This window comes from Vipera ursinii (assembly GCF_947247035.1).
Source record: "Vipera ursinii genome assembly, chromosome: 2".
NCBI lineage: Eukaryota > Metazoa > Chordata > Lepidosauria > Squamata > Viperidae > Vipera > Vipera ursinii.
The window spans coordinates 193,014,248-193,158,426 of record NC_139513.1 but is presented as its reverse complement, the minus strand read 5'-3'; the positions used below and the strand labels follow the sequence as shown (position 1 = coordinate 193,158,426).

The 144,179-nt window shown below is 41.6% G+C and overlaps 1 protein-coding gene and 1 long non-coding RNA gene across 5 annotated transcripts; one reads left to right on the top strand and one right to left on the bottom strand.

Annotated features, from left to right (window-relative positions):
* Positions 1-53,919: 53,919 nt before the first annotated feature.
* KEL (Kell metallo-endopeptidase (Kell blood group)) lies at positions 53,920-105,777 on the bottom strand. Of its 4 annotated transcripts, XM_083352842.1 has the most exons (20): positions 105,658-105,760; positions 105,414-105,553; positions 93,587-93,719; positions 92,139-92,342; positions 88,094-88,218; positions 80,735-80,881; positions 79,751-79,816; positions 74,619-74,807; positions 73,188-73,333; positions 72,133-72,262; positions 70,957-71,067; positions 70,436-70,534; positions 69,814-69,891; positions 68,113-68,216; positions 67,335-67,445; positions 66,645-66,712; positions 64,056-64,222; positions 58,005-58,100; positions 54,792-54,964; positions 53,920-54,641 (listed from the first exon to the last, which is right to left on the bottom strand). In XM_083352842.1, exons 2-20 carry the CDS (start codon positions 105,429-105,431, stop codon positions 54,554-54,556), a joined length of 2,253 nt encoding a protein of 750 aa, XP_083208968.1. In that variant the 5' UTR covers positions 105,432-105,553; positions 105,658-105,760; the 3' UTR covers positions 53,920-54,553. The 4 variants fall into 4 exon arrangements, with proteins under 4 accessions (XP_083208968.1, XP_083208967.1, XP_083208970.1 ...); XM_083352841.1 differs by having other exon boundaries at positions 105,414-105,767; XM_083352844.1 differs by lacking the exon at positions 58,005-58,100 and having other exon boundaries at positions 105,414-105,777.
* Positions 105,778-106,395: 618 nt separating this feature from the next.
* On the top strand, positions 106,396-109,310 carry LOC310634463. The gene is made up of 3 exons (XR_014491234.1): positions 106,396-107,218; positions 107,593-108,075; positions 109,064-109,310. It is a non-coding gene; the product is annotated as an uncharacterized lncRNA (long non-coding RNA).
* Positions 109,311-144,179: the final 34,869 nt, after the last annotated feature.

The following is a 144,179-nucleotide window of genomic DNA, read 5'->3' as shown; positions in this document are numbered from 1 at the left end:
TTACCCCTCCCTCTGATTGAGTTGATGTTTCCCCAACTGTTTCTTTTTTGGGTTTCCCCATTCGAAGTCTTCCAAATAGGCGGGGGGTCTTTTAATTCTTTCGGAGCGCCGGGGGGTTGTCTCTGCTGGTCGTTCCCTTTCCCCAGGTGTATCGGGATCTGGTTCGGGGGGCAGGGGACTTGGCTCCAACGTTTCAGAGTCGTTCTGTGCGGCGTCTTGTTGTGGTGCAATTTGATCGGGGGGGTTTTGGTGTGATAATGTTTGCGGCAGGGGTTCTGCATGCATTTCGTCATTCCCCCTTTCCCCCATATTTCGTGGGCTGCGACGCCGTAGTTGGTCGATGTGTCTGCGAATGTGGGAATTGTTTCCCGTGTCTATGACGTATGATAGGGGACCTGTTTGTTCAATGACAACCCCCTGTGTCCATTTATTGCCCCCTCCGTAGTTCCTGGCCCAGACAGCTTGCCCTGTGCTGAGAGTTCTGTACTGGAGGGGAAGCTCTGGGTCTGGAGGGGATCTGTCGGGATGTAAACGGTCTAATCTGGTAGTTAGTCTCTTGCCCCAGCGGAGTTCTGCTGGAGACTTTCCTGTAGTCGTGCAGGGGGTGGTGTGTTGTGCCAAAAGGAATTGAGCAAGTCTGCGGTGCCAGTTGCCGGTGATGATTTTCCGCAGTGCCTCTTTGGTCGACTTCACCATCACCTCTGCCAAGCCGTTAGCGGATGGGTGAAACGGAGCTGTGGTGGTGTGCCTAATAGAGTTCGCCGTTGTGAAACTCTGGAATTCGTAGGAAGTAAATTGGGGGCCGTTATCGGAGACTATTACATCCGGAAGCCCATGTGTGGCAAACAACCCCCTTAAAACCTGTATTGTGGCTGCAGAAGTTGTGCTTGTTACTGGGGTCACCTCAAGCCATCTGGAATAGCTATCCACGACTATTAGGAATGTTTGTCCTTGAAATGGACCTGCAAAGTCTATGTGGATGCGTGACCAGGGTGTCTTGGTAGTTTCCCATCTGTGTATGGGAGCTTGGGGCTGGGCTGCTCTGACAAGTTGGCAGGGATAGCAGCCGGCTACATGTGCTTCTATCTGCTTGTCTAATCCTGGCCACCAGACGTAGCTTCTGGCCAGAGCCTTCATTTTGACGGTCCCTGGGTGACCTTCATGGAGGCTTTCTAACACCTTTAGTCTGTGCTTTTCAGGTATGATTACCCTGCTGCCCCATAATAAACATCCTTGATGTGTGGATAATTCTTTTTGTTTCAAAATATAAGGTTGGAATGCTGGGTCTGGGGGTGTGGATTGCCAGCCAGACGTGACATAGCCTAAGACTCTGCCCAGTGTTTTGTCTGCAGCAGTGGCTGCAGAAATGTCCTTGACAGATAATGGGCATTCAGGTAGTTCAGAGATAGCCAGTATCTTTCCAGCTGGTGCTGGGTCTGGGTCGATTATGGGTTGGGGCAGTCTGCTAAGCCCATCAGCATGGCCCATGCTTTTCCCTGGTCTGTATTCTAAGGTGAATGAATAGGCTGACAGAAAGGTAGACCATCTCAGGACGCGGGGAGATAATATTTGGGGTGTTAGTTTGTTTACGGTAAAGATTCCTAATAGGGGCTTATGGTCCGTAAAAATGGTAAATGGATGGCCATATAGGTAGTCATGAAACTTTTTTACGCTAGCAACTATAGCTAAAGCCTCTTTATCAATTTGAGCGTAATTGCGCTCAGGTTTTGACAGCGTTCTAGAATAGAACGCTACAGGGGTTTGCGTACCTTCCTTAGTTAAGTGGCTTAGGACCGCTCCAATGCCGTAGGGAGAAGCATCACAAGCCAGACATAAGGGCAGCTGTTCGTTGAACAGTGCCACCGTAGCGTTGCCAGTCAGTAAATTTTTTAGTAGGTTAAAACTTTTATCGTGCTGAGGTGACCAATTCCAGGGTTTGCCTTTATCTAATAGCCTGTGGAGGGGTTCAGCGATGGAGGCTTTATGAGGCAGGAAGGTATGGTAAAAATTAACTAAACATAGGAAGGCTTGCAGTTCCTGCTTATTTTTAGGGGTTGGTGCAGTTTTAATGGCTTTAATTTTTGTTTCAGTGGGGTGAATTCCCTTTGCGTCAATTTTAAACCCTAAAAACTCTGTTGAGGGCACCCCAATGGAGCATTTGTCTCGTCTTAATTTAAGGCCAGCCTCCCTGAATCTAAGGAGCACCTTTGTTAATTTGTCAGCTAAGTCGTTTTCTGATTTCCCTGCAATTAGGATGTCATCGAAATATGGACAGACCCCAGGGATCCCTTTAAGTGTTTTTTCCATGATTTCTTGGAAGATCCCTGGGGCTGCAGAGATGCCGAATTGAAGGCGGTTAATTTTAAACGCTCCTTTGTGGGTGACGATTGTCTGTGCTAAGGCGGTGTCAGGGGTGACAGGCAGCTGTAAATACGCCTGCGCCAAGTCTAACTTAGCGAAAATGGCGCCTGACTTAATGGCCGCGAGGATGTCTTTGACAGCCGGGACCGGGTAGGCATGGGCGTTTAATGCGCGGTTTAGGGTCACTTTATAGTCAGCACATAATCTGATTTGGCCATTGGGCTTAATTGGGGTCACTATGGGTGTCTCCCATTCAGCCCCTTCTACTGGTTCTAGGACCCCTAAGTTAGTTAATCGGTCTAGTTCATTTTCTATTTTTTCTCTTAAGGCGAAGGGAACTCTTCTCGCCTTGATTCTAACAGGCATTACATTCGGGTTTAGTTTTAATGATACAGGCGGCCCTGTGTATTTCCCTAGTGAGCTGTCAAAGACGTCCGCGAATTGAAGGCAGACGGATTCTAAGTTTGACAGCTGAGTGGCATTGACGCCTGTCAACGCTATCCCTAGCGCCTCAAACCAGTCCAGTCCTAGCAGGCTGGTCCTGTTTTCCTGGGTCACTAGTATAGTAAGGGGTCCTTTAAATTGCTTAAACTCCGCTGGGATGGAAGCCTTTCCCCGGAGTTTAATGGGCGTTTTTTGAAAATCCGCTAGGCGGAGTTTGGTGGGGCGTAGGGCGGGCCGTTTTCTGCTGCGGTTACAAATGTCCCTGTAAGTTTGCCAAGAAATGAGTGAGACAGAGGACCCAGAGTCCACTTCCATCTCACAGGGAATTCCGTGAATCAGGACGTCCACCTTGACTTTGGGCTTAAGGGTGCTGCGGACTGCGTGTTCCCTCGCCTTTCCCTTCACATTTAGTACTAGGGGTTTGAATTTGTGCCTGACCCTGGGTGTGTGTTGGTTCATACCTGCGGACGTCACCTCCAGTTCATGCAGATTTTCTTGGCTCCGGCTGCGGCACACGGCTTTGAGGTGACCTGTCTTCCCGCATCCATGGCACTTGGCACTGCGGAACCGGCACGCTGCTCTCGGGTGGCTTCCGCCGCAGCTGGCACATTTAGCCCTGTTTGGCTGGTAGTTAGCACTCTTTTGGTTGTTGGCAGGGCCCCCTCGGTTGTTGCGTTGCAGCCTGAGCCTTTCGAATCACCGCTGCACAGCATCAATGTCCATGGAGACGTCGTCATCTTCTGGACCGCTGAAACCGCCGTCCTCCTGGTGCACGGACCCACTGGGCCCGCTGTCAGGGGAACGTTGGTTGTCACCGTGGCTGTCCTCGTAGGCGATGACTTCCCTAGCCACTTCAGCCAGTGTCAGTGCGGGCTTGGCGATCAGCTTCCTCCTCAGCTGCTCATCTTTAAGCCCTATGACGATTTGGTCCTGGATTCGGTCCTCTAAATCCGGGAACCGACATCGCCGTGCGGCGTGTCTGACCTGGGTTATAAAGTCATTGGCGGGCTCGTCAGGGAGCTGTATTCTTCGGGCGAAATTTACCCTCCAGAAGAGCTCTGACTTCGTGGGCATGAAGTGTTTACTCAGCCCCTCGGTGAGATCAGCATAGGAGATTGTGGCAATTGGTTCTGGACTGAAGAGTCCCACAGCGGCATCGTAGACAGCGGGCCCGCTGAGCCAGAGGAGGGCGGCTGCCTTCGCCCGGTCGTCCGTAATCTTCTTCACCACCAGGTATCCTTCTACCTGGCCTAGATGAGATTCCCAGCATTCTGGGTGGCGAGTGTTGAACTCTCGAATGTGGCCGTGGTTCGTCATGCTGTCTGTCTAGTCGTGGGTGCAGCTGCTTGCGTTGTGTGGAAGTTAGGCTCCCAAGTGACTTCAGCGAGTGACTAGCTCAGGCTAAGGGGAAAAATCTCTTCTCCCCTTAGGCGGTGACTTCAGCTATGCAAGCAGGCATCCCACCTTCGTCGCCAGTGCTTTAGCGAAGAAGCAGGCAAGACAGCAAAGTTAAGCAACTTAACTTTATTTACGAACCAGGCAAACAACAGAAGAACATTGCTCCTATTTATACTAGCAGCTGTCAACAGTTTGGCCAATCAGGGCTGAGCCGGGTTCCCGCGCCGTTCGCTTCCGCCAATCATGGTCGGCTGGTTTTGACAGCTCGGAGCTGTCATCGGTAGCGCATGCTGTTGCCAGGTGATTTTGACAGCCGAGAGCTGTCAGTCGGTTGGCGCCTGCGTAGTTCTGTCCGGCAGCTTTTGACAACTGTCAAAAGCTGCCGCGGCTTTACCTCAGCCCTGTTTATATATATATACGAACGTTATTAACATGTGAATACATAACAGTTCTTTCTTAGGATCTTTGTCTTCCTTGATTTTAATTAATAAGCACAAAAATATCATGCAGGTAGTCCTTGACTCACAAGAATTCATTTAGTTACCATTCAAAGTTACAGCATCACGGAATAAAATGAATTTTGACCATTTTTCACACTTATGACCATGGCAGCATCTCCATGGTCACGTGATCAAAACTGGGATGCTCAACAACTGGCATATATTTATGATGGTGGAAGTGTCCCGGGGTCATGTGATCCCCTTTTGTGATCGACTGACAAGCAAAGACAATGAGGAAGTACATTCACTTAACAACCCTGTTACTAACTTAACAACTGCAGTGATTCACTTAACAACTGTGGCAGAGGACTTCCGCTGGCGGCGCGGTGCCGAAGACAGCCTCCCCTGGCTGCCCGCGGCTCAGCTGTTTGTTTTTTCGCCCGAAACAGCGCCGATCAGCTGTTCGGGCGAAATTGAAGCCCCCTCCTCGGGAGAAGAGGAGGGGGTGAGGCCCCAGGTAGGGGTAGAGTTCTCCGAGGCCGCCTGAGCTTCGAGCTTGGGCGGCTGAAGGATCAAACTCCCCTGAAGCCTGGGTTGCTCCCAGCTGGCCGTCGTCTCTGCTCCGAACTTCCTGGAGCAGAGCCAGGCGTCTGCGAACCATCCCTGCCTGAAGAAAGGACTATGATTTAAAGGAGCAGGCAGAGCGGTACAAGAGGAAAAGGTGAAGAGGACTATTTTACTGTACTCTCTAACTTGTTGGACTTTTTAAACTTTAATTGAAAGTGCGTCATAATTGAGGATTAAAAGATGGCGGCTAAACCTCCCTCTAAAACTCTTCGGAGTGGAGGATCCTCGCCGGTGCAACAATCATCACTACAGGCATTGCACCCTCCTGAAGTGCTGACATCGAAGGATTTGCGAGATGCCTTGGATAAACATGCCCAGGTACTTTTAGAATCAATTAATCAATCAATTGCTGATAAATTTGCACAGATGGAGGAGAAATTGGAGAAATTTGAGGAAAGAATGGAAGAGAGGATGGAACAGAAGTACAGCGTGATGAAGGTAGACATTTTGACTTCAGTGCATAAAGTGGCGGAATGTGTGGAAGATTTAGATGAAAAAGTGGATGATTTGGCTCAAAGGAATGCTATACTAGAAGTAAAAGCACGGGAGAATGAAATTGAAAGAGGCAAGTTGGAAAGGGAGTTAAGCCATGCCCAATATTACCAGATGCAGTTTGCTGTCAGAATTAGAGGCTTAAAAGAGAATGTTAAAGAAGATTTAAAGCAGCTGATCTCTGAGGCTCTCGAAGGGGTATTGAACCAGCCAGCATCTGAAATAAGAGCAGCTATGGATAAAGTGTTTCGGGTGAATTCATGGATTGCCAGACAGAGAAAGTTGCCTAGAGATGTGGTGGTTTATTTTGCAAAAAGAGAAATTAGAGATCAAGTTATACAAGCTGCCTATGATGCTAAGGTTGTGATTGCTGAACAAGAAGTCTTGGTTTTAAAAGAAATTCCTCCAAGGATTTTAAGGGGAAGAAAGGACTATACATTTCTTGTGCAAGAGCTCAAGCAAAGAGATATAAGGTTCAGATGGGAGATTCCAGAGGGGCTGATGGTGATGTATGAAGGTAAAAGGTATAGGCTGATTACTGTGAAACAAGCACGTGATTTCTACAATAATGTCTTAAAAGCAACCCCATTAACGCTCCTGGAAGCTGGAAAGGGATCTGGAGAAGAAGAACAACAAGAGGAGGAAACAGAGGAAAATGGTGCTGGAGGAGATCAAGCTACAATCTCTTTGGATGATCCTAGAGAGCAAAGAGTGACGCGTGCTGCTTTAAAACGAGCAAAGAAAATAAAAGAACATGATCAGCAAAAGTCTTCAGATTCTTCACAACGCATTCATAGCCAAGCTGTGGGAGGAGCACGGCCTAAAGTAACCAGTCCTATTAAAGCTGTGGTCCAAGAGCTTTTCGGGGATATACATGGCAACTAAATTTTTAACCTGGAATGTTAATGGACTAAACTCACCGCAGAAGAGGAAGAAAGTTTTTCAATATTTAAAACAATTTAAGATAGATGTTATATGCCTGCAAGAAACGCATATTAGAGTTTTGGATCAAAAGTATTTATTGAACTCGAGGCTGGGTATGCAATTTGTTGCTTCTGCAGAGAATAAGAAAAATGGAGTGGTTGTTTATGTTAAAAGTGCCTTAACAGCGGACCTAATTGAAGCAGATAAGCATGGAAGATATGTTATGATCGAGCTGTTGTTTGAAGGTAAAAAGACGCTTTTAGTTGGATTATATGCTCCAAATCAACAACAAGCTGACTTTTTTAGTTTACTTCATACAAAGCTTACCCAGTTGGATTATAAATCCTTTATTTTTATGGGGGACTGGAATGGAGTTATGGATGTACAGTTGGATAAGGCTGGAGCCTTTAAACACATTCCAAGTCACGCTAGACTGCCTAAATCTTTTTTTGAAATGAAGGATGACCTGGAATTGCGAGATATTTGGCGTGAGAGACATTTGCGGGAGAAGGATTATACATTTTATTCTGATAGACACCAATCTTTTTCGAGGATTGATTTTATTTTGTTGACTAATGATCTTCTTTTGAGAACTAAAAAGGTGAAAATCTGCGCAAGAATTATCTCTGATCACAGTCCAGTGTGGTTGGAGATTGATAAGGAAAGAGGAGATAGACGCTCATGGCGCGTAAATGAGAATTTGTTTAGAAATCAGAGAAATGTGGAAGAATGCAAACAGCGGATGAAGGATTTTTTTGAGATGAATATGAATAAGGGTACCTCTATGGATATGGTTTGGGATGCTAGCAAGGCCTATATGAGAGGGGTGTTGATATATATGAATAATAGACATAGACGTGCAGTGGAAACTAGAAGGAAAGAACTGGAGAATGAAATAAAGGAAAAAGAAAAGGCTTTGATTTTGAACCCAGAGGAGGTGAAGATCAAGGAGGCTATTAGACTGTTACGAGGACAATTTGATAAATTAATGGCTGATCAAGTGGCGACCAATCTGCGGTTTGCTAGGCATAATACTTTTTGCAATGCTAATAAGCCAGGCAGATAGTTGGCCTATAGACTGAGGAAAAAACAAAGGGCATCTAATATAGATAAGATTGAGTATAAAGGAAGGGTTGTGTATCAACAGAATCTTATTAAGGATGCCTTTGTGGATTTTTATTCGAAATTATATACTAAAGAGGACATTAATGCAAAAGATATTGATACGTATTTGGAGAAGGCTAGCATCCCGGTTCTTACGCAAGTACAAAAAGAGGGGATTAACCAACTGATTACAGAAGAAGAAATTTTTACAGCTATTAAGGAACTGAAGGTGGATAAAGCACCAGGCACTGATGGCTTGACTGCAGCCTATTATAAAAACTTACAATTAGAGATGATAAAACCGTTAAAGGAACTGTTCCAGACAATCCAGAGGGGGGGAAAGGTGCCCCCGTCTTGGAGAACAGCTTTTATCTCTTTGATTCCGAAGGAAGACCAGGATGCTACTTTAGTTAAAAATTACAGACCGATATCGCTTTTAAATACAGATTATAAGATATTTGCTAAGGTTTTGGCTAATAGACTGATGAGGGTTCTGCAACAGGTGATTCATGGGGACCAAACGGGGTTTATTAGTGGAAGACAAATGAAAACTAATGTGAGACATATAGTTGATGTGTTAGAGTTTTTGGAAAGGCACAACCAGATCTCTGCTGCGCTAATCTTTTTAGATGCTGAAAAGGCTTTTGATCAATTGAACTGGCAATTTTTGTTGAAAGTTTTAGACAAAATGGATTTTGGGGAAAAAATTTTACAACCGATTAGGGCATTATACCAAAAACAAACTGCCCGAATTATAGTTAACAATAGTTTGACAACAGTATGTAATATTGAGAAGGGCACAAGGCAAGGGTGTCCGCTATCGCCCTTGTTATTTATATTAACATTAGAGATATTATTGGTTAAGATTCGGAATTCGGAAAAAATTAAGGGGATACAAGTTGGAGATCAGGATTACAGATTGAGAGCATTTGCAGATGATCTGGTTGTTACAGTGACCCAGCCAGAGAACTCTGTTGTGGACCTGATGGAGATAATAACACAATATGGGAAGGTTTCTGGATTTAAAGTAAATATACAGAAAACTAAAATTTTGGCTAGAAATATGACAGTTTCACAGAAGGCTCTCCTAGAAGGATTAACTGGATTTGAGATTGTTAAAAGGGTTAAATATTTGGGGGTGATTTTGTCGCCCTCTAATACAAAGCTATATAAAAATAATTATGAAAAGTTATGGGGGAAAATTCAAAAAGAACTGGAGAGTTGGGAAAAATTGCAATTGTCTTTGTTGGGACGGATTGCAGCAGTGAAAATGAATGTCCTGCCCAAATTTTTATTCTTATTTCAAATGATACCGATTCTTAAGAAAGACTCTAACTTGGAGGAATGGCAGCGTGGTATCAATAAATTTGTGTGGGCAGGGAAAAAGCCACGAGTTAAACTTAAGATTATGCAGGATACTCGTGAGAGAGGTGGCCTTAAAATGCCTAATTTTAAATTATATTATGAAGCTGCTGCACTAGTAGGAATAAGTGATTGGATTAATTTGACACAATCGAGGTTATTAAATCTTGAGGGCCATGATCTGTTGTTTGGCTGGCATGCATATTTGTTGTATGATAAGAAGGTAGATACTGTGTTTAGGATGCATATTTTAAGACAGGCATTGCTGAGAGTTTGGAAGAAGTATAGACATAAGTTAAGCAGCAAGATACCATTGTGGGCAATCCCAAAACACGCAATAGAAAATATACATGCTGGTTTCAAACATGATGAGACTACTTACAAGGAAATTTTAAGTTTGGAAAGGAATATTTGGTGCTTGAAATCATATAGTTTCTTGCGAGAAGAGAAGGTTGTTCAGACTTGGTTTCAATATATTCAGTTACAGGCCAGGTGGAAAGAAGACCAAAAAAATGGATTTGCAACGACTGATGAAAATTTGATAAAGCAAATTAGAAATCAAGGTCCAGCACATATTAAACGGATATATCTTGCATTGATAGAGATCGATTCAGAAACAGAGCTTGTTAAGGATTGTATGATAAAATGGGCCCAAAACATTCAGGAAGTTATTACAATGGACACGTGGGAAAAGATCTGGGTGAGGAATGTAAAATTCACTCAAGCTCAAAGTCTAAGAGAGAACTTTTACAAAATGTTTTATAGATGGCATCTAGATCCTAAAAAGCTTGCAAGTATGTATCCGAATTATCAGCCTAAATGTTGGAGGTGTGGTGATGAAGAGGCAACATATTTTCACATATGGTGGACATGTAAAAAGGTCAAGGCTTTTTGGATAAAAGTCTGGTGGAATATGCAGAAGATTTTTAAACGGAGGATAAAGTTTTGTCCGCAATTTTTTTTGTTGGGAATAATTGTTGACGCTACAGTTGTGGACTCTAAGTTGATGTTGAATTTAGTTACGGCAGCAAGACTTTTGATAGGTCAATATTGGAAGAAAGAGGAACTGCCGACTATACAAGAGTGGATTTTAAAGGTTTCCGACTTGGCAGAGATGGCGAAGATTTCGGCCTATTTGAAAGATTACTCGCAAGAACATTATATTATGGAATGGAGAAAATGGATTGAGTTTATCCAGAATAAGTATAGGGTCAAGAAGTTTTATCTAGCATTTGAATAAGTCTTCTTTCGTTTTCTTTTTTCTTTTTTTATTTTGTCTTCTATATATATTTAATAATGCTAAGTTTTGTTTGATCCTATATAAGTTAGAGAGTGATGGATTTTAGAATTTATAGTTGTTAGTATATGGTTGTTTATGATTGCTTTTTTATATATATATACCTTGTATTTAGCTCTGGGAAGTCCGGGGGGGGAGGGGGGTTGGGGGGAGGTGGGGGGGAGGAGGGAGGGGGGGAGGGGGGGAAGGGGGGAGGTAGGGAGGGGAGGAGGGAGGGGGAAGGGGTTTTTTTAAAGGAAAACTGTATTTTTAAAACTTTTCAATAAAAAAAAAAACAACTGTGGCAGAAAAGGCTCAGAAAACTCACTTAACAGCTATTTCACTTAGCAACAGAAATTTGGGGCTCAGTTGTGGTTGTAAGTTGAGGAGTACCTGTAATTCTGTGAAGAAAAAAGTGTTACTCTTTTGTGCTGAATGACTGAAAATGGCAGAGGGTTTCTTGGAAGCCGTATTAACTTGGAGTCAATTCCCAGAATTCCCCAGCCAGCATTGATGTCCATACATCTTAAAGTTGTGAGGTCGAGAAACACTAGATTCATTTAGTATACTAAACAGTTGTGGAACAAGTACCAGAAGTGGGAAGAGAAGAAAAAAATCTTCTCTTACCATCATTCCTGTTTTATCAGGGTTTTTTTCTGGCACTGGACTTATGTTCTTCCTTGGCAGTAATAGGTGGTGGGAGCGGGGAACTTTACTTGCCAATTTCTATGTATTTTTCTGGGAACTGAGTTTGTCTGTCTGTCTGCCTGTCTGTCTCTATCTATTCACAGTATCTGCTACTTCTAATTAATGCCTGTAATTCTAACCTACATATCAGCTATGAGCTCCACATATCAAACGTGGGGGAAATATTGTAGACTTTCCTCTCTGCATTCTCCTCAAGCTACTGGCATCAGGTTTGATTCTAACTAAGTACATGAAGATGTAATGTTGTTTTCTTGGCCATATGGAAGCCTATCTTGTGAGCTTCTTTTTCAGCTGCCCTGCCTAGTTTATAGGAATGTCTTGATTTCCTCTCCAACTCACAAGTAGCTCTGACTCTATCTTTTTGAGTTCATCAAGGCTATCAAGGTGATGCTGCTATTTTATGGCTGCTTTCTTGTTACAGTTTTCTCCCGTGCATGTAAAGTTTTGCTAGTTGCCTCTAACAGAAGTGTCCCTTCTTGACCCTGCTTTGTTATGGGAGCAAATCACAGCCTTAGGGAGTGACTGGAAAATGCAATAATATCATGTACCACTGTTCTACTATGCCTAGCCATCTACTATTTCAATGCATCTTGCTAAGTACTGCTGCCCTCTAGTGTAATATGCACTACCTCCTAACCAGCAAATTCAACACCCAGAGAAGCAGGGATTAGCACCAGAATTAACATCAGACAAACAATCAAGCAGTAAACGACAACCTAATCAAGAAGCAAACAACACCCTGACCAACACTGACGGGCAAGCTAAGAGAGAACACACTCCACTTCCTCCTAGCATTAAAGTTGCTAGAAGATGCACTACGTAGTCAGATAACAAAATGTGTGCAAGCAAACAACCAAGCTCAGAGAGCAGGACTCCATATTGTTGTGTGCTTTTTTTACTGCAAAATCATCAAAAACTCATGAGAATATCACAGGGTGTTTGAGGGGGAGAGGGCAGAAGGATTGTTAGAGAATGAGAACCCATTATTTGAGTTTTGTCTGTAGTTTTCTGTGATCAAACACATAAACTGGGCTATTCATTCATCTATATCTATCTGTCTGTCTATCTATCTATCTATCTATCTATCTATCTATCTATCTATCTATCTATCTATCTATCATCTATCCATCTATCTAGCTATCCACTTTTGCCATAGTGGAATCATCAAAGGACTTTTGCTGCTTTGTTTTTAATCATTTTCCAAATAATTAGTTGGCCTTGACTGGCTTGACAGAGAAAGAATGGGATATGTCATTTTCCCAAACATTGCAGTAATTATCAATAGATCTTAGGAAACGTACATTATCTAGATCACTGTTTCTCTATCTCAGCATCTTTCAGATACGTGGATGTCAATTCCCAGAATTCCCCAGCCAGCATTGATGTCCATACATCTTAAAGTTGCTGAGGTCGAGAAACACTAGATTCACTTTGTATACTAAATAGCTGTGTAATAGGTACCAGAAGTAGGAAGGGAAGAAAAAAATATATATCCCTCCATCCTTCCTCTTTTATCATTTTCTTTTTCTGGCACTGGACCTATGTTCTTCCTTGGCAGTAATAGGTGGGGGGGAGGGGAAGCTTTACTTGCCAGTTTCTATGTATTAGGTAGCCATTACAAGCAGAGATACAATTGGGAAAAATGGGCATTAACAATTTTCTATATCCAATTAAGCTGTATGAATTAAATTATGCATTTGTACCACAGCTATGGTTTATGTTTTTATATAAACCATTAAGCCATTATTGATACTTATGACTAATAATGGGGGAAATCTCCAGATTATAGAGTTGAAAAGAATCACAAGGATTGTCTAGTTCAGTGGTATTAAAACAGGACCACTAAACCACATATAAGGATCCTTGTAAGCCACACATTGATTTAGAAAAGCCACATGATTATATTTCTTTGGGTGAGCTCCCATTCCTTGCCCTAGCTCCTACCTACCTAGCAACTTGAAAGCATGCAAATGCAAGTAGATAAATAGGTACCAAGCCTTACGTATAGTCAATGCTGTGGCCACATGTCAATGGTAGCCACATGACCATGGAAATGTTTTTGGACATTGCTGGCTCCCTCGGCCAAGAAACAGATCATGTCCCCTCGAGTTGGACACAACTGGATAGGAGAAAACTTCATCTTTACCTTTACCTTTTGTCTAATAATACATCAACACATTAAAATCAGGTAGGAACTAATCCATAAATAAGAAAATGTTATTATGAATTTAGTTACCGGTATCTCTTTTTAATATTTATTGCATATTTTTATATGTTTATTACATATATACATACAAATCAGATAGGGACTAGTTATGAATAAAAAAGAAGCATACAGTTTTATGTTTTAATATCAAATAGATTCAAAAATTATTACAAAAGGTATGACAAGACAATTAAATATTAATTTAATATTATTTGTTAGAAAATTGGCTTCTCTTGCCAGAAACTATTTTATCCAAAACATTATTCAAAAATACAGTATAGATTGATCCCCCCTCTCTTTCATTTCTCTGAGCTTATGTAAACTTTGAAATTAGTTTAAAAACTAATAGAGATTGCAATGTACATAGCCATTAGCAGAATGCCATTAAGCAAATGATACACATATACATACAAAGTGATATTTCATGGATTTATACTCAACACCATCAACTTCTTCCTCTCTCACACAAATACTGTGATACAAGTACAGCACACTTTTGAGAGGAACATGAATTGTTTTTGAACAATTTGCTGAATTGTGTATTGTTATAATTAATTGATTATTCCTTAAGTGCATGCTTCAGTATGCTACATAACAATCTTCACAGAGAAGTACAGGATGCCAAAAATATCTCTGACCCTTACTATAGCATGTATTAAAGCCCTTATTAAAGCAAAAAAGGACTCCTGGTGGGACAAGTGGTAAGAACACAGTATTGAAGGCTAACTCTGCCCATAGTCTGGAGTTCGATTCTGACCGGCTCAAGGTTGACTCAGCCTTCCATCCAAGGCTGGTAAAATGAGGAACCAGATTGTTGGGGGGAATATGCTAACATTGCCCAGAGAGGGCTGTAAAGCACCATGGACTGGTATATAAGTCTAAGTGCTATTGCTATTTCTTCTGTGCCATTGTTAAAGGGAAGAAAAAGTTATGTTGATTAGGCTTTCATGCAGCTACAGTAGATGTTCAATACAAAGCAAGCAGCACTGCAGAGTCAAGGGAGATTTCTCATTGTGGATGTCTATTATTTTGTACATGGATGGATGGAAAGTTTTTTTTTTAAGTTCAGCTAGTTCAGAATAGGAACCAGAAATATGTACTGTGTCAGCCATTCGCCTCACTTTGCATACTTTTGGCTATGTTCCATAACCTGTAAATCAGAAAAAAAATATTCTCCCGATAGCATTATAAACAAAAAGGTGGATAAGGTCAGGTCAAAACACACTCTATACCTGGAACAATGTTTGCCTCAGTAATAAAAGTGGGTGGTTTGGTTTTTTTCCACCTGAGCATCCTTGGTTGACCCAAAGGCATTTTCCATGCTAACCCTTTTAATGTCACTGGTTTTATCTTGAGGTACATCACTAGCTACTTTACTCAACCCACCTTCCTCCACCCCCAATATGACCAATTACAAACCTACCACTGTAGACCACTCAATTTTGTTGAAAGCAGTGTTCCTTAGATTTGTGGAACTTCCCCTCCCCCACCTCACACACACACACACACACACACACAAACACACACCAGAGGGCAAGACAAGAAACAATAGATGGAAACTAATCAAGGAGAGAAGCAACCTAGAATTAAGGAGAAATTTCCTGACAGTTAGAACAATTAACTGGTGGAACAACCTGCCTCTAGAAATTATGAATGCTCCAACCCTAGAAGTTTTTAAGAAGAGATTGGATAACCATCTATCTGAAATAGTATAGGGTTTTCTGCCTGAGCAGATGGTTGGACTAGATGACCTCCAAGGTCCCTTCCAGCTCTATTCTGAATTGAACTGCACATGAGAATATTACCTAAGACATCAAAGGAAACTAATTTCTTCTGAACACCATTTTGGTTGGAATGATTGGACATCAATGGTGCAGATACCATTGGTGGGGCTCAGCTTTCTTCTGACGAAAAAATGTCTAAGCCACATTTTCACAAATGTGGAGCCCAATGAGTGGAATGGACACCGTTCCTTCTTGAAATTTCATATTACTTCTAGTCATTAGCCCCAAATTTGAGGGGTTCATATACTGAGAGCAAAACATATGAGGTGTTTCCAGTAAGAAAAAAAGCAAGTCCAGCAACATTTCCCAGAGAGATTGAACATGCCGCTGAAAATTATCCCGCAAAGCAATAATTGAGGTAACATTTTTCCCCCAAAGGAAACCCATTTCAATGAGATCAGCAATATTTACCAACATGGCTTTGCAAATCCTTGCTTGTATGATGGCATCTTACGAGCAACCTGATTCTAGACTTGATCAATAGATAACAGAAGTTGGGGAAAAAGAGAGAAAATATCTGATGTTGTAACTTGAGATTTGTGCTAAAGATTTATGTATGTTATTCAAATATTGATTACCCAGTCACCACTCTGCTTTTTAAATGTTTAATTGTAAAATTAGAAAACTAATAAAATATTATTTAAAAAAATAGATAACAGAAGTTGCACATTGAGTTAGGCAACTAATTTCCATATCGTCTGAATTACAATTTCCATAAGCCCCAGTTGGCATGCCCAAGGATCAAAGCTATGGGAGTTATGGTCCATAAGAATACACAGGGCTTTTTTTCTCATAGAACGCTCAGAACAGAGTTCCGGAACCTTTTTTGGATGGAACCTTGTAGGGTAGGCAAGGCGGGTTGTATGACATGTGTGAGTTCCGGCACCTTTTTCTTTTACAAAAAAAGCACTGTTCATACAGTGATACAATGCAGATAGCAATGTTCCAATATTTGAGGAGCTGCCACAAAGAAGAGGAGGTCAACTATTTTCCAAAGCACCCCAAAGCAAGACAAGAAACAACAGATGGAAACTAATCAAGGAGAGAAACAACCTAAAGCTAAGGAGAAATTTCCTGACAATGAAAACAATCAATCAGTGGAACGGCTTGCCTTCAGAAGTTGTGGGTGCTTCATCACTGGAGGCTTTTAAGAAGAGACTAGACCTCCAAGGCCCCTTCCAACTCTGTTATTCTATGTTCTATCTAAATAGGTAACAGGGTGGAATATGACTATGTCCCTTTCCATCCCACTGGCTCTTCTGTCAGCAATAAATAAAAGGGATCAGCATTACATACTGATTTTGGGGTTTTACCCCCTCCTTTTAAAAGACACTTCTGCACATGCATATTCTATAGTCCTGGCAAAGTTCTTTGTACTTGTTTGGCCCTGAAAATTGTTTGGCTTTTAATATATCAAATTTAATAAATGCAGTTGTTTTCAAGGGTAGAATTTGTATGAAAGCTTTTAACATTGCAATAATTTCACTAGGGGAAGTATATTTAAATTTTAAACTATTATCTAACAATAATACCAGGCATATTTGTTTTCATTTAATTATCTTTTGAAGCTCAGAAAGTGTTACTCTATATGATCTTTCTGAAAAGACAACATTCTGGAGAAAGTTGTTTCTTTCCATCTTAAATAGCATACACTTTGTCTCTCAAATCCCAGAAAGACTGAAAATTGGAACAGAGGCTGAAATAGTGATGATAACAATAATAATAATAATAATAATAATAATAATAATAATAATAATAATAATAAGAAGAAGAAGAAGAAGAAGAAGAAGAAGAAGAAGAAGAAGAAGAAGAAGAAGAAGAAGAAGAAGAAGAAGAAGTTGTTGGAAGGGACCTTGGAGGTCATCTAGTCCAACCCTATGCTAAGGCAGGAAACCCTATACCATTTCAGACAAATGGCTGTCCAGTCGCTTCTTAAAAACTTCCAGTGTTGGAGCATTCACCACTTCTGGAGGCAGGTTGTTCCACTGGTTAGTTGTTCTAACTGTCAGAAAGTTTCTCCTTAGTTCTAGGTTGCTTCTCTCCTTGACTAGTTTCCATCTGTTGCTTCTTGTCCTGCTTTCAGGTGCTTTGGAGAATAGCTTGACTCCCTCTTCTTTGTGGCAGCCCCTGAGATATTGGAACACTGCTATCATGTCACCCTTCTTCTTCTTCTTCTTCTTCTTCTTCCTCTTCTTCTTCTTCTTCTTCTTCTTCTTCTTCTTCTTATTATTATTATTATTATTATTATTATTATTATTATTATTATTATTATTATTATTATATATCAAAATAGTGAGGGTGAATTAATTGGTACCCAAACAATGGTCTTGTGGGAAAAGTGCATTAATTCTTTATTATATATGTAGAACTAGGAAGCAATCACTGGAAATATTTTTGCTCCCTTCTCTGCTAAATTTGAGCCTTCCAGGATTTCTCCTGCTATTATTGGATAATTAGAACATAGAACATAGAGTAAAAGAGTTGGAAGTTGGAAGTTCTCTTTTTATATAAAGATTTTATTAATTTTCTCTTATATACATATATTAATTTTTCAACCAACATGCTGTCTGAGTATAACAGTGCTAATACATATTCAATTCCTAATCCTTCATTCTTTCCTCTAACCATTGATAAAATAGATCCCAAGTTTGATAATATTCTGTTTCTTCTTTGTCTTTCAATCTCATAGTTAATCTGTCCATCTCTGCGCATTCCAGTATTTTTCTGATTATTTCTTCCTCTGGTGGTTAAAAAAAGAAAAGAAAGAAAGTTGGAAGTTCTCATTCACCTTTGCCATCATCGTGGAAATCACAGCTTCCCAAGCTTTTCTTTTTGGCCCCAATGATCTCTTCATATATCTCTGTAAATTGGAGATACAGCAACTTGGCACGCCTACTTGGAACCCAGTTCTAAGTCCTGTAACAGAGACGCAACATTCCCCTCACTTCTGTTGTATGTTCCCTGCTAGGAAGACAAATTAGACCCCCATCTTTCTGACTGTGCAGAGAGACTCATCCTCTGTGTCGCAAAAAAAAATACTGCCCCCATAACAACCGATAACTGCAAGGTGAAAAGTTGAACATATCCAGGAAAAAGCAGATATATTCCTAATTTCAGATGTAGGCTTATGATTGTACTTTTATTAAGTATTTGAATATGAACATGTAAAACTTATAAAACATGAGCATAAACCAACGTTCACATTTCCAAAAGAGAAGAGATGGAACAGGTACAGTTATGACATGTCATTGTGCCTTTATGCATGGTCACAACATATTCCATAATGCATAAACCTGTGCTCAATTTGTTTATGCTTTCACTGTTATATTTTACTCTTTCTGCTGGTGCTTTATTACTATGACAGCAGGAAGACCACAACTGTTGCACAGTTATATGTATAATTTGACAGCATCTGATGGATTCATCTGGTAGCAATATTGGGAAAACTTAGGGGACAGTGACCCAGCACTTTGGAGGAAAATGATGTTTTGCTTGCCATCATTCAATAGAGGATTCTATGCAGGGCTTTTTTTCTCATAGAACGCTCAGAACAGAGTTCCGGCACCTTTTTTGGATGGAACCTTGTAGGGTAGGCAAGGCGGGTTGAATGACATGTGTGAGTTCCAGCACCTTTTTCTTTTACAAAAAACGCACTGATTGTATGTATTGTAGACCTCAGATGGATAGGTGTGAGAAGACTGGGTTTAGAGCTGTTTCACTGATAGGAAAGCTCATTTTGTTTTTTAAAAAAGCTTGATTTTATGTAATAGTTAATATTTATTAGTGTCTTTAGTGGGGGTTTTCTTGCTTTAGATCAGAGTTGGTTTTGAAGCCCATGTTAACATCTTGCCCCATGGCACCACAGAGTGAACTTACTTTCAGAACTTCCACTCCAGATTCCAGGACCATTTTGGAGGGTTTCATGCTTTGATCAAATCAGGGAGGGTGGATGTAGGAGTCAAGTTCATGCTCTCCTTCCCAGGTTGAATGAGCAAATGCCTGAGCATATCCCATAATACAGCCGTCTGGTGCACTGAAGCACAGAGTCATTAAAGAGTGAAACATTATCACTTTCTTCATCAGATCTCTGTCCATATCAAGCTCATTAGCAGAAAGTGTAAGGAGACTGGCAAGGTAGGAGCTCATTCCCAGAAGGGGCCTGCAGACCCTCCGGCAAGAAGGAGCAAGTGGAGAGAAGAGGGAAATTGGAATGAGAGATCATAATCAGCGAGGTGGCTATGCTCAGAATTGGCTCCTCATTGAACAGGAGGGAGTTGGGCCAAGAAAGGGTCTTTTCCACTGTCCAGAGAAGAAGGGCAAAGGAAGGGCAACACTGTACAAATGAGTCAATCACAAGCACCATTCACGTGTTTTTCCTCTGCTGTTTGAGTGAGAAGGGTAACTTAAGGTAGAGCTCTTACTAATCAGATACTCATGTAGTGCAGAACTCAAGATTCCTCTACCACAGTACTACAACGAACTAGTTAGAGGTTTTGTGGAATGTATGAAAAGCTCTTATTGTTATTGTTACTTCTGTGTAGATATCATATAACATTTATGGAGAAATTGCCTAATGTTGCAATAATGTAAAATCTTGTTTTTATTGCTTCTCCACATTGGACAATCTCTCAATGTGTTGTGCGGGCCTTTTCATTTGCTGTTACATACCAAATTGGCCCAAATTAAAGCTCATATGTATAATTTAATCCATCAGAATTGCTTTTGATGGTGAGATGGCCGGCATTTAAATTATATAAATAAATGTAAACAAATATATAAAATTTGCATTACTGGTGACAGTGGAGAATTGCTTTGATGTCCAGAAATTTCATCTCCTTTTCTAGGTTATAAGATTGTCAACATTAAATAATTGTATTGAGTGTTGGATGTCAAGATAGACTAGTTAAAGGTTCTGGTATAGTATGTTTGATCTTGTTTCTTGGTCATTTCTTTAACTGAGGCTGTTGGATAGAGCCTCACATCTGGAACTGAAGACTCCCAGAATGTGTCAGCCCCCATAGGTAAAACTAGACAGGAAACAGGTCTAGATGAACTACTTCTTCTTTATTGTAAGGCTATATTAGCAGAATCTTGCAAATCTGAAGACACAAATTGCCCACTGCCACTTTTAACTGCTTGATGCATTAGGGTGGGACTTTCCTAACTTTCTTTCTTTGACTGTTAAGCTGTTGGGGGCTCTGCCTGTCTTCTCTGATTGTTTGCTAGGCATTTCGGGACCGACTCATGTGGGAGGCCACACCCTTGACCTGATTTTCTTATCTGGACGGTGGTTAGATGATCTTGGTGGGGGCTCCCCAATTGTTACGCCCCTGTCATGGACCGATCATCATCTCCTGCGGCTGGTCTTCCGTTTTGCCACTCCCCATCGTGGGCGTTTGGAACCAATTAGATGGTACCGCCCCAGACGCTTAATGGACCCTGAGAGGTTCCAGGCAGCGCTGGGGTCCCCACCTGCCTCCTTCACTCACAACTCGGCGGATGCCTTAGTGGAAGCCTGGGAAAGGGCAGCCACGGAGGCTCTTGCAGATCCCGTCGAGCTCCATGGTTTTCCGCGGAGCTCTGGGAGATGAAGCGTCAGAGACGGGGCCTAGAGAGCGGTTGGAGATCCAGCCGATCCGAATCTGACCGATTGCGACTAAGAGCCTATATTAGGTCTTATGTCGCTGCGATAAGGGTGGCGAGGTCTAATCACTTTGCTACCCTTATCGCGTCCACAGATAATCGCCCGGCCGCCCTGTTTAGGGTGACTCGCTCCCTCCTTAATCAAGAGGTGAGGGAGGAACCCTTGCAGGGTTGTGCCGAGGAGTTTAACCAACATCTGTCGGACAAAATCGCTCGGATTCGGACCGGTCTGGACTCTGACTGGGCAGAGTCTGACGATCAAGACACGGGCGGTCTTGTCGATATTACCTGGGAGGAGTTTGATTCTGTGACTCCGGAGGAAGTGGACAGGATTATGGGGAGGCTGAGCTCCACCACATGTTTATTGGACCCGTGCCCTTCCTGGCTGGTTTATGCAGCCCGGGAGAGGACACGAAGCTGGTTCCAGGCAGTTATATCGGCTTCTTTGAGTGAGGGTAGTTTCCCCGCCATCTTGAAAGAGGCGGTGGTGAGGCCTCTCCTCAAGAAGCCTGCCTTGGACCCAGCTGTGTTGAACAACTTTCGTCTGGTCTCCAACCTTCGCTTTCTTGCGAAGGTTGTTGAGAGTGTGGTGGCGCATCAGCTCCCTCTGGTCCTGGATGAAGCGGATTATCTAGACCTGTACCAATTGGGTTTCAGGCCCGGGTACAGCACAGAGACGGCATTGGTCGCGCTGGTGAATGATCTCTGGAGGGCTCGGGACAGGGGATATTCCTCTGTCCTAGTCCTATTAGACCTCTCAGCGGCTTTCGATACCATCGACCATGGTATCTTGCTGCGGCGTCTCAGGGGATTGGGAGTGGGAGGCACGGTTTTGCAGTGGTTCTCCTCCTATCTCCTGGAACGTTCGCAGTCGGTGTTGACAGGGGGGCAGAGGTCGACCTCAAGGTCTCTCGTTTGTGGAGTTCCTCAGGGGTCGGTCCTCTTGCCTCTCCTGTTCAACATCTATATGAAACCGCTGGGTGAGATCATTCGTGGTTTTGGAGTTGGGTATCATCAATACGCTGATGATACCCAGCTTTTCATTTCGACCCCAAACCACCCCAGTGATGCCCTCAACGTGATGTCCCATTGCCTGGAGGCGGTTCGGGTCTGGATGGGGAGGAACAGACTTCAACTCAACCCCGACAAGACTGAGTGGCTTTGCATACCTGCATCCCGGGTTATTTCGGATATTCCATCTCTCTCTATGGGGGGTGAATTATTACTCCCCGTAGATAGGGCTCGCAACTTGGGAGTCCTCCTAGATTCACGACTCACTCTGGAAGATCACATAGTGGCTGTGACTAGGGGGGCTTTCGCCCAGGTTCGCCTGGTGCGCCAGTTGCGGCCCTATCTAAGCCGGGATGACTTATGCACGGTCACTCACGCGCTCGTGACCTCTCGTCTAGACTACTGCAACGCTCTCTACATGGGGCTGCCCTTGAGGACCACCCGGAGGCTCCAACTGGTACAGAATGCAGCCGCGAGAGTTGTGTTGGGAGTCTCCCGATACTCCCATGTCACACCTCTGCTCTGTGAGCTGCATTGGTTGCCAGTTGTCTTCCAGGTGAGATTCAAGGTACTAGTAATGGTGTTTAAGGCCCTACATGGCAGGGGTCCAGAGTACCTTAGGGAACACCTGCTGCCGGTATCAACTTCCCTTCGCCCTGTACGTTCCCACAGAGAGGGCCTCCTCAGGGTGCCACCGATCAGAGAATGTCAATTGGTGGCCCCCAGGGGGAGATCCTTCTCTGTGGGCGCCCCGGAGCTATGGAATCAGTTACCAGTTGAGCTCCGGATGGCGCCCGACCTTCGCTCCTTTCGTCGCAATCTAAAGACATTTTTATTCGAACAAGCCGGCCTGGCCTGATGGGGGATTGGTGGGTTTTTTTGTGTTATTTTAATATTTGTATTTACTGTTTTTAGTGGGCATATATTTAATCCTTTTTAACTTTTCTAACTTTGTATTTTTTTATTCTTGCCCTGTTCACCGCCCTGAGTCCTTCGGGAGAAGGGCGGTATATAAATATTATTAAATAAATAAATAAATAAATTTCTTCCCCTCTTTCTCCATTCACACATTCAATTACAAAATGCTAGTCCTGGCAAAACTCCTGCCATAGCCATACAAGTATGGTTCAAGATTCTATGAATGCAGTAATAACTAGGGAATTATCAGTCATTAATCATTACATTCATTAACCTAAGACTAGTAACAACACACCCTCTGGGTCTGCTCTTCTTAGTTTTCTTAGTTGGGAAAGCAGCTAATAATCTGAAAATGGGAGCAGGGTTCATGTGTGAACCCTTACTCATTTCAAATAATCTTTCCTTTTGAATCCAACTCTTTACAGAGTCTTTTAGCATATATTGTTTGGTATTCTTCTTTGAAGGGACATGGTGGCTCAGTGGGTTAGGACGCTGAGCTTGTCGATCAGATGGTCGGCAGTTTGGCAGGTCGAATCCCGAGTGCCGCGTAACAGAGTGAGTACCTGTTACTCATCCCAGCTTCTGCTAACCTAGCAGTTCGAAAGCACGTAAAAATGCAAGTAGAAAAATAGGGACCACTACGGTGGGAAGGTAACAGCACTCCGTGTGCCTTTGGCGTCTAGTCATGCCAGCCACATGACCATGGAGACGTCCTTGGACAAGCGCTGGCTCTTCGGCTTTGAAACAGAGATGAGCACCGGCCCCTAGAGTTGGAAACGACTAGCACGCATATGCGGGGGAACCTTTACATTTACCTATTCTTCTTTGATTTAGAACACAGAACATCATCAGAGTTGGAAGGGTCTTCTAGTCCAACCCTCTGCTTTAGCAGGAGATCCTGTACCTTTTCAGACATATGGATGTCCAGTCTTTTCTTAAAAGCCTTCAGCGATGGAGTACCCACAACTTCTGAAAGCAAGATATTCCACTGATCGATTGTCTCACTGTCAGAAAATTTCTCCTTACTCCAATGTTACTTCTCTCCTTAGTTAATTTCCATCCATTGCTTCTTGTCTTACCTTCTGGTGCTTTGGAAAACAAGTTGACCCCCTCTTCTTTATGGCAGCCCATTAATTTATCATTGTCATTAGAAGTAGAATTGCCCTCCTCATCTCAATTCAACAACCTTGTCTAGACAGAGATAAGGTACCATTTACACATTCTCCAGTAATCCCCAGTTGGGCACTATACTATTTTGTTCCTGGGGTTAACTCTGAAGAAGGTATGGAATCTTATTATTTTAAATTAGAACTGCCAAGTTAATTATTAGGACTAGCCAATAAGATTTCTTAATGTCTAAATGACATCAACTCCAAATAACATTCACTCTGTTTACAAACCCACTTCCAAGGAGTTTTTTTCTTGCATATGTATCTGTTTCCACCCTAATGTTATCTTCAGATTCTCTCCTCTTGGTGCCCTTAAATTATCTTATTGCCATGTAACAGCTTATTGGAAAGAATGCATACATCTGTGCCATGAATCTTGATGTAAGAGATCTGCAAAAATGATTCAGCAATGAAAAAATATGTATATTCGTATCAGTCCCTATCCATTCAGCCTGCGATGGCATATACGTATGTCATTAAAGTCTATAAATGGACACTATGGAGATAGGTATAGTATGTATAGAAGTCAAGGCTGCACAAATAGCCTCATCTTTTCTCTCAACAACTAATCAAAGTAGGCTAGAATGAGAAAAGGCACCTTGCTTAAGATCATCCAGTGAGCTTCAGGAATAATAGAGGATTTGAGTCAAGATTTTCCAGGTTTACAGGTAGTCTTCACACAACAACTGGTCATTTTACAAATGTTCAAAGTTACAACAGCCAAGGAACAGGTGCTTTAATCCTAACCCCAAATAGCACCCTCAGCCATAAAAAATGTCATACTATACCCTCTCAAGATCATGTCACTACTTGTCAACAGGTTGGGTTTTTGGCATTCCACAGTGATGTGACCACAATTCACATTCAATTGAACTTCCTTTCAAATGAATGGGTTCACTTAATGACTTCAGCACTTATTTAACAACCATGGCATTTGGCGTTCACTAAATGACCAGCACAAAAAATACCAGAAAGCTACTTCATCTGAGTGTCTCGACCTGTGACCACAATGACTTAGAACTGTTGTTCTGGACTTAATTGTGGCTGTAAGTCAGGGAGTGCCTATATTGTGACTTTCACTATTCAAAATATGTCCATGTCAGAGGTGGAACATACGTGTCTGGAAGGTGAAAAGGGACAAAACTTACTAGGACATTATTTGCAATCGACACCAGAATTACCACCAAAGGGTAGAGGAAGAATAGCACAAAATAATTACAAACTATGATGGACCCAACAGCCTGGGGCAATACAACTGTTTCCATGTCACCAAGTGCACAGAGAGGTCTCTGCAGCCATTCCTCCTGAGGCAAGCAGTCCCTTGCATTTCTTTGTGTTGCATATAATTGAAGAGTTACATTCTCTGTACTATTTTAATGCCTGCCGTGAGCCTTTTATGCCTCACCAAACACGTTGCCTTCTCTTTGTCTTCAGGAGAGAACTTGGCTTTCTCTAGGCCATTTCAACATTAATGGGTTCCTTAAAGAAGGTTGAGTGGCTGTTTGGTAGCATGCTTCATTTGTTTTATTTTGGAAATGTCCAATGTCCACATCCCTAGTGACCACTCATCTAAATACTGATTTGGGAGATAAAAATGGTTAAATTCCATAAGTTGGAACTACTGTATCTTGTTTTAAAATACAGCATAATAATATGCTGTCACACTTTCATGGTTCAAGTAGCTAATTAATAGAGATCTGCCATGGTCAATACAAGTTTTAATGCATCTCTTTCCTCCTCTTGCTACATCTGGACCACCTCTAGGTGCTCCTTTTCTTGAAGATTTTCATATCTGTGGTCTATAGATTCCTACAGAGGGTTGTCCTTACTTCTTGTTGCACTATTTCATTTAAACAATATTTTTTCCTGATTTTTAAATTGTTCCAAGTCCTCTTTTTACATCTGTGTTTCCATTTGTTTAGTGCAATGCTGAAGGCATCAGGCTAGAAACTAGGGGACCATGAGTTCTAGTCCTATTTTAGGTACAAAGTCAACAGGGTGACCTTGGGCTGGTCCCTCTCTCTCAACTAGCCACTCTATGCATCTGAGGAAGTGAGCTACATTATAGAAGCTTAAGCATTTTAAAAAGTTGGTTGGAAAAGATGTTACCAGATTCATGATTTCTTATTACCATAGATGAATGGAGTGTCTTCTACAATGTGTTTAGGGCTCCATGTAGAAAATATTGCTATTTCCTGCCTAGTAATTTTCAACTGCACTAATAACTGGCAAATAAAAGCGCTGCAAATAATTCTGTGTTATTGCTTCACTGTGTTTCAGTGTTATCCCTCCAGAATCATACCATTATTTTAATATTTAATTTTGGCCTTTCTGGAAAGGCTGCCTTAAGATTTTACATAATCCCAAATAATCCTGAATTTAAAGTATTTCCCCACCTCTCCAGAGCCAGTGTGTCTGTGTGTGTGTGTGTGTGTGTGTGTGTGTGTAAAATCAATAAACAAAAGTCCTGTGCAATGCCCACTGTCTTCACCTTATTAATCTAGAATTGTCACCTCTAGCTGACATCAAATTTTTTTTTGAGTTCTAGATCAGAAGAAACCCTCTAAAAAAGGATACGGCCAAGAGCATAACAAGACAGAATGAATAATTAATAACTAGAATTAATTGCCAGTACCCATTTATAATATTGACCAGTGATCACCCTTCTGTACCAACTTCCCAACTAACTAACACTACAAGGAAAAGCTAATCTTCAAAGATTTTCTAAAGCACTGAGTAAAATCACCCACACTTCCAAATCTTTTCTTTGTTTTTCAACAATTTCTATGCTGATTGCAAATATAAGAGAACCTACCCCCCTGCATTCCATAAGAGATTATTTAGCAGGGGGGAAAATCTTTTCTTAGTAGGAAAATGGTCGTATTAGCATATCAAATCAGCCTTTGCTACCATCCACAAATTGTAATCTACATAAAGAATTTGGATCTATTAGTGCCAGATCTTCTTTTATTCTAGTCACATCCCAGATCTCAAGCCAATGCTTTGCAGAGTTAAAACTTTTAGCTGTGCTTTACTTCTTCCATGCGAACAGCTTTTTCCTCCTCAGATATAGTCTTTGAAAAATTGTGAACTCTGTTGACACTTCTTTTCATTTTAGTTGGGCCTTTTCCAGAACCGAGTGTAGCATTCAGTGATTTGTTTGATAAAGCAGAAGCAGAACTAATGGAATAGCTTTCAGGCAATAATAAGTGCTTGGTTGATCAACAGCAAAAAATGCAAAGTTTAAAATGGATGGTAGGGGAAAAAAGTGATATGTAGTGTAAGGGGCTTATGTGCTTTTGAATTTGCTCCTGTGAATCACAAAATAGAGTGATCAGCAAATCAAAACTTATGTAAAAGACCAACATACAACAACTATAAAAAGACATTCTAAAATTGCAAATTAGCAGCTAACAATTTATTGCAAAAGGGAAGAAGGAGGTGGCTTCTATGAAGCTGATAGGATCTTTGAAGCCTTCTTATAGGTTTTTGAAAAGTGGTCATGCAGGAGAAGAGTAATGGCAATCAGAGTTACCAACAATTGGAGGCATTAAATTAAATCTCTGGTGGGTGTACAATGGACATTTTAATAGGCAGATAGATTCTACCTCTGAGTTTGAACAGAAAATTTTTTGGCTTTCATATTGGATGCTTATATATCTGCTAAACCTATTGCATTAATAAGTGGTGCCCCAAATCAAGGCAATATAGTCTCCAATTAATACCATATAAGATGTTATAAAAATACAGTAATAAAAGGTAAAGGTTCCCCTGCACATGTGTGCTGGTTGTTTCTGACTCTAGGGGCCAGTGCTCATCTCTGTTTCAAAGCCGAAGAGCCAGCGCTTGTCCGAGGATGTCTCTCTGGTCATGTGGTCAGCATGACTAGACACCAAAGGCGCACGGAACGATGTTACCTTCCCACCGTAGTGATCCCTATTTTTCTACTTGCATTTTTACGTGCTTTCGAACTGCTAGGTTGGCAGAAGCTGAGATGAGTAACAGGCACTCACTCTATTACGCGGCACTCGGGATTCGACCCACCAAACTGCCAACCTTCTGATCAACATGCTCAGCATCTTAACCCATTGAGCCACTGCCTCCCTTAAAAATACAGTATGTAGGAAGAATAATTGTGCCATAAGTAGGATAGGAGATTTTGGCTCTGTCATTGTGGCTATCTAGAAACCAAATCCTCTTCTTTGGTTCAGTCAAGGTTTTATCAAGTCACAAAGCAGGTAATGCTGACAAGGTAAGACCTCAATATGCTAGTTTGTTATTAATTTGCATTTTTAAGTTGGAAAAGAACCTATCCAGTAAGTTGAGATGAACTAAGCTTCCCAGTAGACTTGCTTCAGCCACAGTCTAAGATGATAAAGTGATAATAAGACCCCAAATGAAAGGTAGCTTAATTCTATTAATATTAGGGCAGTGGAAGTTAAATTGGGAATAAAATCTTTAAGAATTTTGATTGAATGGCTTCTAAACTAAAAGACTACTAATAAAAAGCTTTTACTTTTGGAGGAGCTCTTTACAGTCTTTGCTGTCTGTCCACTATCTTGGCTCCTCCCCCTCCAGAAAATAATCTAAAAGACTACTTATAAATACATAACTGAAGACCATTGAGCAATAGCAATAGCACTTAGACCTTCTGATCGACGAGCTCAGTGAGCCACCGCGTCCCTATGGAGGACGTATGCTGTGTTTAATAGGTTATTGAAAGTAGTGCAATTATCATTATAATGTATGTTTGCCTGAAGGTAAATTCAAGTCTGCTGTCACAGTAGCTGTTCAGTCATTGGAGAGTAGATTGGCAAGTTCTTTCCTGCAAGCCCTTTCATTTCTGAAGAACATGGTCTTGTTCATTCCTAGGTAGCAGAGCAAAAGAGTTATTGACCTTTTTCTAACTCCCTGGTAGGAGAGCATGGAGGAGTTAATTCATCCAAGCTTGAAGCAGGGGCTTTGCCTTCCCAAGGTCAGCCTTTCTTATCCGTACCTTTACCATTAAAGATATGCTTGGCAGAGGATCCAGATTCAAAAGGCAGCAGCAGAAGCTTGTCTGAAAGATAGCCAAGTAGCTCCCCATCTTAATCAGCACTGATAGAATTAGGCAAGTGTTAAATATAAAGATCCTACCGGCATCCCTGTCACTTGGAAAGATATTCCATTGACTCCATGTCCACCTGGGAAATCTGGATATGTAGCAGCATACTCAAAGAGAGTGCTATTTTCTTAAAAGTATCCTCTTTATGAATATTCAGAATATTATTATAAATGGTAAGTATCGGTTGAGCTGATTATATAATATATTGCAAAGTTTTTGAAGTTGCTTCAATATTAGTTCCAAGAGAGGTTCTTTGGTCTGGTAGAGAATCTTTTGAGAAATATCTTAAATCCATAGCAAAGAGACCCATTTTTCACTGATGTTTAATCCTGTACATATCAGAGAATCAGTATCTGCAATAAGTAAACATTCATTTGCCATTAACACACTCTTGGGTTTTTTTTATATATTTTTAATTGATTTCCCAAAATTACAACTACCGTATTTTCCAGCGTATAAGACGACTGGGTGTATAAGATGACCCCCCAACTTTTGAGATGATTTTCAAGATTTTTCGTCTTATACGCCGGAAAATCAGCGAGCCCAGGAAGGCACGCCCTCCCCTCTCACTGTGGAGGAAGCAGGGCAGGCTGGCATCTGGCGGGAGCCGGCAGGGCAGTCCTGCGCACACGCACACTCCCTGGCTCCTAAGGAGTCCTCGGGGAGCCATGGCAGGCGCCTCACACTCTTCCCTCTTGAGGCAGCATCGGCGGAGCCGTCTGGCGTCCAGCGGGAGCCGGCAGGGCAGTCCTGCGCACGCATGCGCTCCCCGGCTGCTAAGGAGCGCTCCTTAGCAGCCGGGGAGTGCGCGCATGTGCAGGACTGCCCTGCCGGCTCCTGCCCGACGCCGGACGGCTCTGCCGATGCTGCCTCAAGAGGGAAGAGCATGAGGCACCTGCCATGGCTCCCCAAGGACTCCTTAGGAGCTGGGGAGCGCGCGCGTGCGCAGGACTGCCCTGCCTGCTCCCACCAGATGCCAGCCTGCCCTGCTTCCTCCACAGTGAGAGGGGAGGGCGTGCCTTCCCGGGCTCGCTGACTTGCAGCCAAGCCAGAGCCGAAAGGGGTTTTTCCTTCCACCCACCCTTTGGAATAGACACAAGAGCTCCCAGGGTCTGGTGTTTGCAAGGGGGAGGGGAAGGGGCTGAGAGGCTCTTGGGGATGGGAAGGAAGAGTCACGTTGGAGGGGGGACTGGACTAAGGAGACTTGAAGTTGCTTTGCAAGAACGGGGGCGCTTGATTGATTTATGTACTATTTTCCGGCGTATAAGATGACTGGGCGTATAAGATGACCCCCCAACTTTTGAGATGATTTTCATGGGTTAAAAAGTCGTCTTATACGCCAGAAAATATGGTATATCTTTGAAAAGCAACATGGTGTCTGGGTTACAATAGTTCCATTTCATACAGGTGTGTGTTATTACAAATCTCCAATTTGTTGTAGCCAATAATCCCTCTCTTTTTTCCTTTAATACATATTGTCTCTTATCTAAATTAACATACTTCTTATTCTATCCATCAGCTATTAAGTAGTTTTCTTACATTTGTCAATACTTTTATATATTTTATTTTAACATTCCATCTTTAGAGCATCAATCACCTTATACATTTTCCCAGCTTTAATTTTGCATTAATATTAAAGTTAAACATTTGAAAATTCTCATTTCCATATTTCTGAGTGACCCCACTTTCTTTTATCACAATTCTCTCCAGTACCTAATAATCCAGATACTGTACATATCTTATCTATCTCGTTTCCATATCAACAGATTAGTAGTACAATATAATATTATTGTTTCCATTATAATTTCCACATACTGTAGATTCAATAGCCAAGATTTCTCCCATTTCAGCATTCAACACATCTTCTCTCTTCTCCTTTATATCTCCATTAACACACTCTGATACAGGAGATGTTGCTATTGATTATTTTTTAGTCTTTCTGTTTCCTATTTTGACAAAGGAGATTCCTGTAGTAAGTAGTATGGTAAACAGTATCCTGACATGTCCTACTTTCTCACAACATCTGCCTGTGCCTCTAAAATTGTCTTCCATCATGAGCCAGTCAAAGAACTGAAGTGATTACTTACAGTAAATAAATCTTTAACACTAGTTAGCATGCAATCAGGTTCAGGGACCAGCTCAACAATTCTTAGCTGCTTTAAGGATTTTCTCGGGCTTTTATGCACCAATTTTCAGCAAGTCCTCCTCTTCTTTCTCATTTCCCATTAAGATTAAGAGAAAGTAGTCAGATAAAATAAAACCAAACAAAGCTGGACACACACAAATTAATAAGATAAAAGTTGGGAATTAAAAACTGAAAGTTAAAGAAATTACTTGAAAGATAGGGGAGATAAAAGAAATACATATTTGAAAATGTTGGAGTCTAGAGTGACTTAATGATTATGAACAATCAAAGTATTGAAGAAAGCAATCTTTCCCAGAAATCAGAGTATTACAGAAGAATCCTATTTTTACCATGAGCTTCTTTATATTTTAATCAGGTTGATCACTCAACATCCACATTTCTGGTAACGTTAATGCAATTGTATTTTATGCTGTGAGAAGGACTACTGGGGCACTGTTTCCAAGCCATCACTTGTAATAGGCAAGGAAACCATGCCAGGACATGAAGGGAAAATAGTACCCTTCCACTGGGTAAATAAACCATGATTTTCTATATCTGTATTAACATTTTAGCTTTTAAATGGGACATAATCTTATGCAGAATTGACTTGGGAGGCCGGTGTGTGGTGTAGTTGGTTCACATAGTGTGGTGGGATGGAGGGTTTGCTGTCACTGTGTGTTGGGGGGAGAGAGCACGGGGGGGGAGGCTCAGCTAATCTCAATGTACACATGTTGTACTTTGACAATAAAGGTTTATTATTTATTTATTATTATTTATTATGATGCTTTCATTCACATTCTGAATAAGTAGACATACCATATTCAGACAGCAAAATAGCCCTTCCCTGTGACCCCAACATGGCTTATGCTTATGGAAAGGCATGAAATACAGCCACTCTAGTTCTTCAGAAGGCCTTTCAGGGTAGAAAAGTGTTTGTCAAGCCAAATACCTATACATTATAGGACTGAATTTTGGGGGGGCTCACAGAACCCATTTGACTTCAAGGGAAATTGCCAATACGTAAGTTCAACCACAACCATATCTCTTCTGTTGATTAAAGCAGCCCAGAATATAAAAAGAAATTATAATTGTTTCATCCTTAATGCACCTTTAAAGCAAATGGCTTCTTATAAAGGTTTATATCTGAATGAAAGTCAGATAGTTCAAACTCTGTTGACCATTGTCCTCTTTGCAACCATTGCCCTCTATTTAACCTGACTGACCCTTCTGAGAAATGTAATACTGATACTTCACAATAGTCCTTTGGTGAGGTCCTCTGTGGAGTCCACTTTCCTGAAAATCTTGCTCTGGGAAACCGAAAGTTGTTTTGCTGCTGTTTCATTCCAAAGATGACAGAACCAAATAGGTAAAGATGATTTGGAAAGTCAGAGGTCAACTAGTTCTTAACTGTCAGACCTTTCTACCATATCACCCAGCAACATCTTCAAAAGCCCAAGCAAAAGATGTTGAGAAATTAATATTTTATTTATTCATTCATTCATTTACTTACTGGGATTTATATGGGACTTATATAACCAATCAAGAAGGATTCTGAGCAGCTTGAATTTCCTTCTTTCAGTAAGAAGATTAAAATGGTAAAATAAAATAGTAAAAGAACAAACTAAGAAAGGTAAAAACAATAAAACAAAAACCACAAACCACAACCAAAGACTATTTTATCCCCAGAGGAATAATAAATATCCAAGCACAACCCAACATTTACCACACTCAAAGCACTAAATTCTTTCTCAACCTTTCCTAAGTATACAAGCAATCCCATTCCATCTTTGTTGTACATAGCCTTAATAATAAACAGTGTGATCTTCCAACTGAAATTGTCCAACCCCGTCTCAATTTGTTAGTACCCAAGTTGTCAATTTGTAGTTGCTTCATTTCATCTTTTACTATGCTGAACTTTCCCATGTTCAGGCTTCTTATCTTCCATGTTCACGCTGTAATTCTGTCTTTGCAGGTTCTGATTTTCTTTTCCAGTATGGCATCATTAGCAACTAGGCCCCTCAAAGGATTTAATGTAACTATATCATAAAACATCATTATTACTCAAGAGATCCACAGCTCTTCCTCAGTTGCATGAGGAGTGCCATTTGACTTGAGGAGTCCATCATCCAGTACTCTATTGTCAATCATTTTCTATTTTCAATCCAGGTGGTTTTCTTGATAAAAATACAGTAGTGGTTTATCACTGCTTTCTCCTGAACTTTTGCTATTGTCAATAAAGTGATCATTTCCCTCCAGTATCTTCCTACATTGCTGTTGTTCAGTATAGTTACCTATTTGGTTTAGCAGGAGAACTGAGAAAACTTCACACCTTGAATGATGTCCCTGAGAGTCATGACATGCATCCCCAATATTCTTTGCTCGTCCCTCCTAGGAACACACACACCACCATGATTAGGGAGCACTGCATGACCTGGGATATGGGGGTAATGCGAGTTAACATCCAAAATAAAAGCAGATTGTTTATCCACTACAGAAGGTTACTCTCTGCAGTTTCGGAAACATGTAACAAAATCTCTTAGATTATCTGTTGTTTTTAGTATTAACTAAGTCACAATCAGACATGATATTAGTGTTTTACTGGTAATTATGCTGTGCTCCTTCATAAAAAGATTTCCAAAGCAGTTGAGAATTAAAATGAAGTGGCTAAAACAGCAATCCTAACAGTAACACAGACACAGGATCATCCGGAACAAACATGGAAACCATTTGAAAGCGTAGAAAAGGTAAGAGGAGAGAGGTGTGTTAATCTGTGCAGGCCTAAAATTCAGGAGGAATACGGTAGCACCTTTTCTGACTAACCAATTTTATTCAAGGCACGGGCTTTCCTGAGCTGCAGCTCATTTTTTCAGATGCATCCAATGAAATCTAATAACTCTGAATAAAACTGGTGATCAAAATAGGTGCCACCAAACTCTCTTCATTTAAAAGCATGTTCCAGATTTTTTTACAAATGTAAAACTGTCTCCCACCCTTTTTCAAATCCAAAAGCATTTTCAGAAACCTGTAGAAAGAGGGGAAACTGGTGTTATCCTTTCCTATTCATCTTCAGTCAAACTTTCCTTTCCAAACACCATCCCACTTCTTCCCCACCAGTTGCCTTTTTACTTTTCAGGAGATAATTTGTTCAGGATAGTAGTCACCTTTTCAACAAATAAGAAAAGTGAAGTGCTTTCTGTTTACTGTATATGTTGTAATTGTGCTGCTACTTTCTGTTCTAAACATTGTATACTATTTATCTCATACATTTTCCTGGGGTAATCTGGGGACAAAATATATGCCTTTTCCCTTCCCCACAATGTAAGTAATAATTCTGGGGAGATAATATTTTTCAGTGCTGGAACTCACACATGTCATACAACCTGCCTTGCCTGCCCTACAAGTTTCCATCCAAAAAAGGTGCTGTAACTCCAGTGCTTTTTTTAAAAAGGTGCCGGAACTCAGAGGTGCTGTCACGGGGAGCGATGCCGGTGTCTTGCTATGGCTTCACCGCCCGTCCTTTGCACCCCTGGCCCTGCAGCTCAGAGCCACAAGCTGAGGGGATTTCCCTCCCCACAGCCACCATGGGGATTGCCCTCCCCGCAGTTGCCACGCTGCAGCCCATGCTGAGCCCCCACCTGGAGCTGCTCCGAACCCCGACCCAGAGTTGTGTTCCTCGTGGCAGTGGTCTCCGGCACCAAGCAGCCTCTTTCCAACCACATCCAGAAAAATTTGTAACAAACATGTTTGGTATTTCCCAGCAATCTGTTACTGGACGGAAAAAGCAATCCCTGCTGCGTTACTGATCCCAGAGAAGCATTTGCATGTATGCAGGTATCCTTAGGGTGCCATAGTTATGGATGAGAAATATTGGTTGCAAAGTTGGCATTTCTGGATGTAATACAGATATTTTGGACTTATTCTTGTTTCTTTGCACGTTTGCTATTTTTAAAAAGGCATATGCTAGTGACTACACTTATGCACATATATAACAACTTTTGAAAGATTGTGACTAAACAAAATTTTAATGTACAGATAATACCACCAGAAATTATTTTAGCCTTTTTAATAAATGTTGTTATTGATGTTATGCTCACCATGGAAAACATCATATATTGTTATGTATATACCAGGTTAATTATTTAAAGACTAAAGTGCAACATAACTAGATTCTAAATAATCTATTTTTCAAAACACACAACAGTCCAAACAATAAAAGTAAAGTCCAAATTAAGAATATTTCATTCTTAAGAATTGTTTAATTTAAAGTGATTTAGTTGTAATAGATGGTTATAGATTAAAAATAGTTTTCAAGAGTATTTACAAAAGATACTATTTTTTTTCTAGCATCAGCTAAATTAGATATATTACATTGAGAAAAATGTTTCTCATTTCTTTCCTGTTACCTTTATTGATTTCATTGCAGAGATGTTAACATAGGAAATAGATTATTTTGTTATCTAATTTTACCTTCCAAAAGACAAAAACAGATGAAAAATGTGAGGTTCTTTCCTGTTGACTTTTTTGAATTAGCTGTTTTAGATTCTAAAAGTTTAGTTCCTAAAGAAGTAACCTTGTAAATAAGTTTAATGTCCTCCTCTAGTGCAGGGTAGGCAACCTTGGCTCTTTTATGACTCAAGGACTTCAACTCCCAGAATTCCTGAGCCAGCATGGCTCAGCTTGGAAACCTCTCTCTTTCCCCTCAGTGTGGCTGGCTCAGGATTTCTGGGAGTTGAAGTCCACAAGTCATAAAAAAAGAGTTAAGATTGCCTACTCCTAAAGCCAATAGAGGGAGCTTTTTTTTTTTCAAAAAAAGGTGCCGGAACACCGTTCTGAGTGTTCTATGACAAAAAAAGCCCTGGATATCTTCCTCCTTCATTTTTTTTCCTACTGCTGTTTGTCAATGAACTAGGGAAGTGTTCTCTAACCTTTGTGGCTTGGCGGACTGGTAGAGGTGGCACTGGTGGTGGGAGAAGGGATGGTTTCACGCACATGGATGTGCAACACTTTCACAAATGCAGCTTGGTGCACATGTGCATTGTTGTGTACTGGGTTCGTTGTGCAGAAATGAAGACGAGGCGAGTGAGTTCAGCAAAGATCATGGTTTATTGCTTGCAGGATCTGAACTAGAGAACAGGGCTGCAGATGCAGCAATTTATACCCTGGCCCCTAGGCAGCGGCCAATAGGTTTGAAGCAACCTATTTCTGCCCTAGGGACAACCAATAGCAGCACTGGAGATGGGTTGTCTGAGGAGCTGGGAGCCATTAGCTAGCTTCCCTGCTCAAACAGCCTTCCAGCAATTACCACGTGGTGTTCCCTTAACAAAGTAAGTCCAATACATTACACTCCGCTCCCCTAGAATGAACAAGATTATAGCAACAACAGAAAGTAATTACAGCAATACGAATTACAAAGGTTTAACAATGGTGTGAAAACAGGTTTCCACTTAGCAGCTCAATAACACACTTACAACATCATAGCTTCATTGTTCAGGACCATCTTGTAGGTCAACAAGCATTACAAAAAGGTACATACAACATTATGGCTTTTTTATTTCAGAACATAATCTTGCAGATAAGCAGGAGGTTTGCGAGCCCTTGTGGAATGCCTGGGGGACCTAGGCACTTCCTGGTCTACCAGCTTGTCCTCTGGGCTGGGTAGACCAGTGTCCCTTAGTTCAAGTGATTCAGGACAGCTCAGTGCTCTCTGGCTGGCCTTTCCAACTTGGCCCACCCCAGAGTCAGTTTGTTCAGCAGAGTTAGCACAGTGGCTGTATAACTCAGGTTGGCTTTCTCCATCAGGGGACCCATGTTACACTTCCAGGCTTCCCTCCTCTATGGCCAACTCCCCATTATTTTGGCTGTTTAAGCCTTCAGAGTCTATGTCTGGATCGGCCTGGCTACCAGTTTGCGGCCCTTGGTGAGGACTTATGATGAAGTGCTTGCTTTGTGGCCGTTCTGGGAAACACTTCCTAAGCTGATCGATGTGGCACCGGACAACTCACCCGCCCTCTAGGCACACTTCGTAGGAGAGAGGGCCTGATGTTTTAGTGATTTTCCCTGGCACCCACAAATTCCCATGCCCATAGTTCCTGGCCCACACCCATCGCCCATTTGCAGCCCCCTCAGGGGTTTTGGGCAAGAGGCTTCTGCTGCCACCCAGTCTGGGTGCAACCTGTTCAGTTTCGTGATCAATCACCTCCACCAGCACACCTCTGCTGGGGTTTTTCCTGTACCCATGCATGGCATGGAATGTTGGCAAAGCAAAAAATCTGCCAGTCTGTGGTACCAGTCCCCAGTCACTATATGCTTCAGTGACTCTTTTGTGGTGCAAACCATGCGTTCGGCTTGATCATTAGTAGAAGGGTGAAACAGGGCCGATGTTGCATATCTAATTAGGTTCGCTCTCAGAAACACCTGAAATTCTGCCACAGTAAATTGGGCTCCGTTGTCAGAAACTACGATGTCTGGCAGCCCGTGTGTGGCAAAGTGTTTCCTAAGCACCTGGATGGTCCTAGCAGTATTCATGTTTGCAACTGGTATTACTTCAAGCCATTTAGAGTGGCTGTCAACCACTATAAGGAAGAGCTGTCCCTGAAAGAGCCCAGTGAAGTCTATGTGAATTCTAGACCAGGGAGTGTGAGTCTCCTTCCACCTGTGAACTGGAGTGTGCGGCATTTCAGGACATGATTGCTGGCATGTATAACATCCATGCACCTGGGCCTCAATGGCCTTATCTAATCCTGGCCACCATAAGTAGCTTCTAGCTAAAGCTTTCATATGGACAATACCCAAATGGCCTTCATGTAGTCATTGTAGAACCCTGTCTCTTAGTGACATAGGAACTATGACCCTGTTCCTCCAAAGAATACAACCCTTGTGAGCTGATAGCTCATGTCTTCTTGTAAAATAACTCTGAAATTCAGGTCCTGGGCTTTTATCCAGCCACCCTGTATGTACCCAAGAAAGCACTCTACTTAGTGACTTGTCAGCCGCTGTTTCTGCAGCTATGTCCCCTGCGTGGAGAGGAAAATCTGGCAGGTCCTGAATGGACAAAACACAGGCTGCTGGGGCTGGATCTGGTTTGATTTGTGGCAGTGGAAGCCTGTTCAGGCCGTCTGCATGGCCCATCTCTTTGCCGTGTTTGTGAATCAGCTTATACATATAAGCCGATAAAAAAATACACCATCTCAACATTCTACGGGATAATATGTGGGGTGTCTGTTTGCTCGTAGTGAATAACCCCAATAGCAGTTTGTGGTTTGTGAAGACCGTGAAGTCCCTGCCATATAAGTAGTCGTGGAATTTTTTAACTCCAGCTACAATGGCCAATGCCTCTTTGTCAATTTGAGCGTAATTACGCTCAGCAGAGGACAGTGTCCTCGAATAAAAAGCAATGGGAACTTGAGTTCCATCTTTCTCTAAGTGACTCAAGACTTCACCCACCCCGTATGGGGACACGTTACACGCTAAGCAAACTGGTTTAGACTCCTTGAAATGAGTGATAGTGGAACTGACCGACGGAAGTGACTTCAAGTCCTGAAAACGTTTTTCATGAATGCTAGTCCACTTTCAAGAAGCTTTTTTCTCTAGGAGCCTGTGAAGTGGCTCTGCCACTGCGGCCTTGTTAGGAAGGAATGTGTGGTAGAAGTTGAGGAGGCCCAAGAATGCTTGCAGCTCTCCTTTTGTTTTAGGGCTAGGTGCCATCTGAATGACTTTTTGGACTCAGCGGGGTGTATGCCATCAGCATCAATGCGAAACCCCAAAAATTTGGTTGAAGGGACACCAATACTGCACTTGCTCTTTTTTAATTTGAGGCTTGCTTCACGCAGCCTCTGCAGGACGGCTCTGAGCCTCCTTGCTAGCACCTCTGTGGATTCTCCAGCAATAAGCACGTCATCAACATAGGGGCAAACCCCCAGAATGCCCTTGAGTGTGCGTTCCATGATTCCCTGAAAAATGCCCGGGGCTACACTGACGCCAAATTGCAGGCACTTAACTTTGAATGCCCCCCTGTGTGTTACAATTGTCTGTGCTGTGGCCATGGCCTCATCAACAGGGAGTTGCTGATAGGCCTGCGCCAAATCTAATTTCGCAAAAGTGCTGCCACCCTCCAAGGATGCCAGGATGTGGCTCACTACTGGAACTGGGTAAGCGTGCTGTTTGAGGGCCCAGTTAATTGTGCATTTACAATCTGTGCAGATTCTGACTTCCCCGTTGGCTTTGAGTGGTGTTACAATAGGAGTTTCCCACTCCCCACCATCTACTGGTTGCAAAATGCCCTGTTCAACAAGTTTGCCTAGTTCCGTGTCTATTTTGTGCTTGAAGGCAAATGGGACCCTACGAGGCTTAATCCTGATTGGTACTACATTTGGGTCTAGTTTGAATGCTATTGGTGGGCCTGTGTAAGTTCCTAGAGCTGAATCAAATACGTCTGCAAATTCCTCGCAAACTGTCACTAGACTTGTGACTTGTGTCTGGTTGATTCCGGTTACTTGGATGCCTAGCACATCAAACCAGTCGAGTCCAATTAGGCTCGTTCTCTGGCCCTCTACTACGACAACATCCAGGTGCCCTGAAAACCCCTTAAATTTAACAGCCAAGGTGGCTTCACCCTTGACTGTGACTCTGGTGTTCTGAAAATCTGTTAGAATTATGTCAAAGGGCCTCAGCTTAGCCCATCTCTTACTGAGACTACAACGAAATTAAATGTTTCAAGGGAAATAATGGAAACGGCGGAGCCTGTGTCCAGCTCCATCTTACAGGGGGCCCCTTGCAACTCAACCTGCAGTCTATACTTGGGCTAAATGGGGCAGTGGGCCCCGGTATGGCAGATGCTTCTGCGGCTTGAGCAAAACCCCATGCTGTATGGCCCTGGGGCCCCAGTACCTCTCCTGGTAGGATCATCTGACTGGCGATTCACTGGCCAGTCCCTCTGGCGACCTCTGCAGATGGATGTGATGTGGCCATTTTTTCCACAGGCCCAGCACATGGCTGTCCGGAACCTGCAGTCCAAGCATTGGTGGCGGCCGCCACAACCTGGACATCTAAGCAAGGGATGTGCCTTATAAGTAGTCTCTTGTTGCTTGCTGCTGCGGTGCTGTTGGTCGGGTTGTCTGTGCAACTTGTCGACTTTGGCATCTTCTTCGGGGCCTTCTGTGAGTTCTGCGTCCTTGTGGTGGACGGCTTCTTCACGTTGCATTGTTTTGGTGGGCCCGATAACTTGGACGGCTCCTCTGGCAGCTTCGTCCACCATGACTTCCTTCTGGAGGTCTGAAAATGATAGGACCTCCCTGGCAAATAGTTTCTGCTGTAGCTCTTGGTTGCGGAGGCCACAGACGAGCCGGTCTCAAAGTCTCTCTTTGACGTCTGAGAATTGGCACAGGCATGCGGCCTGCCTCAAGGCCACGATGTACTCGGATGCGGTCTCTCCCAGTTGCTGTATTCTTTGCTCAAAGGCGTAGCACCATGCAATCACCGACATCTTTGGTTGGAAATGTTCTCCAAGCTTCTTCTTCAATTCTGCGTAAGAGACGGACTCCAACAGTGTTGGCGTGAACAGGTTCTCTGCTAGATCAAATGTCGCTGGGCCGCGCACACAGAGTAGCATGGCGGCCTTCAATCCATCCTCTGTGACCTGGTTCACCCGAAGGTAGTTCTCGACCTGGGACAGGTACGAGGGCCATTCTTTTGGTTGCTTGATGTTAAATTCATGCAGCCTTTGGGCATTCTGCTGGTCTTTGCGGCTGGATCTCAGCGTCTTCGAATCCTGCCTCTCTGTTGCCCAGGGACTGGTCCTCTGAGCGTGTGGTCGCTATCGTGGCTTAGCTAGCCGACCGTAGTGGGGGGAATTGTTTTCCCACCAGGCGTGTGCTGCCTCTCCCCTACTGACTTTCAGCTTCGACAGAGAAGCAAGATCCCTCCCTAATCGCCAGTGTTGTGTACTGGGTTTGTTGCACAGGAATGAAGACGAGGCAAGTGAGTTCAGCAAAGATCATGGTTTATTGCTTGCAGGATCTGAACTAGAGAACAGGGCTGCAGATGCAGCAATTTATACCCTGGCCCCTAGGCAGTGGTCAATAGGTTTGAAGCAACCTATTTCTGCCCTAGGGGCAACCAATAGCAGCACTGGAGATGGGTTGTCTGAGGAGCTGGGAGCCATTAGCTAGCTTCCCTGCTCAAACAGCCTTCCAGCAATTACCACGTGGTGTTCCCTTAACAAAGCAAGCCCAATACATTACAGGCATGCACATACTCACTCACCATTTCCAGGGCCCAGTTCTAAACAGGCTGCAGTCTGGCACCGGGCCACAGACCAGGGGTTGGAGATGCCTGAATGAGAGTACCACATTTGGACTGCAAAAATCCAGATGGTAGGAAAATGTTACTATAACTTTTTTTTGCAGCTGAAATATGGGAATCCTGCATGAATCTTCAGAATTATTTTACTCAAGGGAGTCTTCTTTCCCTAATCCTAATCCCAACCCACCAGTACAATCCACCAGCAACTGGTATTCAGTGGTACTCACCCAGTACTTTGCTAAGATCCTTCAAAAGTTATGAATATGTTGTTATAGGGCTACTGTGTCTCACAAACACAAGGTGTTTATGATTCTGAATATTAAAATGCACGTTACGAGATTAGAAATTTTATACATCTGCGTAGAAGAATTGTTTTGAATTCTGATCATGTACTGCGCGTTATGCATTTTTAAACTTAGAACCATTGGAAGATGAAATTTTTGTCAAGGGTACTCCGCTAAAACCTCTACAGCAGGCATACAGAGCAGAATTATAATTTATAATTTAAACTTCATTGGCCTTTGCTAATTCTCCAGATCCAGCATACTTTCCAAGTTATGATCACTGTGCCATATCACCATCTGGTGGCCATGTGGGAGAATAAATATTAATTTAAAAAAACATAATTGAGCACAGGGAAATTCCCTTTACCAATCCTGTTAGAATGAAACATTTTTTGCTATTTGGTTTATATTATAAGCTGGCATTTCTACAGGAATGAACTGGAATTATTGGGGTATGTACAGCAACAGTGGTTCAGCTAACATGAAAAGCAGAATGATTATGTTTTAAATTATTTATGATTAAAATGAACACATTATAAGTTAGGAGAATGTATATTTTCACTTAGTTATATAGGTAGTTCTCGACTTATGACCACAATTGAGTCCAAAATTTCTGTTGCTAAGTAAGACATTTAAGTGAGTTTTGCCCCATTTTACGAACTTTCATACCACATTTGTTAAAAGAATCTCTGGAATCGATAAGTCAGCAACCCAGTTATTAAGTGAGTCTGGTATCCTCATTGATTTTGCTTATCAGAAGGTCATAAAAGGTGATCACATGACCTTGTCACACAGCAACAGTCACAAATATGAACCAGTTGCCAAGCATTTGAATTTTGATCATGTGGCCTTGGGGATGCTGCAAAGGATGTAACTGTGAAAAACGGACATAAGTCACATTTTTAGTGATGTTGTAGCTTTGAATAGTCACTAAATGAACTGTTGTAAATCAAGAACTACTTCTATTTACTTATATTTCCAGATCTTATGTGAACTTACTAACCATACCAGCATACAATTTCACAATGTCAGTCCAAGAAGTGGTGGTGAAGGAAAGTAGGGAAAACACCTGATTACACATTTTAATAACCACATACCTGAAAGATCACTCAGAGATTTACTGATACAAAAATCGGCCTAGTCCAGGGGTCCTCAACCTTGGCAACTTTAAGACTTGTGGACTTCAACTCCCAGAATTGCTCAGGAATTGGTCACTCCTGCCCTGAAATCAACTTCCAGAGAAATTTGTGGTAGGAGACTTTCACAGTGCTATTTCACTTAAAGTAAATTGTAAAATTACCCATATTGCTTTTTGACTCAAGTTCTAATCCTGTAGAAAAAGTGCATACCCATAAGCCTCCACATCCAACCCCACATCCTGAATTCTGTTGACCCTTATTTGGCTCATTTTATTGTTGATCTTTAGTTGACCCTCTTTCTTCTGTAGAGGCTTGAGTAAATCTTCTATGATACAATCTAATGGATGGTCTTGATTCTTGGCACCTGACAAGTCCATCTCAATTTTTCCATTCAAAGACAACTTCATTATTATTATTATTATTATTATTATTATTATTATTATTATTATTATTAATTATTATTATTATTATTCCCTCTTTTTCTTCAGGATCCTACTGTCTGCTGAGATGCAGAAGAGAGTATAAACTAATATGAGGTCACAAAAGCCTGGTGATGTCACAGGCCCATTTCAGAAGTGAGAGCCTGATTCAGGCCTTCATTCGCTCAAGGGAGTCATGAGGAGGAGGGCCTCCTATCAAATGGTAAAGGTGGAGAAGGGGTGATCTAATCCCAATGGTGTCCCTGGGGTGTACCATCTGCCTGTTGGCTGTGCTCTTCACAACGCATCTCCTTGTCTACTCCGATGGCTTCAGAGCTGCTTTTCAAGCAAGCACTAACAAATGGCAGGGAAAAGGCAAGTGATAATGCTAAGAGGTTTGGGAATTACATCCTGAGATAGAAAGTAGAAAAACATTAGACATCCAAGGGATGATTAAATAAATTATCCCTACAGTTAAGCAGAGGCAGCTATCTCTGGTGGCAGAAGCTATTATAGTGGTACTTCGATACTAGTCATTAATTGGTCCCTGGAGGCATGCTGAGTACTAAAAATAACAAGTATCAAACAAACCATGTGACTTAACAAGTGAACCTTTGTTTTGATTGAAAATTGTACTGAGTCACAAGGCTGCCGACAGCAACAAGTTCCAGCTTGTGATGATATCAGAACAAAATGTTTGTGTCAAAATGCATTCAGTACCAAATTCAATGAATTTTAAAGCACTCTGAGGTACCACTGTATATTTACCAGAGATACAAGTGTTTCAAAAATTATTCAGAAGCAGTGCCAGCTCAACATACAACTTGACATACAACAGCACGGCCTTATAAAAAGGTGTCAGTGCTTTAAGAAATCAACTTAAAAGCATTTATGCTGTAACATTTTTTTCAGGATTGCAAAACAGTCTGAAAAAATGTTGAACTATCTTAAAAAAACAGCAGTGAGGTGGGGTGTTCAGAAAAGCGCTGAAATTCATTTTGAGATTAATTTTTAAAGCACATACTGTCCTAATATTTACTTACAAAAGAGTCAGTCCTGAATTCAAGGTGACCACTCCCCAAAAGAAATATTAAGCAGGAAAAATTATAAACAGATAAAACTGTGTAGTCCCATCATCCACACCTTGCCAATCCAGAGTTTACCATTCCAGCTAAAATGGTCCCTAAATGTTTTGCTGTCATCAGTAAGTGCCTACCTAGGCCATACATGTACATATCTGCCACATACTGTATATCCTCTAGAATATGTAGTCATATATGTATATATCTGCCAGAATCCAATCAGGCAGAACCAAGAAAGTAAACAGGTTAACAACCAAGCACTGATTAAAATCAGTTGCTTGTAAAATGAGATATATCCATCAGTATAGCAACCAGTTTTGTCTTACACTGGGGGTCGGCAACCTGAAACAGTGAAAGAGCCACTCGGAACTGGTTCCCTCACAAAAGAAAAAACTGGGAGCCACAAAAAATGGGTCTGCTGGGGGTGGAAGAGGCTGCCCAGGTTCAGCCGTAGTGGAAGCCAATGACAGTAGTGGTGGAGGCGGTGGCGAGAGAGATGCTGGAGGTCTGCCATATGATGATGATGATAACTTTATTGTCACTTTGAATGTACACCAATCGGCATACATCAAAATGAAATTTCATTGCATACAGCTCTCAAAGGGTCACCACCTCCGATATATACTCCTTGTTCGGGGCCTGCTCAAATTTCACATTGTCCATTTTAGTCTCCAGGGAGTGAACAATGGCAAACAGGACAGATGGAAATGGGGCTCCATGTGGATTAGCCCTCAAGTTAGCTTGTATTCTGACAACCTCGCCTTCTTTCCTTTCTCTGATGCTGACTCTTCCACCCTTTCCTTAAAGAGGCCTTGCTTATTTTTGCCCCTGGAGCACACTGCTGCCGCCGCCACCAACTCCTCCAAAAGCCTCTCTCTCTTCCTCTGGGCCTGCCGACAGCCTCATCCAGTTCCTTCGCTCCATAAGCTCCAGGTCCTCTCCTCCTCTGCCTCCTCTGGAAACGGCCTTGATTTGCAGTAGAATCCATCACTGGGCCAGCAGTCAGATCTTGCTGCTGGTAGAACAAATTCAAACAGCACCAACGACTTTTAACGGTCTCACCAACAGTTGAGGCCACTGACGCCGCCAACCTTCCTGTTTCTTCTGCCCGGCAGGCAGGCATTGCTACCTCTCCGCCAAAGCCACACAGTGGCTCTGCCGGGCCTCGAGCACCTCCAGTATCTCTACAAGGGCACTAAGCTGCCTCAACAGCAGCCGCCGCTGCCGCCACCAATCTTCCTGTTTCTTCTGCCCGGCAGGCAGGCGTTGCTACTCCTGCCACCAAAGATGCTCCAGCATCTCGGAGAACGCACTAGGCTGCCCAACAGCAGCCACCGCTGGAAGAACGATTGCCCAGTCCTTGGGGCTTGCTGCTGCCATGGGGGCCGGCACGGGGATTTGTTTCTGCGGGGGAGGCGGAGGCTGACAGAGATGCGGCAGACCTCCAGTGTCTCTCTCGCCACTGCCTCCACCGCTACTGTCTTTGGCTTCCGCTACGGCCGAACCCAGGCAGCCTCCTCCACCCCCAGCAGGGGCATCCAGGGATTCTCCAGTTTCATCGGAACCAAGCAGCAAGTGAAAAAGTTAGCAGTGGCAGCACTAGCGGGAGCAGTTTTAATCGGCCCCTTCATTGCCAAGTGTCCACATGAAAGTCAATGGAGGTGCCACGGCTGGCCTTTCGAGTGAATGAGAGTGAGAGAGAAGCATTTTTGAGCAAAGTGTGAGTGAATGAGTGTGTGAAAGAGGCTTTTTAGAGCAAAATGTGAGTGAATGAGAGCAAGAGAAGCTTTTGCGAGGAATGTGTGAGTGAATGAGAGAGTGAGATAAAAGCTTTCCTTTTATCCCTTTCTTCCGACACCACCTTCTCCCCGGCCATTTCTCCCGATTCACCAACCTTCACAGCTCCCTGCCGCTAGCAAGAACCATCTTTTTGAGTTTTTTACTCTTCTTTTTCCAGGCTAAGGGAGTGCCAGCCCTGCTGATGTAGGAAAAGCGAAGCCGGGGCCCTGCTGGCTCTCCAGAATAGAGGGGCCGCTTCCTAATAAATGCGGCTGATCAGTCTTAGTTTCTTCTGCAAGGAATGGTTGGGGGAGGGGTGCGTTTGCTTCACCCTTTCCTCCCCCAAAAGGTTCCCTGCTTGGAAGGAGGAACGTAAAAGGGGTGGCTTTTGGTTTCTTTCCTTCTAACGGACAGAGTGGTGCCCAATGGGTATTAGGGAGGGTACAGATTGGGAAAGGGGATTGCGTCTTTCCTCATCCAGCAAAACTGGTAAGAGAAAGCTTGTGGGCTGACCGACTAAGCTGCTAAATCCCCTCTTTCTAGCAGACCCTCCTCACTGGGAAGAAACCTTGGCAATGAACGGATTTGGAGGCGCATGCATGCACACACGTGCACACACACACACACACACAGAACTCCCCCTCCCCGCATGCCCCATCAGACCGACCCACTCACCTTTCCAGCAGTCCTCCTGTCTCTTCCTCCGCTGCCGCCATGTGCAGTCCGAGGAAGAAAAGAGGTTTGTGGGCAGTCCCGCAAACAGCTTGTGGGAAGTCCCACAAACCAAAGAACTTCAACCAATCAATTCAAGCTTCGCAAGTTTTTTTTTCCATGAGAAGTTTGAATTGATTGGTTGAACCTTTTTAGTCCCACTTTTTTTTTTGGACTGCACATGGCAGAGGACTGGGAGCTGCAGGAGACAGCTGAAAGAGCCACATGTGGCTCTGGAGCCGCGGGTTGCCAACCTGTGTCTTGCACCAAACTGTTTTAACAGAGGGAAAAGTAAAAATATAATTTCAGCAGAGCTTGGTACTAGAGAAAGGGTTAAATTCAGCAGGCAAATATCAACAACTCCTTCCCAAGTAACAGCTAATGGATGCCTGTGAATAGGGAGAACTATACCTCTTCCCCATTTTTTTTGTTTTCCAATATTGTCTTCTACCAACCCCTTGAGCCTTTCAGAACTGGGCTGCACAATTGGTGGGCGAGCATTCTCTCTTGTGCAAGCAGCACAAGGCCAAGGGTTTGTGCATGCACTCCATTTGCACTAATGGCAGATGTGTGTGTCTGCGGCTCAGGCAAATGGAGTTGTGTCCATATTTACCCATCATTCATGCAGAACAATCCCCTCTCCCCCCCCACCAGTCTGCAAAGCCAGAAAGGTTGGGGAACTCTCTCCTATGATAATCTGTGAATGTGTGATGACCCTCAATTAAAAGGCAATTATTGGATGAAAAACTACTAGTGTATGGATAGCACCTCTTCTTCAGCTATTTCTCTCAAACTTGGCTCAGCTATTTTCTGCTGTGTTTCTCACAAGGTTTCCCCCATTAAACTAGCTGCTACATTCAGTTTTAACCAAGAATCTGTCAACCTTGTGAGATAATCCAGATAAGAAGCACATTCAGGAATATTAGGTGTGGCTTTATTGCAGGGGTCTTCAAACTTGGCCCTTTTATGACTTGTGGACTTCAACTCCCAGAATTCCTCAGCCAGCATGCCTGCCTGAGGAATTCTGGAGTTGAAATCTACAAGTCATAAAAGGGCCAAGTCTGAAGACCCCTGTTTTATTGCAAGGTTACATTAACAGAATCTTGCAAGTCTGAAAATACATCTCTCACACCTGTCCTTTACAGTCTAAGGACCTAGGAATGGTCTCTTCTGAGATGTTTGCCATGTCCCCAGTCCTTCTGAGGGTTCAGCTGCCTTTTATCTAATCACAGGTGACTCCCACATACCATTGCTGACTATCTCTTACTGCTATGCCAGTAGTATAATATATCAGGAGCACAGGGGTGTGAATACAATGCTTCTTCTGCAGGAGCCAAATGCCTTGAGCCAGCCTGGTTATTGCTTAATTAATAGTTATTTTTATTATTAAAAACAAGCCCACATGAATTACAAGTAAGAAGCTTCATCTCCAAGCCTAGGGACAAAATAGAACTGGAGAGCTTCCAGGGACAGAAAATATCAGAAAGTAGAGTTTCAACATCTTAGAAGGTGATTAAGGATGCCTTAAAGGCAAAGCATTAATTTTTCCACTTCCTCCTTTTCTCATTGGAATAGAGAACACTGATTTAAATTTAAATGATAGGGAACTTAAAATGGGGTTTCCTATTCGAATGTGAATGAAATCTACTTGTAGATCTTCACTGAGTTATTTAATACAATTGACAAACATCTGAGGTTTAGTTTGCAACTGTGCATGCAATTTGTACCAACAGAAGTAGCTAAGCAGGAAAATGCTAGGCTCTGTACACATTATCGGTTGCAACAAATAATGTGGCTGAAAATTGTGGAAAGGTAGAGGTTCCCTAAGCAAACAAGCTCACCATTATGACTAGGGGGAGAGTCAGACACAAAAGTTGGTGTGATAGAATATACTGACAGTAAGAATATAGAAGACTTAAAAAGAAATGGATTAGTAATTAGGATTTCCTGAAGATTAACTTCATTATTCCAAAAAATGGTTTCCAATACATTTATGATGTATACAGACGTATTATTGTTCCTAAGTTCAGCAAAAAAAAATAACCCCTTCTTCCTTTACTGAAAGATCACTGACATTCAGTTGGGGTTGTCTTCTCATGAATGATGCCAAATGATAGCATATCTCAGGTTCGTCCCTGCTGCTATTAACAAGCAGTCACTTCAGGCAATGGATCAGGATGGATGCCAATTGAAATCAAGCCTGCATTTGCTACTTTTCCGATCCACTGCTTGGTGTGTGCTCTTGTTTAAGAGCGCAGCTGATTTACTACATTACCTTATATGCATCAACCAGAGGAGTCTTTTAAAGGCTGTGTTGTGAATTGGTCATGATCTCTGCCTGCACAGTCAATAGCTGTGGCTATCTTACAATGGGTCATGGTAAAGATCCTTTCAAAATGATGTCTAAAAGGTAGATGGCCAATTGAACTGCTAGGACAGGAGTAGATAAGCTGGCACAGCCAGGGAAGGGGGCGTATTTGGCAGTACAGGAGCACTACAAGCCAGGTTGGTGTTTCCCCTTATCGTACAGAGCAATGAGGAAGCATTCCTTGTTGATGGGAAGTCTGCAACCCATTTCTATACACTTAAAGAGGAAAAAAACAAGTCCTCCTTTCCCCCTCACCCCCCAAATTTAAATTATTGTCAAGAAAATTAGACAGGAAGAAAAGAAACATATTCTTATTATGGCTCTCCATTTAGGGGGGTCATTAGTATATACTGCTTTGCTATTAATGGGGCAGCCATTCAATTGCATATTTTCATACGCAGCCAATCTTGCCCCAGTTAGATACACATAACTGGGCATGACTATAAATAGATTGTGCAGAAAGTCTATGCAGCAAACAACTTGCAGCTTCTCATGTCACCATCATGTTTTAACCATGATCATCTTCCTTGATTGTACAACACAGCCCTCCCTTAAAAGAGGAGGAGATACTTTGGCTACAAATTGGCACTATTGGCAGATCTGCGTTATTTTAGATGGGCAAGGAGAAGGGGTTATTTGCAAAATTATGTTTCCATTATATGCTTGTATTACATCTTTTGATGCTTTTCCTCACTGCAGTGTCCTGAAAATAATGAAAGACATCAAATCAGGCTACTGTGGATTGTTTGCCAGTTTTGGTGAATTTGATCAGTTTCTATCAGTCACTTCTCCTCCCCCATCGATGCAGTACAATGGAAGAGAGAGTGCCCTAGCTGGGTAGAAAGAGATTGCCCTAGCTAGGCACATAGCAGAATCTGACTATCTTCTCCAGGGCTGTGACTTCCCACCTGCTTCATGATCTATTACTTTAAATGCCCAAATCAGGAGGAGCAAGCAAAGACAGGCAAAGTTCTGAAGATCCACCCTATTTCTGCCATAGTGCCCTGATTACTGGAAGCTTTCCCTGCTGGCTGGTGTTGTGCTGAAGGAAAAGGACAACAAAGCCAGAGGAAAAACCCAATCACTTTGCTTAAAGCAAGTAGGATACTTGCCAGTTTAAGATAATATCAGTTGGCAATTACTTTGAACAGAGGTAACAAAGGCAGGATAAAAATTGACAATAGGAATCTTATGCTGGCATTATTTGGTATCAGCTCAGTGAGCTATGGATATCAAATTCATTTAATATTGATTAAAGGCTCACATCAGAATCTTTCTTCCCAAAGGCTGGTAGGAAAACAGCCAGAGGTGCTGGCATAAATGCTCTATTTTCTACTTTATTATAGAGGTAGTCCTCGACTCATGACCACACTTGTGCCCAAAATTTCTGTTGCTAGACAAGACAGCTGTGAAGTGAGTTTTGCCCCATTGTACAACCTTTCTTGCCACTGTCATTAAGTGAACCACTGCAGTTGTTAAGTTAGTAACACAGTTGTTAAGTGAGTCTGGCTTCCCCATTGACTTTGCTTGTTAGAAGGTCACGAAAGATCATCGCGTAAACTCAGGACACTGAAACTGTCATAAAAACATGGCAGTTTCAAGCATCTGAGTTTTGAACACGTGACCGGGGAATGCTGCAACGGTCTAAAATGTGAAAAATGGTCATAAGTCACTTTTGAGTGACTTCAAATGGCCACTCAATGGTTATGAGTCGAGGACTACCTGTAGTAAGATTAAGATGATAATCAGCCATAATAAAAGTTCTCCTGAAATCGATAAAGCTCACAGCAATTAAGTCCTGTGCTTCTTTTGATTTCCTTCAAACATTCCCACTTTTTCAACCATCTCATAAAAAACATTCAGGAGAACTCTGTGAGGAGGCAGTCAGGCTAAAAACTACAACAGAATGACTGACTCAGGAGAAACAAAGGGCAAAATGGGCAGTTAGGGTGAGTGAAAGAATGAAAGTCCCAGAAAAGAGATGGTTGATTCCTGGTTTGTATTTAAGGTGAGGGAAAGATGGAAGAAACATTTGTGGCTTCATCAACAGGGGAAGGCATGGAGGTGATCAACATGGCTGAGAGTGAGGACTCCCAACAGCTTGGGAATGCAGCAGTGAAGGACATCTTGCTGGACTTGGTCATCTCTCTGAACACTGCCAGCGTTATGCTCTTTTTTTTATGCGTGACATAGAGCCAGAAGTCTTAGCAATGGTAATGGATGAAGACAACCTGAACATCTACTTCTGCTTCATGATTGCCTACTAAGCTGTGACCATCACTCGGACCAAGGGACTTCAGTACCAACTAGGCATGTCTCCACACTATGGCCCCTGAATAAACCTTTTAATCAAAGTTTGTAGAATGTGTCCTAAGCCAGAAATATGAATTCTGATCTTCACTGTTTTGCCCATTCTTAGATGTCCGTTTAGATCTTCTTGGGCTTTAGAAACATTTTAGGTAAGCAGATAATCCCTCTGTAATTTTTCTTCCTAGTCTCCAGGACCCTTTAATCAACATACTGTATCAGAGAGTAAAAAAAAAGAATCTCAATATTTCCTCAATATCTTAGTTTTCTGTGTATAATTCCTTTTCATAAGAGGATCTCAGTCATTCCTTCTTTAATCTGAAATGGTGCATAATCACCCTATGTTAAGCTGTTCTCAACCAAAAACGTAGGAGCCCTTGTTTTTCACACCTGAAAAATGGCTTGGTTTTATTTTTAGAATTATGGGGATTCCTTCTTACCAGCTGAGGACAGCTGGAGAGGTTTGCCTTTAAATGACCCAGCAAGGTTACAAGATGTTTAATCTTCTCCTGGGCTTCACCTCCCAGCTGATTATCTATCAGCCTACCAGCAGGCACGAGTTCCTCCCTTTGTAAGATTTTGAATCACCAGCAGCGCCCTGTCTGAATTCTAACCATTTAAGGTCAGGCTGTATGGAGAAGATGAGCAGCATCAGAGGGGTAGGTTTCACAGGCACTATGCTATGGAGAGAAAAAAATGATCCTCTCTGCAGTGAGACCTCTTAAGTGCCGTTTTTAAAGTGTGTTGTCAGGCAGGAGAGATCTATGAACTGCAACTGCGCATTTAACGTAACATTGTGCAAGCATTTTTAACATACCACAGAGGCAACATTTTTTAACAGGTTGTTGCTGCTTCCTATGCTTACTCTCATCTTAATCCTTAGGAACACCAAGTGAACCTTAGAGAAATTGTGATCTCCTTCACAGGGTGCTCTGATTCTTGTTATACTTCATGGCACCATTGGGGGACGGGACCCAGAGCTGTTTTTCTACCTTGTTATGTGATAAATACATGTAAGATTCTGAACTTAGCTTTAAATGCAAATGATCTCCCAACATTTGCTCTTCTGCTGCTTTAGTTTTTCCTCTGTTTTCTCTGAAAGATGTAATGCCTGTTGTACCGATTGGCAACGCTGTTTTTTTTTTACATTGTGCTGTACTGCTCTTAGACCTCAATAAAGAGAAAGAGATATGGTGCCATTCAAAACCACATACAGATTATGTCAATTTAATTGTGATTCAGTTTTGTGCCTTTTTAAAAGTACACATTGGTCTGTTCAGTTAAACTGGAAGAAAACTTTTCAGTGCTCAGGTTTGAACAGTCAAATTTAATAAGGAGAAACATTCACATTTTCTATGATTGGGTGGGGAATGCTCCAATCACCTAAAATTTTAATAATTGTTCAATGGAACTCACATGCTTCTCTCTGGACAATAATACCACTGAGTTTAAAGAGAAGTGCATGACACTTCTGGCTAATTAATTAGCTTTCAAGAACCATCTTAACATAAATTTCATTTTTTTTAAAAAATAATAATAATAATTTTGTTGATAGAAAATCAGTAAAGAGTGCCAAGTAACAATAGGATCAGCTGTGACATTTAAGGAGTTATGCTAGAACAAAGGATGGTCAAACATATATACTTTTAGGGGGTACACTCATCTGAAGAATGGCACATCAGTGACTAATTTACACAGCCTGTTCTTGAAAATAGTACCATCTTAGTGTGAAAAGCCAAAGAGACAAGCTATTTCATTTTAGGTGCTTTGTTCCATTCTGTGTCTGTCAGGCTCTACTTCTGTTGCAGCAGACACAACAAATCCCTTTGCTACTTTAAACTGTTGTTGCCTCTGCTCCTATGCATCTACACTCATGTTGTCATTTCTAGCCCACAAGGATAGAATTCATAGTAGTATGTACACATCTGTAAATGTACTTAACTTCTTAAATAGGACTTGAGTTGGAAGAATGAGCAAAAAATTCTTAAAAGATGGCCATGAAAAACACATTAACAGTTGCCATATACCTTTGCTCAGAAAAGGTCTGAGGTAGCAATCAACAGCATCAGTATGAAATATCTATATTTTTTAAATGATGAACAGTTAGTAGATCTTCAATGGGCCACATATATTTACATCAGAATGTTTAACTTAAGTGGTTAAGCCAGGCATGTCAAACTTGCGACGTCATGTGATGTCACATGGCGTATCGGGACATTTTCCCCATTGCCAGCAATTGGGGTGGGCACGGTTTCGGCATGACACATCTGGCCCATGGCCCGGCAGTTTGACATGCCTGGGTTAAGCTATTACTTGGTCACTTCACTGTTTGGCTTCCAAGCGAAAGAAAACAATATATTTTTTGTGGCTGCAGACAGATAAAGCAAATATCAAGATTATATTGTGTAATATAAATAGTAAAGTAAAATAACCAGTCATCAATATGTACATTTATTTAAGATTAATTCAGGTTAAAAAAAAGCATAACTTACAGCATGGAATGAAGCATCAACTGATTGATAAACTATGGTTTTCCACCTGGGAATCAGAATTAGAAATTGTAATCTAAAATCATAATTGGAAGTGGTTTTTGCAATCTAGGAAGTGTACAACCTATATTGTGATATGATTCCTGAACAAAAACAGCTGTGCTTATTGCTTTGTCTTCAGGGGCTTTATCATGAAGATAAAAAAAACAAGTTATGATTTTTACTTATGGTTATTTGGGAACCATTTATAAAATCAAGCTATGATGGTGATAGCTATATTCTCTGTACAAAAAGCTCTTGATTTAATAGGAAATTATCGTGTAAAGGAGCAAGAATGATTTTTTTTCTTTGCACAATTATGCTTCTTTAATTTTGCATGGCAAGTCAGCCGTTAACTTCATCCTGAATTGATTCAACCCAAACACAAATTTCTCACATTGATCGTGGATTAAATTTTAACTGACATGCATACTTTAGTTAGTGGATATTGAATCTTCCGGTTTCTTATCTCAGAGCTTCAAGTTTCGCTTCTCTAGTCTTTCTTTTGTCTGTTTACAAAATGCTTTTTACAAAATGCATTTTAAAAGTAGTAGAGAAGTTCCACAGTGCAGGATGTTCCCTTCTTTTCCATCTTGATAAATGCATGGAACCTTTTTTCACGTTGACAACTGGAGAGTAAGGGAAGAAGCACGTGTGTCATGAAGGAACGGAATATAGCCTTGCAAGAAGTACAATCAACATATTGAGTCATGACTTTATAGCCCCAGTGTCTGTGACTTCTGCATTAACTCTCCCATGTGCTCTTGAGAACATCTCACCAGATGTGGCACTTAAGAGCAGGATTCATTGGCGACTCGCTTGGACATTGGAAATGTCTAGAGAAATCTTGGTTGTTGCTTAAAGAACCAAGCACACGAAGAGGAGAGGGACTGTGAGGATCCCTATGTAAGAAGGCTTGCAGGCTCTCAAGGCTCTGGCGCCCACACATGGCCTGTGGAAAACAATGAAAGGTTGGAGAAGAAAGTTAGCATAGAGAAACAGCAAACAAAATAACTGCACCCTAATACAAATATTGAGAGAAAAAGCCATTCATGTGGGAGAACTTTTGAGAATAGAGAAAAGGTATGCAAAGAATAAAATGACATACAAGTAGTCCTCGACTTACTGTCAATGCTGCTAACATTGGATGTTCTTGCTTTGACAACAGATGGAAATGTAGCCATCTTTTCTCTATCGCTTTTAGAGTTCATTGATGCTGGGAGGGGGAATGTGGATGAGTGTCCAGCTAGTCATAACAATAATTCAGCCATGGAATCCAAGGTTATTGCTCCTGGAGCTGGAGAGAAAGCCCGTGCTTCAAGCTAATTGGGAAATGTGATTTATGGCTGTTAATTGGAGGAGGGAATTGTGCTTTACTACTTTGTGGGAAGGGAATTCAGGTTTTGGTTTTAAATATGTAGAACCGATACTTTGTTTCTCTTTTGAAGAGTTTCATCTGTCGGAACCATGACATTAAGCCAAAAACTACATTTTTTACCTAACTATCTTGGGGTCCCGAGCCCCAATCGCTATCCCTAGAATTGAGGGATAGACCGACAAAGATTCGGGGAACATTTCAAGAGCACCTGAAACCAGCAACCTGGCAGCGGCTGCTACCCCAGAGTGGGGAGCGCAAGCCAGCACGCTGGTGGAGAAGGAACTTCTTCAGGCCTCTCAGTTGGGGGCAAGGCCCAAGCCGTGAGGAAGGCTGATCTAGTTGTTGGAATTGACCTTACCCAGTAAAGATTCTAGATACCTCGAGATGGCCTTGCCATAATCAAGTGCTTCTAAGGCAGACAAGGTTGAGCTGCGAAGAGGAGATTCCCGCACGTTGTGTTCCCCAGATCGGTGGAGAACCACAAAATTAAATACTACTGAAGACATGGGTGAGTGGAAGTACCTGTCCGCAGCCCGGAGAAGTTGGTGGAAACATTTGAGGAGCTAGAGATGAAAAGTGGAGAACAACCTTCCCGTTCCCCATACACGAGTGATCATGATGATCGGTGAGGCAGCCACCAGCTCCTGCCAAGGGGAAACCCCAGTCCCACCTGTGCAGATCATGTAGCCTCCCCATTATCGAAACCACCCACAATGGCCTCCAGCCCCGCGGGGAGAGACAGCTCCAGTCATTGTCTCTCCAAAAGCCCACCATTCAAGTGTTTCCAATGCAGACAATGGGGACATCGAGCAGCGAGTTGCCCAGTCCCTTACTCTCAGCAGCAGAATAGACCAGAACCACCAGCAAGAAAGAAACCAGCCCAGTAGCCGATGAAAGAGAAATCCAACTGGATCGCGCAGGAACCCATTGTCCAAGTCATGCCCCCCAACGCAGGAAAGTGCCAAGACCCAAGCCGGACCTGCCACCGCTCTACCCTCCTACGACAGCGACAACAAAGGAGAGAACGACCCAATGGTGAGTCGACATGTCCCACCTTTCTCACTACCTGCCAAACTAATAATCCCTAAGATGGGGGCACAGGTAGATTTAAAAGTACTAGTCGACTGTGGATACTCCTGGTGCATTATTAGCTTATCACTGGCCCTGAAAATGGGTATACAAGCAAGGCCGCTCTCCAAACCCGTGAGGTTCGAGCAAGCCGATGGCTCCCTAATGGGAGGAACTTTAGTCACATAATTGACTGAACTCTTATGCTTAGCAATAGGAGTCCATTCGTTTCATGGTGGCTCCGAAAATGAATGAGGCTGTGATCCTAGGACTAGCTTGGCTAATCAAATGGAAACCATTTATCTGGTGGGAGAAGGGAATGAGGACTGTGAGGTTAGCTATAGGACCCAAGCCCCGTCCCCTTAACTCAACAGACGTTACAGGAGAACTTAGCCCACCCAGTGAGCTAGCGCACATAATAACTCAGCCATGGGAATCCAAGGTTATTGCACCCAGAGAGCTGGGGAAAAACCCTGCGCTTCAAGCTAATTGGGGAATGTGATTTATGACTGTTAATTGGAGGAGGGAATTGTGCTTTACTACTTTGTGCCAAGGGGAGGAGAATTTTTGTGCCAAGGGGAGGAGAATTTTTTGGCTTTAACTGTGTAGTGCCGATACTTTGTTTCTCGAATAAAAGATTCTTTAAGGTAAACAATGCCTCGAAGTTCTTTTGAAGAGTTTCATCTGTCAGAACCATGACACTTACCACAGTTCGTTTAATGACCGTTCAAAGTTACAATGGCCCTGAAAAATGTGACTTATGACTGTTTTTCAAAGTTACGACCTTTGCAGCATCCCCACAATCATGTGATCAAAATTCAGATGCTTGGCAACTGGTTCATATTTATGACTGTTGCTGTGTCCCAAGGTCATGTGATCGATCACCTTTTGTGACCTTCCAACAAGCAAAGTCAATGGGGAAGCCAGCTTCACTTAACAACCGGGTTACTAACTTATCAACTGCAGTGATTCACTTAACAACTCTGGCAAGAAAGGTTGTAAAATGGGGCAAAATCACTTAACAAATGTCGCACTTAACAGCAAACATTTTTGGCTCAATTATGTCATAAGTTGAGGACTACTTATGCTCCCTTATAATATTTAGGGCCACAAAGTAGATGGTATTATTGTCATCGTTATGATCATCATTATCATCAATCAGGAGTTCAGTAATACAGATTTCTTTCTATGGGTATTTAACTCCTATTTGATTCAATTACATGGATACATGATATGACATGCTGTTAGGTCTTTCTTAAGGCAAATTTGCAGCTTGTTGATCTGTGTGGTTCAAACAGAGGGAGATACTTTGAAAGTGAAAAGGAAGATCTCTGGTAATGTTTCTCTTGCAACTAGCATCATATTTTCATGGTACAGTTATTGAGCTACAGATGTTCCTGATATGACTGAAGGGAAAAGAGCTACACAGTATTACAAGAAAATATAAAAGAAGTAGGCAAAGTTGTAAAAATTGTCTTAAAACTAAGGACAAGTCAAAGCAAACTAAAAGCACCATGAGGGTAAAAAAAAAAGAAGGATGAATTACATGGGCAAAGCTGACAAAGAAGAGTTGATGGTGTGAGAGTCCAAGCTTAGGTAAATTTGTTACCCCTTTGTGCTTTGCAAACCAGTTTTCATAAGCCTGTGAGGAAAAGAAAGAAAATAAATAAATGCATTTTATACTTTGGGATATGATGTTACATGAGAAAACAATAATACAGGCATGACAACTTTTGGAGGATAGGATCCTGGTTTAAAAAAAAAAAAGAACCATAGTTAGGGGAAGAGTCCCTCTGACAATCTTCAAAGGTTGGAAGTAGGGGGACACTATTTTATTTATTTATTTATTTATTTATTTATTATTACATTTATATCCCACCCTTCTCCGAAGACTCAGGGCGGCTTTACAAGCTTAGCAGTACAAGCTTAGCATTTTGCAGTGGTCCTTTTTCCAAAACCTTTTTCAAGCCGATATCAGAGTCCCTTTTATGAAGTGTCCCAAGGCTCAGTTCTCTCTCCCCTCTTATTTTGGTATCGGTTATTACCAATATTCTGATGATACTTGAATGTATCTCTTAAGACTGACCTGGAAAGGAGATACAGTGAAGATGTTATTTAAGTGTTTGGAGGCTGTAAGGATCTGGTTTGGAAAGAGCAAATTCGAGCTTAATCTCAGCGGGCTGAAGTGTCGAATTGTTCAGGAACCAACTGAGTTTGGGAACATCCCTTCCTAGTTTCTAGTTAGGATGACACCCTAACACTGAGAGTTGAATACTTACTCCACTCTTTTGGCTTAAGTTTTCCTTGATGTGATAGAAATGACTTATATATTTATTGTTATATTTTATAACTACATTTTCTTAGTGGGTTGGTGGGTATCCTGCTTAAATGTGGTTTATGACAAAAATGGCATATAAGCCTGAGAAAGAAACAAATACATAACATGTGAAGAAATACATTGCGCCTTTGTGTTTCTATTCTATTGGATTTCTACAAATGGAAGTATTACTCCTGTTATTTAATATTTTATTATTGCATTTCAGTAGTGTGATCTTGGCTAACATCTAAGGTTACCAAATAAAATCTGGGGGCTCTAATGAAACATTGCAATATATTGCATCCCCAGTGCTTAGGCTTATCATGTAGTGGAGATCAAACAAGAGTTGTTCCAGGTTGTTCTTTCCTTGGTGCTTCTGCTAAGAGGACTCACGCACACTACTTTGTGTCATGCTCTAGCTCTCGGCTGACCCTTTACTAACAAAGGGATAACCATTCCAGACATTTCACATTTTGCAAAAACATGTGTTATGATTTCTCATCCTTCTCAAATAACACACTGGCTGAGTGAGCAAAGCCTTTTTTGGCATTTTAAAAATAGCAACAAGGTTCCTATGGATCTGGAGAAGAGAACAGCTTGTACTATTAACTGTTTCTCACTTTGGCCAGGAGGCCTCTACACATATTTCTTGTCTTGACACTTTGTTCTTCATTGAGTCCTGAGGGAAGCAACATCTCTGAGCAAGAAAGGAAAACTTTGCTGGGATTTTTGCAAAAAATATGCAATCATCAAGGTTACAGGGTCAGCTGCAGCTCTTAACCAAATGAACATCCAGCAGCAAAATCATATGGGTTTCCGCACATTATGTGTGAAATAAATTCTATTGCTTATTTAAATGTATACACATTGCTTTGTGCAATGTATTTTTCTATAGCTATTGAAGTTTGCCTTTCCATAATTGGTTTCAATTATGCTATTTCCTCTTTTTTTTTAAAAAAAAAAGGGGGGGGGATTCTGGCATTATTCCTTCACATGCATTCACATGGATTTTCTATTGAATTCCTATAGATTTCAAACCCAGACTTGCAAGGCTTTTGTTTTGTAAGAGCCGAAAACCATCTGCAAAGTTCTGAACAGTACAGGTAGTCCTCAACTTACAGTCCTAACGGAACGTGCCCATTACGGTCGTGAGTCATGATGGTCCTAAAAATTGGCCACCAATGCCACCGACCCATCGTTAGGCAAACCAAATGTTTGCTATGGGCCAGTTTAACCGAAAACTGGAAGTAAATTCTGATTTTCAGCAAAAACATCATAAAATGCGATCATGTGCATCTCCCAAACTAGTCAACCCTTCGATAAAAGTTTGGAAGGCCCCGGACTAAAATTTATTTCTGGAATGTACAATCTCCTCCTAGCTAGATATATAGATGATGAGATCATGAAAGATACAATAAATAGCCTGGGGGAGAAACATAGGGAGGTCGATCCAACTAGAGGAATGGCAGACAATATGGGCCAGAACGATGAAAATAACATTATCTTCGGCATTCAAAGAGAACTATTTTAAAATGATTTATAGATGGTATTTGCCGCCAGCTAGAATAGCCAAAATGTTTCCAGACACCTCTGATAAATGCTGGAAATGTAGACTGGCCAAGGGTACTTTTTTCCACCAATGGTGGACTTGCCCTCAGAGTAAGAAATATTGGGAGAAGGTCCAAAACTGGTTAAAACAAATAACTGGTGTCACCTTCCCTCTGCTTCCAGACTCTTACCTACTGGGTATAAAGCCAAAACTAATTAATAGACAAGATTGGTATCTCTTTGTACATATTACAACAGCAGCGAGAATACCGTATATACTTGAGTATAAGCCGAATTTTTCAGCCCACTTTTTGGGCTGAAAAATTCCACTTCGGCTTATACTCCAGTCAACAAAAAAAACTTACCGAGGACTTGTGCGCGGCCGAGGCTTTGGTGCTTCCGGGATCGCCCGCACCTCTCCCAAGCCACCGCCGTCCGAGACCTGCCGAAGTTTGGGGAGGTTTGGGGAGGTGCGCGCGCACCTCCCCAAACTCCGCGCCTTGCCTGCCTGCTTCTTTCCGCAGCGGAAAGAAGCAGGCAGGCAGGGCGCGGAGGAACGGAGACTTGCCGACGTTTGGGGAGGTTTGGGCGTCTCCCCAAACCTCGGCAGGTCTCCGTTCCTCCGCGCAGACCTGCCGACGTTTGGGGAGGTTTGGGCGCCTCCCCAAACCTCCCCAAACCTCGGCAGGTCTCCGTTCCTCCTGCCGACCTTTGGGGAGGTTTGGGCGCCTCCCCAAACCTCGGCAGGTCTCCGTTCCTCCGCGCAGACCTGCCGACGTTTGGGGAGGTTTGGGCGCCTCCCCAAACGTCCCCAAACCTCGGCAGGTCTCCGTTCCTCCACGCAGACCTGCCGACCTTTGGGGAGGTTTGGGCGCCTCCCCAAACGTCCCCAAACCTCGGCAGGTCTCCGTTCCTGTTTGGGGAGCTTTGGGCGCCTCCCCAAACCTCCCCAAACCTCGGCAGGTCTCCGTTCCTGTTTGGGGAGGTTTGGGCGCCTCCCCAAACGTCCCCAAACCTCGGCAGGTCTCCGTTCCTCCGCGCAGACCTGCCGACCTTTGGGGAGGTTTGGGCGCCTCCCCAAACGTCCCCAAACCTCGGCAGGTCTCCGTTCCTGTTTGGGGAGGTTTGGGCGCCTCCCCAAACCTCCCCAAACCTCGGCAGGTCTCCGTTCCTGTTTGGGGAGGTTTGGGCGCCTCCCCAAACCTCCCCAAACCTCGGCAGGTCTCCGTTCCTCCGCGCAGACCTGCCGACCTTTGGGGAGGTTTGGGCGCCTCCCCAAACGTCCCCAAACCTCGGCAGGTCTCCGTTCCTGTTTGGGGAGGTTTGGGCGCCTCCCCAAACGTCCCCAAACCTCGGCAGGTCTCCGTTCCTCCGCGCAGACCTGCCGACCTTTGGGGAGGTTTGGGCGCCTCCCCAAACGTCCCCAAACCTCGGCAGGTCTCCGTTCCTGTTTGGGGAGGTTTGGGCGCCTCCCCAAACCTCCCCAAACCTCGGCAGGTCTCCGTTCCTCCGCGCAGACCTGCCGACCTTTGGGGAGGTTTGGGCGCCTCCCCAAACGTCCCCAAACCTCGGCAGGTCTCCGTTCCTGTTTGGGGAGGTTTGGGCGCCTCCCCAAACGTCCCCAAACCTCGGCAGGTCTCCGTTCCTCCGCGCAGACCTGCCGACCTTTGGGGAGGTTTGGGCGCCTCCCCAAACGTCCCCAAACCTCGGCAGGTCTCCGTTCCTGTTTGGGGAGGTTTGGGCGCCTCCCCAAACGTCCCCAAACCTCGGCAGGTCTCCGTTCCTGTTTGGGGAGGTTTGGGCGCCTCCCCAAACCTCCCCAAACCTCGGCAGGTCTCCGTTCCTCCGCGCAGACCTGCCGACCTTTGGGGAGGTTTGGGCGCCTCCCCAAACGTCCCCAAACCTCGGCAGGTCTCCGTTCCTGTTTGGGGAGGTTTGGGCGCCTCCCCAAACGTCCCCAAACCTCGGCAGGTCTCCGTTCCTCCGCGCAGACCTGCCGACCTTTGGGGAGGTTTGGGCGCCTCCCCAAACGTCCCCAAACCTCGGCAGGTCTCCGTTCCTGTTTGGGGAGGTTTGGGCGCCTCCCCAAACCTCCCCAAACCTCGGCAGGTCTCCGTTCCTGTTTGGGGAGGTTTGGGCGCCTCCCCAAACCTCCCCAAACCTCGGCAGGTCTCCGTTCCTCCGCGCAGACCTGCCGACCTTTGGGGAGGTTTGGGCGCCTCCCCAAACGTCCCCAAACCTCGGCAGGTCTCCGTTCCTGTTTGGGGAGGTTTGGGCGCCTCCCAAACGTCCCCAAACCTCGGCAGGTCTCCGTTCCTCCGCGCAGACCTGCCGACCTTTGGGGAGGTTTGGGCGCCTCCCCAAACGTCCCCAAACCTCGGCAGGTCTCCGTTCCTGTTTGGGGAGGTTTGGGCGCCTCCCCAAACCTCCCCAAACCTCGGCAGGTCTCCGTTCCTGTTTGGGGAGGTTTGGGCGTCTCCCCAAACCTCCCCAAACCTCGGCAGGTCTCCGTTCCTGTTTGGGGAGGTTTGGGCGCCTCCCCAAACCTCCCCAAACCTCGGCAGGTCTCCGTTCCTCCGCGCAGACCTGCCGAGGTTTGGGGAGGTTTGGGGAGGCGCCCAAACCTTCCCAAACGTCGGCAGGTCTGCGCGGAGGAACGGAGACCTGCCGAGGTTTGGGGAGGCGCCCAAACCTCCCCAAAGGTCGGCAGGAGGAACGGAGACCTGCCGAGGTTTGGGGAGGTTTGGGGAGGCGCCCAAACCTCCCCAAAGGTCGGCAGGAGGAACGGAGACCTGCCGACGAGCCGCGGCTACACAGGGTATTCCTGTGTATTCAGGCTTGCAAAATGGCGGATCGAGCCTCTGCTGGCGGCAGAGGCTTGCAGAACGGCGGATCGGCTTATACTCGAGTCAATAACTTTTTCCAGTTTTTGGGGGTGAAATTGGGGGTCTCGGCTTATACTCGAGTCGGCTTATACTCAAGTATATACGGTAACCTTCGCTCAACAGTGGAAGGATATAAATATTCCAACGGACCAAATGTTAATTAATAAGATTCTGAATTGTGCTGAAATAGATAAACTAACTTGTGTGTTAAAACAGAAATAAGAATCTATGTATTACACCAACTGGGAACGATGGTATGATTGGTTAAAAAATAGAACAAACCTAGAATAGTTAATATGACACTTCATAGTAATCTTTATGATAATATTTAATAGTCGAAATAGACAATGTTAAATAAGATTTAAGATTTACCGGGATGTAACTATGTATAATTACACAGGGGATTTCAATCCCCAGTTAGTTTATATGCATGTTTGTTAAGTGTTTGTCCTTTTCCTTTTCTTTCTTAATTTGAAATGTATATACTTAGTGTGTATGTGTCTGTAAATATTTAAAGTAAACCTTAAAAAAAATGCGATCATGTGACTGCAGGACACTGCAAACGGTCATAAGTACGGGCTGGTTGCTGAGTGCCCAAAATGTGGTCATGTGACTGTGGGGGAGGGGCAGCTTTGGAACTTCAGAACTGGGTTGCAAGTAAGTATCCCCAGGGAGCTCCATCGTACCTTTGAATGGTCAATACGTGAATAGTCATAAGTCAGGGACCATCTGTGTAAAGTTCAATTCATTATGCTATGGACGGTTCTAAACTGTCAAGTCCAAATGAAGTCAGTTCGTTTCAAAGAGAAGCCCCAGTCAATTTCTCTACATGATTTGATTCAGATACCTGGTAAGCAATGGCAAGCCCTCCAGTGTCAGCTAAATTCTCCAGGAGTGTGAAGGAGCCATTGATTCTATGGCCTTTCAGGGAGTAGTTCCCATATTGTTTCACCAGACAATCTTTCTCTTCTGCTGGTATGTTCATGCCACAAGTAGAACAGTTCTCGGGCAACACTGTAAGCAAAAGGAAAGAAAGCCCCGAAAGAAAGCTACATGTGATAATGGGTCTCATTGGCCACTCTAACTCTATATGTTGATATAGTTCCATTAAACAAAACTTCCCTCCTCAAAACCCTTCACATCTCCTTGAAGCTGTAATGACTAAATATTGTTTCAGTAGGTAGAACTTGATTGTTGCGAAAATCTGTGCATTTCTTCTAGATTATGGGGTTAATAAGATGGTCTTCTAATACAGGAGTCCCCAATCCCTGGTCCATGGGCCACGGTCCACGGCATGCCAGAAACCGGGCCGTACAAACAAGTGAAGCCCCATTCACAGGATGAAGGCAGCATGCAAAACCACGCCCCCTCCAGTCTGTGGAAAAACCTCTCTCCACAGAAACGGTTGGGGGCCGCTGTTCTAATCTACCTTTTAGCAGTTGAAACAATTATAGAATATTTCATGACCATTTATATTTTCATTGCCATGCCGTCTGAGCCTTGTATCCATTCCCCCCTAAATTAAATCAGCATTAATATAAATCGCTCACAGATTTTCCTTCAACGTAAACAGAGGGGGAAAAAAATACCTTTAGCTCCAATACATTTTGTGATATAGGCTTCATGGAATCTTTCTATGATGTAAGTACTTTTAAAAAATGTAATTTGTTTTCAGGCCATTTTCATAATCTTTTTTTTAAAGAAGGTGATTTAATAGATCTTTGAATGGAAAAAGGCAAAACTCTGCAGGACTTCAGGTTAGAATTCAGTTGAAATAGAGAGAAAGCAAAATGCCCACAGCATTCATAACAAAATTATACCAGGATTAATTTACATCTCTAGAGTAGTAGCTCAATCCAATATGAGTTTGGGGCCCTTTTCTCCATTTCATTAAAATGGTTTGAATATTATAAATAAAGATACTTTTTCTGTCTGAGTTAAGAATGCATATGGGGAAAGGATGAAAAAGAAGCTGAGCCTACAATGGATTTACCATATTGTTAAAGAATAACACAGGAGCTCAAAAAGAACTAGATTTCTCAATGGAGATTTCAATATTATACTATGTTGTATGCTTAACAATTGGTGTGTTACAGGTAGTCCTTGTTGTGATTCAGGGTCAGCCTGTGGGTTCGGCAGTTGGGTCGGATGACTCAGACGAGGAGGAGGGGGGTGTTGAAGAACTTGCTGATGATGGCTTTGAGGCTCTGCAGAGCCCCCAGCCAGGCCCCTCCCACCTGGTGGAGACCCAGCTGTGTGAGCCTGACAGCGTGGATGAAGATGACCCACAGCTGGCCCTGTTCAAGGACGCCCGACACAGGAGGCAGTCAAGTAGGAGTAAACAGAGGAAGGCAATGGGGCTCCTCGGAAGGAAGCACAGAGAAGCCACGCCCTGAACTCTATATAAAGGGAATGTGTGGGAGGGCTGGTTTGCTGAAGGCAACCGCTTGGATTGTTCCTGCTTCTTAGCTCGTGTTTTATGGTTGGTGTCTTGTCTTGCTCTTGTTTTATGTGCATAAATTTGGCAGGCTTTATTCCAGCCTCTTTCCGTTTGTAAAGGGGTCGTCCCTGCTTTTGTTGCAGGGCCGGTAGCAGGCTGGACCAGAACAGTCCTTGACATATGACCATAACTGAGCCTAAAATTTTTGTTGATAAGCAAGACAGTTGTTAAGTGAGTTTTGCTCCATTTTATGACCTTTCTTGCCACAGTTGTTAAGCAAATCACTGCAGTTGTCTAGTAACACAGATGTTAAGTGAATCTGTTTCCCTTTTTATTTTGCTTGTCAGGAAATCACAACAGGTGATCACATGACCCCAGGACACTGCAACTGTCATGAATACATGCCAGTTGCCAAGCATCCAGATTTTGATCATGTGACCATGGGAATGCTGCAATGATCATAAGTGTGAAAAACTGGCATAAGTGGGGGTTTTTTTCAGTGATGTTGTAAGTTCAAAGATCACTAAATGAATGGTTGTAAGTCAGGGACTATCTGTACTCTTTTAAACTAAAAATATTCTTTTCACATCTGTCTCATTTATTCAGACACTGTTTCTTCTCAGCGAGGCAGCCTTGAAAGTGCCAACATGCAATGAGCAGGTAGTTCCCTGGAAGAAAGCCCTCTTTTTCCCCAACTCCAAAACCCCATCCCAAAACCCTACATTGTGATTATTTTTTTGTAAAAAAATATGTGGGTCTATAATTCTGTAAAGAAAAGAGAGATGGGGGGGATTATCAGATGAAAAGGGTGCAGAGTTAAACAGTGATCAACAAAACATTTACCATTTTTTAAAAAATCACACCTCCCACCCGCTAAGCCACTTGTAAAAGACTTACAGCACCTGAATTTTCAATTCTGATCTTACCAAATAAGGCCCTATAAATGTGGATAATGGTATGGTCAATATATTACTCATAATTTCTCAGAATACATACCATAATCATACAAGGAGTGCAGTAGTTCATGTGCCATGAAAAAGCCCATGACTCCAAAGTTGACAGCACTGGAAAACAGACATGGGAGATCTTTTAAATTTCCATAGACTTGGGTTTATATAGATGTCTAGATATAAAATGTACCAAATAGGCAGCATCTGGATGAGAGAGAACTGACCGAATGGAACCCTGGCAAGTCAGGGTTGCGGCTGATATAGCAAGGTCTTCTGTGGCCACCAGAGCTACTAATTGATGGGCTAGGACTACACATCAGGGGCAGATTCAAGTCTTGGGAATCCTGATGGACCCATAACTCATGCTTGATCAACAGTTGGAAGCCAAAGCAAGAGGTGCTTATACCCAACTCTAATTTGTGTATCAATTGTGTCCCATGACCACCCATAATAGACTACTGTAATGTGCTCTACTTGTGGCTGCCCTTAAAAAATATTCAGAAACTGCAATTGATTTAAAATGCAGCAGCCCACCTAATTGTGATAGAGGGAGCACATACGTAATATTGATTTTATGAAATCTGCATTGTTTGCAAGTTGGTTTCTGGTCCACATTAAGGTTTTGACCTATAATGCCCTTCACGGCTTGGCACTCAGGGGCTTCAGGACCATGTTCTCCAGCCAGCTTTGGGACAATGATTAATGGTTTTTATAGCAGTTTTGCCATTTTCCTTACCTGGGAAATTCAGTATGGAAGAAAGGATTACGAAACATCCCTGCAGGAAAAACTACAGCATGGCGCCGCAGTGAGTAGTAGGAATGGACAGACCAAGGAGGCACTTCCCAACTGAAATGGGGAAAAAAATCATAGTGAAGAAATAAAATAATTGCTTTCATTGGAGTTCTCTCATTCTTGCTGGTATATGTTCTCACATTTATAGCAATGCCAAATTTTTCACAGTTTTACTTTTCCAAATTACTTGATCTTTTTAGCAATGTGGCACCAATGTGTTAGCAATCTGCTGATCCAAATGTGTTGCTTGAGTCTGGTTTGTCTTCAGACAGAAACATTTTACATTTTCAGTCTCTTATCTTTTTTGAACTATTGTTTACTTATGTAAAAAATATAAGATGTAAATCAACCATTGGTTCAGTGCAAATTTGTACATTTACTGAGATGGAGTGATTGCCCAAAGTCACCTAGCTGGCTTCTATACCCAAGAAAAGACCAGAACTTAGTCTCCCCATTCTTAGTACAGTAAAGGGGGGAGGGGGGGAGAGAATACACAGATGAATGCAAGTTTCAAAAATAAGTCTTCATTCAGTTGTTATTGTGTGCAAGAGTAATAGTCTATAAAGAAAAAAGTGTAATAGTAAGCAATTCTGAACTTTTCTAAAATATCTAATCATATAAATAAAACTGGAAGCTAGGGTGAGCAAACCTGCAGAGCAATAGAAGAAGAGGGTGTGGGAAAACAAGATATCAGTTTATTAATTTGATAAGAAAAACATACCTATCATTCAGATGGGGACTGACAAGTCTGAGCAAGAACCTCTTTTTCAGAGAGTTTAGACAGGCAACCACATTGTGGAAAAAGTTATTCTCATCAATCTTCAGCTGAACAAAGTAGCAAACAATAATGTTAATAATGGGAGTTGTCAATTAATATCTGTCAAAGACAATAAATATTAATTTTCATTTTGTTCTCTTGGTTAAATAATCACATACAAATTATTTTGGGTGTTTAATTCTTTCGTCTTTCTCCTGAAATTCTAAGCTTCTGCCAACAGGTGTGTGTGTGTGTGTGTGTGTGTGTATGTTAGCAATTTGTTAGCAATCCAAAAAATTTACACAAATATGAGCTGTCACTGTTGTGACTACAACCTGTGGATGGCCTTGGGTTAGGCTGATACAGGAAATAAGATTTGCCCCATGTTTGGGGCCTAGCAAGGTATTCTAAATACTTAACAAACACTTAACATATATATATATATAAAGGTAAAGGTAAAGGTTCCCCCGCACATGTGTGCTAGTCGTTTCTGACTCTAGGGGCCGGTGCTCATCTCCGTTTCAAAGCCGAAGAGCCAGCGCTTGTCCGAGGACATCTCCGTGGTCATGTGGCCAGCATGACTAGATGCCAAAGGCTCACGGAACACTGTTACCTTCCCACCGTAGTGGTCCCTATTTTTCTACTTGCATTTTTACGTGCTTTCGAACTGCTAGGTTGGCAGAAGCTGGGACGAGTAACAGGCGCTCACTCTGTTACGTGGCACTCGGGATTTGACCCGCCAAACTGTCGACTTTCTGATCGACAAGCTCAGCATCCTAACCCACTGAGCCACCATGTGTGTGTGTGTATATATATATATATATATATATATATATATATATATATATATATATATATATATATATATGTCAAACTGTCGCCAAAATCGAACATTTTAACAACAGAATAATCAGAGAAGCCATTGAGATAGAAAAACACCCCCACAGCATGAACAAACGAGATGATACCTCTCGCCTACCAGCCATTTGGAAACCCACCTTGATTGACAGACGAGTCCCAACCACCAAGAATGATACCAGACCCAAACTCATGATAATATCACATGACATCACCACCACACAACCATTCAAAAAGCAAATCCGAACCCACAATGATAACGACGCACAACCACAAAACAGAAACCTAACTACAGCTGCAACATCAGCCACTTTAAACCCCTCCAAACCACACAATAAGCAAACTGACACCCACTATAAAAACATGGCACCACCACAAACACGAAGCCGAACAAAAGCAGCACAACTCACCAGCTCAGGTCTAAGGCTGGCAGCTGAGACCAGCCCATCCACTCAAAACACACCCCCACCCAATCAGAACACACCCACCATTCAAAACACACCCCCACCCAATCAGAACACACTTAATCCCCCACCCAATCAGAGCACACCTCCACCCACAGAACACACCCCCTCTGGCAGTTTAAAAAAGAGTAACAAACAGCCACTACCACATGCTTCTCCTAGAAGAAGGAAGCAGAAGCCACCAGCCTGATGATGACGGATGGGATTCCGTCGAAACATTGCGCCTACACCTTCATTTCTACGCGGGAAAAAACCCGAATGACCAAAGGTCCATATATATATTTCTTCAGTGGAAGAAATAAAGACATTTGAAGCCAAATCACAAATGGTGCTTAACTTTTACCTCTTGGTACTCATTGTCAATTTTGTTTGTTTGGAGCATGGTTTCTGGATAGCCAATCTCCACCTGGAGTCTATAAATCTAAAAATATGAAAATAAAGCTTAGTTATTTACTTGAACCCATGACATGATGAAAAAAGGACTATTGGCGTAGGCACTTAAACAAGGGCATCCTTCAGAAAAGATTTGGTATGATTTCCCCTGCTTATAACTCTTTTATCCATTCACTAATGTGAGTAATCCAAGTTTTCTACAAAGCAGGCCCCAGTCAAAGGCCATTAAAGATTGGATGGGAAATTTTCTAGTCTAGGCCTGGAATTAGACTGATGAATTTCATGTCTACATAACCTTAATCTTGAACTACTCTAAAGGTAAAGATTGCATTGACATCATTACCATGTATTACAGAAACAAAGATAAGATTTCTGAACTGGTAAGTGCTGGAATAAATACTGACTTCTCAGAAATGTCTAAGTTCTTGCTTGTAAACCTAGAGCTCCATTCCAGCCATGGGCACTAGTTTTGAAGTCTCTGAGCTGGAGAATACATTCCCTAGATATAAATTCTATTACAGTCATTCATTCCCACAACCTAACCAAACAAGCATCACAACAGACGGACATACTTTGTCCTTGGCTTCTTGACGGGATTGGGAGTCCATCCAATTAACTTGATCCAGATGGCTGTCAATGGCATCCTGGATCTCATAAAAAATCTCTTCTGCCTGGCCAGAGAAAGGAAAGAGATTCCCAGAAGTAGGGAAGCACTTTGGCTGTTATTTGCCCATAAACCCTAAGACTAAACTGAACTTACTAAACCTTAAAACCAGAAGTTATACAGTAGATATGGAAGCATTCTTGAAAGGAATGCTTAAGGAGAAACTAAGTCTAGCCACCTGCTGTTTTATTCTGAATAGTAGAGAATATTGAATATGGTAATAGAATGCTGAAGAGCATATTTTATGACACACACTCCCCTTATAATAGTATTTCCTGCCATTTCTAGTGAAATAATAGATAATGATATTATCTACTAGTTAAGATTAGCTTTGAATAGGCATGGAAAATACCACATAAGCATATTAGTTTGAAAAGCACAAGAGCATATGGATTAATAAGCCAGTATCTGGTACTATTGAATACCTACGAGATCCTTGGCCTTCTGGGGGAAAATCTCCTGCACAACCATCTTCCCAACTACAGGTCCAAAGAATGTGCTAGTGTCACTCAGGCATTTCCTCCATCGCTCAGTTCTTAGCTGAAAATAATTAAAATTAAAAATTGAACAAGTATTAAAAAATGAATCTGAATGTGGTTGGGGATGAAAATCCACTAAAAAAAATAATTCCAGGATTTAAGTTGGAAAAAAAGAATCAATGAAGAAGACAATGCAACCTACATGGGCATATCCAAGGAGTCCTTCAATCAAAAATGTATTTGATCTATACATAAGAATATGCTTCTTCCGCCTCCTCCAATATGGCATAAAAACATCCCACATGATACTGTAGTGCATGAATGCAAAATTTCAATTGGGAGCAGAGGCTTTATTAGGACAAGCCATGGGGGCAGTTTCCTCCCCTTTGTAAAAAATAAAATGTGACTGCTAGCAGCTAGTGGCAACTAGTAGCTGCAACATCAGCCAGAAGACTGTATCCCTTTCTATAGCTTCAATGGATGAGGCAGTGTTGCTGAAGAAGCAATGATATTGCATCTGGGACAATGGCCCTGATTACAGTCATGAGCCTATCTCAGGAAATAGCATTTGCAAATCTGAAATATTATCAAGAAACAGAGAGGTTCACTGGGCCAGAGGCCCCCAACCTTTTGGGCACCAGGGACCATTTCTTTGGAGAAAGATTTTTCCACGGACCAGAGGGGGCCTGGTTTTGTGTGCTGCCTGTATCCAGTGGATGAGGCTTCACTTGTTTGCATGGCCCAGTTGCTGGTATGCCGCAGCCCAGTGCCGGTCCACAGACCAGGGGTTGGGAACCCCTGCCCTAGGCCATCCACAGAAAGTTTTTGTCTAATTGTGGAATAACCCCAAAAATGTAGTTGTTATTAGTAGTATTTGTCCTATGTGACTGGAAAGTCCACCATGTAGACCACATTATTTTAAAAAAAGAGGAAAGAAATTGTCCCTATCCTCTGTCCCAATTTAATATTTGGAGAGGAAGAATCCCAGGGAGCTTGCTTATGAATTGTACGTTTCTTTTCTTTCAAGTGCTCTAGCACTCCAAAATTATAATGAAAAAGTGAGCTTAGAGCTCAGTGCTAATTCTTAATGCAATAGGAAATGAAGGCATACTGTAAGCACTCTTACCATGTTTGTATTCCTCGCCCTGCTATCCAGCATGTTTGCTAATTCTTGACGAGCTTTCTGGAATTGGCTGTCCAGAGCTGGGGAGAGATTTCCAATTAGGCAAAGTATCATGTAGGTCTGCAATACATCTCTAAAATAAGAAAAAGAAAGGGAAAAAATATGATTTTTGTCCCTGTAATGATATTGAACTCGAAAGAGTAGTTCATATTTTATTGTATTGTAAACTTGATAAGAGTCCTCAGCAGGAAGTTATCTTACCTATATTAAATATTAAACTATTATTCCTCTGAGTATGTAAAAAATTTACTTGCAGGTGAAAATCCTAAAATTACACTAGGAATAGCCAGATTTGTAACTACAGTATGGCTATAAAAACAAGATGTTTAGTAACAAACCAATGTTTATTTATCATTTATTATTTAATATATTTATTAAATATTTCACTCTTTAAAACTATTATAGATTATGCACCTTAATAATTGTTTGGGGCATATTTAAGGCAAGTATATATAGTTGTATTACTGTTGTATTCATGAGAAAAGAAAACATCAGACAAAAAAGTGTTGGGAAAAAAGGTGAAATGATTTTTAAGTATGTACTGGTTAAGGACTACAATAAGGTATTTTAGAGCAGAGGTCCCCAACCTTTTGAGCACCAGGGACCGGTCCCGTGGAGAGAGGTTTTTCTTCATGGACTGGAGGAGGCGCGGTTTCATGTACTGCCTGCATTACGCGGATGGGGCTTTGCTTGTTTGCATGGACCAGTTTCTGGCATGCTGTAGCCCAATGCCGGTCCACAGACCAGGGGTTAGGGACCCGTTTTAGAGTACAGATGCAAGAATGCTCACACATGAATTACGCAAAGTTCTGTGAATAGCAAACAGGTATGCATTTGATGCAGAATATAATTGTGCATTTGATGCAGAATATAATTGTGAACATGAAGTAATCAATGTGGCCTCTTTTCTCAATTTCCATATGTACAGTCTGTACAAAACAGCTTCTCCAGGTCTTGTTTTCCTAAGATGTAGAAGTTAAGTTACAGCAATGTCTTACCTCCGGTTTTGCCATTGTCCAATAAGTTGTGACATTCCTTTCAAATAATCCATGTCATGCACAGCAATGGGTTGAGACATGTTCAGCTGCATGGGATGGAAAGCCGCCTGAAGGCATGACAGCCAATCAATAGCAGGAGCCTTTTCCTAAAGATAGAAATGGACAGAAGGAAATGATGAAATCTCACCAAGAAGAGACACAACAAAATGCTTGCTTGGAAATTGAAGGGCATTCTAATGTAAAGGGAGGGCAGAAAGGAGGAAAGAAGACACACACGCACACCCATGCGCACATACACACACACACACACACATGTACAAACCCAAAACATTCCTCAGAAATCAATACAAAGACAAATTACATATTACATGTTATAAAGATAAGACCCAGATAACACGTTTAAGCACTTACGAAATGTAAACATAGTACATACATATACATACACACACACACACACACACACACACACATGCATACTACAAAAAGAAAATACAAAGACAATGCTATGATTTGGTGGAGGAAGCAAGACTATACTACAAGAAGAAATAGGAAGTAAACATTAACAGCCTGGTTTTATGCAGGAATTTACATGATCATAAATATTGTTCCCATTTCAGTGCATCTAACCATTGTGCCTTGAATAGAAGTAGAACAAGATTCTGGGAAGATAGACATACTGTTGGTGCATGATTTCCAGCCCTAGTAAATGAGAAAAATGGCCTGTTCTGGAAAGTACTGTATTCTCTTTGAAGAACTGTCTTCATGGACAACTTCTGTCAGTGAAGATGGCTGCACTGAGTTATCTGCTTATTTCCGGCTCCTCATGGCCACAGTTTAGCCTCCTGTTCTTTCAACCATGCCATTGCAATGTACTCTGCATGGGCCAATGTTAAAGATGATCTGGAGGCTTCAGACTGGTACAGACTGGTACTATTACAATAGAAAATTCGGTGAATAATTGGTATTTCAAATTCCCTTTGTGCATTAATTTTAGATCACCTTTAAAAAATAATGGATATTTTTAAATCAAGAATTTCAAGTCCTCTTGGCACTAAAAGGTCACTTCATTATCCAGAATATCCTGGATTATTTTTTTTTAATTTTAATTTTAACTGCATTTGAAACCTAGACTTGCCCATTGTTTTAAGCTTCTGGAAGTTAATTAAGACTAAGAATTTCTAAAAAAAAATGTTTGATAGATAGTGGCAATAGTTTCTGGTCTTAGTAGGATTTAAATAATCCCTTGTTTTATTATCCTTATTATTACTCTTACAGGATTTGTGACTATTTTGTATGTATGCCATGGACATTTTGTTGTAGATATTTTGATTTCACAGTAATGTTGTAGCATTACTCTTAACCACTGAGATTTCTTATTGACTCAGCATTATATAAATATGCAAAATATACATTTCTGGAAAACTGTAGAACCTGTAGCTTCTTGATCGTGGTTTGGTAAAATAACATCCTTTTCTCCTGTCGCTTCTTCAGGGGAGTAACAATCTTCTGGAGGTTTGAGATAAAGGAGAATGCCAAGGAAATATAGGTAGAAGTGGAATCTGTATGTCCACCCATCAGCTCTTCTAGCTTCTTGAGATACAAGTAATACGAACGTAAAACCTGCAAAACAAACCTTTCTTTCAAGCAGAGTCAGTGGTTAAACTTGTTCTGAGCCATCTAAAAATAATAAAAAATTATTCACATACCCCACTCTTTTACTACTCATAGATACCTGTGCAACTTCAATTTAACTATTATATAAGAATTGGCACAGGTATAGTATAGGTGAGGCATGTCAAACTCGTGATGTCATGTCACATCGCGCAATGTATTACAACTTTTTTCCCATTGCCAGCAATGGGGTGGGCGTGGTTTCAGTGTGACACATCTGGCCCGCGGGCCGGCAGTTTGACATGCCTGGTATAGGTGGTACCTTGCTCAATAGTAGTAACTGTGAGAGGGATCTCGGAGTCCTAGTTGACAATCACTTAAATATGAGCCAACAGTGTGTTGCAGCTGCCAAAAAACAACACAGTGCTAGGTTGCATTAACAGAGGGATAGAATCAAGATCATGTGAAGTGTTAATATCACTTTACAATGCCTTGGTAAGGCCACACTTGGAATACTGCATCCAGTTTTGGTCATCACAACGTAAAAAAGATGTTGAGACTCTATAAAGAGTACAGAGAAGAGCCACAAGGATGATTAGGGGGCTGGAGGCTAAAACATATAAGGAACGGTTGCTGGAATTGGGTATGTGCAGTTTAATAATAATAATAATAATAACAACAATAATAATAATAATAATAATAATAATAATAATAATAATAATAATAATAATAATAATAATAATAATAATAATAATAATAATTTATTTATATACCGCCCTTCTCCCGAAGGACTCAGGGGGTGAACAGGGCAAGAATAAAAAATACAAAGTACAAAAGTTAAAAAAGAATTAAATATATGCCCACTAAAAACAGTAAATACAAATATTAAAATAACAATAAAAAACCCACCAATCCCCCATCAGGCCAGGCCGGCTTGTTCAAATAAGAATGTCTTTAGATCGTGACGGAAGGAGCGAAGATCGGGCGCCATCCGGAGCTCAACCGGTAACTGATTCCATAGCTCCGGGGCGCCCACAGAGAAGGATCTCCCCCTGGGGGCCACCAATCGACATTCTCTGATCGGTGGCACCCTGAGGAGGCTCTCTCTGTGGGAACGTACAGGGCGAAGGGAAGTTGATGCCGGCAGCAGGTGTTCCCTAAGGTACTCTGGACCCCTGCCATGTAGGGCCTTAAACACCATTACTAGTACCTTGAATCTCACCCGGAAGACAACTGGCAACCAATGCAGCTCACGGAGCAGAGGTGTGACATGGGAGTATCGGGAGACTCCCAACACAACTCTCGCGGCTGCATTCTGTACCAGTTGGAGCCTCCGGGTGGTCCTCAAGGGCAGCCCCATGTAGAGAGCGTTGCAGTAGTCTAGACGAGAGGTCACGAGCGCGTGAGTGACCGTGCATAAGTCATCCCGGCTTAGATAGGGCCGCAACTGGAGCACCAGGCTAACCTGGGCGAAAGCCCCCCTAGTCACAGCCACTATGTGATCTTCCAAAGTGAGCCGTGAATCTAGGAGGACTCCCAAGTTGCGAGCCCTATCTATCTATAGTTCACCCCCCATAGAGAGAGATGGAATATCCAAAATAACCCGGGATGCAGGTATGCAAAGCCACTCAGTCTTGTCGGGGTTGAGTTGAAGTCTGTTCCTCTCCATCCAGACCCGAACCGCCTCCAGGCAATGGGACATCACGTTGAGGGCATCACTGGGGTGGTTTGGGGTCGAAATGAAAAGCTGGGTATCATCAGCGTACTGATGATACCAGCTGGGTATCATCAGCGTACTGATGATACCCAACTCCAAAACCACGAATGATCTCACCCAGCGGTTTCATATAGATGTTGAACAGGAGAGGCGAGAGGACCGACCCCTGAGGAACTCCACAAACGAGAGACCTTGAGGTCGACCTCTGCCCCCCTGTCAACACCGACTGTGAACGTCCCAGGAGATAGGAGGAGAACCACTGCAAAACCGTGCCTCCCACTCCCAATCCCCTGAAACGCCGCAGCAAGATACCATGGTCGATGGTATCGTAAGCCGCTGAGAGGTCTAATAGGACTAGGACAGAGGAATATCCCCTGTCCCGAGCCCTCCAGAGATCATTTACCAGCGCGACCAATGCCGTCTCCGTGCTGTACCCGGGCCTGAAACCCGATGGGTACGGGTCTAGATAATCTGCTTCATCCAGGACCAGAGGGAGCTGATGCGCCACCACACTCTCAACAACCTTCGCAAGAAAGCGAAGGTTGGAGACCGGATGAAAGTTGTTCAACACGGCTGGGTCCAAGGCAGGCTTCTTGAGGAGAGGCCTCACCACCGCCTCTTTCAAGACGGCAGGGAAACTACCCTCACTCAAAGAAGCCGATATAACTGCCTGGAACCAGCTTTGTGTCCTCTCCCGGGCTGCATAAACCAGCCACGAAGGGCACGGGTCCAATAAACATGTGGTGGAGCTCAGCCTCCCCATAATCCTGTCCACTTCCTCCGGAGTCACAGAATCAAACTCCTCCCAGGTAATATCGACAAGACCGCCCGTGTCCTGATCGTCAGACTCTGCCCAGTCAGAGTCCAGACCGGTCCGAATCCGAGCGATTTTGTCTGACAGGTGTTGGTTAAACTCCTCAGCACGACCCTGCAAGGGTTCCTCCCTCACCTCTTGATTAAGGAGGGAGCGAGTCACCCTAAACAGGGCGGCCGGGTGATTATCTGCAGACGCGATAAGGGTGGCAAAGTGATTAGACCTCGCCACCCTTATCCCAGCGAGATAAGACCTAATATAGGCTCTTAGTCGCAATCGGTCAGATTCGGATCGGCTGGATCTCCAACCGCTCTCTAGGCCCCGTTTTCGACGCTTCATCTCCCGGAGCTCCGCAAAAAACCATGGAGCTTGACGGGATCTGCATCGGGTCAGGGGCCGCAAGGGTACAACTCGGTCAAGAGCCTCCGTGGCTGCCCTTTCCCAGGCTTCCACTAAGGCATCCGCCAAGTTGTGAGCAAAGGAGGCAGGTGGGGACCCCAGCGCTGCCTGGAACCTCTCAGGGTCCATTAAGCATCTGGGGCAGTACCATCTATTTGGTTCCAAATGCCCACGGTGGGGGGTGGCAAAAATGAAGAGAAGGGTGAGGGGTGACATGATAGCAGTGTTCCAATATCTCAGGGGCTGCCACAAAGAAGAGGGAGTCAAGCTATTCTCCAAAGCACCTGAAAGCAGGACAAGAAGCAACGGATGGAAACTAACCAAAGAGAGGAGCAACCTAGAACTAAGGATAAATTTTCTGACAGTTACAACAATTAACCAGTGGAACAATCTGCCTCCAGAGCTGTGAATGCTTCAGTACTGGAAGTTTTTAAGAAGAGACTGGACAGCCATTTGTGTGAAATGTTATAGGGTTTCCTGCCAGAGCAGGGGGTTGGACTAGATGATCTCTATGGAGATTTTCAGTCATCCAGGTCATGGTTGTTCCAAAGGTGCTTTATAATGTAATTGATATTACTATCTATCTATCTACTATCTATCCTTCCATCCTCCACCATTCAGTCAAAACTGAAGAAGCTTCTTGGATGAGAAGCAAAATGTCTTCAAGGAAAAACCAAACCCAGTTGCCTTTTGAAAACGCACCTTTGAGTTTGGAATAAAATACTATCTTACAGGATCCCACAACACAACCTTTGAAGAGCAGCAAAAGCTATTTTCTGAGATGATCACTGAATAAGCTAATATGGTCAAGCGAATAAGATGTCTTATCATATCTACAGGCATCAGGTGGTACAATGTACAGTTCAGTAGATTTGAAATCAAAACTGTGTTCACATCAGCGTGAAGATGAACAATTTTGTCCTCAGTGCCTTCTAAATCTGTTGTGCAAGTAATTGAAAGCTGTAAATTCAATTTATCTGAGGCAATGACAATAAACTCCTTAATAATAATAACCCCACTTTTAAAATATCTACTGAACAGCCATTTAAAGATGTGAAGAGGTCTTCTTTACAACTTTTTATGCCACTCAACAAGCAGAACTGTGTGCACTAGCATGTAGATCCCATTGTAAATATCACACCACTTATGCTTTAGTTGTCTCTTCACCTGCTCCATGGTCAGAGATTTCAGAAGAACTAGGGAGAAGCTTTTTATCTACAATGCTGAATAAAACAACTTGAGCAATTGTCTCAATATCTTTTGTTTTCCTGTTCTATAGGTCAAAAAGTCCAGTATACTTTTGTCCTATACAGTAGATTAAAACAGGATTATTAACTAAGCTTCTGTAAATCCTCCAGAGCAGCCAAGAATCCATTAAATTCTATCAGTTGTCAAGGGTGGATGCCCTTAATGAGTCCTTTACTTCTTTTGATGAGGAATGAAGTTCTGAGTATCATGTTGGAATAACTATTACCTTTTCCTCCAGTATCCAATTCATTCTATATCCATATCCCAGGCCAGGATTAATTTGAGGGTATGTCCTACTCTATACTTAGACAGGTCAATGTTGTGTCTTGTCTAATTATAGTTTTAGAATGATTCACAGTTAACATGGAAGACATAAAGTCCAAACTTCAGCATGGATGTTGAACTTTATTCTGGAGTTCTTTAATAGCACACTTCAGATCATCTCAGCTAGTTCATTCAGGAAGACTATTCAGATAGATAAACCAAGTTTCTTCAAAGTGTCCCACTGATTCAATGTCACATAAAGACCATAGTATATTTCAATTTAGACAAAGGGATTAAGGTGACTTCCAATCCCCACCATGAATTGATGCCACTTTAAAAACACAGACAAGCAATATCATCCATTTAAATTTCTCAGTACAATAACATACATCATAGATGAATGAGACCTTGTGACCCACCTCACAATATATTCTGTTTCACACAACAAGCATAAGACATAGAGACTGGCTTGATCCAGAAACAGTACATTAATCATTTAACACAACTTACCTGGGGATAATTCACATTTCTTTCAAAATGGTATTCTGGTGGCAACTCAAATTCTGGATGGTCAATCTGAAAAAAGAAAACAAGGATGAATAGTAATACCAGCTACATTATAAACACAGTAACAATAATCCAAAAGCAATTGTAAGGGAAGGAAGGAAGGAAGGAAGGAAGGAAGGAAGGAAGGAAGGAAGGAAGGAAGGAAGGAAGGAAGGAAGGAAGGAAGGAAGGAAGGAAGGATGACTTCTGCAAAATTGCTGATAAGAAGAGAGCATTGTAAACAGAAGAGTGGGTTTTGTCAAGCTGTTTCAGCAATGGCACAAAGTTGCATTAAATTTGCATTTGATTATTTATCAGATATAAGCTGATGTAGCAATTTTCAAAGAGGAAAATAATACATTCTGAGTTGTTACTGTTGGATAATAAATCATCTATTCCATCATGGATTTTGTTTGGAACCAATAAGCATTTCTAATTCCACTAGACAGAGCAATGATATCAATGCAAATATCAGATAAAATCTAGCTAATATCTTTCCTTGATTAAAAAACAAACTATGTAACCCTCCACATTGCAAACATCAGCATGAAAATTTACTGAATGTTGTGAACAGTGATAGATGCATTTTTCAGAAGAGCTTAGATCTCTCTTTTTTCCCCAATCCCCAAAGAATTGCACTAAAGAAGCATGTTCACATATATGTAGTAATACATGAAAATATATAAAAAACAAAAACTAAAATACTCATATTTTCATGGATTTTCTTTTCTATGGGAAAAAAATCATCAATCCTGAATCTTGATATAACATGGAAAGGAAAGAGATGAGCAATTTAGCATAGTGGTCATATTCTGTGTGCTAATTTCTTTGACAGGGCATTCCATTGTTCTAACTCTGCATAAGGTAACTTCATGTAGGAAAATGCATATATATTTAAATCAAACGTTTTCACTGTATTACCTAAACTTTGCCTTCTAGTAGTCTTACCTGGATAATATTGGTGCTTGGATCAGATGAACTGGGTCCCACGTATGCTTTGAAAAATGGAAAAGTGTTGTATTTTTCCATGAGTATTTGTAGAGTTTGGTTAAAATCCGTTTCTTTCCAGGAACCGGTGATATTCCAACCACCAATCTGAACAAAGAAAATTTGATCACTGTTATCAAGAAAAAAAAAGGGACACGGTGGCTCAGTGGGTTAGGACACTGAGCTCGTTGATCAGATGATCGGCAGTTTGGCAGGTCGAATCCCGAGTGCCGCATAACAGAGTGAGCACCTGTTACTCGTCCCAGCTTCTGCCAACCTAGCAGTTTGAAAGCACGTAAAAATGCAAGTAGAAAAATAGGGACCACTACGGTGGGAAGGTAACAGCGTTCCGTGCGCCTTTGGCGTCTAGTCATGCTGGCCATATGACCACAGAGACGTCCTCGGACAAGCACTGGCTCTTCGGCTTTTAAATGGAGATGAGCACCGGCCCCTAGAGTCGGAAACGACTAGCACGCATGTGCGGGGGAACCTTTACCTTTACCTATCAAGAAAAAATTATGTACAGGTTCTGAGTTGGAAAATGCTCAGTTCAAATTTCATTTCAGAAATGGACTCACTTAAGACTCCTTTTAAAATAAATAAAACCATAATAACAATAAATACCCTCACCACCATATGTAAGAACAGGTTTCATTCTTTTCTTTCCTCATTTGCACTCCTGATAAATGTCCTGCCACACTGTCCTTAGCTTAAAACAGTAATCCCTATAATAGAATTCATGGGTTACCTTGAGGAAAAGAGAGAGGTAATGCTGCCTTGGAAACCATCATAAAAGAGAGGGAGCACAGCTCACAGTTGTTTAATAGTCAAAGAAAGAAAGATAAGAAGGAGCTGCCCTAATGGGTCAAGAGGTTAAAAATGGCAGGGAGGAAATTTGTACTTTCAAACTTGCACGATTCTAATAATGTAGCCTCACACATCTAGTTGTATTCCCTGCTCGATATGTCCTCATTAAAACTAATGCAAAATTGTTGATTCCCTCCCACTGGAATAAGAGCATTAGTATTTCTGTCAAGATTGTGTTATGAGAAGAAAGGGTTTAATTTTTTTCTGCTCATGTTTTTTTACTATTGTTTCAGTCCACTATTATTTGAACTTATTGATGGACTTACAGCGTGGCTGTGCCTCAGATGAAGGACCCCAACAACACAATTTTCCTGTTCTTTCCTTTTTAACACATTTCTTGTAGCTATAGTACCCAACAGACAGAAGAAACAGTGAGGAAACAGAATTATAAAGATGCTGACATCTAGATACCACCTAATATCATGGAGGAGGTAAGTCAGTAGGATAATAAAACTAATCTGAAGCAACCTTTTGCCCATCTAAAAATGAAAAACTTATCAAAATGAATCACGGCCTTGATAAGATGCTGCAGCATTCCATGTATCCTTGCTCTCTTTACCTCAGTAATTTTTGAAAAGAAACCTTCTAAAGGGGGACATTACTGAGGAAATATTATATCAGTAAAAATAAATTGACATGTTGCCCATAATAACTCTCAAAGCAGCAGGATTTTTTAATCTCCAATACTTTTACCAAGTATTCCATAGATAATTTAGAGTCTGAATAAATCCAAAGACCTTGAATAAGTGTTTGTTCAATTAAGGGCTATCAAGTGAGTGTTGAATCTTAGTAATCACATATATAAATTTCCTCCAGGATGATCAGTCCCTAACCTGGCCCTTTAATCTGTCAGTAATTAACTTATTTTCCTTTTTTTAATATTTTATTTATATTTATTTTAAATATTTACAAACACATACACACTAAGTATATACATTTCAAATTAAAAAAGAAAAGGAGAAGGACAAACAAACGCTTAACAAACATGCATATAAACTAACTGGGGATTGAAATCCCCTGTGCAGTTATACATAATTACATCCCGGTAAATCTTAAATCTTATTTAACGTTGTCTATTTCGACTATTAAATATTATCATAAAGATTACTATAAAGTGTCATATTAAATATTCTAGGTTTGTTCTATTTTTTTAACCAATCATACCATCGTTCCCAGTTGGTGTAATACATAGATTCTTGTTTCTGTTTTAACATATAAGTTAGTTTATCTATTTCAGCACAATTCAGAATCTTATTAATTAAAATTTGGTCCGTTGGAATATTTATATCCTTCCACTGTTGAGCGAAGGTTATTCTCACTGCTGTTGTAACATGTACAAAGAGATACCAATCTTGTCTATTAATTAGTTTTGGCTTTATACCCAGTAGGTAAGAGTCTGGAAGCAGAGGGAAGATGACACCAGTTATTTATTTTAACCAGTTTTGGACCTTCTCCCAATATTTCTTACTCTGAGGGCAAGTCCACCACTGGTGAAAAAAAGTACCCTTGGCCAGTCTACATTTCCAGCATTTATCAGAGGCGTCTGGAAACATTTTGGCTATTCTAGCTGGCGGCAAATACCATCTATAAATCATTTTAAAATAGTTCTCTTTGAATGCCGAAGATAATGTTATTTTCATCGTTCTGGCCCATATTGTCTGCCATTCCTCTAGTTGGATCGACCTCCCTATGTTTCTCCCCCAGGCTATCATTGTATCTTTCATGATCTCATCATCTATATATTTAGCTAGGAGGAGATTGTACATTCCAGAAATAAATTTTAGTCCGGGGCCTTCCAAACTTTTATCGAAGGGTTGACTAATTTGGGAGACGCCATATTCCTGTTTATCCTTAGAAAACCTGGTTTGGATTTGAATGTATGACCACCAGTCTATATCTATACCTTGTATCTGTAATTGTTCTCTAGATTTCAGATTCCCTTCTTCATCCACCAGAATCTTGTAGGACCAGTTTCTTTTCAGGTTGTGAACAGTCGGTTGGGTTGTTATCTCCAATGGGACCACCCATTTGGGAATCTTAGTATACATTCGTTTTTTAACTTTTTGCCAAATTCTGATCAAAATTCTCCTGATGTAGTGGTTAGTAAAGTATTTGGATGGAGTTTTTTGATATGACCATAAAGTTGAGTGCCATCCTTGGTTAAGGTCAAAGCCTTCAATAGTTAATATGCGTTACCTCGACAGGGATACCCAATCTTTAATCCAGAGGAGTGCAGAGGCTTGATAATATAACTCCCAGTTTGGAAGTCCCAAGCCCCCCCCCCCTTGTTTTGTGCTCCTGGAGCATTTTTCCCTTTATTCGTGGTTTTTTACCCCACCAAACAAATTTCCCTAATCTAATCTGAAGCAACCTTTTGCCCATCTAAAAATGAAAAACTTATCAAAATGAATCACGGCCTTGATAAGATGCTGCAGCATTCCATGTATCCTTGCTCTCTTTACCTCAGTAATTTTTGAAAAGAAACCTTCTAAAGGGGGACATTACTGAGGAAATATTATATCAGTAAAAATAAATTGACATGTTGCCCATAATAACTCTCAAAGCAGCAGGATTTTTTAATCTCCAATACTTTTGCCAAGTATTCCATAGATAATTTAGAGTCTGAATAAATCCAAAGACCTTGAATAAGTGTTTGTTCAATTAAGGGCTATCAAGTGAGTGTTGAATCTTTAGTAATCACATATATAAATTTCCTCCAGGATGATCAGTCCCTAACCTGGCCCTTTAATCTGTCAGTAATTAACTTATTTTCCACTGTAATTGAATCCTCCCACTTCGCTGCTGGCTGTACTCTTCTGTTTCTTCCAAGTGCCTTGAGTGAGAACTTTGGTTTCATTTCTGCTATGATTCATTTATTTGTTTTCTTAGCTGCCCATAGTATTCTCAAGGGTCTCCTCTAGCAACATTCAAAGTCATCAATACTCTTTCTACCCTGTTTCTTCTACAGAGGGTCACAAGGAAAGCTATTTCACACACGTGGCATCTAAATTTCTTCGCTGCCACCTTATTGTATGCTAGCGTGAACAATTTCTTTACTGCTGGTATTTTTACTCTGATTCTCGAGTCTAAAAGGCAGAAGCTATCTATCATTTCAATCTCTTTATAATCAGTTTTAAAGCTGGTTGCTGTACATGTTGACATTAGTTTTTCTTTACACGTAAGCATAGTCTCATGGGGGTTTTTTTACTGTGTTTCTTAACTTTTCTTATTAGAGCTTGCAGATAATTTTCATTTTCTGCTATCTGTATTCAAAAATAACAGAATAACCAAATTGGAAAAGACCTAGGAGGTCTTCTAATCCAACCCCCTCCTCAAGCAAGAGACCCTATACCATTTCAGACATGTGTTTGTCCAATCTCTCCTTAAAAGCCTCCAGTCGTGGAGCACCCATAACTTCTGAAGGCAAGTTGTTCCACTGATTAATTGTTCTAACTGTCAGGAGATTTCTCCTTATTTCTAGGTTGATTCTCTCTTTGATTCGTTTCCATACATTGCTTCTTGTTCTTCCTTCAGATGCTTTGGAAAATAGGTTGACACCCCCCCCCCTTCCACAGCTGTGGAAAATTCCACAGCTTCTTGTGGTTGGCAAGATGAAATATTTTATATAGTCAATGAAGCACATATTGATTTTTTTCCCCTCTTTGGCTTTTGTTTTTCTATTCATCATACCCCAGCAATAATGTCTCTTTTTAAAAACCAGTTTGAACGTCTGGCATCTCCTTTTCCATGTAAGGAAACAAATATAAGGAAATGATTGTTTCCATGTAAGGGAATAAATCTGTGTTTATAGTTATTTTGCTATTATGTAGAGTTAAGTTTCCTTTTTTGGGGGGGGGTTTACTGGTATGTAGACTGAATCCTTTCAATCTGTTGCATAATGTATTGTTCTCCAGATTTGCTGACACAATTTCACTGGAACTTTTACTGATTCTTCTTCTGTTGCATGGTATATTTCTACAGTTTTCCCATATGTTCTTGTATCCTTCTAACTTGGTGATCACAGGAGTGTTGATCTAACTTCATCTTCTAGTACTAGGGATTCTTATAAACAGGAAATCATTCCTAAGGTATCAGTTACTCTGTCTATTGGCATCCTCCAGCATACCATTTCAAAATTGGAAACTCCTTCTGACTTCAGAGATCTTTTGAAAAACTGTTTTCCTGTTTTTCTATGATTGTTTCCTTACCCCACATTCTTACAGATGTTATGTTATTGCTTCTTATGTCTTTTAGAAGCTCTGTAAAATACCTCCTTCCTGAGGTATTTGTCTTTCGTGACTTTAGCTCTCTTCTCTTCTTGGCAATTTTCATTGTTCTGACATCTAATTTGCGTTCTTCTGTTTTGTGGTCTTTGGCAGTTTTTTTCCCCACATCTGTACCTAACAACTTGTTTGATTTCATTCCATCATTCCTTTGTTTCTCTATTATTGAGGTTCAGGATTTCACAGTGATCGTTGGCTTTGTTCTTTGGCTTTACCTTGACGTCTAACCTGCATATTAACTGTTTCATATTTTTGCTGTCAGAGTGTGATGTCAATGTATACAGGACTCATGCATAGGTTGTTTGAATAATAAGTTAGCAATGAATTAATCTCGGGATTGGCAGAAACTGGTAAGTAATTCTCCTGATTAATTTCTGTTTTCAAAACCACACAATCCAACTAAATTTTCTCCTCTAAGTTCTCTTGCGTGCATTTGCTCTTTAAAGATCTAGTCACTCATTCTGCCTAATCTACCCTGGTTTTCCTTCCCTAGAATGGTGAATCCATTTTCTTTCTTGTTCCCAGAAAACCATTTCTGAGTTCCTGTACTGCATTATTTCTTCTGCCTTTCTTGTTCTTGTTATCAGTCCCTTTCAACTTGCTTCTTTGTTGGATTCTCGTCCCTTTGGAAAGCTGCTTCCACTCCTGGCTCCTGTTGTAATGCACCTTTATTTACCGTATTTTTCGGACCATAAGACGCATTTTTCCCCCCAAAGTGGGGGGGAAAACAAGGGTGCATCTTATGGTCCGAAGGTGATCCGTATGGCCAGCCCCAACCTCCACAAGTGAAAGCAAGGGAGATTGCAATTGGCTCCTGCAATCTCCCTGTGGCCCGGCTTTCTCTTGCAGAAGGCAGGCTGAAACGGAGCAAGGAATGCGAATCGGCCGATCTCGCGCTCCTGCATTCTCCTCCGCTCGGTTTCAGCTTCTCTTGCTACAAGGAAATATGAAAACTCTTTAGTATTAGATCTGTGATTGGCCTATTTATAGTAATAAATAAACCTTTAAGAAAGTCTTAGAAAAATAGATCTGGAAAGAGCTTTTATGTCCAAAGCTACATTGTCACAATAATCTGTTCAACAACCAACCACAAAAGAGAACAAATAATAAAAATGACATAACAAGCAGAAAAACCCACACAAGAAAATATCATCACTGGATTACCATGTTCAAGAGGGATACTGTTTGCACATCCTTGGAAAGTATTATTAATACTCAATTTTTATGAGTCAACAGATTAAATATACATACACACACATGCACACATACACATACACACAGATACTATTTGCTGCCTTTTTATTTTATTTAAGCCTCAGGAACAAGCTACCCTGAGCAGAAAAGTGGCAAGATATGAAGCTGCTGTCATTCCTCCTCTTTCTACAATAACTTTCTTTGCAATTCAAAATGTTCCTCTGATGTTCTGGGCCCAGGAACAAGAGAGATGTGGGTTTATCCTTAATTAGAAATACAAGCTTACTACCTTTTGTCAGCCTTGTAAATTAATCCAGACCAGAGGTACCCCCAGATCAACTAATTCTACTTTGTTTTAAGATTACACTTACAGAATCTTACCAGTCTGAAAGTACATTTTCCCCTCATTGCCATTCAGTCCGAGAAACTAGGAAGGATCCCTTCTGAAATTTTTGCCACATCCACATTCGTCCTGTGGGCTAATCTGCCTCTTATCCAATTATTTCCCTGGCTGTGGCTCTTCTTCCTGTCTCTCAAGGTCATTCCCACATACCATTACATCTTTACATTTAAAACTTTCCAATTGAGTACATTTTAAAAATAATGGATTCCGGCCACTAAGTTCTGAGAGTTGACATTTTAATAAGGAGGAAAGTACTATCAATCTAAGAATAGCAAATAAGGGAGAAATAATGGCAATGAGAAATGAAACTAAGTAGATACAGAATTTAAGAAACAACAGAAAATAAGAGCAGAAATATAGCCTAGGCAGGATAGAATGTTTATATTTTATAAATGTAGGTCAATAAGAAATAGGAACATCATAACCAACCATCAATTATTTGAGTTTCTGGGGCAGAAAGTAAATGATCATGCATGTTATGTTCAAGGCTAATATGAAGACGATGGAGCTATATAATAGGATACATCTATGTCTGGGCAAAAGCAGACAACCACATTAATGTACAGTGATCACCTCGTTTATGAGCTTCTTCAAAGGCTCAGCACCTTGAGCTTCAATCTGATCCGTATTCATGCAAGAGGTATAAAACCGCACAGCTTTCTCCTTTGCTGAGCCATCAGTCCCAAGCTGTGGTTCCTCTGAACAAGAGAACGAGTTAAAATCAACAAAATTGAGATTATTATTTTTTTAAAAAAGTGTGACATAAACCAAATTCATTTCAATATGACAAGCTATAAAATGCATAGTGAAACAAAGCTAAAATTCCTTTATTCCAATAATGGTGCTTTCTATTTTGATATGTGCTTCTTCAGCATATTATATTATTTGTAATCAACTTTAAGAGATGCTATTCGAAAAGAACCATCTGAGTGAAACCAATACATCCATTTAACTGGCTAGCAGAAATCACCCTTAATTTAAACCATATTACTGTAAGTTTAAGTCATATGAAGTTTATTAAATCAAATCATATTAAGGTTATATCCACGAGTTCAACAAAAACAGATGAGCATCTCCATATGCTTTGGCATTCATAGGTCTGCTTTATTGCATTAGGATATAAAGTACAATACTTTTGCCCAACCACTTCCTTCAGATGTCCCATTGCCTTTTATTGATCAGGGAATGGAGGCGATGACCCTTTCTCCATCATGGAAGGGGTTCCATCTATGGCATATTTCCACGTTCAGAAATATAAGATAACTTGATATTTAAGGCAGAAAAATGAGTCAGTTAAAATTAAGTCCATGAGGTATTTCAGGCTTCTTTTTCATGAAGCTACTTATTTCAATGGAATAAATCAGAGGTGTCACACTCAATTTCATTGAGGGCCACATCAGCATTGTGGTTGCCCTCGGGGGGCCGGGTGGGTATGGCCAGGGTGGGCGCGGCCTACTGGGTGGGAGCAGCTGGAGTGCATATGGCCTACTGGGTGGGCATGGCCAGCTCTACATCATTGGCATCAAGGGTGCCTATGGGTGCCTGGGTAGGAGTGGGACAGATCTGCGGGTCTCTGGCAGAAGGAGGGTCTCTGGGCCAGGGCCAAGGCAGCGGGGACCGTTCCCTCACTGTTTCCAGGATGGCTTCGGGGGCCACACGAAACCACTTTGCAGGCTGGATCTGGCCCCCGGGCCTTGTGTTGACATGTCTGGAATAAATAAATAAAATTGGAAAAAATAGAGCAAAAAAGGACACAGCAAAATAGAAGAATGTATGTGCGAAGGACCAGCATGAAGATATTTTGGCTGCAGAAATCAAAGTTTGATCATCACATTAATTTGGTCCCATTTGGTCGCATTAATTTGGTCCCACACAATGATCTTTTCTTTTGAATATGGCTAAAGATGACATATTGGACTCCAATGTCCAACTCTCCAACTGGAGAGTTCCACAAAAATACCTCCAAAAATGTTAGCTGATTATATTATGCTTGTACAGATGAAACTTTTTTATTAATTGGTAAGTTGATATGATACCATAGAGAAATGCAGTTGCTCTGGGACTTATTAAATAGCCTACTTCTGGGAGAGAAATTATTTGGCTGGATTTAAAAACTACATGAAGGATTACTAGTAACTGGGAAACAGTTCCCAGGATACAGAGCTAAGTGAAATGAGTATCATTTTTAGCAAAAGAACCAAAGGAAGAAAGTGAATTGGGCTGATTTTTTTTAAAAAATGGAGAGAGAATTCTAAAGGAAAGACATTAAGCTTAAGATGTTTACTGACAGAATAAAACCAAAGAGTGATTAGGAGGCTTATAAATAAGAGAAAGGTAAAGAAAAAAAAGTCAACAACATTAATGAATACTCTGAGCTAGTATGTCAAAAGCAATTCTGTAAACACAGATTTATGTTTTGCACACCAGAAATAATCATTCCTTAGTCAATTGAATATTGCAATGGTTATTCTGCACCTTATTTACATCACAACTGGACTAATGCATTATGGTTGAAGAATATCTGGGAAAGTCTGGTGTAAAATACTCCTGTTAGTGTGCTTGTATGTATTGATGTACTGAAAACAACCAACACCAGTACTGAAAATGACCTTCAGAATTCAATTTAAAGAAATGGTCTTAAACTTCAAACACATAATAGATCTGATCTTATTATGTGCAGAGACCTCTTTATTATAAATATTGAAATCTATCAGAGAAACCTTTCGTTATATATGCTTATTGATTAAGACCTACTTTTCCAGCACCTGAGAAATCATCTTTCCTTGTATCATTTTATTTTATTATTGAATTTATACTCCAACTTTCTGTTTATATAAACACTCAAAGTAGCTTATTGTGTAACAATTTAAAAGTACAGAAGATAAAGCACAGTACAACACACTCTACTTTGAGTTGTGATTGTCTCTGTTCTCTCTGAGGGGTACTTGGTGCTCTCTGAGCTTGGTTGTTTTCTTGCAGATGTTTCATTATGCCAACTAGGTTAACATCATCAGTGAAACATCTACAAGAAAACAACCAAGCTCAGAGAGCACCAAGAACCCCTTATTTCGACCCTGAGCTACAGATATTCGTCTTTATCAGTCTGTTCTCTCTGCATTCAAAAATGGACTTTTTTAAACTTGGCCTTTGGAATTCTGTATGTTTTATTGAAGGTCTTTTCCCATTTGAAAGTTCTGTTTTTCATTGTATTTTTTTAAAAAAAATAATGTTATGTGACTTGTCTATGGAGATTCTCAATCATCCAAGTCATGGTTGTCCCAGAGGTGCTTTTTCAGGAGGCAACTGGACTTTCTTGTTTTTCTTTGAAGATGTTTCACTTCTCATGCAAGAAGCTTCTTCAGCTCTGACTGGATGATGGGGAATGGAAGGATTTATATGGTATTTCATGCAGACAGCTGGTCATTTGCATTCTTTGAGAGTCATTTGGCCTCAATGACTTTCTAACAGAATGCAAATGACCAGCTGTCTGCAAGGAATATAAATCTTTCCATTCCCTACAATCCAGTCAGAACTGAAGAAACTTCTTGGATGAGAAGCGAAATGTCTTCAAAGAAAAACAAGAATGTTAGGTGACTTGGCTATCATTTTTCTTTAGCAGAAAGGAACAAGAGGAACTGAAGCAGCAGATATGGTAGATATGCAGAACTGAGAAAGGAAAACTCAAGAAGTAGGTAACTAATAGAGAAGAATATATGTTTCTTATAAATAGGTAACTGGCAAAAATGATATTTGGAAATTATAGGTTACTAGGGTCACAACAAATGCAAGTGGTTTCAAATTTGTTCATGCCACAAAGCTTGTTCATTAAAATCATGATCATCTTCACCATCACTATCCCAGAATTCCAAGAATTCCACTCTAGTGATAAAATTTGGCTGCATTTGAGTGATTTTTTTGTTTGTTTTTTTGCCAAGACTCTAACAGAATCCAACCTTTTTTTTTAACAGTTTGAAAAACTTTGATACAGAAGAAAGAATATAACACTGCAAGCAATAGAGATTTTTGGTAATTGTATTACAAGTGGGATGAATAAATGAATTGTACTTTGTGCATCAAATTGAACAACACTTGATGAAATAATGTAAGCAAAAAGAAATCTCTAAAATTATGGGTTCACAGTAGAATATGAATAAGAATAAACCAAAGTTTAAATAATAAATAACCGATTCAAAAGAATAAACAGATTTAAAAGGAATGCATATAGAAAAGGTTAGCTAAAAGCTCTCCTTACCCCTCTAATTGGAGACATTTAGAAAAAAAATGCTCTCCATATCAAAAGAGTAGGAAAATGTTATCTAGTGATACCTCTTGCTGAATAAAAAATTACCATCTGAATTGGTTTTAAAATTGTTCTGTTGCAGGTTGTTATACTTACAATTGGGGATATATGTAGATTTTCTGATAACAGGGAGTTGGTGTGAAGAATCTTAGTACTAATGGATCCATGTCTATTACACGCAATATATTCATTAATGGTATGACTACTACTGTAGCAGCCCTATTTAGAATATATTCCCGGTTCTTGCCCCCCACCCTCACCCCAGATATCTGCATAGGATTTTGATCATAGAAGTAACCATACGCATTTTCCCTCTACCTAAAAGTTTCTTCATGATGAGATGGTTTTCTTCCAAAAGTACATCAAACACATTTACTGAGGGCATATCCATGTTCCATGTGTTATTAGCCTCCCAGTTGCCACATGTATAACTGAAGAAGTCTTCACAAGGATCAATGGTGCCATTCTGAGCCTCCTGAAGTCTAGCCAGGAGCACCAGGCAGGACACAGTATTACAGCTTTCTGCAAAAACATAAGAATAGGAAGGAGGGATAGTAAATTATCTTGCCTTTATTGAAAAGTATAGATTGTTTTACAGGAAAACCAATAACTTTATATACATTCAACTTCCTACATCAGGAAAAATAAAAATAAAATTCCTTTGAGCAAATAAGGGGTGGATAAATAAGAGGGAATGCAATGGAATTAAGATTGTGTTGAAATTCTTCCCTGCCTTCTAGGATGCAATCTCTTCCATAAGGAGCAATTTGATTAATGGCGGTTTTCCATCTAATTTTTCCTTTGATTTTTTTTTTTGTTCTTTCAAAATAAGTTCCACATTACTCAGAAAAACGTTAAGTAACCAAGTCCTGTGAAATGTGCTTCCCAGAATGCCTTGAAAGTCACATGATATAAATCAGGCTAGATCGCCTACCTATATATCTTACACTGTATCATTAATGGTAATATAAGTGACTAAGCACAGTCTATAATAGAATTTGCTATCATCCATCTACTCTCTCCTCAAGTTCTTTCTTCTATCTTTTGGCCATATATATTTAGCTTCAGTAATGTTGTTTGATCAATGAAGCATCAGAGAAATGGTAACTTCTAAAAGGTGGTAATCAACCTGAATATCTAGAGTTACACCAGGGAGAAATATTTACACTGAATATTTCATTAATATTTCAAGATATGGTGATGCTATATTTTATTATGACAATGCATCGTACAATAGCTGGCTGTGTTTTTAAAATGTAAAATCAGTCTGTGTCCATTGCAGAGAATCTGGGTGTAGGAAATAGTTTTCAGGATGAGGTTTCTGTGTCTAAACCTACTGGACCTCACTGTCAAACTGTGTGAGCTGAGAGTACATCACCAATGTCATGCTGTCATTCTGCTCCAATACTAACTCAAAAGAAAGCATCTCAACCAAATATGCTCTGTCAGATAGACATACAAAGAGCATCTACACACTACCAGGAGCCACTGACCCCCTTTTAAAAGCAGATCACTTCCCAACAAACTTCTGACAAGAATTGTGTGTAGGATTGCAATCTCCATGCTCTTTAGTCATCATAACTACCCTAAAGCAACTTTATGAAGCAACTTCCGATTTAATTAAGCATTTTTGTTTCCCTCAATCTGACAAAATGTTTTTATCGCTCAGTTTTTATGCTTAACCTGGAGAGAACTGGTGATAAGGGAGAGCCTTCAAATGAGCAAACACAGAATAAGTTATTTAAAAAAAAGGAAAGCTGTGATACCTTGATCACATGTAATGATAGAGAAGACAATGACTAATACAAGACCAATAACAGCACTGAAGAGTAGAACATAAAGGAACAGGGATTTTCTTTGATGACATCTTTGCACAGTCCCACTTGGATCTTCATCACTCTAGAATCAGAAAAACACAGAAGCAAGTTATTTCCTTGGGTAGACAGGACTACAATAATTCTTATCCAGGAACCAAAATCAGGAGAAGTTTCAGGTCAGGTGAAAATCAGGGAGCAAGTATCAAAACACAGATGATGAATGAATGAAATAATGGAGGAGGCTGAGAGTGGTAGATCAGCATGAATTCTCTACACTCATTCTAAAATATAAGAAGTTCAGTTATACAACAAGCCTTTATCGAATACTATTTTCTATTCTAAAAGATCAATGAATTATTTAAGAACACTCATGTTGCATCAATATTTGAATATAATCAATATAATACTTAATAAAATGACTAATGTTTCACTAAAATGTACAACTAGTACTGTCTATGAATACTTCAGATTTTCTAAGCAGAATCACTTCTTTTTTTATTGAAAAGTTTTACAATACATTTTAAGCATAAACTCCTTCCCTCCTGCTACTCCCCAACTTCCCCTCCCCCCCTCCCCCCCCAACTTCCCAGAGCTGAATACAGGGTATTACCTCTAACAAGCTTGAGCTAAAATATGCTAACCATCTATAAATACACTTTAAATCTTATCACACTTTAACTCCACTTAAACATAACTAAATAATAATACTTCTTATAATTCTAATACTCATTCATATGCTAAATGAAATTTTTTAGTCCCATATTTATTCTGAATATAATCGATCCATCTTCTCCATTCCAAAATATATCTCTGTTGCAATTGTTCTTTCAAATATGCTGAAATTTTTGCCATTTCTGCCAAGTTTGAAACTTTCAAAGTCCATTCTTCTATAGTAGGCAGCTCCTCCTTCTTCCAGTATTGCGAAACCAAGTCTTGCTGCCGTTATTAAATTCAACATCAATTTAGTTTCTATAACAGTACAATCTGTAATAATACCCAACAGAAATAACTGTGGAGAAAACCTTATGTTTTTCTTAAATATCTTCTGCATATTCCACCAAATTTTAATCCAAAAAGCTTTGACTTTTTTTACAAGTCCACCATATATGGTAGTACGTTGCATCCTCACAACCACACCTCCAACATTTAGGCTGATAATTTGGATACATACATGCTATTTTTTTAGGATCTAAATGCCATCTATAAAACATTTTATAAAAATTCTCTCTTAAATTTTGTGCCTGAGTAAATTTTACATTTCTGACCCAATTTTATTCCCAAGTATCCATCGTTATTGGCTCCTGAATATTCTGGGCCCATTTTATCATACAATCTTTAACAAGTTCCATTTCTGAATCTATTTCTATCAATGCATTATATATCCTTCTTATATGCGCTTGTCTTTGATCTCTAATTTGTTTTACCAAATTTTCATCTGTTGTCAAAATGCCAATTTTCTGATCTTCTTTCCATCTAGCTTGTATCTGGCCATACTGAAACCAAGTTTGTACTATTTTTCCTTCTTTTAAAATATTAAATGGCTTTAATAGCCATACGTTCCTTTCCAGTCTAAGAATATCTTTATATGTAATCACATCATGTTTAAATCCCAAACTTATGTTTTCTATCGCATGTTTAGGTATTGCCCAAATTGGTATTTTATAATTTAACTTGTGTCGATATTTTTTCCAAACTCTCAACAGGGCATACCTTAATATATGTTTCTTAAAAACATTATCCACCTTTTTATCATACAATAAATATGCATGCCAGCCTTATAATAAATCATATCCCTCAATATTCAATAATCTTCCTTCTGTTAAATTAAACCAATTACTAATTGACGATAAAGCCGCAACCTCATAATATAATTTAAAGTTGGGCATTTTAAGACCACATCTTTCACTTATATCTTGCATTATCTTAAGTTTTACTCTCGGTCTTTTCCCTGCCCAAATAAATTTAATAATACCTTTCTGCCATTCCTCCAAATGTGAATCTTTTTTAAGTATAGGTATCATTTGAAACAAAAATAAAAATTTTGGTAAAACATTCATTTTCACTGCTGCAATTCTTCCCAATAAAGACAATTGTAATTTTCTCTAACTCTTTTTGTATTTTTAACCATAACAATTCATAATTATTTTTATATAATTTCACATTTGAAGCTGAAAGATATACCCCCAAATATTTAATCTTTTTAACTATTTCAAATCCTGTTAATTTTTCTAGAACTACCTTTTGTTCTGTAGTCATATTTTAGACAATATTTTAGTTTTTTGCCTGTTTACCTTAAATCCAGAAACTTGTCCATATTGCAAAATTATCTCCATTAAATCTATAACCGATTGAGTTGGTTGACTTAATGTAATAACCAAGTCATCTGCAAACGCTCTCAATCTGTAGTCTTGATCTTTAATTTTAACTCCCTTTATTTTATTTGAGTCACGTATCTTAATCAATAATATTTCCAATGTTAAAACAAACAGCAATGGTGACAACGGACATCCCTGTCTTGTACCCTTTTCAATTTTGCAAGCTTCTGTTAAACTACCATTAATTATTATTTGAGCTGTTTGTTTCTGATATATTGCCCTAATAGGTTGTAAAAACTTATCACCAAACTCCATCTTCTCTAAGACTTTAAGTAAAAATTGCCAATTCAATTGATCGAACGCCTTTTCAGCGTCCAAAAAAATCACTGCTGCAGGGACTTGATTATTTCTTTCCAAATATTCTAATAAGTTTACAATATGTCTCACATTATTTTTCATTTGTCTACCACTTATAAATCCTGTTTGATCGCTATAAATCATTTGCTGCATAACCTTCATTAATCTATTTGCTAAAATCTTTGCAAATATCTTATAATCAGTATTTAAAAGCAATATAGTTCTGTAATTTTCAGATTGGGTAAGATCTTGATCTTCCTTTGGAAGATCATCTACCTGGCTTATTAGCATTGTAAAAAGTATTATGTTTGACATATCGTAAATTAGTTGCCACTTGATCTGCCATCAAACTGCCCTCTTAACAAGTTAATTGCTTCTTTCAGCCTCTTATTAGATGAGTTCAAAATAAAAGCCTTCTCTTTCGTCTTTATTTCCTCCTCTAATGCTTTGCGCTTATATTCCAATCTACGTCTATATTTATTATTCAAATATATTAACACTCCTCTCATATAAGCTTTACTTGCATCCCAGACCATTTCAATGGGTGTACCCTTATGCATATTTATAATAAAAATTCTTTCATTTGTTTTTTACATTCTTCCATTCTTCATATCTAAACAAATTTTCATTTAACCTCCAAGATCTCCTATCTCCCTTCCCCTTGTCCAATTCCATCCATACTGGACTATGATCTGATAAAGTTCTTGGACATATCTTAATCTTCTTAACCCTAGAAAAAAAATCATTAGTAGTTAATACAAAGTCGATCCTGGAAAAGATTGATGTCTATCAGAAAAAAAAGTAAAATCCCTTTCTTCCACATTTCGTTCTCTCCAGACATCTCTCAATTCCAAATCATCTTTCATATCAAAAAAGGATTTAGGCAATCTAGCATGATTTGGAGTACTTTTAAAAGGTCCTTTTTATCTTTCTGTGTGTCCAGCACTCCATTCCAGTCGCCCATTAACATACATGATTTATAATCCCATTGAATTATTTTATTATGTAAAAGTTTGTAAAATTCTCCTTGTTGTTTCATTAGGTGCATATAATCCAATTAAAACTATTTTCTTCCCTTCTATTAAAAGTTCAATTATAATATATCTTCCTTGTTTATCTGCTTCAATTAGATTAGCTATTAAAGTCTTCTTCACATAAATAACTACACCATTTTTCTTTTCTGGAGCAGATGCAATAAACTGTATACCCAATCTAGAATTTATCAAATATTTTTGATCAGATACACAGATACGCATTTCCTGTAAACATATAACATCATTTTTAAATTGTTTCAAATACTGAAATATTTTCTTTCTCTTTTGTGGTGAATTTAAACCATTAACATTCCAAGTTAGAAACTTTGTCGCCATCTTTTGCAACTTGAAGCTTTCGGAGCATATCTTGCAGATCCACAATCAGCTGCCTCTTTGGTCTCGCTCCTCCCACTGCTTCACTAATAGATTCTTGAGTTGTAATTGTAGAATACTGTTTCTGTTGCTGTTGTTGTTGTTCCTTTCATCTGGTTGCAGCCCATGTCACTCTTTGAGCCTTTGATTCTTCTAATGGGACCAAGGGCTGTGCAATTTCCAGAGTTTGCTGTGCTTCTTTTGGAGTCAGCGAGGTGATTTCTTCACCTTGCTGTATACCTTCCGATTGTGTCTGTTGCGCTCCTTCTTCCTTTCCTCTTTTAAATTCTGGGGATGGCGGTGGGTCTGCTTTCAGTATATTACAATAAAAGTCTCATGCCTTCAGAACTGTATTAAGACGATATCTTGTACCAGCATAATTCACCACTATCCCAGTTAGTATCTCCCATATAAACTGGATCTGTCATTTTTTAAATTCATCTGTCAGGAAAACAAACTCCTTCCTTTTTCTTAAAATTCTTGGTGGAATTTCTTTCAAAATTAAGACCTCTTGATCAGCCACTTTAAATCTGTTATTATAAAAGGCTTGAATAATCGCATTTCTGATAATTCTCTTTGTGAAATAAACAACCACATCTCTTGGTAATTTTCTTTGCCTAGCAATCCAGGAGTTGACACGAAATATTTTATCTATTTCCAATATAAAATCTTCAACTTGCCAACCCAAAATAGGCGCCACAGCTTTTGCCAATATCTCTTCCAAATTTTCTTGTGGATTTTCTTTCAAACCTCTTATCCTCAAAGCAAACTCCATGTCTCTATATTCTATCATTACCACCTCATCATCAATTTTATCCATTTTATTCTCAGCTTCACACATTTTAGCCTCCAATATCAAATTGTTTTGCTTAACTTCTTCCACACATTCATCCAAACTCTCAATACAAACTGTCAGTCCTTGAAATGCCAGCAAAATATCCTCTTGTATTTCCTTATTCTTCTCATTAATGAGCTCTGCCATTTGCTCAGATATTTGCTCAGATTGAAGTTTTAAAGCATCTTTTAAATCTTTTAGTGTTAATGTGGGTGTAGGTGCTGTGGGGGGGGGTGGCATCAATGTCTGAAATCCAGATTGTTGAACTGGTGATGCCTCCGCACTTTTAGAAACAGTAAATCTACGTGGTTTGGAAGCCATTTTAACACCCAATTAACTTTCGTTTCTCACTTTCACTTTTCCACCCAAATTGCAACTTTGTTGCTTCACTGTTAAATATCCAAATCTTTTAAATCTCTTTTAAGCCAACTTCGTCTGTGAAGATCTGACCTGGAAAGTTAACACAAATCTCTTTTAAGCCAACTTCCTCTGTGAAGATCTGACCTGGAAAGTTAACACAACCCAGGTGGCTAGAAAGGCCCAACAGAGGCTTCACTTTCTTAGGGTCTTGCGGAAGAACAGGGTAGAACAACAGCTAATGACCCTCTTTTACCGGTCTACTATAGAGAGCGTCCTCTCATATGGTATTGTGGTTTGGTATGCTGGTCTGACAGCCACGGACAGGAAAGTATTACAGAGAGTAGTGAGCACAGCACAAGACATTGTGGGCTGTCCCCTGACACCACTGGATGACATCGCCAGGGCTCGTTGCCTTGGAAGAGTGAGGAAGATTCTCAGGGATGACTCACACCCTGGACGGTATCTCTTTACTCTCCTACCATCTGGTAGGAGATATAGGAGTATAGCCAGCCGTACCAACAGGCTGAAAAATAGCTTTATCCATGGGCTGTTAGGCTTTTAAATGGGATATAATCTCTGTGAACCTATGCAGAATTGACTTGGGAGGCCAGTGTGTGGTGTAATTGGTTCACATGGTGTGGTAGGATGGAGGGTTTGTTGTCACTGTGTGTTGGGGGGAAGCTCAGCTAAGCTCAATGTACACATGTTGTACTTTGACAATAAAGATTTATTATTATTCAAATGTTTTTAAAAGTCTTTTACAACTTTAAAAATCCACTTTCTGTCTTTCTCCTTGATCTTTTATTTTATTTTCCTTATTCTTTTGTTCTTCCCGCTTTCTCCAAAAAAAATTTTCCGGCACCATCTTCCTCCCCTTCTTTTAAGTTAAACCGGAGTTAAATATCATATACTTTCTGTTTCAATATTCTCCTGCTCAGCTCTGCCTGCGTCCAAGTAATCCAGAGTACAATATTGAGTGCAGGGATGGTTGCAGTGTCCTGCTCTGTTTTAAAGCCTTAAAACAGAGGAGTCCCCGAGTCCGAAGTTAATTCAGGCTCCGAGGGAGCTCTCACCCTTTGACCCCCAGATTGATAATTCTGGGGGTCTAGGGGAGCTCTACCTCTACCTGAATGCTCACCCTCCCCTCTTCTTCTGAGGGGAGGATTCCCAAACCATGAAACAGCTGATTGTCGCTGTTTTCGCGATTCGAACGGAACAACGGGGCTGACGGTCAGAAATGACCACCATCGATGGAGCCTTGTCACCCGGAAGTCCCCAGAATCACTTCTTTTTTATTTGTATAAATCTTATACAATTATCAATACTCAGGACTTAGAATGCCACCTTTTAATTAAATGAGGACTTCTATTTTTATCATTTATCAGTGTTTGGGAACTCATTGCTTGTAGTGGTGCCATTAAAACAGACTAACCAGAACCCAAATCAGCAATATTCATGGAGAGAGGAGCTTCCAATTGAGTTAGGACTGGTTTACTTTCTGACAAGTATGACTAAACTGTCTAATTCATATTCTTTTTACGAAAGTCTCTATGAGTCCATTTAGTTCACAAAGATCCTTCTTTTACTCTGGAAAGCTGAATTAGAGGTGGGATGATACCATCAGTTTTCAAAGCAAATGGAGAATATGTAATAAACATACAAAATGAAATGAAATGTTTTGATGTAAATAGGAGTATGGGTGGGAATAGAGATGGAAGTGAACAAATGCCATAATGAAACAGTTTAGGTAAGATGTAAAATAGTCAGTCAACAGTACTAAAGTGTTATAACGCAAATAATGGGAAATACATTTGAGGATTTTTAAATTCCTTCCCTTTCTTTTTTTAACTCTTTCATACACTTCCTGCTCTCTAAAAAATTGGATGACAGGGTACTCTGCAAGCTCTTACTTGTGCACTGAAAAATTAATACAACCTTGGGCATCACAGGATATAGTCAGCAGCTTCAGGTAGTATATTTATAGCTGTCATATCAAATACTCCAGATAGAACTTGCATAACAACTTTCATAATTAAACTTTCATAACATCACCTAAAATAAATTTGCATGTATCACTGAGAGTCTTCATTCATTGATCATTTCTAGAGAAGCAACCTTGTCAAATTTGTTGCCACAAAAGTGACAACCTACATTTATTAAAGTGGAGACTACAAAAGCATATGTCATAATCAATGTTGATTTCTAAGGTGCAACCCATAGCAAGCATTAACACCTGGATAACCATGTCTGGTCTCAGAAATTAAGCAGAATCGGGACTTGGTTGATTCTTAAGTACAGTAACTGGCCTCCAGGGAATACCAAGGTTGGAAGCTAGACTGGGCAGCAGCTAGCCCTGATTTGCTTTGATGGCAGCCTGGGGAGGGGAGAAAGAGGGATACAGGGAGGGGGATGAAAGGAACTAGAAGTGCCAACCGGAGACAAGGTTTGAATGATTTAAGGACACAGGCACAGGAATGGAATGTGAACACCCACCAAAGAGGCATCAAACTTTAGAACTGTTACCAAACCCACTAATTTGAACCTTATTGGACACTCTACAAGATAACCAGGGAGAGGCCCTGGGAAAAGGGAAAATTACTGGCTTTATGCAGGAATCCTCAGATATGGGTTTGCTTACGCTGTAACCACTTGGCTTTAGTAAAGATGTACCTTTCACTGCAAATGAAGTCAATGGTCTTTCTTTCCTAAACACCCACGCTGGGACAGGCCTAGAGAAGTCCAAATCATCATCATCATCCCAGAAGGCAAAACAAACAAAAGTCACCTAGACAGATCTATGAAGATACCAAATATCGCACTCTCCTTTTAAAGAGAGTATTATTTTTGATATATCTAATTGCTTTACAAGTCCTGAAAATGATTAATTAAACTATAAATCTATACACACATATGCACACAGTACTCCCATAGTTCTAACAAGAAAACAAAATGGATGTCTCCATGAAATAACTGGGAGCTGAGCTTAATTTGATGGAAACTGTACTTTTTCATGTCTTGATTAAATTAAATAACAGACATCCACTTGCAAAAGTCCCTGTGTTTTCTAGAGCTACTGCAAATGCATCACTTTTTTTCAATATCAGCAACTTCAAGAAGTGTGGGCGCTCCCCAGCCATCATGCTGGCTGTGGAATTCTGGGAGTGGAAGTCCACATATGTTGAAGTTGCTGAGGTTGAGAAATAACAGCTTACAGCATAAGTAAAGGAAAAGTAACATGTACAGAATGATGAAAGTGCAAATGCTGGTCCAAATTTGCCAACAACAAAGATGCCTCACAGTCCTCTCTGTGTATCACTGCCAGTACAATATGGAGGTCAAAATGAAGTACTTGAATCTTAGAGACCTGACTCTTTTTCAGTTTGCCCTACCACACATAATGCCTGTCGTTTTTGAAAGAATGAAATCAATCATTAAATATTTTTGCCATTTTGGCAACTGCCTCAAACCCACGGCAGCTCTTCCAAATCAGAAACTCACAGTACCTTCTTTAATGTTTTGAACTGAAAGGGACAGGATACATGATTTTCAGCATGATTTTCTACAAGATAGCCAGGTTAGATGTAGGTGCTAACTTAGACTTTCATGGCTAAGTTCTTCCTTAGCCATGAAAGCCTTCTTGGTGACTTTGGGCCAGTCATTTTCTCTCAGCTCAATTCACCTCACAGGATTGTTGTGGGTTAAACAGAAAGAAATATTGTGTATGTTCACTGCCTTGAGTTATTTATAAAAAAAGTTAATTATTTTTCATATGAAACTAATTTATACCCTCAATATTTAGGGCAGAAACTGCAAGGTCTTACTCCTTTTCTTTTTTCTATGAAGTGGCAAAGAGCTAAACCTTTTCATAGATAATGGAGAATCTTAGAACAGTCTGTTTACTAAACCATTTCCTAAACATTTGTCAACTTGTGAACCAACCATCACAATTATTTTTACATAATTCTACAATTTTCTAGAGCTGCAATCTGAATTCAGCATGTTGCATTTTGGTACATATTTTTTCTGCAGATATAAGCTGTGTGAGAGAATCGTAGGGAGAGTGGCAGCTGACGAAGGAAGAAAACAATTATTGTATGCAGAGAACAAGCCCAAGGCCCATCATAGCACCTTCAGCCATATAATCACTGCCAGGTCATCCTCAACTCTTGACATTTCTGTATGCAGACCTATAAAGCAAGGATTGCCAGATCCCTGGAATAAAAGATTCAGGGAAAAGATTTGGAAGAACCACTTTCTGGGGTTCTTCTGTAACCAAGCTTAAATCAGCAGATGGAAGCAGCATACAAGTACTCGGCCTATACGTATATGTATGATAATCTTCAATCTAGTGATCTCCATAGGAGTTGGAGCTGAAACAGCTGTAATTCCCAACTATTAGGATTGGACTGGGAGGTTTAAGGGATGTTATTCTAAGAAAAAAAAAACTGCTTTACCACATTCAGTTCTAAAATAGAGGCAAAGGTAGTAAGGAGCTATCTTACATTTTCTTATCTGGAGCTAGGCCAAAACAAAGCCTCATTTTAAAAAAAGGAAGAATTAACATAAATATATAATTACATCTAACTTCCAAGTCAAAGTAACTTTAGTATTACGTTTAGCCTTAGGTGTTAATAACAGTTCATTAAAGCAAATCCATGGTACAGAAATATTCTTCTATTGAATATTGTGCAAGATTCCCAGAGTTTATTTTTTTAAAAAAAAGAATGTCATACATGTAAATACCAGCTGTTTTCTCATTATGTGAAGTCTGTATCATTATGTGAAATCTTAACTTTGCATGCATGAGGCAGCTCACTGTTATTTTTGGTATTCTGTAAAATGACAAGGTTAATTTTTCCTGAATTTCTCCATAAAATTCCATTTTGATTTGACGTTTAGGAGCTCTGCCCATGCCAAATGTTGTTCTTGCTTAAATAAATGAACTTTGCAGGAAAAGGGTTCAATGTTGACAACATTGCTCTCTAACTGGAATGTCCTTTACAATCAGATTATCATTGGTTATTTCAAAGATTGTACCTTAGAAATGATGCTAGGAGAGAATTTGAAAAAGAAATGTTACTTTACTTATTTATTTGCTTCACTAACTCCCATCTCTCATCAGTAGAAGTTGGGGGATGGGAAGAATATATTTTGTGCCAGGCTTGTTTATATGATAGTTTTAAAGATGAGTTTTGCTTTGTTTTGTTTACAGAATAGATGAATGAATTAATTTCATGTACTTTTCTTCAGTGCTTTTTACTCCCAGGCGCTAGTACTAATTCCTTGTTACTTCTCCTTTCCTCTGCCTTAAAACCCATTAATGTTGTTCTGAGATTTGACATATGTATTTCTAATCACATGATCTACTTTCACTCTCAATGTTATTCCTTCTCATAATATTGAGACATATCAAGAACCTCCAAGAATATTTTAGAAGACCTATGAATTAATACTAAAGACAAATCAAGTTGACAAGCATTTATCCAAATAGTCACCAGGAATGAAGCCTGACACCATGACAAAATGCTCTGTGAAATTTGGCAAAAATAATATTTAATAGTAATCTGCTTTATGTTAAAATTTTCTTCTGTTTTAGCTAAAAAGAAAACAGATTCTGAAGCATGTGGTTTAAAAGTCCCTATTGTGAATACTATGGTAGTTAGCATTTTCTTATGCTCTAGTTCTGGCAAATTTCAATCTGTTCTGATTTAAAAGGTTTAAAAGTTATTATGCTTTTCCAACAGCAGGGAGACAGCTATTTTTCTCAGTTTGGTTTCAAAATTGGGAACCAAGTAGAATGGGCTGTCTCCTGGACTAAGACAGACACAAGGATCTCACTGCAAAGTAAGTGAAATGTATGTGATATATATTCTACCATCAAAAAAGTTCTCATTGGAACATTGAGCAATTAACATAAAGTGTGAGTTATCTAAGTAATAAGAAAAAAATAATCTCATCAAGTTTGTATTTGTTTATATATTGCTTAAGGATAATCTCTATCACTTGCGATTGATCTTACCTTAAAATATGTTTAGCTTAAACAAATCCAGCACAACATATTCAAAGGGGGGGAGATGGAAGTCAAATATTGTAAATGAAAATATCTGACAAACCAAGATCAGTGCAGCCAGACCCCAAAGATGACTCATTACATTAAATATCATTACATTTCAAAAGCAGTTGTAGATAACTTGTTGGAATGAATTCTGAGTCTGGCTGTAAATGAACTAGAGTACAAGCTAAAAAAAACTCTCTGCTTCTGATAATTTCTCTATCCTAGAGTTAAGTCTGGCTCCAAAAACATGTATACACACAAAAAATCCATTTTAGCTGGTAGACGTTTGTGTTGTGGTAGTGATAGAGACGAAGTGTATCTTTTCATTCTAAATATCAGGAGCTAATTAGCAACATATCTTTTAGTTCGCAAATTAAAGCAACTAATGCCTGAGAAGATAAATGCTAAAATAAGGTGAGCAAAGAGAGAAAAGTGGGCTCCATCCTACCTGCGGCGATGTCCTCATGATTTGACTTTTGAATTCTTTGCAAAGCTTCTCTCTTTCTCCGTGTCCTTTACTCCACCTTCTCCTTAGGGGTTAGCAAAGTATATCATTTCAGAGCAGAGACCAAGCTTTCTGCTCTTATTCTGGCTGGAGGCAAGACAGAGGAGGAGATGAAGGAGGAGTGGCGGGGAAACTGGTCAAAATAACATCCCTGAAGGAAAAAGAAGCAGATAACTTTCACACCCACTTCTTCTTTGTGTCATGGTTTCCTCCTGGAATGTACAGTTCAAACACACTTTCTACTCCTTGGAATGGAACTTATATATCCTTTTTCTCCAGTAACTGCACAGCAACTTCATTGCCTGCAATGGTTTCAAGACTGCAACCCCTGGCTGTCATTTTGCTGCTCTGTCCCCCCCCCCTCAGGGATATTATCTCTTCCTCACATGCACATGGAGACACACCCAATGCTAGGACCCAACTGCTCAACCACACTTGACATTCAATCCATAATTTGCCCTCATAATTGTCCTGCTGCTGCCTATTACCCATCTTGCCACAACTTTGCATGCCTCCTTTGATCTGATATATTTTCTGCATCCTGCCTGTTCCAACTCGCCATGCTGGGCCCTCAGCTTTCCGTTAACATTAAGGTACAAATAATGCAAGCTTTGACTTCCACTGATCCGTCTCCTTTTTCTGCCCAGTTTCTAAAACAAGTGATACTATAAATGTATTTCAGTGACTGACATTAACACAATATTCTCTTTATGTGAATAGAAAATTCATAAACCACTTTTGAAATATGCAGCCATCCAAAATGCTAGACTTCATTATATTAGTCTGGTAAGCTTCTTCTCACTGGAAAGCACCCTTGGACAGACGTTTTGTGGCAAAGAAAGTGAATGCTTAATTTTCCTTTTGTCAACAGCTTTCTTCTAGCTCCTTCTAGATGGAGCACCAATGATTATGTTACCTAGTCCAGTAACAAAATCTCTACAAGCAAATAACTAAGCTCAGAGAGCAGCAAGGACTCCTGAGTTCTATTTTTTTCATTCTTCTCATCTCATTTCTTAACCCATGATTACACATGCAAAGAAACGTTAGAAGATATTGTTCTCTGCTTCTAAATGTCTCTCTCTGGAGAACATGGCAATAATGTGCCATCAGACTCCTTTTACATATGGCTACAGTGTAACTTGCAAATTCAGCCTGTTTAGGTCAAATTTTCTGCCCTCAATAACTGTGCCCAATAATTCTGTTTAATTTGATTAGGAGGAAATTTTGCTTTTTTAAAAATTTGGGGGGTTTTTTGCTTATGAGATTTAGAAGCCACCTGACTCCAGAACAACTCTGAGAACTTTATCCTAAGAAAAATAATAATCAATAAAAAGGTTGTATAAGTCTGGACAAATATCACTTCCTATATTCTCCTTATAACATTATAAACCTAGACTAGGACACACCCCCAGATAGTAGAAGAAGAAGAAGAAGAAGAAGAAGAAGAAGAAGAAGAAGAAGAAGAAGAAGAAGAAGAAGAAGAAGAAGAAGAAGAAGAAGAAGAAGAAGAAGAAGAAGAAGTAGAAGTTCCTTGAATATGCTGAGGAAAGTTAGGGTTTTTTATTTTCCTCCTTAGCATAGTATTTTTCTGTGAAGTTTTTTCATCTTTCAATTATATAACTTCCATCTGATATCAGTAGAGATAATCCCAGAAAAAAATTATATATAGGATACACCCACTGCTGAACCTCCAATAAGGGCTTTATACTAACTTAGAATTAGCTTCAAATTTCAACAAATATATTAAGGCAGACATGTCAAACACAAGGCCCGGGGGCCGGATCCGGCCCGCGAAGTGGTTTTATGCGGCCCGCGAAGCCATCCTGGAAACAGTGAGGGAACAGCCCCCGCTGCCTTGGCCCCCACTGCCTTGGCCCTGGCCCAGAGACCCTCCTTCCTCCAGAGACCCCCAGATCTGTCCCACTCCTGCCCAGGCCCCCATAGGCACCCTTGATGCCAACAATGTAGAGCTGGCCATGCCCATCCAGTAGGCCATACGCACTCTAAGCACGCCCACCCAGTAGGCCACGCCCACCCTGGCCACACCCACCCGGCCCCCTAAGGGCAACCGCAATGCTGATGCGGCCCTCAATGAAATTGAGTTTGACACCCCTGTATTAAGGGATAAAGACTATTTAATTCTGATTTTGCGTCATCACCCTTAAAACCACCGGAAAAACTTTTGTAAATGTTTCCAGATTGCTCTGAAAACACTTGTTTCTGCTTCAGCTTTTATTCTTTTTCTTTATAGGTGATACTTTTTTGACAGATCCCATCATTGCACTCTCCCCAATCTCACATCTAATACTGATGATGGCACATTATAAGAATGCAAAGCATCAATACGCTTTAAGGCGGTGTTCAATCAGGGTTGACAGAAGTGAAAGAGAATAAATAGGTCTAAAAGTATTGCTCAACAAGAACACGTAGGAACATGAAAGGGGCAAGAATTTGCAGATTCTCACTGTGGCTCATTGATGCACCAATTGCTACCAACAAATGCCTTCACAAGAAGGCAGGATGTCTATGCAGAAGTGCTGAAGAGAGCACGGAAGGTGCAAGGCTGACATTGTTGATGATCCATGATTACCAGTCCAGAGCCCAGGTAAACAGATCCACTGGATCAACTGCATCAAGCCCACTATGAAGCTTTCCTTTGAAACTGCTTCTCTCTAACAATTTAAATGACACTGCAGATTACTTCCCATGCTCTCCATAGCTCTTGCATGATGGAAGTCTAAAGGCAGAGTAGAAACCCAGAACACTCAACACTGTGACCTTGGGAGCAGAAATTAGGAAGAACATTCCAGCACCAATACTTGATTGAGATGTAAAATAATGCTTATGTGTTGCTGATAGCGACTGAACTTCAGAAATACTATTAAGCCAATATTATATCTTACTCCAAGGAGGGAAAGGTGGGAGAGGGCAGAAGGGGAGTATCACACCACACACTTTGAGTCAGCTTCTGCTTGGTGAAGGCCAAAGAATGATCTCTGTTACAACTTGGAGCTGGACCTTGACCTTAGAAAAAAATGCAAGGGCAAAAATGGGACGGAAACCCCAATCTTGTGATACAACATACCAAGCATAGTCTATCTTTCATTCCTGCAGGGTAATCTGGCACGGCAGTTGTTGGTTCTGCTGTCATTGTGTTTGCAATGGCACAAGAACATGGATTTGAAAGGAATATTTTATATCTCCGAGTAATTAATTTTATTGTAGCTTACAGAAGGAAAGAGGAGGAGGCACCTTCATTTTTTTTCAGGGCAATGTACAATAACTGATCAATCTAAATCTAAACTGATTAGCAATTAGAAAATAACTCCAGCAACATTTGTTTATTTTTTTAAAAAAAATTATATAGCTGCCTATCTCATATGAAACTCTGGGCAGTTCCCAATATGGATTGTATAAGATAAACCACAAATCCAGTGAGCTGCATGAGGATACCATTTATCGTTGCGTTAAACCTTTATGGTAAGTCTATCCACTGGGTTAGTCACAAGAGACAAAAAGAAACCAGGTAAAAGCATAATTCAGGTTGAATATTCTGATTATTATTATATATTCATTGCAGCTTTCTTTTGTAGTCCCCAGACCTGTGCAGAACCTCCAGCCCTGCAGCCAAGATTTTGAACTGTGCAGGTGAAAGGGTCATCTTCGTGCTCTTCTTTTTTGTTCTCTGCTCTGCGAGGTAATGAAAGCAAATAAAACAACAGTGTGAATGGCTTGCCAAAGGAGCTGAACAGCAGGGACATGGAGTGACCTTTTGTGGACATCTAGGCTTTATTTAAATATACAATAATGTAGTTAATAAAGTATTTGATATTAGCAACTGCAAAACTGGATGTCTGGGCTTGTATCCCTAATCCATCTCTTTCAGGAGGTTCCTGTCATTTCTTTGTTTACTGGTGCCTTGCTTCTCAGGAATGGCAGAACAGGCGTTCATTGGAAGACTGCAGGTTAAAATGTGCCTTCTCTTCCCCCAAACATTGTTTAAAATACCACTTGTACTTCTCTCTGGAGCAACATTTTCTTCTGCAACTACTAAGTTCCCGGGATAGGAAACTTCAGAAGATCTTTAGCTACCTAAAAGTCTATTCCATCACATTGTTACTATTAGCTTCCTCTGATCCAGTTGACCTTTTGAAAGATTTCATGCACAAGAGAGAAATGATTGGGTTCCTGGGCACAAATGATCCCTGCCATGAGGAAAGAAAAAAGAATCCTTACAGTTCTCATAACCCCATTCTGTGGGTACACAAAAGGAAATGTGGTGCTTATAGCTTTAACTCATGCAGAAAGCCTATTTACTCAAAGCCATCCATGATCGGCAGATAAATCAAAATGAAGATAAAAATGCTCAGGAACATTATTGCAGCAGCTCATTCTTTAGTATCTACTAAAGGGCAGCAGCTCTTGGAGCTAAGGCAATAGAGCTAAGCCATTGCTATTCTGATGGAGAAAGAAAAGTTGTAGTAGCCCATCAGTGCTGCCCCCTCATAATCCTTGACAAATAATATCATGGAAATCCTTAAGATTGGTATCAAAATTCAGATTCCACTCTTATGCTTCTCTTGGAAGAATCATAGAGTTGGAAAATGTCTATGGAGATTTCAATCATCCAGGTCATGGTTGTCCCAAATGTGCTTTTCTAAAAGGCAACTTTTTAAAATCCCATTTATATCCCGCCCTTCTCCGAAGACTCAGGGCAGCTTACAATCTAAAGCACAATGTGCTTAGCAATAGCCTTCATTCTATGTATATGCCTGCTTATTAGGGCTTTCGCCCCCCCCCAAGCAGCATTTTTACAAAGTCAGCTTATTGCCCCCAACAATCTGGGTCCTCATTTTACCTACCTCGGAAGGATGGAAGGCTGAGTCAACCTTGAGCCTGGTGGGATGCGAACCTGCACTAATTGCAGGCAGCTGGTGTTACTTAAGGAGGCATTATTTATTTATTTTATTTATTTTAATTCCATTTATATCCCGCCCTTCTCCGAAGACTCAGGGCCCACTGCTCCACCAACTTGACTTTCTTGGAGAGTTTTTTCCCTTGAAAACATTTTATTTCTCATCCAGAAGCAAAACTTTTTCTTTTTTTTTTTATTGAAAAGTTTTAAAATACAGTTTTCCTTTAAAAAACCCCCCTTCCCCCTCCCTCCTCCCCCCACCACCCCCCTCCCCCCCTCCCTCCTTCCCCCCTACCTCCCCCCCTCCCCCCCTCCCCCCCCCGACTTCCCAGAGCTAAATACAAGGTATATATATAAAAAAAAGCAATCATAAACAACCATATACTAGCAACTATAAATTCTAAAATCCATCACTCTCTAGCTTATATAGGATAAAACAAACCTTAGCATTATTAAATATATATAAAAAACTAAAATAGAAAAAGAAAAAAGAAAACGAAAGAAGACTTATTCGAATGCTACATAAAACTTCTTAACCCTATACTTGTTCTGGATAAACTCAATCCATTTTCTCCATTCCATAATATAACGTTCTTGCGAATGATCTTTCAAATAGGCCGAAATCTTCGCCATCTCTGCCAGGTCGGAAACCTTTAAAGTCCACTCTTCTATGGTCGGCAGTTCCTCTTTCTTCCAGTATTGGCCTATCAAAAGTCTTGCCGCCGTAATTAAGTTCAACATCAGCTTGGTGTCCACAACTGTAGCGTCTGCAATTATTCCCAACAGAAAAAGTTGCGGACAAAACTTTATCCTCTGTTTAAGAATCTTCTGCATATTCCACCAGACTTTTATCCAAAAAGCCTTAACCTTCTTACATGTCCACCATATGTGAAAGTATGTTGCATCTTCCTCACCTCACCTCCAACATTTAGGCTGATAATTCGGATACATACTTGCAAGCTTTTTAGGATCTAGATGCCATCTATAAAACATTTTGTAAAAATTCTCTCTTAGATTTTGAGCTTGAGTAAATTTAACGTTCCTCACCCAAATCTTTTCCCACGTGTCCATTGAGATAACTTCCTGGATGTTTTGGGCCCATTTTATCATACAATCCTTAACAAGCTCTGTTTCTGAGTCAATCTCTATCAATGCAAGATATATCCGTTTAATATGTGCTGATCCCTGATTTCTAATCTGCTTTATCAAGTTTTCATCAGTCATTGTAAATCCATTTTTCTGGTCTTCTTTCCACCTGGCCTGTAGTTGAATATATTGAAACCAAGTTTGAACAACCTTCTCTTCTCGCAAGAGGCTATATGATTTCAAACACCAAACATTCCTTTCGAAACTTAAAATTTCCTTGTACGTAGTCACGTCATGTTTGAAACCAGCATGTATATTTTCTATTGCGTGTTTTGGAATTGCCCACAATGGTATCTTGCTGCTTAGCTTATGTCTATACTTCTTCCAAACTCTCAGCAATGCCTGTCTTAAAATATGAATCCTAAACACAGTATCTACCTTCTTATCATACAACAAATATGCATGCCAGCCAAACAACAAGTCATGGCCCTCAAGATTTAATAACCTCGATTGCGTCAAATTAATCCAATCACTTATTCCTACTAATGCAGCAGCTTCATAATATAATTTAAAATTAGGCAATTTAAGGCCACCTCTCTCACGAATATCCTGCATAATCTTAAGTTTAACTCGTGGCTTTTTCCCTGCCCACACAAATTTATTGATACCACGCTGCCATTCCTCCAAATTAGAATCTTTCTTAAGAATCGGTATCATTTGAAATAAAAATAAAAATTTGGGCAGGACATTCATTTTCACTGCTGCAATCCGTCCCAACAAAGACAATTGCAATTTTTGCCAACTCTCCAATTCTTTTTGAATTTTCCCCCATAGTTTTTCATAATTATTTTTATATAGCTTTGTATTAGAGGGCGACAAAATCACCCCCAGATATTTAACCCTCTTAACAATCTCAAATCCAGTTAATCCTTCTAAGAGAGCCTTCTGTGAAATTGTCATATTTCTAGCCAAAATTTTAGTTTTCTGTATATTTACTTTAAATCCAGAAACCCAGAAGCAAAACTTTTTCAAGGAAAAAGAATTTAAAAAGTCCACTTGCTTTTTTAGAAAAGCACCTTTGGGACATAGAGCTGGAAAGGAATCTAAAGGTCATCTAAATTTCTTGTTTAGTGTGAGGTTCACTAGAGCATATCTGAGAGGTTATTGTCCCCCTTCCATTTCAAGATCTCTAGAAGATAAGGGAGTAATCTTCAAAAACATGCAGGGTTGCTAAATATATGAAGAATTTATTCTTTAATTCTCCAGACTGCAGGAACCATAATCAATAGGTTCAAACTCTAAGGTCAGGCTAGTCATCTTTCTGACTATCTAACTGTCAGTGAGTGAAACAGTCATATAAAATGATGAGTTGTACCATCTTCCATAAAATTCTCAACTTATTTCTGATTATCCTGCATATCCATCATGAGATCTTTCTACTACTTTGAATGTCACAAGATAAACTCACAGCACTTTGGGGACAGGGCACAACTGGCAAAGCTAACATCATCTTTTTCTCAGTCCCAAAATTCAATTCAATAGGACTTTGGCCAGATTTAACATCCTTCAAAATCTGCTACTGAGGGGAGATTGCAGAACATCCCATTTGAGTAGTGACTATTCCCTGAAGTGGAAGAACATTTGAACTCCCATGCTTTCTTACTGTACTCTTCTGTGGTACTTTTCCCCAAGGAACTTTCTAATAGAAATGTCTGGGAAAGAACATCTGGAAGGGCAGAAAGACAAGACTCTTCCAATTCTCTTTCCCCTTAAATAATGCATTATTTGTATTACTTTTTGAAACTTAGAGATCTGAAGTTTCATTGTAGCTGGTTCTCTACAGATCAGCACTATTATGTACGTTTTCAGAAAGATGGTTTTCTTATTTAAAATATATGGAGGTCATCATACTATTGAAGGCTATTAGAGAAATTGAGTGACGAGAGGCTCTCCGTTGCCATGGCTAGTTGTCAAAGCACTCAGTACTGCAGATTTGTTTTATTATCTAATTATCATGGGGAAACAGAGATGTTATCAACTTGGAAGTTATTGGAGAAGAAAATAAGTCACAGTATTGTTTCAGAAATTCTCACTTTTCAATTGTGAATGCTTTGCTTTAAATGTGCCAGGTAACTATAGCTAGTTCTCTTTCCTTTCCTTTCCTTTCCTTTCCTTTCCTTTCCTTTCCTTTCCTTTCCTTTCCTTTCCTTTCCTTTCCTTACCTTTCCTTTCCTTCCCTTCCCTTCCCTTCCCTTCCCTTTCTTCCTTCCTCCCTTCCTGTCAGTTTTCAAGTCCTGATAACTGCCTGAACTAGTCCCAGCAGTTTCCTTGATTTGCCTCCTTCCTAGGACTGAAAGTGAATGACTGGCCCAATGTCACCCACTCCATTGTGGTGTCATGGCTGCATCTCACCTAACCAAACTTTATGAGCTGACAGCCTGACATTAGCACCGGAGGAAGAGGGAGAGGGCAAGATTGGAATGTAAGGAAGAAGTGGGGGGGGGGATGAAAGCCCAGCTAAGCCATGTGAGAAGCTACAGTTAGTCAAGATCAAATAAGAGATGCAGAGTGGGAAAACCGAGCACTGATTTCCTAAACAATATACAAGCACCTGATTTGACATTTTCAGATAACCAGGGGATGGCCAGGGATGGGGGGAGAGGAAATTTTCCTTTGTGTTGTTTTCATGAGAAAACCTCAGATTCAGCTAACGCTACTTCTGTAACCATTTATTTTTTTATTTTTTTTATTTTAATTCCATTTATATCCCGCCCTTCTCCGAAGACTCAGGGCGGCTTACAAGCTTAGCAGTAGCCTTCATTCTATGTATATGCCTGCTTATTAGGGCTTTCACACACACACCCCAAGCGGCATTATTACAAAGTCAGCTTAATTGCCCCCAACAATCTGGGTCCTCATTTTACCTACCTCGGAAGGATGGAAGGCTGAGTCAACCTTGAGCCTGGTGGGATGCGAACCTGCACTAATTGCAGGCAGCTGGTGTTACTTAAGGAGGCATTAGCCCACTGCTCCACCAAGCTTCAGTACAGTATACTCTTGGCAAAACAAGTGGCCAGGAGTCTTTCTTTGCTGGATGATTGAGTAGGACAGTTGACATATGGCTAATGTGGGATTAGGACTCATAGTCTCGTGGTTTCTAGACTAGTGCTTTAATCACTACACCAAATTGGTAAGAAAGAAAGAAAGAAAGAAAGAAAGAAAGAAAGAAAGAAAGAAAGAAAGAAAGAAAGAAAGGAAGGAAGGAAGGAAGGAAGGAAGGAAGGAAGGAAGGAAGGAAGGAAGGAAGGAAGGAAGAAAGAAAGAAAGAAAGAAAGAAAGAAAGAAAGAAAGAAAGAAAGAAAGAAAGAAAGAAAGGAAGGAGAGAGGGAGGGAGGGAGGGAGGGAGGGAGGAAGGAAGGAAGGAAGGAAGGAAGGAAGGAAGGAAGGAAGGAAGGAAGGAAGGAAGGAAGGAAAAATCACAGTAATTTATTTCATAAGGTGTACAGATGTTAATCATTTCAGCAAGGACTATTCCATTTCTCAGGGTAACCTATATGGACAAATCAAAGACATTGCTACCAAACAAAGACATTGTGCAGTGATATCTATACTTCATGATAAGAAAGAAGAGATAGAAAAGCATAATTACAAATAGAAGAAAACTATCTGAATCCATTCATGAATTCTATCAATGAAGCAGCAAGACTTTCTCAATTCCAAGTCCAAACCCCCAAAGCAGTCAGTTTAGTCAATTGGCTAAGGCACCAGACCAGAAACCAGGAGACAGTAAGTTCTAGTCCCACCTTAGTCATGAAAGCTGGCTGGGTGACCTTGTCTCATCCCAATTCACGTGACAGGGTTGTTGTTGTGGGGAAAACAGGAGAAGGAAGTGTGTTGGATATATGTTTGCCACCTTGAATTAAAAATAATTATGGGAGGATACAAAGAAAATAAACATTTTTACATTAAAAACTACATCTAGATGCAGCTTGCACATGTGGTAGTAAGAAAGTTACTTCTTTGTGAGTCGGGATTTGGTTCCTATAAAGTTCTTCAGAATGCTTGGAAACAAAGGAGCTAGTAATGACAAAAAAAGAAGCGATGAGGAGAATAGCAGAAGAATACCCCTGCAAAACTGTTGCAATTAAAAAAAACAGCAACCTAGATTCTACACTTGAAATCAGTTTTCTGCCAAATATCTAATTATTTTGTTCTACAATTTTGTTGCTGAGAAAGCACAATTTTCAGAGTTGAGATATTAAAACTTTATTTGAAACCTTAGACAATAGTGCAAGCCAGCAAGATACCAAAGAGGGGGAAAAAATTTGTCTCTCATTAGTGGGCAGTAGCCCAAAGCCTTTCAGAAAAGAGTTCACATTTTCCCCAAAGCATTCAAAATAACTCACGCTAAGCTTCAACGCTGAAATCATTCACCAGAGCAATTGCTCAGAGTTGTAATTCACAGAATATTTGAGGAATGTGTCATCCATACAATCAAATCACATAGTTCTTATATCTTAGAACATGTCATTTTTCCCATTTCCAGATTATGTATATGCACAAGAAATGACACTACCCTAGTGTTTTGATTCCCCCTGCTTCTGGTTTATTTAACCTGCTGCCTGATAAGGAACTGTGCAAATCACCCTGACTTGTTGTTTCTTATAACAGCCATATCCGCTAAACAGGAAGAGAGACGGTAAGCATTTTTGTTGCTTTTACCGAAACAGGATATGGAACTGCAAGATACTTGCATGCCTAGATCATTATGCAGTGCTGATTTAAAAGATTCTCCAGTTTTCTGTATGATAACAATGGGTGATGGAATAAGCAAAGACTTCAGCTCAAAATAAATAATTGATTAGAAGCTTCTTTTTCTCTGGGAATTGTTATTATTCACTGAGCAGGTTAGAGTGAGGGTAGTGATAAGGAAGTAACAAGAGCTATCAGCTGGCTTCCACCTTATCATTCAACTGCAGATGACAGCTGTATACTGAGGAGACTTAACAGTATTTCAGGATCCCAGGATCAGCCAAGACTGGACAGGTCATCCCTCAAGATGAAAAAAGTCACTTTAAGTAGTATACTAAGAGGGAGGGATTGTGCAGAACCTGTGAAAAAGAAAGCATTAGCGCAGTGACTTTTCAGAACAGCCTGGCAGGAACACTTCAGGACAAGCAACTCCCTACACTAATCAATCATTGCTCTTTAGCTGAAGAGAGAGAATTGCACTCAATTCTCCATTTTTATGCAGGAATGAACTGAATTTGGGCAGATGTCTCTCATGAAGCCTGCATCTAGTTTTAATATACATAATACAATGGATGTGGTGTTACCATGAGGGCAGTTTTAATCCCGACTCTCTCCCTCTTGCTTTAATTTCCAAGGCATTTTTTTTCAAATTAACTATTTCCTAACCCCCGGGCCATGTCCCCTTTGGAACTGGGTCACACAAGTGGTGGGCAAGCACTTGCCATTCGTGCAAGCATGCACCACCGCTCACACAGAAACAACCTCTGCCCTCTGCTGTTCCACCAACCCGGAAAGGTTGGGGACCATTGTCCTAAAGTTTTCCTTCAAAGGCAGAAGGAAGGTCAGTGTCTATGAACAATTCCATATTTTGATTCCTATCTTTTATAATAATGGTGATTTTATGTGATAGAGCAATTAAGACATTAATTAGGAATATGGAAAACCCAAGATTAAATTCACCTTCAGTCATAGATCACTGTGTAACTCTGGGCCAAGAGTCTCTCTCTCAGGTGAGCTATTCATATGTTTTTTATTGTGGAGAAAAACTGAAGGATGGAATACCACATACTCCACCTTGAACTTTTGTAGAGATAGCTAAATATTACAATGAATGAATATATTAATTAATAAATATATCTAAGGTTGTTGTTTAGTTAATTGCTTTTAGAAGTGTGGGAAGTCAGGCCCCCAGAGAAGGAAATATTAAAAGGGCAGAAAAATATATTTCCTCAAAGGAAGGCAGAAAAGCATGCCCAATTTTTCTTAATGGACCCAAGTCTGCCTCCCCCAAGCAGAAACCAGCTCTATAGAAATGCAGATGTAAACCATTCGGGAAAGTTTAAGCTAGAAGCTTAGGAAGACAAAGACACCTAAAATCTACATACCTCACCCAAACTCTAAGACAGGGCATAATAGGATTAATCCACAGATGCCAAAGGGCACACCCAGACTCCGGTCAGAACAAGAGCCTTGGTGGAGCAGTGGGCTAATGCCTCCTGAAGTAACACCAGCTGCCTGCAATTAGTGCAGGTTCGAGTCCCACCAGGCTCAAGGTTGACTCAGCCTTCCATCCTTCCGAGGTAGGTAAAATGAGGACCCAGATTGTTGGGGGCAATTAAGCTGACTTTGTAATAATGCCGCTTGGGCGGGGTGTGAAAGCCCTAATAAGCAGGCATATACATAGAATGAAGGCTACTGCTAAGCTTGTAAGCCGCCCTGAGTCTTCGGAGAAGGGCGGGATATAAATGGAATTTTAAAAAAATATACATGACACAGGAAATAGCCACAAACAGGAACAGGAAACAACCCACTCCATACATATGCTCAACCCTTTGTCTCTTTTCCTTCCAGAGCCATCTTTCTGTCTGGCTCTCCTCTTCAATAAACTGCAACTTTCTTTCTAAAGCAGTTACCATGTTGTTTATCCCCAGCTTGATGAACCATGAAGACTTTTCCTTCAACAATTTGGCGACCCAGATGGGACTCCAAGCTAACCTCTCCAATGGACTAAGACTGGTAAAGCCCATCTTGCCAGCAGCAGACCCCTTGTGTCTGTGGATGGGTTTCCTAGGCCCTACCCATGTGGAACCAGGGAAGTAAAGGGAGATTTGGATTTGAGCTCAAGGGCTGCTTTGGAAAGAAAGTGAAGGTGAGTATCTCTAAATTTTAACTTTAAAGCCCAGGGGAGTGAGAGAAATGTGTCTATGTTTCTATGTGAGTGAGTGAGAAGACCCTTTTCCCTATCTCAGTTGGATTTTGCTCCCTCTGTCCTTCCTAACCACAGAAAGGATCTGTTCAAGTGGCAGATCCGGAAAGCATGGAGGTTTGGCCAGAACGCAGAACCTTTTGTTAGGGAAAAGGGACAGGCTGTGTGAAAATGGAATGGAATGAGTGAATGAGAGAATTGGATTTGGGCAACCAGCTGGTTAGTCCCTGTAAGCAAAGCAAAGCAAAGTTAGGAAATTAAGCCCCGGACTACGAGCTTTCCTTACCTCTGGAAAGCAAGCAGAGGTCCTCCCAGACATTTGAAGTCCGCAAACAGTGGTGGTGAAAAGTGAAGGTAAAGCTGGTAAGACAGTGTCCATGTACCTTCTGCAGGGGAGAAGAAGAGTCTTCGACAGACTCCTTTTTGGTCTGAAACCGTGGTGGTAGATCCCTAAAGGAGCAACCATTTACTCTGTGAGTGATCCAGAGTGCTCCATGTGTCCCTTTTTGACCCAAAACTGTGGTGGAAACTGGAAGTCTCACTAGGAGGCTTCAGTGCGCCGGACCCGAAAGAACCAAAGTAAACCCCTGCATCAGGAATAAGGGAATCATGGGTTGTTCTAGTTCAAGGGTTGAGATAGGTGCCCCAGTAAAGCTTGCTTGAGGCCTGGGATGGGAATCAGCTACCTGTTCAGGCAGGTATGAAAAAGAGATAGGTAGAGAAACTATATATAAAAAATGGACTTTGCTTAGGGCTTTGCTGGGAAACCAATTTGGCTAAATAAAGGTACTTAAAGGGAAAATAAGAAATAGTGATTCTCTCTCTCTCTCTCTCTCTCTCTCTCTCTCTCTCTCTCTCTCTCTCTCTCTCTCTCTCTCACCACGTGATAAGTTTAAGATTTGTGCCTTTCCTAATTTGAGTTAACTGAGATTTATAGTGGGAATGACTAGGATGTGTAAAACTAAGACTTCCGTTTCCTTTTTTGTTCTCTTGTCTTTGCGTGTATATGTGTGTCAAAGTCTTTGTGTATGAGGTAAATGTGACTGTTAACTGTCTCTAATCCAAAGAGAAAAGAATTTTAAAATTCTGTTAGAAATTCTGCTTAAATTAAGCCACCAAAAGGAAATACCCTCACTCTGTTTGTCTGGCCAACAGAGTGAAGAGAAATGTGTGGTTTTTTTTCTTTTCTTTTTCCGTTTCTCTCTCTGTACTCTTAAGAGTTAGCAGGAGGGAATGTTTTAAGTTCATCTGCTGGAAAAGTTTCACTCTTGCATTTAATAATAATAATAATAATAATAATAATAATAATAATAATAATAATAATAATAACAACAACAACAACTCGTGACTGATTACAAAGCTAGAGATGACCGAGTTGCTAAACTAATCCACTGGGCATTGTGTAAAAAATATGACTTGCCTGTGTCCGAAAAGTCGTGGGAACATAGGATGGAAAAAGTTATCGAGAATAAGAGGGTGAAGTTCTTGTGGGACTTCCGAATACAGACAGATTGCCATTTAGAACACAACACGCCAGATATCACAGTCATAGAGAACCAAAGCGTACAGTTGATTGATATTGCTGTACCAGGAGATGCCAGAGTCGAAGAAAAAGAACTGGAAAAAATTATGAAATACCACAACCTGGCCATTGAAACTGCGTGATTATGAATGAAACGTGTAACAGTGATACCCATTGTCATCAGGGCACTGGGAACTATGTCCAAAAACTTTGCAGCTTCCTGCAATAACTCCAGTAAAGCTACAAAAAACTTCGCTACTCGGAACATCTTACATTTTAAGGAGATACGTGGTTGATACCTAGGATGCTGGCAGCAACCCGTATCAACCATTAGGTCCAGTCAGTTTGAGTGTTCAGTGGACTGAGTTTCATGTTTTATGAATAAACGTTTTATATAATAATAATAAAGTTGGAAGGGACCTTGGAGGTCATCTAGTCCAACCCCCTGCTCAGGCAGGAAACCCTATACCATTTCAGACAAATGGCTGTCCAATCTCTTCTTAAAGACTTCCAGTGTTGGAGCATTCCCCCCTTCTGGAGGCAGGTTGTTCCACTGGTTAATTGTTCTGTCAGGAAGTTTCTCCTTAGTTCTAGGTTGCTTCTCTCCTTGATTAATTTCCATCCATTGCTTCTTGTCCTGCCTTCAGGTGCTTTGGAGAATAGCTTGACTCCCTCTTCTTTCTGGCAGCCCTTGAGATATTGGAACACTGCTATCATGTGCCCCCTCATCCTTCTCTTCATTAAAGTAGACATACCCAATTCCAGCAACCGTTCCTTATGTTTTAGCCTCCAGACCTCTAATCATCTTTGTTGCTGTACTCTTTCTAGAGTCTCAACATCTTTTTTACATTGTGGTGACCAAAACTGGATGCAGTATTCCAAGTGTGGCCTTAGCAAGGCATTGTAAAGTGGTATTAATACTTCACTTGATCTTGATTCTATCCCTTTGTTAATGCAGCCCAACACTGTGTTGGCTTTTTTGGCAGCTGCAGCACACTGCTGGCTCATATCTAAGTGATTGTCCACTAAGACTCCGAGATCCCTCTCACAGTTTCTACTATTGAGCAAGATAGCTCCCAATGTTCCAGTTTGTTCAGATCCTCCTGTAAAGCCTATCTTCTGGAGTGTTGGCTATTGCTGCCAGCTTGGTGTCGTCTGCAAATTTGATGAGTTCCTCATCTATCCCCTCGTCCAAATAGTTGATGAAGATGTTGAAGAGCACTGGGCCTAAAACAGAGCCCTGGGGCACCCCACTACACACTTCCCACAGAAGGTATTTCCTTCTTCTCTAATCAGATTTTAGCTCTGTATTTCACACTAATGGTTTATACATCCACCTGTAAAATGTACCTAGATAGATGCATATACATGTTTTTGCACTATTTTACTAAATAAAATTATCAAAATATATAGTTTCAAAATAACTGGATGTCTGCAACAATGAGGAAAGAAGACGGAGGGTCTTTCTAATTTCTCCTCTGGTCCTGTGACCAGAGGAATTGGTTTGTGACGGGAATTGGTTAAGCAAAGGAATTTGCATGGCTATGAAGATGTTTTTCTTTAATTATTGAAGCATTACAGCTGTTTATATACAATAGCAGTCAAAAAGGAGGTTTTCTTCACTAAGAGCCCAATGAACCATTCACAAGGTTTTTTTTCTCATGTCCTAGATTTTTCTGCAGCAAAGTACAGAATATTTAGTCATAAGCGCTCCATCACTGGTGCTTTTCAAAGAAAGGTTGAACAACTGTTTCTCTGGGATGCTCTGAGGATTGCTGCGGTCATCAAGGGGTTGGAGTGGAAGACCTATAAAGTCCCTTGGTTCTGTTATACTATGATTTTCATAGTTTTTCAGAACTATGGCAGTTCATCCCTAGATCTCACCTGTAAGTTCTAGGTGGTTTAGTGATACTTTTTTGTCAGTGTCTTTTCTGTCAGTGTTTGTTCATTGCTCCCATGGCAACTTCAAAGACCAGATCATCTCATGCCATTAAACTATCCAAATCATTTCCCAAAAGCAATTTATAGTATTTTCTAGAATCACCCAACTATAAGCATGCCAAAATAACAGCAATGGGCTGTTTCTCACAGCCAGGTTAACATATATTCCTCCAGTCTCTGAGTCACCAGAAAAGAAGGCCAGAATAAACTGTGCTGCCTTGTTAGTCCAATTCTAATCTAAGAATCAGGCTTGTGAGTGGTGTTAAATCTGGACAAATTTAACGAAGCAATAGGTTGATTCCCCATGCCTTTGTTTCCCCCATCACCAAATGTGACCAGCTGGAGGTGGGGGGAGGAAATCCATCAATCATTTCTTTTAATTTTGGATGGGGATGAGGTAGGTTTTGACCAATTGCAAGACCAGGATGTTTAGCATCTGTGAACCCTTGCTCAGGTTTTCTGTAATTGGAAAAATGCATGATTGTGCACGACTGAGGTCTTTTTTTGTATCTGAATGCTATGGTGTATTTCCTCCTTTCTTTTTTGTTAATTTCATTATTGAGTATTTTCTCAAGTCAATTTTAGGGGTTTTTTTTGTTAAATCTATTGCTTAATTTAAATTCACATCTTACGCTGGCTGCAATATATGTTCCTTTAGTGTTTCCATTTAAAACACCTTAATGTAATATATAAATAACAAATTGAATGAGGCCTTACTAATCCAGAACTCAGTTGTTTTATTATCTAGTTTCTGAATGATGCACAATTATTAATTTGGCTGCTAAGATTAAATAAATAATGTTATTTTTAAGCTTGTGATTTGTGCTGTAAATAAATGCAATAAACCTAGCTCTGAGGAGGATCCAATTCCTTGATTAATCAACATTGTTGTCATCAGCCATTCAGTTGTGTCTGACCCTTGGCCAATCTATGAATCAGCACTCTCCATGCTCCTCGGTATCACATCGCATGACCATGGCAAATCTGAAAGAGGCAGTGAATTGTGGATCATTTTGTTGTTGTTAAAACTATTGCTTGATTTAAATTCACATCTTACACTGGCTGCAATATATGTTCCTTTAGAGTTGTTTTCATTTAAAACATCCTAATGTAATATATAAATAACAAAATAGGTTGTTTAAAGTAGTATAAAAACATGATTATGATCACCCAATTTGGTGTATTTTTTTCTCAGAAATAAGTTTCACTGAATTCAGGGAGACCTCCTAATTTGCTTGGTTGGCAGTTTAAAGCCATAATTTACAGTATACACACATACTTTGAAATACTGTAGCTTATTAAGTGTAATTTATTTGCTTTTAAATGAAGATCATCATCAGTTTTTTTATTTGTGTGTGCCACTTCTGGAAATACACCTGAACAATGTTAGCACAATCCAGAATTTGTCCAGGAAAAACTCCCAGCAAAATATCCGAGGGAAAGTAACCATTTCAACTAATTAAAATGTGCATCTTATGTATCTCATGCAGATGCTAACTTTCCACAAAAAGAAAAGTTAATTGAGGTATTATGCTGCAGGCAACAGTTTCAAATGCTTGGCATTTGTTTGCAGTTTAATCATGTGTCATCTTGCTGAATCTTTGCATGCCAGCTCAATGATAGGAAAAATTACAGTCCCAGAGGCAATTTCTGACACAGAAGAAATAAGATTATTTTATAGAACACTTCTTTCAGTTTTCCCTGTACCCTAAAGGGATTATTTAATCAGTTGTTAAAGCTTTGCTTTGATTCTAGACATAACTTTAATACATTATATCATAACTTGAACTACAAAACTCAAACCACCTTCAATATATTTGAGCTAAACCTGGGCACTTTTATGGAGCAAGAAAAGCATCTGTAGATATAAATATGGTCAATGCACTTATATTGTACTCAGAACATTAGCATTATTCTTTTTTATACTTATGCTCCTGTGATTTTTGGCAAGAACATCATCTCATAGGCAAGAGACACAGGTTTTTTTAAAAAAACAATTTCATCACTCAACTCTCTCCATATCAGCATAATAATTCAATGTATGCTAGTAATATTGTACAGCATATGTTGAACTAAAGTATTGTAGCATCTCTTGATCCATCATCTGCTTAAATAATTCTTGGTATTTCAGATGCTATACATTTGGACACCAGCTGAAACATTTGCTCAGTGGATTAAACATTTTTCAAGTTTCATGGAGAAGGGTTTCAAATAGTTATGGCATCTATGTGATATGCTCTCATTTGAAATATCAAGGAACAAAAGGCCAAGAAATGAAATATCAAATAGTCTAAGTTAATATATTGTTATTCCAATCCTTCCAATAGAGGATCTACCGTATAATTCAAAGGAAGCTCAAGATATTTAATAATCCATTCCAGACAAATTGTCAGACATTCTGGAAACCAAGCAGATTCACTTCAGCTTCAAAGCAAGAAATGCAATGAAAGATTATACATCTCTACTATTTAACTCCTGTTAGGCTGCACATATATCATAATTATTCTTCCAAATGTTGGAAAGGTTGTCAAAAAAGGTTATTTTTGAGGTGGTCATCAATATAGCCTTTTGGCATATTTTTTATAAGATAGTCAACACTACTAATCAAAGATGTTGGGCATGAATAACATCTGGAAGAGTAAAAATATCAACCTCCCAATCAAATGCAGATTATTCAACACAATAATTTTTCCCATTGCTACTTATGACTGTAAAATTTGGATTCTGAAAAAGGCAAATAGGAGAAAGGTGGACACCTTCAAACTGTGTTGCTGAAGATGACTATTACGCCTCCCATGGGTCGCAGAAATTACAAACAAAGAAGTCCTAGACCAAACCTCACCAAAATATCACTCAAAGCTAGGATCATCAAACAAAAGCTATCATATGTCATGCGAGCTGACTCATTCAAAAAGTCAATCATGCTGGAAATGATCAGCAAAAAAAGAAGGGAACATGCTAATATCAATTAGCTGGACACTATAAAGGATGACCTAAAGTATACCTTAAATCTATTGCTATTGAAATAAACTATTAAATCTCTCCAAGTTTGAAAAATTTGTGGTTCCTGCTTCTGATGTTTAACTCTATATTTTTTATGATAATAATAATGATAACAATAATATAATGTTGGAAGGGACTTTGGAGGTCATCTAGTCCGACCTCCTGCTCAGGCAGGAAACCCTACACCATTTCAGACAATGGCTGTCCAATCTCTTCTTAAAAATTTCCAGTGTTGGAGCATTCACAGCTTCTGGAGGCAGGTTGTTCCACTGGTTAATTGTTCTGTCAGATAGTTTCTCCTTAGTTCTAGGTTGCTTCTCTCCTTGACTAGTTTCCATCCGTTGCTTCTTATCTTGCCTTCGGGCGCTTTGAAGAATAGCTTGACTCCCTTTTCTTTCTGGCAAGCCCTGAGATACTGGAACACTGCTATCAAGTCACCCCTCATCCCTCTTCATTAAACTAGACATACCCAATTCCAGCAACCGTTCCTTATAATTGAAGAGGCCCTATTAATCTAGAACTCAGTTGTTGTGTTATCTAGTTTCTGAAGGATGCACAATTATTAATTTGGCTGCTAAGATTAAATAAATAATGTTATTTTTAAACTTGTGATTTGTGCTGTAAATCTAGCTCTGAGGGGCATCCAATTCTGATTCCCCCTATAGCCTGGCCATTTTGCAACATGCTCATTGAATGAGTGCTTCTTTTCCATTAAATTTGCCTTGGGCTCTAACACTTATCAGAATCATTCTACTTGTCATCACATCACAATTATTCCTATCTAAAATACTCTTTCCAGGAATCAGTTGTTACTTCTTTCAGTGACGTTATAACTTTGAATGGTCACTAAGTTAACTGTTGAAAGTTGAGGACTACGTGTAGTCAATCTACCAGGTCAATCTTCTGGTTTATTTGTAGTTCCATTTTACTTGTTTCCTCTGTATTATGGTCCATAATTCTCTTTATTTTTCCAGTACTACTATATAAATTCTTTATATTCGAATATTTCTGCACCAGTTAAAGTTTGTTTCAACCCTTTATTCTGTAAATGTTTCAATGTTTTCTTCTTTATCCTCTTTTGGATATAATCTATTCATAGAAACAAGCATCATTTTTGAGGCTGCAGCTACTATTTTTTCACCCCATTCTTTAAAGATCTGCTGAAGTATTTTGAATGTTATAATGCATTTTCTGTCATTTTACAAGTGCCAAGCTGTCCAATGACAAGAGGCAGACTTTTCACTTTTCTTTTCTTTTGTTTTCTCATTTTTCCTAGAATCTTTAATCTCCTCTAGTGTTCATTTTCTGAAATCACAAAAACCTCACGTTTTTCTTTTGATTTAGGATAGACTAAACAAATTAGTTCTCATGAAGGTGCTGTTTATTTATATATTTAGTTCCAAAATCATATAGAACAAACTCAATGGAAATTCAATGAATTTTATCAAAATTCAATGGAGAAAAAAGTAAGGTTTTATACTTAGGCAAGAAAAACCAAATGTACAGATACAGATTAGGTGAAATTTGGCTCAATAGCAGTGCCTGCGAGAGGGATCTCGGAGCCCTAGTGGACAATCATTTAACTATGATCCAGCAGGGTGCTGCAGCTGCCAAAAAAGCCACTACAATCCTAGGCTGTCTTAACTGAGGGACAGAATCAAGATCACATGAAGTGTTAGTATCACTTTATAATGTGTTGCTAAGATCACACTTGGAATATTGTACCCAGTTTTGGTCACCAAAAATAAAAAAATGTTGAGACTCTGGAAAGAGTGCAGACAATAATAACAAAGATTAGGAAGCTGGGGGCTAAAATATATGAAGAACTGTTGCAGGAATTGGGTATATCTATTCTAGTGAACAGAAGGAGTAGGGGTGCCGTGATAGCAGTGTTCCAGTATCTAAGGGGCTGCCACAAAGAAGAGGTCAACTTATTTTGCAAAGCACCAGAAGGCAAGACAAGAAGCAATGGATGGAAACTAATCAAGAAGAGAACCAAACCTAGAACTAAGGAGAAATATCCTTAACAATGAGAGCAATTAACCAGTGGAAATGCTTGCTTTCAGAAGTTGTGCGTGCTCCATCACTGGAGATTTTTAAGAGACTGGAAAGCCATTTGTCTGAAATGGTACAGGGTCTCCTGCTTGAGCAGGGGGTTAGACTAGGGCCTCCAAGGCCCCCAACTTTGTTATTCTGTTAAATCTTAATATCCCAAAATATCCAGCTTCTTTGGCCCCTTAATTCATTTAGAATTTTCTTGAATTGGATTATAGTTTTCTTTTTGCCTTTTGTTCCTAATTCTTAAAACTCTTAAGCTTATAGTTTTATGGTGAACAGAATGTGAAGGATGTTTGTATATAATGTATGTTCTTATTTGTAGTTTTTACTTGTGTGTGGTGTGCACTATAGACAGCATTTAATTTCATTCTGAGTTACCCAGTGACAATAAAGATATTCTATTCTATTCTATTCTATTCTATTCTATTCTATTCTATTCTATTCTATTCTATTCTATTCTATTCTATTCTATTCTAATTCTTTGTTTTTATTCAAGAAGGAAGGTAAACTCACCACGTAGCTTTTCAAACGTGTTGTTTTCAAGATTCTTATATACTTAAGGTAGCAGAATAGGTGATTTCTGAAACGGATTAGAAAGTGAAAGTCTCCACATGGTTGAAAGCATGATGCTTCCTTTTGACTCCCATTGTTCAAACCCACTGCCCTATAGGAGGGTTTTGGTTTTTTTTTAACATTAGGACTTTCTGCAGACAATGCAGTTTTCCAAGGGCAGTGTTCTGGGGAAAGGATGCCAGTTCCCCAATGGTTCTACAACTGAAAGGGTACCTCTTTGGATTAAGAGTGGGATACTAGGCATCCTCTTCCAGGCTATTCACAGTCTAAGGTCTTTTTGCTTTCTTTGGGGGAATTCTGTGAACGAAATGATTCCTCTTTAGTCACTAGGGGGAAAAGAGACTCGGAATTTCAATTTCCATGAACCTAGGGGTTCAAAATAAAAAAGAGGGTTTATTGAATGGGGATGCGCGACTAGAAAAGTGCTTCTGTCACAGGATGAATCTCTGTAGTTGGAGGAATCCCCACCCATCCCCCAGGAAAATAAACTTTCTAATCTTTGTCTGTTAAAGCCCTAACCAGAAGCAGTAGGATACTGGAGAGGATGAAGCAGAAAAAGGAAAGGCATCAGCAGGGGCATCACATCAATTAGGACATTAGTCTGCTGCAGTGGGCTATTCTTTCTGCTTTGTGGTAAATTAGTCAATCACACCAGAGTTTGGGTGCATATATTTAGCCTATGAAAGTTTCCCGAGGGGCCAGGAGTCATCTCAATTCAGCACCCAAAGCACTCCAGCACAATTCACTCGAGTTAGGAGAACTGAATATAGCACCTCCATCCCTCCCCAACAGAAAACACTCATTTGACTCTACAATCCGCAGACACAGAGCTTCTGCCATTACAAGTCAATATCTTCTAGGCTGTGGATCCCGGAGGCCCTCTGGACTTCCATCGAATCCTGCCAATGACAGTATCAAGCATAAATCCAAGGCTCTCTGCATAGGGTGCATGCAGCCCCAGTGCCAACAGCAAGAGAGCATTTGGAAGGCTTAAGGTTAGGAGGATCTACAACAGAGTTTCTCTCCTCCCCAATCAGAACTTGTGCCATGACCGCAATCAGCCTGTTTCTTACCTCTGAAGCAGTTGTGTCCTCATCAGGAGAGTTCTCTTCGTCAGCTTCATCTTCTGCCATTTCAGTCCTGTCCAGAGGGAGGTAAAATATGTAAGGACATTCAAGCTAGCTCAGACTCCTCTTTTGAAGATGAGCCAGTCAGCCTGTCCATCTGCCCTTTGTGAACAAGTGCCTTCACCCTCCAAGATGCTATCTACCTTCATGGACAGCGACCCCTTTCCTGCTTCATGTCCTTTGGGATGCTTGTCCAGTTATCCAACCTTTTTTATCTCTGAGGTAGGAGCTGTGTCCACATCAGGAGAGTTCTTCTCTTCCTTGGCCATCTTCTGCCATTTCAGTCCTTTCCAGAGGAAGAAAATGAGATGTGCAAGGACAGCAAGCTGACCAGCCAATGGGTTGGACTGCCAATGGAATCACCCTGAGTCATTCTTCCTTTATCAGAAACAGAGGTAGAGGGTGGAGATCCCTCCCCTCTGCAAACTTTTTTCCTAGTCTTTTAACTTTAGGGCAATAGTGCAGCTGCCTTCTTGGGGGCTTCAGAATCCATCAGCTGAGAGCACATACCTTGCCAATTTGAGAAAAGACTTAACATCTTCCATCCTGGGGCTCCAGGCAGTCGCCTGAACACTCATCAAAACTTGGAAGTAACCATTGCTCATTTGAAGGTATAAATCAGAGCTCTCTGTGTATGGTGGAATGTTGTCTGGATTCCCGGGAGGGTAGGCTGCATTGCAGAGGGCAAAGAGACTGCAGAAATTGGAAATAAAATGTGGCCAACAAGCTCAAAATGGCTCCTCCCTAATATCTGCCAATATTTTGCCCTCCATCATCAAGATCTTACTAGGAATCCAAGGGAGTCTTCTTTACTTTCTTAGGCTAGATGGGTTTCCCCAAGTGAGAACTGCTGCCCTCCCCACCTGGACTTCATAAGCCATGAACCCTCACTGGCTATACTGCAAAACCATCCTTACCCCTGGGGATGGAGAGCTTTTCTGCTCCTCAGTCTGTTCCAGGGCCTCTACAGTCCTCTCCAAAGGAAAAAGATGACATGTTGAAGAACATCCAATTAGTTCAGCCTTCTCTTTCTAAGTCCAGCCAGTCAGCCCGGCCATCTTTTTGCCCCTGCAAGCCCCTTGTGGACAGCAAGCTGTCTCAGGGAGAGGCTGTTACAGACACTACAGCCCATAAATGGGGCCCCACTATGCCCATAGTGTAGAAGGCTGTGGTACCTGTCAGGAGGCCCAGGAAAGTCTTCTACAGTGTGCACCAAGAAAACAATGAATACCTTTTCCAGGGGTTCTGTGAAGAGAGAAGAGAAATAGACTTGAACCAGGCAGAAGAGTTGGGAAAAATGACTTTCTCCCCTATCCTCATTTCTTGGCCGCTGACATGGCCATACTTACTCTAAAAAGCCTTTGTGCTGCCATAGCCAAGCTAGATGTTGGCATTTCAGGCCATGAAGAAAGTGCACTGGCTTTTCAGGCAAACTCACAACCTCATTTCCTCGGCAACAGGGAAACAATGACCACTATTTGAACCTACACAATTATGGCAGCTCACGTGGGAGTAAGAGTGACTAGAGTCTAGACAGACCAGTGGCTGACTCTCTTTTGCCTTTAATGTGGGAAGCTGTCTGTTCATAAGCAACAGAGAAGCAGAATCATGTGTGGCACAAAACACAGAGGGAATCATAGGGTTGGAAGGGACCCTGGTGGTCTACTGGTCCAACCACTTGTCCAAGATAAGAGTCCTCATAACATCTCAAATAATTGTCCAATCTTTTCTTGAAAATCTCCAGCAATAGAGCACACACAACTCCAGCAGGCAAATTGTTTCACTGCTTAACAGTTCTCACCATTAGGAAATTCATCCTTATTTCCAGGGTTGGATCTCTGCCTGAGGAGCTTCCACCCGCTGCTTCTTGTCCTACCCTCAGCTACTATTGAGAATTAATACTCTTCCCTGTGGCAGACCTTCATGTATTGGAAGACATTATTATTTCTTCCTTCCTTCTTCTTTTCAAAGGGTTCTGCTTCTCTGCTGGACCTCTTGGGCAATTTGACCTTTCCTTTCCCCTTTGGGCCAGCACAACCTGGCATCTTTTGCCCACCTGTTAGTGGGTGCCAATCCTGTGTGCTCAGAGGAAAATGTCCATATTTTTTTGCTAATATAAATTTTCAGAGCTAACTTTTGATTCAATGCTAGTTGAGCGGGTGAAAAGAAGTAAAACATATGAAACTGGGTCTATGACATTCCAAGCATATAGAATATTTGTGACCTAATAACTGATGAACGGAAAGTTAATTGTTGACTTTTAGATGTAGCTTCATCACCGGCAACCAGTGATTTCTAGATTATGTTATGGGGACATCTTGTGGCAAGTGTTTTAAAACTTCCCAATTTGTGTAGCATAGATCTACACTGCTTTTGAGATTCTAGGATGAGACGTATGTCAGTCTGTGGCAGCCTTAAATGAGAAGGAATCTAGTTAAAAGGCAAAGGCACAGTTAATTATGAATGGGGTCATCCTTCCAAGGAGGATTAGGCATTCAGCTGATGCATTCTTCCCTACAGAGAGCAAAACAAGGAAATTTCATATCCTTCTCAGGAAGTAATGAAGAGAAAAGATTGAATTGACACACTGCACTAAACCATCACATGGTTCATTTTGGTAAAATCATGTGTGAATCCAGCCACACCAATCCCTCCCCTCTACGTCTGCTGAGTTTGCTAGGCTGGCTGAGAATTCCTCCCCTCCTCCAAACAGTCTTGAGGCATGAACCTCAAGCCATGTTGCAAAACCATCTTTACTCCTGGGAATGAAAATGTGTCTCCATCACGAGAGCTCTCCTGCTCCTCAATCCATTCCTGTGCCTCTTCAGTCCTGACCAAAGGGAGAAGGTGACATGTCAAAGAACATCTACCTAGCTCAGTCTCCCCTTTCTCAGACCAGCCAGTCAGCCTGTCCATCCTTTTACTCCGTAAGCCCGTTGTGGACAGGAAGCCATCTTGGAGGAGAGACTCTTACAGATTCTGCAGCCCATCAATGGTGCCTCACCATGCCCACGATTTAGGAGAAAGCTGTATTACCTGTCAGGAGGAACAGGAATGTCTTCTACATTGATGCCCATGCAACATGAAAACAAGGAACACCTAAAGAAAACATAACAGCATGTTGTGTCAGCAAGTTGGTTTGAAAAGGTTTACCTTGTTAAATGATGAATAGATTCCACATTTGTATTTGGAGTCAGTAATGGACTCAGTAATGGACTCCACATCTATTGAATCAGCACTGGAGTCTGCATCTGCCCAATCAGCAGTGGAATCCACATCTGTCAATGAGAAAACCAGGCAGACTCACTAATAATTATAAATGTAAGTTTCATGTAAAGAACCTATGAACTTCTGTTGGAGAATATAGTGGGAGGGAGGGAGGGAGGGAGGGAGGGAGGGAGGAAGGAAGGAAGGAAGGAAGGAAGGAAGGAAGGAAGGAAGGAAGGAAGGAAGGAAGGAAGGAAGGAAGGCTATTCATGGGAAAATAAGCACATCCAGACCTTCAAAAGCAGAAAAAGCAATCTACAGAAGGACAGTGTAACAAAAAGGAAAAAGAAGCAACTGCTATCCCTTTTTACATGAATAATTATAAACAGGCTGCTCCAAAAGATTCTGCCATTCTGATTATTTAATTTAAATACGGATGTTTCATTTCATTCAATTTATTGAGCCACTTAATTAAGAGCAAGTCAAGGTAAAGGTAAAGGTAAAGGTTCCCCCCCCCCACATGCGTGCTAGTCGTTTCCAACTCTAGGGGCCGGTGCTCATCTCCGTTTCAAAGCCGAAGAGCCAGCGCTTGTCCAAGGACGTCTCCGTGGTCATGTGACCGGCATGACTAGATGCCAAAGGCGCACGGAACGCTGTTACCTTCCCACCGTAGTGGTCCCTATTTTTCTACTTGCATTTTTACGTGCTTTCGAACTGCTAGGTTGGCAGAAGCTGGGACGGATAACAGGCGCTCACTCTGTTATGCGGCACTTGGGATTTGACCCGCCAAACTGCCGACATTCTGATCGACAAGCTCAGCGTCCTAACCCACTGAGCCACCGCGTCCCTTTAAGAGCAAGTCAAACTGACATATAAAAAGGATTTAAAAACAAATTACAGAAATTCAGACATGGAGCTAATAAAAGTCTACTGTATTGGGAAAATATAAAGATTGTGAAAGGCGTGTACTTTTTGCAGTTTCACAAATTGTTCTGGCCTAGGGCCTGCTGGAAGAACTTTTTAAGTTGTTCTAAAGCACAACAGAATCAAGGTCCTATGATCCTCAGAGAAAAATGATATTTTCGAATACAAGACTGGTGACAGAATAGGTACATCTCTGGGAACCTATAAGATGACACTATTTATTTCCAATATTGGCAAATATCTGTAGCTCTGCAGAAAGCCCTGGATGAAGCAGACCTTCTGAACCCTTTTCAGTCTGGATATATGGTATAGCACAGAGACAGTATTGGTTGTGCTTACTGATGGCCTCCAGATGCCCTAGAATGGGAGTGGAATAATTGACCTACATCTCCTGGATCTCTAGGTGACTTTCAATAGCATCAATACCAAGGGTTGTGTCTTACAGAATGGATGGCCATTTGGATCAATCAATCAATTAATCAAACAATTAAATAAACAGATGCAGATATATACTGTTAGATATCTCAAAACATAGCCCAAGGTTCTGCCTCAGTGACTGGTGGCTATTAGTTCCAGTTCGGCAAGAATGGGGTTAGGATGAGTGTGAAGGTTCATTCTACAAGCTTGTGGGTTGATTTCTGAACATTTCATTATCAGAAAAGGTAACATCTTCAGCAGAGTTTAGGGGATGTCAGTGTTCTTCTGTTTATAAGGACTTCAGGTGTATGTGTATCAAGTGAGGGTCTGTGATGGGTCTTGTAATGGGTCAGGTGTAAGTCATCAGTGACTCTTGAAATGGGTCCTGTGATGGGGAGGTTACATCAGGTCAGTGTCATTAGAGGCAAACTGCTGGTGAGAAGGGCAACTTGCATAGGCTGGTGCTATCTCTGGTTGGCTGTGTGGTTGATTTGGATTCTGAGAGATTCATAGCCTAGTTGTAGGTCAATATGTCTGTTGATGCAATTGCTTGTGGAGTGCCAGGATTCGATGAACTCACGAGTGTGGAGGGTGATAACATGGTCAGTGATTTTTGTGTTGTTCCAATCGAACTGGTGCTCTTTGGTGTCTATTTTTAACTAAATTAACTAATTATTTAATGAGACCTGGAACGTACCAATATTGCCAGATCCTATACAACGGGCAAAACCCAATATGAGATAGGCAGACCTATACACTTCTATGATCTAAGCCATGAAGGACTTTGTAGGTGAAATTCAGCACCTGGAATCATACCAAAACATTAATTGTAAACCAGTGCATGGTCTACAAGAAATTAAAGCTGGAAAATACCTGGAACTAGATCTACAATCTCACGTCTTGCTGGGATTGAGCCAAACCCCATTCTTGCCCAACTGGAACTAATAGCCACCAGTCACTGAGGCAGAACCTTGGGCTATTTTTTGAGATATCTTATAGTACATATCTGCACCTATTTGTTTGTTTGTTTGATTGATCAATATGGCCATCCATCCCGTAAGACACAACTCTTGGAATTGCCATCAGCAAGCATAACCAATACTGTCTCTGTACTATACCATATTTCCAGACTGAAAATGGTTCAGAAGGTTGCTTCATCCAGGGCTGTCTGCAGGTAAAAGCCTTCCACCCTCTCAATAATTTTTCCCAAAATGGGAAGGATGGAGACTGGATAAAAATTATCCAACAGGGTATTTAATGAGTCCATCAGCTACTGGGTCCACCCCTTTCTGAAAGGCATTAATCACCATGTTAAATCTGCACCTTTATAAAATTCAACTTTCTATACAGTAACACAAGCTGGACAATTTACTATGGTAGAAAAAAACATACATTACTTTTGTTACCTGTCCATATTTAAAGCTGTATTGTACAACAGAGTTTCCAATGAGGACCTTAAAAGGTTTTTAAGAATCAAGCACTAATATTAACTGAAAATAATACTACTCATATTACTACTGTAGCCACAGAAATGTTTCCAATTTGGCCTGCTTCATTACGGTGAATATTAGAATTGTGTTATATAATAATGAGATAAGAAGGAAAACTCAGAAATACATCTGAAATCAACTTTGAGAGCCTGCCCTTTATGGTCATATTTTGCGATGGTAGTTAAATGAATGTCTCATCTAAGGCCAGTCCATCCCTGCCCTCCCCAATGAATTGTTAAAAGAATGCCCAGATTGTTAAGTGGCTCATGGGGTGCCTCAAAGGTGGGGGCAGTTCTTGGAGGCCTAGCAAAAGCCCAAAGCCATCTGCCCTGGTCCTCCCAAAATCCTCCTCCGCCCACAATACAACCCATGCTCTGCTTCCTGCTTTTTGGGTCCCCACAGGCCTTTTCTCCCTCACACTGTGTCACTACAGGACTTAGGCCTGATTCCCACTCCACTAAGTCAAACACCCTCCTTCTCACTTACCTTTTGAAGAGTACCAAGGCCTTCCAGAGGACTGGAATGGATTGCTTCTTTATGCACCTGCATACTGCTATTCCAGAAGCAGCTGCCACTTTGACATACCCACAAAATTATAACCACATTCTGGTTGCTGCTATGTGGACCATGAATAAACAGCTCCATTTTGCTTTGGAGAAGCTTCTGCAGCACTGTGCAGACCCTGTTAAGGCAGCAAAATAAAGCACTCTATCTGATAGCAGCCATTTTGTCCCAGCCTACAAGTGGGCAGGGACAAAATGGCAGCCACATTCATGTCACTGTCACATGGCCCAGGGACAAACTGCTTCATTATGCTGCCTTAACAGGATCTGAATAGCGCTGCAGAAGCTTCTGAATGCTCCAGAAAGCTTCTACAGCACCGTGCAGACCAAATTAAGGCAGCAAAATGAAATAGGTTGTCTAGTGGCTGCCATTTGGATCCAGCCCACAAGTGGGTGGGACAAAATGGCAGCTGTGTTTGAGTTCCCTCCATGTGGCTGAGGCCTGCCCACCATGCCCAAGATGACATATGTACAGTTGCCTGTATCACACCAATAAGGAAGAATGTAGACTTTATAAGTGCTCAAAGGAACTAGTTTCCCAGTTAATTTTTTTTTTTTTTTTTGCCGGCTCCGAAGATGGCGGACGCGCTGGGGAGAGCTCCGTAGCCCCCAACAGTAAGGCGTCCCCCCAGGAGCCCCCCAGGGACGTCAATGGACCCCTGGGGTGGGGCAAGAATTTCGGGCAAAACAGCTGGGTAATCTATGCCGCCCGCTGCCTCCCGGAACAACTGCAGGGGTGCCAGGACACCCCTGCCCCGCCGCCTGGGCCGCTGGCGACCGTTATAACGGAGCCAGCACCCTCCGCCCTGCCTCTGCCGCTGTCAACTGCTGAGCAAGGGCGGCGCCTCCGCCGATCAGCTGTGCGGCGGAGGCCCCGGCGGGAAGGATGGCAGCGGCTGCGACAACGATTTTTTTTTTCAAGCCCCCAGGCTGGTCGTGGATCCAGGGAGGCTGGCAACGGCGATGGCGGTGGCGGCGGGGCGCCTCCAGGCCCCCCCCCTGGCCATCGAGGAGGGGACGGAGGCTCTACTCTGCCCCGGCCCCCCCACAGGCTCCCGGGCGACGGCGGCGTCTCCAGGTTATCAGCGGAGACGCCGCGGACCAGCTAGACCAGCTGGGTGGCGGAGGCGAAGGCATCGGCGGCGCCGGAGGTGAGAGACCCGCCCCTGGACCACGGCAGCCGTCGCAGCCATCCAGGAGGGGCCGGAGGCTCTGCTCTGCCCCGGCCCCCCCCCACCGGCTCCCGGGCGACGGCGGCGTCTCCAGGTTATCAGCGGAGACGCCGCGGACCAGCTGGACCAGCTGGGTGGCGGAGGCGAAGGCATCGGCGGCGCCGGAGGTGAGAGACCCACCCCTGGACCACGGCAGCCGTCGCAGCCATCCAGGAGGGGCCGGAGGCTCTGCTCTGCCCCGGCCCCCCCCCCACCGGCTCCCGGGCGACGGCGGCGTCTCCAGGTCATCAGCGGAGACGCCGCGGACCAGCTGGACCAGCTGGGTGGCGGAGGCGAAGGCATCGGCGGCGCCGGAGGTGAGAGACCCGCCCCTGGACCACGGCAGCCGTCGCAGCCATCCAGGAGGGGCCGGAGGCTCTGCTCTGCCCCGGCCCCCCCCCACCGGCTCCCGGGCGACGGCGGCGTCTCCAGGTTATCAGCGGAGACGCCGCGGACCAGCTGGACCAGCTGGGTGGCGGAGGCGGAGGCATCGGCGGCGCCGGAGGTGAGAGACCCGCCCCTGGACCACAACAACCCTGGACCACGGCAGCCCTCGCAGCCATACAGGAGGGGCCGAAGGCTCTGCTCTGCCCCTGACCGGCTCCCGGATGGCGGCGGCATCTTCGGCGGTAAGAGCAGCGGTGCGGCGTCTCGACCACCGTTGGCTGCCCCTGGACGGCGGTGCCTCCGAAAGATGCGCACCAAAGGAGACGCTGGACAATGGAGGCGACGGCCCGACCCACCTCCTCGAAACATCTTGATCGGAGACGGCAACACCAGGGGCATGACACCAGGGACTCCCGTACCTCTGAGATGCCACGCTCTGGACGGCCCCCAACCAATAGGGGCCATGGAACTGCGGCCGGGAACAACGCCCAGAGGATCAGGGAGGGAACTGTTTGGGGCGGCTGAACCACCGGAGCTGACGCCAATTAATGGATCCCTCCATCCTGCCTTCTGCCCATTCTCACCCATCTTTGCCCATTCTTTCCCCACAGGACATAACGGGCCTGGGTGCTAGCCACGGTGGCAGAGTGGCTGGGCCATACACCTGCTACCCCATAGTGGTGAGAGCTCTATGGGGTATGCCTCACCCAGAGTACGTTCTGGACCACCTCCGGAAGCAGAGACACAACCCATCGTGAGAGGATGAGGAGTGGCCTGCTTCTGGGGGTTCGCCCGGCCAAGTGGCAGTGGCAGGGCGACGATCCAGATACGCACCTACCCGGCTCGACCCTCCTGCAAATTCACCATCCAGGGGACAGCCTTCCCGGAACCACCTGTGACTATGCCCGTTCAATACTCTAGCATAGCACTGCACGCCCTCAGGGGTTCCCCACTCTCCTGGGTGCGACCCGCCTGCATCACATCCAATCTTGATGACGGGCCCAACCACTGGGCCTCTGAGAGATGGCCGGGCAGGGTCAGGGGCCTCCAGCACATTCCCATCAAGAGGCCCCTGATTAAGTTCTTAGCTAAGTTTTTTGTGGGGTTAGGGAGGGGGGAGGGAGGAGACTATGGTTGCACGGGAAAGGCACACCTTCCAGCCACCATAACGCATGCCAGGCCCACGGCCGTTCGCGACGGCGTACAACGAGGGCCAGTCGCCGATAACACCCAGTGGCGTACTGACGAACGTCCCATCCCTAGGATGGTGGGGAATGGCAGAAGGTGCACAGACAGAGGGCCGTATCGTCACCGGGAGTGTCATCTCCGCTCTGTAGAGGCGGTGAGACGCTCCGACCCTCTGTTCTCCCCCGGAGGACCCGGGAGCAAAGGTGCGCACCCTCCCATGCTGAGGCTGGTCTACCTGAATGCAAGGTCCGCAGCCAACAAAGCTCACCTCATTCGTGACCTATTGGAGAGTGAGCATGCGGACCTGGCCTGCATCACGGAAACCTGGCTGGGCCCAGAGGGGGGTGTTCCTCTGGTTGACCTCTGCCCGCCAGGTTTCCAGGTACTGCACCAGCCCCGGGCTCATGGGAGGGGCGGGGGAGTGGCAGTTATCATCAGGGAATCCCTTAGCCCGCGAGAGACCACCGTCCCTCAGATGGTCGGGTGTGAGTCTCTCCTACTGAGATTCGGCCCAGGGGCGCAGCTGGGTCTGCTGCTGTCGTACCTACCACCTAATTGTGCAGCGGCGGCCCTACCCGAGCTACTCGATGTCCTCTCAGGGTTGGTGGTTGAATTCCCAAGACTCATGGTCTTGGGCGACTTTAATCTACCGTCCCTGGGAGGATCGTCCGAACTGGCTCGGGAGTTCATGGCTTCCATGACGGCCATGGACCTGTTGCAAATAATTTCTGGGCCGACTCATGAGAGAGGCCACAACCCAGACTTGGTGTTCTTTTCTGGATGGTGGCGTGATGATGTCGGTGGGGGTGCCACAACTGTTACGCCCCTGTCATGGACCGATCACCACCTCCTGCGGCTAGACTTCCCCCTTGCCACCCCCCACCGTGGGTGCACGGTGCCAGTCAGATGGTACCGCCCTAGGCGCCTAATGGACCCTGATAAGTTCCAGGCAGCGCTTAGGGACTCGCATGCACCCCCTGCTCACAGCTCGGCGGAAGCCTTAGTGGAAGCCTGGGAAAAGGCAGCCACGGAGGCTCTGGACCGAGTTGTACCCTTGCGGCCTCTGACCCGGCGCAGATCCCAGCGAGCCCCATGGTTCACCGAGGAGCTCCGGGAGATGAAGCGTCGGAGACGGGGCCTAGAGAGCCGTTGGAGGTCCAGTCGATCCGAATCCGACCGATTGCGACTAAGAATCCTCACCAGGTCTTATCTCGCTGCGATAAGGGTGGCAAAATCCAACTACTTTTCCACCCTCATCGCGTCCGCAGATAATCGCCCAGCTGCCTTGTTCAGGGTGACTCGCTCCCTATTAAACCAAGAGGTGAGGGAGGAACCCTTGCAGGGTCGAGCCGAGGAATTTGGTCAATATCTGCTGGATAAAATCGCTCGGATTCGAACTGGTCTGGACTCCAACTGGGCTGAGATGGAAGAACAAGACATGGACAGTCTTGTCGACGTCATCTGGGAAGAATTTGATCCTGTAACTCCTAAGGAAGTGGACAGGATTATGAGAAGGTTAAGCTCCTCCACATGCTTACTGGACCCGTGCCCTTCCTGGCTGGCCTATGCAGCTCGAGAGGCGACACGAGGCTGGTTCCTAGCGGTCATCTCTGCTTCTCTGAGTGAGGGTCACTTCCCCACCGCCTTGAAGGAGGCGGTGGTGAGACCTCTCCTCAAGAAGCCCACCTTGGACCCATCCTCTTTGAATAACTTTCGTCCAGTCTCCAATCTTCGCTTCCTTGCGAAGGTTGTTGAGAGCGTGGTGGCGCACCAACTTCCTCAGATCCTGGATGAAGCGGTTTATCTAGACCCGTACCAATCGGGTTTCAGGCCGGGCTACAGCACGGAGACGGCATTGGTCGCTCTGATGAATGATCTCTGGAGAGCCCGGGACAGGGGCCATTCCTCTGTCCTAGTCTTATTAGACCTCTCGGCGGCTTTCGATACCATCGACCATGGTATCTTGCTGCGACGCCTCAGGGGACTGGGAGTGGGAGGCACGGTTCTGCGTTGGTTCTCCTCCTTTCTCCAGGGTCGCTCGCAGTCGGTGCTGACAGGGGGACAGAGGTCGACCCCGAGGCCTCTCGCTTGCGGAGTCCCTCAGGGGTCGGTCCTCTTGCCTCTCCTGTTCAACATCTACATGAAACCGCTGGGTGAGATCATTCGCAGTTTTGGAGTAGGGTACCATCAGTATGCTGATGACACCCAGCTTTTTATCTCAACTCCAAACAATATCAGTGATGCCCTAGACGTGATGTCCCGCTGCCTGAAAGCGGTCCGGGAATGGATGGGGAGAAACAGGCTTCAACTGAACCCGGACAAGACTGAATGGCTGTACGTACCGGGAAGCCAGGAGATTCAGAACGTCCCACTGCTTAACATTGGGGACAAGTTACTTCCCCCTGTTGATAGGGCCCGCAACCTGGGTGTCCTCCTAGACTCGCAGCTCTCCCTGGAAGACCACATTGGAGCTGTGACCAAGGGGGCCTTCTCCCGGGTTCGACTAATTCGCCAACTGCGGCCTTATCTGGACCTGGATTCCTTACGTACAGTCACCCATGCCCTTGTGACATCTCGCCTAGACTATTGTAACGCTCTCTACATGGGGCTGCCCTTGAGATCCACTCGGAAGCTTCAACTGGTGCAAAGTGCGGCGGCACGGACACTCTTGGGAGCCTCCCGATACTCCCATATCACACCTCTCCTCCGTGCGCTGCACTGGCTTCCGGCTGCCTTCCGTGTGAAGTTCAAGGTGCTAACGATGACTTACAAAGCCCTACATGGCATGGGTCCGGACTACCTTCGGGAGCACCTTCTGCCGATGTCAGCACCCCACCGTCCTGTGCGCTCCCACAGAGAGGGCCTCCTCAGGGTGCCACCGCTCAAGGAATGTCGGCTGGTGGCCCCCAGGGGGAGGGCATTCTCAGTGGGTGCGCCAGCCCTCTGGAACACCTTACCAACAGAAATCCGGATGGCCCCTGACCTCCGTACCTTCCGTCGCGACTTAAAAACTTTCCTGTTTCAGCAGGCTGGCCTGGCATGATAGCGTTAATTGGGGTCCCAGTTTGTGTTCATTAGTGTTTCTTATTATCTTTTTTGTTCAATCTGTATACCTTCCTTCCTCTGTACACCGCCCCGAGTCCCTCGGGAGAAGGGCGGTTTATAAAAACTAATAAATAAATAAATAAATAATTTGTTTTAAGAAACAGTATAACCTTTTCTATAATCTCTTTACCTGCTTCGAGTAAGTATCAAAGTGGGTGTTAGCTAACTGATGTTCCTAACAATGGCTCTAACAAGCAAAAGAATAGACAGAGCAATTCAGATGAACTGGCCCTTAAGAGATTGCCAATAAATAAATAGGCCAGGCCCTCATGTGAAGGCAACCAGTTTATTATTTTTCAAATCTCAACTCCAAGCCAAATCAAAATGACTTGTTAGAGACATCACAGGCTCCTTCTAAGCTCATTAGCTGGAGGTTACCATGGCAAGCACCCACATTTCCAGAATTGTTTGTTAATCTAAACTGCAGTTCTGGGAGGCTCTGTTCAAAATAACTGGAAAGCGAGTGGATTGGATGATTGGAACTGTCTGCACAGAAAGAATATCCCTTATTTGGGACTCTGTTAAAGTTGCTGTCACAGGCTGCCAATCCAAACCCTGAGGGGAAATAGATATTATTTTGTTAGTTTGCTTGCACCTGCTTTGTTTGTAACTTCCACACCTGTGACTGAATCTCATCATCCACCATATTGAAGGTACACATCTCTGGAAGGAGGCTGGGGCCAGTTGGCTGATGGGGAGGTGCACTAAGTAAAATGTACAAGACTTAGGAGCCAAAAAATGTTGGCTTCAGGATGTCCCAGTGTGATGAGCACTGTGACCAAAAGGGTAAAAATTGACTTTGGCTTGATTATTTCAGGGAAATTTCAGGAAGTTAACTAACCAAAAGACACTATTATGCATTAACCTAGAAGCTCTGTGTCCTGTTAAATAGTGTTGTTTCCCAAACACACTCAGCCTGGTGACAGAAGTAATTATTTTTTATTATTTTTAAATTTTTATCACACTTTTATTAAATAACTCAAGGCAGTGGATGTACCTAAGACTCCTTCATCCTCTTATTTTCCCAACAAGAACCCTGTGAGGTGGGTAGGGCTGAGAGAGGGGAATGGCCCAAAGTCACCCAGCTAGTTTTGGTAGGACTAAAACTCACATCCTCCTGGTTTCTAGACCAGCACCTAAAGCATTACACCAAACTGGCTCTCCAGTTTCAACTAGCCTCTTTTTGACATTGACATAATACATTGACCCAGAAACTAATCAAAAGATGTTTTCACAAGATAAGCCTTAAATAGACTAACCAAAACTAGTTGTAACCAAGGTCACCGTGTTGCAGAAACCATTTTATCTAGATAAAGATATCATCCAGTTTCTGGGACTTTCTAAATATTTGTGCATTCAAGAAAAGTTGGAGAATATCTGCTATTTTAAGTCAAGGTCTATGTAATAAGACAGCAACTCCCCCCCCCCAAAAAAATCCTTCTGTTTTAATAAGAGTCTAAGGCCTCTTTGGTTGTCTGACTCTGAAGCCCATCAGTCACTGGGTTTATAGAAATATATATGGTGATCTTATGAAGTGGTTCCATAATACCTGATGCTCCCTCCTAGCCTTATATAAATAATACTAACTTTTGTATTTTAGAGTTTGATCATAGACTGCCCAGAGTCACATTCAATTAGAGGGGTAGCTATATATAAATATGGTAATAAAATCCATTACAAAATTATAACCTCCAACAAACCTGAGTTGCAAATGTTGGTTTCTGCAATCCCCAAGAGTGACAATTCTAAGGTTCAGAAGACAAAGTAAGGCTTAGGTTTTGATTAACAAGTGGCATGCCAGAGGGAGAGACTAATAAGCTGGTGGACTACCCCTCTATTAACCTGTTGAGAGTTTTATATCAAAATATATTTTATTCTTTATACTGTTTCCATCTTCCCTTGAAACATTAATAGAATTCACAATGGACTGAAAATAAGCATCTCCACTATATAATTGACAGTCAAGCTGAAACTAAGTTAAAGAAGTAAAAATAGCAAACAGGTTAGATCATTTACCCAAACTTCCTCAAACACCGAAATAAGTTACCCAGACCAATCCTCATATCAAAGGATAAGATCTCTAAACTCAAATATAGTTAATTAAATTAGGTGTCCAGCGGAACTGCATGTTCACAAGAATAAACATCGTAGATAGCATACCTACCCCACACATGCTCCTTGTCACCCTAGTATCAGCATGTAGACACTTCCACACCCAGGACAAGCTCCCCTATAAAGCTATGTTGCTGTGCCCAAATTCTCTACAGCTGCCCCTAAAGCCAAACTCTTGAATTTTGGGAATAAATATTTCTCCTTTCCTCACAGCTATCTGGATTTCATTTTTATTCTTGCGCAACTCCAGCTCGAATTGGAACCCCAAATTATTCTTCTGACACTGTCTTTCTAACCTGGTGCATCTCTCCCCTCTAGATATAGTTCCAAACACGCTGTTTACAATCTGCTAATTAATACTTTGTTTCTTCAATTGTCAGTAGCTGGAGGCTGGCCACGGGGATACAGCCAGTCTTTTGTTTACTGGTTTGGAGGGTTTTCCTTGGATCGAAAGGAAAGACCGCCATCTCTCTGTGATCAGTAAGGCATCCCTTCTTCTTCATCGTCTCTTCAGGGTGATTTTAGGTCCATTTAGGGCCCCCAGCAGGGTGAAATTGGGCGCAGAAAGTAAAGCTCTGCCTTCCTGCATCTGTAACACTACGATGTCAAACTGGAAGTCCTCTCTCCATAGGACCTCTGATAAAGGTGTTCATTGCATTTATGTTATATGGACAGCAATGTGGAAGGCCTTCCTGTGCCTCCTGACAGGTACCATGGCCTTCTCCTAAATGCTGGGCATGGTGGGATAGTATTAATGGGCTGCAGTGTCTGTAAGAGTCTATCCCCAAGACAGCTTTCTGTCCACAAGGGGAAAAGATGGTCAGGCTGATTGGCTGGTCTTAGAAAGAGAATGCTGAGTTAGATAGATATTCTTTGACATGTCATCTTCCTTCGGTCAGAACTGATGAGGCCCAGAAATGGA

What these genes read in the sequence shown, in the direction of transcription:
- KEL (XM_083352841.1), bottom strand. An exon ending in CATCATGAAGAAACTTTTAG is followed by an intron (nt 88,219 to 92,138) that starts GTAGAGGGAAAA and finishes TCTCTTGTTCAG; the next exon opens with AGGAACCACAGCTTGGGACT. An exon ending in TTGACAATGAGTACCAAGAG is followed by an intron (nt 68,217 to 69,813) that starts GTAAAAGTTAAG and finishes TACTTTGTTCAG; the next exon opens with CTGAAGATTGATGAGAATAA.